Genomic DNA, 144,179 nt, shown 5'->3' with positions numbered 1-144,179 from the left:
CCCTGAGATGTTCTTGGCAATGGGTCTCTGTGCTGGGTCCCCTCCCATCTTTTTTAGTCATGTTCACTCAGGAAGAGGAAACCTGGCCAACTCCTTTTCAAATCCAAAGGGAGAGCAGAGCCCACCTCAGAGATTTCCCTTGAAATAAAAGTTTATCCTGAGAAGAGAAGGATGTAGACTCTGGAACAGAGCACATCACAATAATGAGGTTAAGAGGGCCTGAAGAAGCCAGTAAAATCCAGCCGCATACTCCTCTGTGGCCACCTCCTTGACTTTACCAACTCTCTCTATTATCTTATCTCCTAATGTCCCCAAGCCCTGCCTTTTCCTTTGAGAGACAGACAGCAAAGTAGAAGATTTCTGAATCCAATAAATTTAGGTACAGGTATGAGTGCTACCAGATATTAAATGTGACAGTGGGCAAATTATTTAACCTCCCTAAGCCTTTTTTTTTTTAAGCCTTAGTTTGCTTATTTGCAAAAAACAAGTTAATAATACCAACTTGTAAGTGTGGTAGAGAGCATTCAAAAAGATAATACTTGTAGACTATCTGGAACATAGTGGGTAGTTAACAAATGTTGGTTTTATCGCATGTCATTTCTGCTAATTAATTATTCATATACTCTCTTTTCTATATTCAAGTCATTTCAGCCACTTTTCTATTAACCAGGTTCAGCTATGTCTCTGCGCGCATGCGTGTGTGTGTGTGTGTGTGTGTGTGTGTGTGTGTGTCTGGCTGTCCTGTTGTACGTTTCCTGGAGGACAGATGGATGAGAATATGTTTATTAGGAAGCCACAAGACACTTGCCCTGGATCTTCTGCCTGTGTACTGACTGGGGAATATTTTATTCTCAACCCTGCCCTGAGATTTGTGTCCAGAGTAATTATGTGCCTCTAACCCCAAGGCCTGAAACCCTGAGGGTCTGTGGAAGATACCCACAGTCCACCAATTTACAACATCAGTGAGTATGTGCCTGTGTGTATGTATTTTTGGGTCTGTTAACTTTCACGTACAGGTAGTCCCCAGGTTATGAACGAGATCCTTTCCTGTGTCTTTAAGTCGTATTTGTAGGTGAGCTGGTACAGGTGCATACAGTTCTTATTTAGCCTTTAGTGCACGAAAAAGCTTGAAGCCTTTTCAATGATTTAGAAGCTGCATATGCAGCACGTGAAGGTGACTGAGATAAAGAATTTGTTCCACGTAGGTTGGTTCGATAGTTTCAAAGTGAGGGCGAATTTACATAACATAAAAGGGAAAGTACGAGTTGTCTGTAACTCAGACATTCTTAACCTGGGGACTGCTGGTACCTATCTGTATTAAATGTATGTGAGAATATAGATATGCATCTTGAATTATATCTTTATTTAACTTACTTTTTATTTAAATCAACTCACCTTTTGACTAATAATTTTTAAAGTATTATTAATTAAATATATATAAATATATTGTTGTTAGGTGCTGTCAAGTCAGTTCAAACTCACAGTGACTCTGTGTATAACAGAACGAAATACTGCCTTGTCCTGTGCCATTCTCACAATCATTGCTATGTCTGAGCCCACTATTTAGCCACTGTGTCAATCCATCTCATTGAAGGTCTTTCTCTTTTTCACTCACCCTCCACTTTACCAAGCATGACATCCTTCTCCAGGACTTGTCCTTTCTGATAACACATCCAAAGTACGTGAGGCAAAGTCTCATCATCCTCACTTCTAAAGAACATTCTGGCTGTATTTCTTCCAAGACAGATTTGTTCATTCTTCTGGAAGTCCATGTTATATTAAATATTCTTCGCCAATGCTGTAATTCAAAGGCATCGATTCTTCTTTGGTCTTCCCTTATTTTTTGCTGAGCTTTTGAATGCACACAAGGTGATTGAAACTATCAAGACTTGGGTCAGGCTCACCTTAGTCCTCGAAGTGATACCTTTGCTTTTCAACACTTTAAAGAAGTCTTTTGCAGCAGATTTGCCCGATGCAATACATCATTTGATTTCTTGATTGCTGCTTCCATGGGCATTGATTGTGAATGCAAGTAAAATGAAATCCTTGACAACTTCAATATTTTCTCCAGTTATCACAATATTGCTTAATGGTCCAGTTGTGAAAATCTTTGTTTTCTTTACGGTAAGGTGTAATCCACACTGAAGGCCATAGTCTTCGATCTTCATCAATAAGTGCTTCAAGTCCTCTTCAGTTTCAGCAAGTAAGGTGGTGTAGTCTGCATATCACACATTGTTAATAAGTTTTCCTCCAAACCTGATGGCGAGTTCTTCTTCATATAGTCCCACTTTTCAGAATATTTGCTCTCCATACAGATTGAATAAGTATGTCGAAAGGATAGAACCCCGATGCACACCTTTCCTGACTTTAAACAGTGCAGCATCCCCTTCTCCTTTTCGAACAACTACGTCTTGGTCTGTGTACAGGCGCCCCATGATCACGATCAAGTGTTCTGGAATTCTTATTCATTGCAATGTTATCCATAATTTGTTCTGTTCCACACAGTCAAATGCCTTTGCATCGTCAACAAAACAAAGGTAAACATCTCTCTCAGATTCTCTGCTTTCAGTCAAGATCAATCTGACATCAGTAATGATATTCCTTGTTCCACAACCTCTTCTGAATTCAGCTTGAATTTCTTGGAGTTCCCTGTCGATGTACTGCTGCACCTGTTTTTGAATTATCTCCAGCAAAGTTTTACTTGTGTGTGATATTAATGAAATTGTTCAATAATTTTCACATTTTGTTGGATCACCTTTGTTTGGAATGGTTACAAATATGGATCTCTTCCAGTTGGTTGGCCAGGTAGCTGTCTTCCAGTTGTCTTGGCATAAAAGAATGAGCACCTCCAGTGTTCCATCTGTTTGTTGAAACATCTCAATTGTATTCTGTCAGTTCCTGGAGGCTTGTTTTTTGCCAGTACCTTCAGTGCATCTTGGATTTCTTTCAGCGCCATCAGTTCTTGATCATATGCTACCTCCCTAAATGACTGAGCATCAATCAATCCTTTTTGGTACCAAAAAAAACCAAACCTATTACTGTTGAATCGATTCCACCTCAGAGCGACCCCATAGGACAGAGTAGAACTGCCCTATATGATTTCCAAGGAGCACCTGGTGGATTTGAACTGCCGACCTTTTGGTCGGCAGCCATAACTCTTAATCACTATGCTAGGGTTTCCTATCGAATTCTTCAAAATTGCAACTGGAGGGTTAAACTTTTTCTTCGGTTCTTTCAGCTTGAGAAATGCTGAGCGTGTTCTTCCCTTCTGGTTTTCTAACTCCAGGTCTTTGCACATTTCATAATACTTTATTTTGTCTTTTCGAGCCACCCTTCAAAATCTTCTATTCAGCTCTTTTACTTAATCATTTCTTCCTTTTGTTTTAGCTACTCTACCTTTAAGAGCAAGTTTCAGAGTCTCTTTTGACATCTATCTTGGTTTTTTTCTTTCTTTTCCTGTGTTTTTAACATCCATTTGCTTTCTTCATGTCTGATGGCCTTGATGTCATCCCACAACTCATCTGGTCTTAGGTCACTAGTGTTCAATGGATCAAATTTATTCTGGAGGTAGTCTGTAAATTCAGGTTGGATACACTCCAGGTTATACTTCATCTCTCATGAATGTGTTTTAATTTTCTTCAGCTTCAACTTGAACTTGCATAGGAGCAATTGATGATCTGTTCCACAGTTGGCTATGATCCTTTTTCTTTGTTTCCAACTTTCACATTCCAATCACCAGTAATTATCAGAGCACCTTGATTGCACGTTCGATCAATTTCAGACTGCAGAAGTTGGTAAAATCTTCAATTTCTTCATTTTTGATATTAATGTTTGGTGCGTAATTTTGAATAACAGTCATTTTAGCTGATCTTCTTGTAGGCCTGCAGATATTATCCTCACTGACATCGTAGAGTCAACCTTAATGATGTGAATGGAGTAAAGCTTCCAGGACCTGTATTTGCTGAAATGGTTTGACTCAAAATGTGAAGAAACAGCTGCAAACACCCATAATAATCAGAACATGGAATTATAAAGTATGAATCAAGGAAAATTGGAAGTTATCAACAGAATACTACTCTGCCTTAAAAAAAAATGATGTCCTGGTATATGCTGCAATTGAATGAACCTCAAAGATATTATGCTGTGTGAAGTAAGTAAATCACAAAATGACAAATATTGTATGGTCTCATTTACATAAAATGACAAGAATAGGTAATTTTATATAGAGAAATGATTACAAATGTTTACCAGGGGCAAAAGAGGGTAGGGAGAGGGAAAATTATTCTCTGGGAAGGAGTTAATGTTTGTCTATATTGGCGGGAAAATTGGCATCAACTAAGGGTAATAGTTATACAATTTGACTAAAGTAGCTGTTATCACTGAACTGTACATCAAAAAAAAAAAAGGGGGGGTGAAATGGCAAATAAAATGTTTTATATAATTTTACTATTACAACAGCAGCCAAAAAAAAAAAACGAATTGGTTGACACTACTTAAAACCAAAAAACCAAACCCGGTGCCGTCGAGTCGATTCCGACTCATGATGATGACGCTACTTAGGTACAACTAAATGCTTCCTGAGATTAGTTTTCTTGATTTGAAGGTTTAGGATCATGGCTTAATGGATTTTTCCAGTCAATTGGCCTAAAGTTGTTTTTAGACTTTCTGTGGAGCCCTGGTGATGCAGTGGTTAAGAGCTATAGCTGCAAATCAAAAGGTTGGCAGTTTGAATCCACCAATGGCTCCTTGGAAACCCTATGAGGCAATTCTACTCTGTCCTGTAGGGTTGCTATAAGTTGGAATTGACTCAGTGGCAGTGGAGATAGTGGAGTTATACCTCCTAGTTCAGTGAGTAGCATTCAGGGTCTTAAAAGCTTGCTAGAGGCCACCCAAGATATAACAATTGGTTTCTATTCACCTGGAACACCAGAGGAAGAAGGAGACACAGGAATCAGAGAAGGAAATGGACTGCAGGATTAATTGCCTCAATAAGCTACCATTTCCTCTGCCATGAGACCAGAAGAATTGGATGGTGCCCAGTTACTATTACTGAACGTTTTGATCAAGGACCCAGTAGATGGACCCTGATCAAAAGGAGGAAAATCAGGGTACAAAACTTCAAATTCATATGGAAACCAGTCTAGCTGAATCCATTGAGACTGGGCTACCCCTGAATCCATTGTCTGAAAACAATCCTTAAACTGAAACTATCTCATGAAACCATTGTTAAACTAAACAACTTTTAGCTCAATTAATAAAGAGTGTTTTCCTTGAGCATTTCAGTGTTATAAAGAACTATCTATATGAGTTCAAACTGACAACAATTAATCTAAAGCATAAATGAGAACTTGGAGAGGCAGAGAGTCTAAATAAATGGTGATATAATAACATGGGTAGAGATAGTGAGAATGATGACACATTGTGAAGTATGTAACCAATGCCATTGAAGTACACATGTAGAAACTGTGAATGGATGTATGTCTGGTTATGTATATTGCCACCAAAAATAAATTTTAAAAAATACAATGCCATTTATTATGGCTAAAATATTGAAATAATTAGATGTAAATCTAAAAAAACATGTACAGGACTTGTATGCTCAAAAATAAAAAATGCCGATGAAAGAAATCAAAGAAAATCTAAATAGGAGGCAGAACCAACATGGAACCCTAGACAGATGCATCATGCCATTTGTCTGTAGCAAAGACCCTAAAAACTAAGTAAAACAGATACAAACATCAATCCTAAACATCAAATGAAGGGATAAAGGATTAGGTCAAACACCAAATGGAAGAAGAAACTGAAAGAAAACAGAATAAGAAGATACATGAAGTGGCAGTCTCCTGTCAACTAACACAGCACAGTGTCGCCAACTTGGAAAGCAGCAGGCAATGACCCCAGACAGGGAGTACTGGAAGGCAACTTCATGGAGCTCCCAACAGGAGACAGAGTACCCTGTAAACAGAGAAACATGCTTTCCCCCCTCTCATCCTTCTGCCCCATATACCATCTCCACCCCTTCCCAGCAGGCCATGCCACACAGCTCAGCTAGAGCACCACTGGCCTGCCACCACCCTGGATCTGCCTGCCCCCACCTGCTAGCTCCCACTGTGCCTTTTATTTTTTTATTGGCTATGACATATCTGACAAGGGTCTAACCTCTATAATCTATAAAATTCTTCAACACCTCAATAACAAAAGGACAGAAAATAACAAATGTTGAAGGGGCTATGGGGAGATTGGAGCTCTTATGCACTGCTGGTGGGAATGTAAAATGCTGTTATGGAAAATTATATGGTGCCTCCTTAAAAAAGCTAGAAATGGAAATACCATGTGCTTCAGCAACCCCATTACTGGGAATATGTCCTAGAGAAATAAGAGACATCACACAAATAGACATATGCACACCCATGTTCATTGCAGCATTATTCACAATAGCAAAAGATGGAAACAACCTGAGTGCCCATCAACAGATGAATGGATACACAAATTATGGTATATACATACCGTGGAATACTACACAACGATAAAGAACAATGATAAATCCCCCAAACATCTCACAACATGGATAAATCTGGAGGGCATTATGCTAAGTGAAATAAATCAATCACAAACGGACAAATATTGTATGAGATCACTATTATAAAAGTCCAAGAAAAGGTTTACGAACAGAAAAAAAAATCTCTGATGGTTACAAGGGAGGGAAGAGGGGGAGGTGAAATCACTAACTAGACAGCACACAAGTGGTAACTTTGGTGAAAGGAAAGACAACACACAATATAGGGGAAGTCAGCACAGCTTGACCAAGGCAAAGTCATAAAAGCTCTCTAGACACATCCAAACATCTTGAAGGACCGAGTTACTGGGGCTAGGGCTGGGAACCATTGTCTCAGGGGCCATCTAGGTCAATTGACATAACATAGTTCATAAAGACAATATTCTACATCCTACTTTGGTGAAGAGTGTCTGGGGTCTTAAAAGCTTGAGAGTGGCCATCTAAGATACATCTATTGGTCCCATCCCATTGGGGCAAAGGAGAATGAAGAAAACCAAAGACATGAGGAAAATATTAGTCTAAAGGACTAATGGACCACTTGAACACCAGCCTCCACCAGCCTGAGCCTAGAAGAGCTAGGTGGTGCCCAACTCCCACCACTGACCGCTTTGACGGGGATCACAATAGAGGGTCCTGGACAGAGCAGGAGAAAAACGTAGAACAAAATTCAAATTCACAAGATAAAAGACCAGACTTAATAGTCTGACAGAGACTGGAGGAACCCCTAAGGCTATGGCTCCCTGACACCCTAACTCAGAACTGAAGCCACTCCCCAAGTCCACCTTCCAGCCAAAGATTAGATAGGCCTGTCAAACAAACAATAACACATGTGAGGAACTTGCCGCTTAGTTCACTCAAGCAGATGAGCCCAAATGGGCAACACCTGCCCCAGAACAAAGAGGAGAAGGCAAGAAGGGAAAGGAAAACTGGTAGAATGGACACAGGGAACCTGGGGTGGAAAGAAAAAGGAGGAGAGTGCTAACCCAATGCGGGGATTGCAACCATGTCACACAAAACAAATTATGTATAAATTTTTGACTGAGAAACTAATTTGCACTGTAATTTTCACCTAAAGCACAATAAAATTAGAAAAAAAAATGTAAAAAGAATCCCACTTTAAGTCCCTGCTATATTTTATTCATATGGTTACCTTCTATTTAAGAAAAGCGATATCCAGTTTTCATTTGTAGTAGAGAGAGTTTATTTAAAAAATAAATAATGAATGCATTTAATTATAGAGTGAGTTGATTTAAAGAGAAATATAAAATACAGGTGATATATAGATATGGCTAAAAACGCAGGGATGGTATATGAGTAATAGTCATCATAGCTTGTAAATCAAAGGTGTTTTACGGAGATTAATTTGGCAGAAGTGAGAAGAATACATCAGAGGGAGTAGAAACTGTAGCTTTACCACGAATCCTAAAAATACATACAAATACACAATCAAGAAGATTAGTAGATGGTACAGGTGACACTTGGAAATAGAATGTCTTCTGAGAGTTGAAGTACAACACAGACTGACGTGAACAACTATTTTACTTATTTGCCACATTCTCCAACTTTTATGGAAGATGACTCATCCCTCCTAAATGTATATAAAATAAAAGCAGCACTTTCAAAGACACCTTATTCCCTAGCCAGAGTTCGTTCCAAAGACAGGAAATTGATTCAGATTTGGCCAATTCGATTCCTTCCTTGGGAATTTGAAACTAGGACCGAGAGATTAGTACTCAGTTTGACTGCCCACTTTGGGGATGAACTCGCTGTTGGTGTACTAGCACGTTAGTTTCTGAGCTTGTAAAATAGATAGCCCTCATCTGAGAGCCTGATGTGTGTTACCCAAACTCGTGCAAACCAATGAACAGAAAAGCCAGAATTCTGATTTTTAAATTTACAATGAGAAATATAATGATCCAACCAACTAGATACTTGGTGTGCAGATCAACACTGTGTCAGTGTAGGTTAACCTGCATGAGCAACCAAATTAACAGAACGTTCATCGAAATCGGAACCAAAGATGTTAGCTGAGCGATCCTAATGACTGCTGTCTGAACCATGATAACACAACGTATCCATCTCCTCCAGGGGTCTATCCCAAACTTGAGGATCAGATATTTGTGTTCTTTGCGTCTGGTGCCTCTTATTCAACCCAGCGCTAAAAACATTCACTTGCTCTACTTTACGCTTTCATGCCCAGCTAGCCGTCTTTTTAACTGGCAATTTTGTTTTTAATATTCCAACCGTGGTAGGCTGAATAATGTCCCCCAGAAGATACCCACATCTTAATCTCTGAAACCAATGACTCTTGTCTTCTGTGGCATAAAAAGTGGTCTTTGCAGATGTGATTATGTTAAGTATTTCGATGGGCAATTATCCTGGATTATCTGGTGAGCCCTAAATGTAACCACAAGTGTCCTTACAGAGAGAGGGAGACTTGATACACAGACGGAAGAGACGGAGATGCAAAGACAGAGGCAGAGATGGGAGTGAAGTGGTCACAAACCAAGGAATACCTGCAGCCACCAGAAGCCGGAAGAGGAAAGAAGATTCTCCCCTAGAAGCTCCGGAAGGAGCATGGCCCTGGAGTGAGTGTGGCCCTGCCAACACCTTGATTTCAGGCCAGTGATACTGATTTTGGACTTCTGGCCTCCGGAACTGTGAGGGAATAAATTTCTGTTGTTTTAAGCCATCAAGTTTGTGACGATTTGTTACAGCAGACACAAGAAATTTACAATTACACAAGAAACCAGGACTTACAATTTCAGCCTGAGAGCTGCCCTTTCTCTTACAGGGGACTTTACATTCCTGAATTCTGATTCGTTACATCTGCAAAGTAACAGACATACAAGTAACGGAAACTGACTTTAGCACCATAAGCAAAAAAGGGAATTTGTAATTAAGATTTAGGAGAGTCTCATAGAGCCTGAGGCAAGGATGCAGCCAGACCTCAAGAACAGATGGAACCAGGCAACTGGGACTCCTCTTTCACCATCTCTCATCTCTGCTCCTTTCTGAGCTTCTATTTGCTTCATGGCCTCTTGCTGAAGTCAGGCTTTCTCTGTTACACAGCCAGCATAGCAGATAATGGCTTCCCCTCACAGCTCTCAGCTGTGAATTGTGTTTCCTCAGCTGTTTAACAAAGAAGTTGGATAATATGTTCTGCAAACTCTCTCTCTGGCTCTGAAATTTGAAAAGAATTCTATTATGGGTGCTGTTTAGTGGGTGGTGGGAGGGATCCCAAGGAGTAGAGAGCAGACCGTGGTACGTGTGAGGGAGCAGACACCCTACAGGGAAGATGGCTGCGGTCTGAGCCCCAAACTGATCTGGAACTCTCTTATGGGGGCCTGTGTGATCACGGGCTTGCCCAAACTGAAGAAAGATGTCGACGTGTGGCATGGAGGAGGGTCCACCTTGACCCTATACCTTTTAGATGGCTCTATCCATGAGTCGGAATCAACTTGACAGCCATGGGTTTTTTGGGGGGGGGGGATTTATTCATGTCTGGCAGCTGAGGAAACTCCAGCTTGGTCATTGCCTATCTCTAATTAAAAAAAAAAAATTAGCGTTGATTATTTATGCATTCCTTTCCCTGTTTTGGTAATAAGAGACTTTTTTTTTTTTTTTTAACAGAAATGAGCCATACTGCCCTGCTCCATATATGCGTCTCTCAGAGCACCTCCTGCCAGTCCTCGAGGACACTGGCCCTCAAACCGCAGTGTGACTAAGCACATCTACACCCACGCAGAATTCAGGAATTCCAGCTCCACACCTGCCAAGACACTAAGCCCCACCCTGGGTTTCCTAGCTTCTTACTGGACCTGATCTCTGGGTTTACAGTCAGCAGGAGACCCCAGTGGTGTTCTTGCTAAGACCAACCTAGGTGCCAGTGGCAAGGCTATGTCTTTAGACCTGGTCTCCAGCTGACTCCTGATGAAACAGCCAAATTCCTTATGTGGGTTCCTCCATGCATCTCTCCAGTCCTCTCTCTTAGCACTCCCCACTCGGCATTTTCTACCCCGACCAGACTAAATTGCTTCCAGTCTATGGCCTCTCTCCCTCTGGGCCTCTTAATTGCCCTGTGCCTGGGATTCCCACTCCCCACCCAGCCCACCAACCAAACTGTTCACCTGGATAACTCCCATCTGCTTAAACTGGTCGGCCTGGTTGACAGTCAACTACCTACTTCTTTGTCCCCCTCCAACAACCTGTGGTCCCAAACTGTATCTTCTCCTCCTACATCTCGAGTGTCTACTGCAGAGCCTGGAAGACGGTAGAAGCTCCATATGGATCGAATGGTGAGAGGGTCAAGTGCCCCATTTATGATCGTCATTATGCTGCTCTCCTGACAGAGACCACTGGCTCCTTCCATGTTTCACACTTTCAAACTCTGATCCCTGTCATGTTTAATGAGTATTTCACCATGAGGCATAGTGAAAATCAAGATGTATAGGATCCTAAACACAGAGGGGCAATCTTTTCTTAGGTCAGCCTACTTTTCATCTACAAAAACCTAAAGGAGGTTGTTCCAACACGGCAGATGTTCTGGGAGATAGAAGAAGGTATATAGGGAGGGAAGTCGCCCTTTCTGCACCCGAACTTGGGTCCCGAAGACAGGACTTCATAGCATCCTCCCAGCATTACTAAGGGATGACGTACATTCACCCCCTCCTCATGCCTCTTGAGGCTTTATTTCTCATGTTCCAACAGTTTGGAAAACAGAGTGAGTTTATTTTGAGATGTCGTCATTGAGTGTGCATCGGCCTGATGATTAAATCCAACTTGAGAAACATCACTTGGCCTGCCGAAGGCTATTGTTGTTAGTTCAGCACATATTTTCCTGGTGTGAAAAGACAAGGTTGATGTATGGAGCCTCAGGAGAAATATATCATTTGGCACCTGCTCCCACTGCTTCCTTCGAACCACCCCATCCCCCTACAGGTCTACCCTCTCTGAGACTCCTCAGCTCCTGTCCAGGGGCCCAAGAGTTGAAAGGAGCTGTGAAACGTCTCAGGGAGGGGCTTCCACCCAGGAAGGAGACATTCTTCTGGTAGGGAAGAAGCCAGGGAAAGAGCCCCCAGTTTTACCAAACTGAGGATATGACCCCCACCCCCTTTTTAAAGAAGTGGTATAAATGTAATCGTGGCTTCTGTTGGTCTCACATTGCTAAGTCTAACATCAAAGTGAGTGTCTGGATTGGAGAAAGAGGATGGAGAGGTAGGTGAGGACATGAGGCATTGACCAAGAACTGCCATTTGGCTCTATGGAGCCAAACGTATGCTGACATGCACACACGTGTGTGTTCCCCTTTCATAGATTATTGTCACTCTCCACCAGTGGTTCTAAACAGGGAACCATTTGGCCTCCCAGGGGACATTTGGCAAAATATGGAGACATCTTAGGTTGTCATAACTTGGGAGGTGCTACTGACATCTAGTGGGTAAAGGCCAGAGATACAGCTAATCATTACAATACACAGGACAAAAAAAAAAACAACCAAACCCAGTGCCATCGAGTGGGTTCCGACTCATAGCGACCCTATAGGACAGAGTAGAGCGGCCCCGTAGAGTTTCTAAGGAGCGCCTGGCAGATTTGAACTGCTGACCCTTTGGTGAGCAGCACTTAACCCCTACGGCACCAGGGTTTCCATACGCAGGACAGCCTCCCACAACTAAGAACTAGACCATTCCTACTCCAAGTGTGGTCAACCGCCCAGAGGCCTGGGCGTGACCTAGAACTTTTTAGAAATGCAGAAACTCGAGCCCTAGTCCAGACCTACTGAATCAAGATACGCATTGTAACAAGATCACCAGGCGATCTGGGTACATGTTAAAGTTCCAAACAACACTGAACAGTGACTCACAGCCCTAGCTGAAATTAGAATCACCTGGAATTCTTTTTAAAAAAAAAAAAAAGACACCAATGCCTGAGCCCTACCAAAGACCAGTTAAATCAGAATGTCTGGGGCTTGGGACCAAGCATCGATAATTGTTAAAAGTTCTCTAGGCGATTCTAATGTGCAGCCAGGATTGAGAACTTATGCTCTATAATCTGTAAGGTTTTGCTATTCAAAGTGTCATAGGTGGACAGATAGTACTGGCATCACCTGAGACCTTTTCAGAAATGCAGATTCTCAGGCCTTGCCCCCAAAACCCAGTGCCGTCAAGTCGATTCTGACTCAGCGACCCTAGAGGACAGAGTAGAACTGCCCCATAGAGTTTCCAAGGAGAGCCTGGCGGATTCGAACTGCAGACCCTTTGGTTAGCAGCCATAGCACTTAACCACTACGCCACTAGGGTTTCCTGGCCTCACCCCACGCCTCCTGAATCAGAATCTGCATTTTAACAGGATCGCTCGGTGATTCATATTCACATTAAAGTTTGAGGAACACCACAATTTCCTTTAAACAAAAAATTATGTATTGTAGCTTTGCTGAGGCCACTCACTGTACCCCAACTTGGGGGAAACTATTAAAAATCTGTTTAAACAATGCACTTCTGTTCCAAAATACTGCCTATTGTGCAACTATTTTTAGTTGTTGTTCATAGGCACCTCACAGCTTGTCTGCTTCTAGGAACAAGGTTTTTGAAACAAAGGAGTATATGGAAAAGCACTCTCCCTGGGAGGCAGGGATGCAGTTACCAGCAAGAAATTTGGCCAAGGCTAGTTTGGGAAAGTGGGATCTCAAACAGAGGCACACCCGGATCATACCAAGGGAGGGAGAGAAATGAAGTACTGACTGAAGGAAGGCTAGAAGGAAGCCCCATTGAGACCACTTGAGTTAGAATGAAAGGTTGCAAAGAGCTATGAGCTAGTGGTGTACTTCCCCATTCTCACCTCTTCTCTACCCTTATCTATTATGGCCCTAACTTTCCCCCTTCTCGCCTGTTCCCAGGGAAGACTTCCGGTTCTCCTATCCCAGGCTAACCTCCTCACTTGTGTGTGCTTAAACCCATCCGTCTTGGTTCTTCCCAGGCCTTTCTCTCTCATCTGTATGCTTAATCTTACCTTCCCCAGAAGCTACTTCTTCTCCATCTATAAATATATCCATGTCTCCCTCATTCAAAACACTGGAGCCTCCCCTCTCACGCTCTCATCCACACACATTTTCCATTCCTCACTTTTTATTCAGCCCTCCACCTGCGCAGTCTGGCTTCTATCACCATCTCACACTTCACGGCCTTCCCTTGAGGTTAGCAATGGTCAAATTCACAAGCATTTCTCCTTTCTGACCTCTTGATACATTTTATGATGAGTTTTTCTTGGTTTAAAAGTAATATACATTCATTATAGACATTTGAGGCACTACAGAAAAGAATAAAATGTAGTAAAAATAAATAAATAACAGTGGGGGCTGCTGAGAAGTCATGGATCATGTATAAGAGAACTGGGAAACTTGGAGTAGAAACCTAAAAAAAGAACAGAAAGTGAAAATGGTTCAAAGGACACAATTATGCTTACACCGAAATCTCAACTATTGAGAGTCTTTGGAGAATGAATAGTTCTAGATAATCCCAGCATTCTGAACAAACCAGAAACCAGTAACTGTAGGTTGACTCTGATTCATGGCAACCCCATGAGCGTCGGAGTGGAACTATGCTCCATAGAATTTTCAACGGCTAATTTTTTTTTTTTTTTTTTTAATTTTTGGGAAGTAGATCACTAAGCCTTTCCTCCTAGGTACCTCTGGGTGGGATGGACCCACCAACCTTTCACTTAGCTGCCAAATGTGTTAACCATTTGCACTACGCAAGAACTCTCAAATTTTGAAAACCTGATACTTATCCTTTTAACCACCCAGACATCCAAATCTCATCACTATGTTTATTATCTGCCTGCTGTATGCCAGGCCTGTGCTAGGTATTTTACATATGTAACCTGAATTTAATCTCAGATAATCCATACAGCTCATCTGTATTTTATAAATGAGCAAACTGAGGCTCAGAGAAGTTTAGACCTTTACAAACTGCAATCCGTCTTCTAACAGGTGGGGTCTAGATTCCAGCCTAAAGCTTTACGTTCTTTCTGCTACGCCAAGCTGCATGCCCAGTGGGAAGAGCCCTGGGTTCAAGTCTTTGTCTTCCTTAAAGACCTTGGAAAAATCACATGACTTTTCTGTCACTAAATTATAAAGCTTCGGTAGGCTTTTTACAGCAGAAAGCAAGCCAATGAAGGAACCAGTTCTTAGCTTTGGGGTTTCAAAATAGTCTTTGCAAGAAAAAAGAATTTTGAGATCAAAAGCTTGGCTTTTAGGTATCAAAAGCTAATACTCAAAGAGATTCAGCATAAAATCACGTCATGTTATATATTATTAAATTATGAATTCCATGTTTCATAATTAGGTTAGATTCCTCTAAATTCCCACTGAGCTCTAAGATTCTATGATCGATTTCAGTACTGGATACAGGAACAAAGGAATTTAAGATGCATTATATTTACACTAGAGTTCCTAGGCTGCACTGAATTTTTAAACATTTGTTCTTGGTCTCTGTTGTATTTCCAATTCCTCCCCTGCTGTCATGCATTCAGTGTTTTTTCTCACTGTTTGCAATAAACAACTAGGTCCCTCTGTTACTTACCACACCCTATACCAGTTCAGAAATTGATGACTGAATGTGTTTGAACAATATATAAGTGAAAATAAATAGGCTTATTGGAGGGTTTAAGGGCTCTCCCAGGAATGAACTCATCGGTGTACAGCCTCTGTGAAACCTGTGTTAGTGACTTGAAGACTTTGTTTAGTACCTCCTATCCCCAGCTGTGTTTGGATTAGTGAGGTTGCCTCATCCAACCCAAGTTTCAGGTAGATGAGAAGCTCCCACAAGGGAAAAAATCCTGTATGCTTCCATAGAGGAAAACATGAACATTGGCAAGGGAAAATCTAGGATCTATTTAAATCCCCAAATTCATAAATATCACATTGACATATAGAAGACCCAGTTGCCATTAAGTTGATTCTGACTCATGGCGACCGCATGTGTGTCAGAGTAGGACTATGCTCCGTAGGATTTTCAATGGCTGATCTTTTGGAAGTAGATCACCAGACCTTTTTTCCGAGGTGCCTCTTAACTTCCAAGTCTTTGGTAAGCACGTAAGTGCATTAACTCTTTCCACCAGTCACAGACCTTGGCGTATATACTAGGGTATATAACCTATTATCTTCTCCCCCTGCAAGCCCTCCCACCCCACCCCCACACTGCTCTTAACCACTGTGCCACCAGGGCTGCTTTTATGCCTTGGCCCCCAATTATCTGCCCTTTTGCTTTCCGCAGTTTCAGTTGCCTGCAGTCAACCTTGGTTTGCAAATGTTAAATGAGTATATAGTTTGATGAACTCTCATACCATCCCGCCCTGTCATTCACATATCTTTTATTACAGCATATTGTTATAACTGTTCTATTTTATTATTAGTTATTATTGTTAATCCCTTACTCTGCCTAATTTATACATTAAACTTTATCATAGTGTAGGGTAATGCTGGAAACCCTGGTGGCATAGTGATTAAGTGCTACAGCTGCTAACCAAAAGGTCAGCTGTTCAAATCTACCAGGTGCTTCTTGGAAACTCTATGGGGCGGTTCTACTCTATCCTGTAGGTCGCTATGAGTCGTAATTGTCTGGACAGCAATGGCTTTTTTTTTTTTTTTTTGGTTGAGGATAATGTTATTCGGCTATATGCATCCGCTTCTAATGGAGTCAGTTCCGCTCTTCTTCATGCTGAGGATGAATTCGGGACGGACTCGGGCTAAGGTACAAGCCCGGGAGTGGCATGACTGGGCCAGTGACCAAGGCCAAGGAACGCCTTAGCAACAAGAAGGAAAACATCTGGGCCTGGACTTGAAGTCCTGGGGAACACTGACTGCCCATGGAAGTGGGAGAGGAACAATGAGCCTTGGTCCCAGCTGGAACAGTATATAAGCTTGTGTCCCTTGCTAGGTGGTTGCGGAGCTCTAAACCAGTCCAGCCACCTCTGTGGATGACTGCCCCGTAAGTAAGCTTCCCAGTAAGCCATATGTCATGATCCCTGGTTCCAGAGTCCTTCTTTGGTCTCTTGGAGATGTGACCAACCTTGGGTTCAGGTGCTGGTGGGTTGTTACACAACATGTAGGTATGTATGTATAGGAAAAATCATAGTATATAAAGGGTTTAGTACTATCCGTGGTTTCAGACACCCATGAGAGGCCTTGAAATGTATTCCCTGTGGATAAGGGGGGACTTCTGTACCCCTTGACCATACTCCTCAGGTAGGCTTGTTGCGACAAGATGCAGATGACGAAGATGTCAGCTCTTAGCTTTTGGGTTTCAAAATAGGCTTTGCAAGAAAAATGGATTTTTGGGAGCCAAAAGCTAATGCCCAAAAAAAACCAAGGTATAGAATCGTGCCATAATACATATTATTAAATTATGAATCCCATGTTTCTAAAAGGGCAATACAGAAAGTCTTTCTTTGTACTCGGGGGACATCTACGTCAACTGGCACAACACGGTTCACAAAGGCAAAGTTCTGCATCCTACTTTGGTGAGTAGTATCTGCGGTCTTAAAAGTTTGTGAGCGGCTAAGATACATCTATTGGTCTCTTACTGTCTGGAGCGAAGGAGAGTAAAGAAAACCCAAGACTCAAGGGAGAAATTAGTCCAAAGGTCTATAGACCATATAAATCACAGGCTCCACAACCCTGAGGCCAGAAGAACCAGATGGTGCCTGGCTACCACTGCTGACCACTCTGATTGGGATCATAGCAGAGGGTCCCAGACAAAGTGGGAGAAAAGTTATAAAACAAAATATCAAATGCACAGAAAAAACCTGACATGACGGTCTGACATAGACTGGAGGGACTACCGAGACTATGGCCCTAAGACACCCTTCAGAACTGGAACTGAGGCCATTCCCAGGGACCACCTTTCAGCCAAACCATAAACGGACCTATAAAATAAACAGTAACACCTGAGAGGAACGTGCTCCTTAGAATAATCAATTACACAAGATCAAAAGGGCAACATTTGCCCAAAAGCAAAAATGAGAAGGCAGGAAGGGATAAAAAATCAGGACAAAAGGAAACAGGGAACCTAGGAAGGAAATGGAAATAGTGCTGACACGTTGTAGGGAATGCAACCAATGTCAGAGAATACTTTATGTACAAACTATCAAGTGGGGAACTAATTTGCTCTGTAGACTTTCTCCTAAAACACAACAAAAAAACTTTTTAAAAAGTCTTTTTTTGTTAGCTCTAATTATTTTGAAATTAAAGAAAACAGTGAAATATTCTGTTTCTGCATGTGTTGTGCGCTCTCAAGTCCATTCCAACTGATAGCGACCCTATAGAACAGAGTTTAACTGCCCCATAGGGTTTCCAAGGAGCAGCTGGTGGATTCGAACTGCCTATCTTTTGGTTAGCAGCCTGAGCTCTTAACCACAGTGCCACCACGGCTCCATTTTTGTGTAGGTATTTAATAAGAAGTGAGCCCTGGCAGTGCAAAGGTTAAAGCACTTGGCTGCTAACCAAAAGGCCGACAGTTCAAATCTACCAGCCACTCCATGGGAAAAAGATGTAGCAGTCTGCTTTCACAAAGATTTCCAGCCTTAGAAACCCTATAGAGCAGTTCTACTCTGTCCTACAGGGTCGCTATGAGTCGGAATCAACTTGATGGCAGTGGGTTTGGTTCTTCTGGTATTCTAATAAGAATAAAAAATGAAGTTTTAAAAGAATATGTGCCATAAGCAGTAAACTGGGAAGAATTCCAGGTGATATATGATCCAATGCCTACCCCAGGGCTGCACAAGGGGGAAGGGAAAGAATGTCACAATGGTGACTTGAGAAAAGACCCTGTGCCATCGCCTCACAAGCTGAGCCCTAGGAGCAGGGTGGAGAGAACTCCCAGAATCCGTTAGGGAAATCGGAGCCCAGGGGGCAGTCTGCTAAGCACATTACCTAGCTGAGTGACTTATTCCACACTTCACCAACTCAGAGGAAGAGTCGCATAAGGATCTCAGTGCACCCATTACCACGGGTGGCCAGGTGTCTTAATTAGAGCCCGTTTGTTCAGAAGGAACAGAACCACTCAAGCTATCTTAAGCAAAAATTGTTTTAAAAGAATATATTTAAAAAAATATGTATTTTCTAAAAAAGTTATCATGGTATCCTATGGAACTCAGAAGCAGAAAAAAGAGCTAGGCCTCGCCCCAAAACCAGGCCTCTGGGCTCAAACCAGAACAAGAATCAAGCCTGCGCTCCCCACTTCCCAGGGATGGAGACTCTCTGCCCTCTGCCTGATGCTGGGTCTCTGCTCTGCTCCTCTCTCTCTGAAGTCCACCTCCTCTTCTCTGTGCCCCAGGCCCCTCCACCCAGAACTAACAAGTGATGTATCAGTTCAAGGTCCAGGAAAGATGACTAGAGATTCTGGACTTAATTTCTAACTGAAGGGGATTTTCTGAAAAACCTTTTTGAAAGGATGTTTTACAAACGTTTTCCAACTATAAACTTTCAAACCAAAGAAAAGTTGAAAGAATAATACAGTGAATACTTGTTGTGATTGTTAAGATTGTGTGTCAACTTGGCTGGGCCGTGAGTCACACTGGTTTGGCAGTTATGATGTAGTTTGGCAGTCATATAATGATGTAGTCACCTCCATGGTGAGATCTGATAAAATGTGATCTCCTCCATGATGAGATCTGATAAAATGTGATCTTCTTTTTTTTTTTTTCCATGGTGGGATCTGCTGTGAGTAGCCAATCAGTTGAAAGGATGTTTCCTTGGAGGTGTGACCTGCGTCCGATATAGGTGGACTTTCTGGCAAGATTCTCAGCTTTTGCTCACTCTGGAACCTGCCACTGACTCCTGTTCATCTGATCTCTGGTTCTTGGGACTTGAGCTAGCAGCTTGCCTCCCAATCTTGGGATTCATCAACCTCTGTAGTCTGGACCTTGAGTTCGCCAGCCCCTGCAGCTAGGTGAGTCGGGAGAAGCCTCCAGCCTGACCCATGAACTTGGGACTTTCCAGCCTCTCCAACTACATAAGCCATCTCCTTGATATAAATCTCTCTTCATATACAGTTATGTGCTTTACTGGTTTTGCGTCTCTAGAGAACCCAGCCTTAGATATAACCTCTTTGGTCCTTTGTTTCTTCCTCTGTGAAATGTTAATAATAATAATATTACACAGGGTTTTTGTGAGTATAGAACTGGATAACGTATATGAAACACTTAGCATAGTGCCCAGCACATAGCAATGGCTCAATTACTATTAGCTATTTTTGGTGGTTTGAAGCCACCCAGTGGGTTACCATCACAGTTAGGTAACTGATCCAAGTAGCCAGTAAGCTGCCAGTCTCTAATACTCCAGAACCTATAGTCTCAACCACTCCCCTGTATTCCAAAGCATACCCACATCCTGAGTGCTTAAGGAAGTTATTCATTTTTCCTTGGCTGTATGTTGTTTGTTGTTAGGTGCCATCAAGTTGGTTCTGGCTCATAGCAACCCTTTGCACAACAGAATGAAAACACTGCCCAGTCCTGCACCATCCTCACAATCATTGTTATGCTTGAGCCCATTGTTGCAGCCGCTGTATCAGTCCACCTCATTGAGGGTCTTCCTCTTTTTCGCTGACCCTCTACTTTACCAAGTGTGATGTCCTTCTCCAGGGGCTGGTCCCTCCTGATAACCTGTCCAAAGTAGGTAAGATGAAGTCCCACCATCCTTGCGTCTAAGGAACATTCTGGCTATACTTCTAAGTGTATAGAGAAAGAAAACTTAGGCCCGTTTTTAATCACAAAGGATGGAAATGGCCTGAACACTAAAACGGGATGGTCTCAAACAATGGTTCTCACTTTTCCTGCAGGAAGCTCACTGGGAAACAATCATCATAGAGTCAATATTCACGTACATTTAGCACTATTGTTACCGCAATTTTGCGAGTCAGAGCCGCCTGCCGCAAATAGCCAGTTCTTGAGACAGGGTCAGGTGGGTAGCAAGAGCTTTATTAGATATACCGGCATATGGAGACAGAGGGGAATGATCTAAAGTCGCCTGTCTCACCAGACTAGCGATGGGTTTGGGTTTTTAAGGGAAAAAGGGCCATAAGTTTTAGGGACTTGAGGACTGTGTGCTATCTTTCTTCTGTTTGGTTTTGGTGGTCCTTTTTTTTTTTTTTTTTAATCTCAAACATGTTGATCTTTTCCTGCCATTATCCCATCAGCTCAGGGGGTAGCTGGCGCCATCCTTCGTCTTATTTGACATCAATATCACTTGTTTTCCAGTCTTAGAGGAAACATTGGTTAACACTTAACCGTTTGGGGAGCTAACATCAGGATCTTACTTGGAGGCAGGGTTGGGCTACAGGAGGGAAAGGAGAGAAAGAAGAAAGAAGGAAAAAAACAAATTGGCTCAAGTACTGTTCAAGGTATGGCTGAGCAGCAGCCTGTTTCACTATCTCTGAACAGCCCTGAAACACTCCAAGTTCAACTAAAAGGTCACATGCCAGATAAAGGAAGGTTATCTTTTCCTTAAGAAGGTGCTGGAATGAAGTCATCCTTTCTAATCACATTCCTGCCTCAGCCAACAGCCGGTCAACGGGGGTCTCTGTAAGTCAGTTGGCAGGCCGTGCTTTCCCACACACCAACTGCGGTTCTGAGGGTCCTTTCATAAGAAAATCCTGGACTCAGCGGTGCCTCTAGGATGCACTTTTAATTGCCCTCATCCTTGCGGAGTCCTGAAATGTATACTCTTGGGGTGTATGTAATGAATCCACAGACAAGTTGATATGTACACTACGCTCCTGCCTTAGGGCCCAATTTGGAAGTTCAAACCTCCTAAAAGAACTCAGAGGACTGATTTTGGGCTCCCATTGAGCCCATCAGGTTGCTTCGGCTCATTGTTTGTATACAGTTTGGGGTCCTCAGGGGATATGCTCAACTTCATAACCCCTGCTGGCAGCCTCATCATGAAGCCAGAGATTAAAGGATCGGGGGAATCCGTGCTCCAGGCCATTCTGGGTTTATCCTGCCTGGGGTAGTATGTGACTAGGACCCTAAAGCTGTGTTGTAGGAAGGCGTCATTCTGTCCTGACATCCACCTCGGAGGTGAGGCAACAGTCCAACAAATTGAGCTTTTTTTCTTTCTTTTTTAAATTTATTTATTTTGTTGTCATTGTTGAGAATACACACAGCAAACCATGCCAATTCAATAGTTTTTACATGTACAATTCAGTGACATTCATTACATTCTTCAAATTGTGTGACCATTCTCACCTCCTTTTCTGAGTTGTTCATCCCCCATCAATATAAATTTACTGGCCCCTAAGGATCCCATGGAAACCCTGGTGATGTAGTGGTTAAGTGCTGCTGCTGCTAACCAAAGGGTCGGCAGTTCGAATCCACCAGGCACTCCTTGGAGACTCTATGGGGCAGTTCTACTCTGTCCTATAGGGTCGCTATAGGGTCACTATGAGTCAGAATCGACTCGACGGCACTGGGTTTGGTTTTGGTTTTAAGGTCCCTATCTAATCTTTTGAGTGGCTGTTGTCAATTTGATCCCATATAGATAGTTCTTAAAAGAGCACAATGCTTAAGGCAGACTTTTTTTTCCAGTTAAGCTAAACTATTATTTGGTTTTAGGAAGACTTCAGGGGATATTTTTGGTTTAAGGTTTAAAGACTACCTCAGGGCAACAGTTTCAGAATTTTCCCAATAACTCCAAATGATTTGACCATACAGACAATTTTTATGTTTTCTATTTTTTGAGGGGGTAGAATGAGTTCTGGAAATTCCCTTTTTACCATGTAAACATACCGCTTCCTGTTACTGACCCAAACTAAATTCATTCTCACGTCCCTGGATGCCTGAATGCCTTCTAAAAAAACCGTTCTCATTTTAGTTGCCAAATTTCTTTGCAATGAGAATATTTCCCCCTGTGCAGGAATCCCCGGGTGGAACAAATGGTTAATACAGTCAGCTGCTAACCAAAAGGTTGGAAGTTAGAGTCCACCTAGAGGTGCCTTGGAAGAAAGGCCTGGTAATTGACGTCCCAAAAATCAGCTACTGAAAACTCTATGGAGCACAGTTCTACAAATGTAGTTGCCATGAATCAGAATTGGAATTGAATTGATAGCAACTGGTGGGGTTATGCAGGCTGGTTCAGGCTGCTTCGAAGAGATACATTTCTATTACTGAAGGAAATGGTTTCATCGTCAGGAGATGTGGGAATTGAGCAAGGAGCTGTCATCGCCATCTTAACCATAGACTTCCTAGACTGGGGAGAGTAGCTTCACAGAGACCTGGAACAATAGTTCAGCTTTATTCTCACTCAGTCTGAGCTCTAGCCACCCACCTTCCCTTTCTCCACCTAGCCCTTATACTGCCATAGAGTGGACTGAACCAGTTGGTCACCATAAAATACTGAGGCTCCCCTTATTGGTCAGATTTTGTGACTCAGTCTCATTCATGTCCAGCCTATACCTTACCTTTTAGTTTCTAAATCAAGCAAAGATCCCCGGTTTAATCATTTGTGGCCCAGACAGTAGATAAGCACACGGCACGTGAGTACCATTCAGAAGACAGCTGGAGGCATGTCAAACATCTGAGGCTTCATAGTGTACCTCCTAACTTACATCTGGTAAGTTCTGTTTTTCTAAGGTCAGAGCTTCCTTGATACAGGAGATACTGTGGGCATTGGTAAACTGCGGAGATTAAATAATTGGAAAGTTTCCACCGACATTGCAGAAAAGAGTTAACATAGCGGTCCCGAGGCTGCGATCTTTAGAAAGGCCTGCGTTCAAGGCTGGTCCTTGGCTGACACCTGGGAACTTGCATCTCAGGAGGGTTCCTCTTGTCAGTTCCCTAAACTGACAAGAGTGGCTCACTGTGCCTAAGCTGTTCATGTAAAAAATACGTTATGCTGAACACCTGCTTTCCTTCTAGGAGTCTGGAGTTTGGGCACGTGCTAGGCAGACGGTGTATAAGTGACTGACCCCTGATAAAACCCTGGACTCCGAGGCTCAGGAGAGATTCAGTGGCAGACATTTCACATGTCTTGTCACAGCTTGTTGCTGGAGGAATTAAGTATGTCCTGTGTGACTCTGCTACTAACTGAAGGATTGGCAGTTTGAATCCACCCAGAGGTACCTTAGAAAAAAGTCCTGGTGATTTACTTCCTAAAAATCACAGCTATTGAAAACCCTGCGGAGTGCGACTCTACCCTGAAACACACGACTCAGAACCAATCCAACGGCAACTAGTTTGGATTTATGATTTCAGGCAATTCCGCTGGGAAAGGACTCTTGGAAGCTTGCACCTAGCTTCTTCCAGACTTCACACCACATGCCTATTCCCTTTGTTGATTTTGCTTTGTATCCTTTTGCTGTAATAAATCATAGCCACGAACGTGACTATACACAGATTCCTGTGCCTGGGGGTAGCCTGGGGATCCCCAACACACGCTGGGGATCCAGAGATTAATTGGCTCTATAGATTTTCATTTATATTAGAATAATGTTATTTCCTCACATTGAAAAAAACAAAGCCATAAGCCTCTCCTTTGCAGAGATATTACAAGCCCTACCCCCATACATCCATTACTGCTATTTAAGTCAGTAACTTGAAAGAGTCAGCGTTCTTTGGAAGTAGCCATAAAAGCACCTAAAATTTTAATGAGTGCAAAGGGGAGATATGGAGGGGACAGGCCCAGCTGGTGGAGGCTGCTGGCAGCATCTCGGGGAGGCTCACTCGGAGCGGTTGTTCAGCACGTTAATGGCAGCGATTCTATTTACCATGAAAGGTCAGTAAAAATGAACATTTTCTGCCACGTTCACACGTTCCTAATGAGCCACACTCTCCCACTGCATGACCTCTCCGTGCAACTTCGTTCCTTTGAGCAGCTGCATTTATTCTCTTCCATTTTTAGGTTTTGCTGGTCCATTAAAAAAAATACCTAAGGGTCTGAAAGCAGCCCTACCATTGCTCAAAAGTGTCTGATTTACCCCTGGGGAGTAACCCAGGCCCGGGGAGAATCTCAGTCAGTGATGTTTTATGATAAATGTCAGTGATTACGTTGACAATAGAGGGTTCCACCAAAGTCAGGCATTTTCTTTTCAGTGGGAAAAAGAAAAAAAACTGCTTCCTACAAAGCCCATGGCTGGTGTATTAGCATCCTGCTTCTACTCCTACCTAAGGGTGGGAGCTGGGAGAGGAGAAGAGAGAAGGAAAGATGGAGGGAGGCTACTGGAGTCCGTTCTGACTCATGGCGACCCCATGTACCAGAGTAGAACTGTTCCACAGAGTTTTCTTGGCTGTAATCTTTGTGGAAGTAGATCATCAGGTCTTTTTCTATAGCACCGCTGGGTGGGTTCAAAGCGCCAACCCTTACGTTGGTAGTTGAGTACAAAAAATGTGGGCCACCCAGGGACCTAGAGAAGGAAGGCTAAAAGGTGGAAAGGGAGAGAAATGAAGAGCCCAGGGAATGAGGCAGAGGCTCTTTTCAGCCTTGGGCCCTTACCATGAAAGTGCCTGTCCCACGAGTCTTATCAAGAAAGCCCAACCCTACCTATAACCTCTTGCTGCCGGCTATACTTCATGGTGCTGCTGGGGCTACTCTCTCATCCGGCCTAGACCAGTTCCACTCTGACTGGAAGCTTCATGATTGTCGGCCCAACTGTTTGATCAAACAAGCAGCTTTTCCAGTCTACACATAAATTTAAGGCAGTTGTTTGTTTCTCTGTCTGGATTAGAGGAATGAATATCCAATGTCCCGTGTTCCCGGTACAAGCCTATTGCTCTTCTGTCCCCAATCCTACCTGTCCTCATAGTGTCTCAAGCTGAAGACTAGCCCAGGAATCAGGCCCATTGCCTTGCAGTGGATATTTGTGGCCTTAGTCTGCCAGGTGTCCCTTCCTTTGTAGGAAGCCTCTTTCCTGTACTGTATAGATTGTGAAGCTGTCAATTAGAGTGCTCAGCCTGCTATAGGATAATATCACAGCCCAAACATGGCCAAACCCAGGACCTCTCCCCTCAGCAATATTCTTCGTGCAAGGGGTGAGCACAGGGAGATCCTGGTCTACCCACAGGTGCCTTGGAAGAAAGAGCTACTTCCAATTTACTTCTGAAAAATTAGCTATTGAAAACCCTATGGAGTACAGCATGGGGCCATCATTGGTCTGGCTTGGTTTCTGGTAGCTTCGGCTAGTACGAGTTGGAGTCAGTCACTTGCAGTAAAGTAGTCCTAAATAATGCACGTCCCCATGTCTGCAGCAGTGCGGGGCAGCAGAGGAGGCAGCCTGGCGTAGAGGACAGAACACTCGCCCTGCTAGCAATTGGGAAAATCACTTCTCTCTGCCAGCTCTGCTGTTTCATAACCCTTCCAAATATTAGGCTTAAGGACCGTTGCATTTTTTCATGCTAATTATTTTATTGTTTTAAACACTCTGTACTTATACTTTTTACTTATACTTACGGCCTGATAGTCAGTTGGGATATTTTTCAACTGTGACAAAAAAACCCACACTAAGAGGCTTGAGCAAAACCAAGCAAACGACAAACCTAAAAAGTCTAGGGCTAGATCATGTACAACTCCGTTTGGGGTTCTGATGATGCTATTGGGCTCCATCTCTGCTCTGTGTGCTCAGAGTTGGCTCCATCTCAGACCCCAGGACATGGCCCCTTGGAGCTTCAGACTCATGTCATATGGTACCCAAGCCAGTACCTAATGGTACTTCCATCGGCTTCCCTGATGGTAGAACAAAATCTTAGAATTGGATCTCATTGGCTCTATTGGTCTGACTTCTGTCAAATGCCTTCTCTTGAACTAATTATTGTGGCACGGGGTGGGGCGGGGGGATGTTAAATTGACTGATTGGCTTATCCTAGGTCATTGCTTTATCTTCCAAGTGGGGCAGAACACATGAATCGGGAGTGGCAGAGGAATGGTATACTAGAGGGAAACCGGGTATGGGTATCCGAAGTACAGTGAAAGTATAAACCCCCCAAAAAACTCATTGCCTTCAAATTGATTCTAACTCATGGCAACCCCATGTAATACAGAGTGGAATTGCTCCATAGGGTTTTCTTGGCTATACTCTTTACAGAAGCAGATTGGTAGGCCTTTCTTTTGTGGTGCTGGTGTGTGGATTTGAACCGCCAACTTTTAGGTTAGCGCTGTTGTCGTTGTTAGGGGCTGTCAAGTTGGTTCTGACTCATAGCAACCCTGTGTACCACAGAATGAAACACTGCCCGGTCCTGTGCCATCCTACTAGGTTAGTAGGCAAGTGCAAACTCTTTGTGCCAACCAGAGAAAGTATGATGGGTGTAACAGGAATAGATGTGTACTGACTATTATAACACTTAAAAATTTTATAAAGTCCCTTTATTTATCCAACTTAATAGACCTTCCAAGTTTGTAATGAATAGATTGATTACTATAAATCATACTTTTGTGAATTTAATATAAAAATTTATACCACTGATTTACTAAACAGAATTTTGAGAAATTGGCGGAAGTTGTATGTATCTGGTACCTTTAGACACGGTGGAATAGACAGGCTTACACACTGCTTTGAGCAGGGCAATGGCATATAAACACTTAATAAACGCTTTATTTCCCCAACTTGCTTGCTGATGAAGGCATCTTGTCACAAGTCCTCTCAGTAATTAAACAAAATGTCACAGTGAGTATGATTAATTAACCGTAGTAAATATTATGACTCAACAGTAGAAGTGTCCTTTTGGCCTAACTCTGAGATTTGATTTTCTGTAGAAGTGGTCTTCAAACTTTACGGTCACTTACTTCTGTCAATAAAAATGTGCAGATATACAGGACTCCCTCAGTGGTACAAAGCTGGGCTACTAATCTAAAGGTTGGCAGTTTGAACCCACCCCATGGCACTTTGAAAGAAATGCCTGGTGATTTACTTCTGAAAAGTCATAGCCATGAAAACTCTATGGAATGCAGTTCTACCCTGCAACATGAGTTGCCACGAGTTGGAATCGACTTGACAGCGACTGGTATGTACAGTATTGTAAAAACGTCATGGGCAAGGCGTCTGTCTGACCTACTTTAACTTAACAAGGAGGAAAGAGAATCAACAGCCCAAGGCAGATTCCTATGAGTTGGAGGTAAGATATGCCTCCCCTCTGCACCGTCTTTACCAGTTCCGACACCAATCATCCCTCCCATGGCACTCCCTACTTCTCTGCTAAGTTCAATAATTTGTTGCAATGGCCACGCAGAACCCATTGATCATACTCATGATTATGGGATTTATTAGGGAAGTTTACAGGTTACAGCTCAGGTTCAGGATCACTCAGGATACAGTTCTTCCATCAGGATAGACTTTTCTCAGCCATGCTCACAGGAAGGCCTCTCTCTGTTCCAGGCAAGTGTTACAATGCTCTTTTATCTCTGCCAATAAGTGCCCAGAGGCACCCCACTCTGCCAGTAAGCCTCAGCCCAGAGGGGTTCAGCTCTAGCTCTGTGGGTCGGCAAACCTAGCTCCACCAAGTCCAGAGGCACCCCATGCCGCTAGCAAGCCTCCTGCTTGAAGGCACTCAGCTTTCTTACTCTGTGGGCTAGGTAGCCCACCGTGTCATCTCCTGCTATTCTCCTGCCAGTCTTCTGGTTCTGCTGCCTCTGCTGCTGACATTTCTCTGACACTGCTTCTGGCCGTCCCTGGTGTTGCAGGTCTCTTTCAGTCTCTCTGTTTCTCCTTCTTGGTCTCCTGGTTCCAGGAGCTTCTCAGTGCAGGGATCCCGGGTCCAAAGGATACACATCTGTCTTGACTCGTCTTCCTTGGTGGTGATGAGATCCTCTTCCTGCTCTGAAATTGGCTCTCTTTTAAGCCTAGTGGGATGGCAACACTGACCAATCCCTCTTGATGGGCCACAATTAAAGTATTTTCTCAGTCCCACCCAATCACTTGGGTGGGATTTACAAGACTATGGTGAGAAAGGCCATACAAAATCCATCTGTTGTACCACGGGTACGCAGTACATTATATATATTACTGTTGGGGGTCCCCAAGACCACCCTCAGGCTCAACAATTCACTAGAGGGACTCACAGGACTCATAAAAAGCTGTTATACTCACGGTTACAGTTCATTACAGTGAAAGAACACATGTTAAAATTAGCAAAGGGAAAAGACACATGGGGTGAAACCAGACACATGAGTCCTCTCCTAGTGGAGTCACACAGTTGCACGCAATCCTTGTGTGACAACTATGTGACGTGTTGCCAACCAGGGAAGATCACCTGAGTTTTGGTGTCCAGGAATTTTATTGTGGCTCAGTCATGTAGCCATGTAGCACCTTCCTGCCTGACCGCAGGTACTGAAGCTCCCGCCCCCCAAAGCAAAAACAGGTGCTTACCGTACATTACGTTGTTAGTATAGTGTCATGGATTGAATTATGTTTCCCCAAAAAATGTGTGTATCAGTTTGATTAGGCCATGATTTCCAGTATTCTGTGGTTGTCCTCCATTCTGTCATTGCAATTTTATGTTAGAGAGGATTAGGGTAGGATTGTAACACACTTACCGGGTCACATTCCTGATCCAATGCAAAGGGAGTTTCCCTGGGGTGTGGCCTAAACCACCTTTTATCTCTCAAGAGATAAAAGGAAAGGGAAGCTAGCAGAGAGGGGAGACCTCATACCACCAAGACGGCAGCACTGGAAGCAGAGCCAGTCCTTTGGATCCGGGGTCCCTGTGCCCGAGAAGCTCCTCAACAAGGAATCTTTCTCCAGAGCTGATAGAAAGAAAAAGCCGTCCCCTGGAGCTGATGCCCTGAGTTAGGACTTTTAGCCTACTTTACTCTGAAGAAATAAAATTTTTTTGTTAAAGTCATCTACTTGTGGTGTTTCTGTTACAGCAGCACTAGACGACTAAGACATATAGTATAAACTATGTTATGTTATCAAACTCATATGCACAGTCCAAGGCCAAAGGCATACAAAAACTTACCAGACAGAATATTCCAACGGTTCACAGCTCATCTCTCAGGAGTTAGCCAAGGACTAGTCCTAAAGACAATTCTTGGCAGCCTGTAGGGTTTGAGCAACGCTACACGTCTGCTGAGTTAACCCTTTCCTGCAAAAGGGCAGTTGTTTTTCTCTTCTAAATTTATTTTAAAATATAGAATAAAATGGTGAGTTAAAGATAATGTTTTAAAAATACTCTTTGTTTTATTTACAAGCGATCTAAAAAGTTTTGGTCTCATTAAAAAATAGCAATAAATTTAGTAAGAGCGATATTTTTACTTCATTTAAAAATATTTGCTTAACATTTTGAGAGAGATTTGAAGGCCCGACTCTAAGTCCAATTTATCTTGATATTGGGTTTTATGGCTGTGAGAGCTGGAAAAAGTAACTCACAAATACACGTGGATCCAGATAGAAGATGCGCACCTTTGGCTCGAGCACTCAGGTTTCAATCCTATAAACCAGTCATGAAAAGTTTTTTTTATTGAAATTTGGCTAGTAAATTTCCAACTTTTCTGGAAATGATTTGCTCTTCAAACTAAGTGAAAGTCACTGCATTTTTATATTTTTAACAAATGAATAAATAAACCAGCACCCTCGTGAAAAATCTTTGTTAGAAAAATTTTAAACCAATTAGAAAAGCTTGACTCATAAGTTTTTAAGTTGCAGGTATGAGAGTTTTTATGGGTGCCACACTTTTATTGTTTCTGGCAACAGAATCATCTCGTGATGAAACATCTCCAAATATCCAATTTCCAAATATCCTCTTCATAGCACAAGATTGTTTTAAGAAGCAGTTACTTTCTTATTCATCATTACCACCACATCTTACCTTGAAGTGATAGGTTGCGTGTGGATTTATTTTTAACAATGATTTTAATCAGTAGCATTCCCTTTATCACAGAGGAAGACAACAAATTTGGAGCAGTTCTTTTCATGTCAAAGACAGATGTGTGTTTTCAAGTTCAAGAACATTTAAATTCTGTTTCAAAATAATATTTGAGCTTATATGTGGTATAAAATATATCCCAGTCACTTCTCATATCATTGCTAAGTATTACGAATATTCTGCTGTATTTTAAAGGTCTTATTTTTATGACGTTAACCACATCAGTGATTTTCTGTACTATGCTTGCAGCTCCGGCCTCAGTGTCTTTGCTGCAGTACCTCCCCAAGAGTTGTGCAGTGAAGGAATTTCACATGTGGTAACCGTGAACCCTTACCGTGGAATCTTTCTTCCCCTATATTCCAGGCAGCCACTCTTCTGTGGCTACGCATACAGTTTTTCCAGAAAATACTGCTTTCATTAAAAAAGTCATTCATTATTTAGAATGTGTTTTTTTCTGGTATAGTTTTCCTTAGTTGCTCACAAAAACAGCAGTTCATTGTGCATTTCATCATTGAAATAGCATCTAGCCAGTATAATTGCTTGGGAAATATTTAAAACAGCTATGTTTTCACTCATTACATAGCAAATATGCTACACGTATAATTTGCTCTAGGACTTATTTTTTCTGCTAATATTCAGCAAGTTAAATTTTTTGCCAATCCCAATGACATATGCTGACAAAAGAATGCGTTTTAGCTTTTTTTCCATGTGCTGTTTCTACCCATCTTGACTAGAGCAGGAAGACAGTTGTTTCCCCGAAGCTGTGTCTTTTGTCATTAAGAAATATAAATGCAATCTGTGAACATTTGCTATTAAGTTGAGTGAAATTTTCTCAAGTACAGAATTGAGTATTGCATGTCTTTAAACATCACCTCCCCATTTGTTTTGGTGTTCCAAATACCAGGTGTCTCAGTCATCTAGTGCTGTCATAATAGAAATATCATAAGTGGATAGCTTTAACAAACAGACATTTATTTTCTCACAGTCTAGTAGGTTGCAAGTCCAAATTCAGGGCATCAGCTCCAAGGGAAGGCTTTCACTCTCTGTCGGCTCTGAAAGAAGGCCCTTGTCCTCAATCTTCCCCTGGTTGAGGAACTTCTCAGGCGCAGGGACCCCATGTCCAAAGGACACATTCTGCTCCCATTGCTGTTTCTTGGCTGTATGAGGTCCCCAACTCTCTGCTAGCTTCCCTTTCCTTTTATCTCTTGAGAGATAAAAAGTGGTAAAGGCCACACCCCAGGGAAACTCCCTTTACATTGGATCTGAGTAAGGATGGTATTACAATTCCACCCTAATCCTCTCAACATAAAATTAAAATCACGAGATGGAAGACAACCACACAATACTGGGAATCAAGGCCTAACCAAGTTAATACACACATTTTTGGGGGGGCATAATTCAATCCATGACACCAGGTTTCTAAAAGCCTTGCTAATTCCAAGTGTCTTTAACCAGCATCTCAAGGCACAATATACACGTAGAATGATGACATCACTAATAATAACGAATGGGAATCCATATTCGAAACTGTCTTGTTACTTTTGATTTTTTTTCTAAATTGCGCTTTAAGTGAAAGTTTACAAACCAAGTCAGTCTCTCATACAAAAACTAACTTGTATACACCTTGCTATATACTCCTAGTTGCTCTCCTTCTAATGAGACAGCACACTCCTTCCCTCCACTCTCTGTTTTCGTGTCCATTTTGCCAGCTTCCGACTCCCTCCGCCCTCTCATCTCTCCTCTAAACAGGAGCTGCCCACATAGTCTCATGTGTCTACTTGATCCAAGATGCTCACTCCTCACCAGGATAATTTTCTATCCCATAGTCCAGTCCAATCCCTATCTGAAGAGTTGGCTTTGGGAATGGTTCCTGTCTTGGGCTAACAGAAGGTCTGGGCATCATGACCTCTGGGGTCCTTCTAGTCTCAGTCTGACCATTAAGTCTGGTCTTTTTACGAGAATTTGGGGTCTGCATTCTACTGTTCTCCTGCTCTCTCAGAGGTTCTCTGTTGTGTTCCCTGTCAGGGCAGTCATCACTTGTAGCCGGGCACCATCTAGTTCTTCTGGTCTCAGGCTGATGTAGTCTCTGCTTCATGTGGCTCTTTCTGTCTCTTGGGCTCATAATTATCTTGTGTCTTTGCTGTTCTTCATTCTCCTTTGCTCCAGGTGGCTTGAGACCAATAGATGCATCTTAGATGGCTGCTTGCTAGGTTTTAAGACCCCAGATGTCACTCTCCAAAGTGGGGTGCAGAATGTTTTCGTAATAGATTTTACTATGCCAATGACTTAGATGACCCCTGAAACCATGGTCCCCAAACCCCTGCCCCTGCTACGCTGGCCTTCGAAGCATTCAGTTTATTCAGGATACTTCTTTGGTTTTGGTTTAGTCCAATTGTGCTGACCTCGCCTGTATTGTGTGTTGTCTTTCCCTTCACCTAAAGTAGCTCTTATCTACTATCTAATTAGTGAAAAACCCTCTCCCTCCTCCCTCCCCACTCTTGTAACCATCGAAGAGTATTTTCTTCTCTGTTTAAACTATTTCTCAAGTTCTTATAATAGTGGTCTCATACAATATTTGTCCTTTTGCATGTGATTAATTTCACTCAGCATAATGCCTTCCAGATTCCTCCATGTTATGAGATGTTTCACAGGTTCATCATTGTTCTTTATCGATGCGTAGTATTCCGTTGTGTGAATATACCATAATTTATTTATCCATTCATCCTTTGATGGGCACCTTGGTTGCTTCCATCTTTTTGCTGTTGTAAACAGTGCTGCAATGAACATGGGTGTGCATATATCTGTTCGTGTGAAGGCTCTTATCTCTCTGGGATATATTCCAAGGAGTGGGATTGCTGGGTTGTATGGTAGATCTATTTCTAGCTTTTTAAGAAAGTGCCAAATCGATTTCCAAAGTGATTGAACCATTTTACATTCCCACCAGCAGTGTATAAGTGCTCCAGTCTCTCCACAACCTCTCCGACATTTATTATTTTGTGTTTTGTAGATTAATGCCAGCCTTTTTGGCAAGAGATAGAAACTCATCGTAGTTTTGGTTTGCATTTCTCTAATGGCTAATGATTGTGAGCATTTCCTCACGGTATCTGTTAGCTACCTGAATGTCTTCTTTACTGAAGTGCCTGTTCAGATCACTTTTGAATTTTTTGATCAACTTATTGTCAGATCTAATTAAATTGTTGTTTTTCCCTTGTTAGTGTGGCAGACAGCAAGCATCTTTCAGGAGTAGAGAACATGTCGACTCTGCCCTTCTCTTATTTATTAACAATAGGAAAGAGCTTCATCTTCAATCTGTGATTTCTTAGCTTAAATATTTCTCATCTTTCGTTATTAGGTGCCATAGAGCTGACTTCGACTCATAGTGACCCCAAGTGACAGAGTAGAACTGCCCCATAGGGTTTTCTTTACTGTAATCTTGACAGAAGCAGCTCCCCAGGTCTTTCTCCCATAAAGCTGCTACGTGGGTTCGAACCACCAACCTTTCGCTTAGCAGTGAGCACTTAACCACTGTGCCACCAGGGTTCCTTATTTTTAATCCAGTTCAGTCAAAACGAGGCAGTGTAACATGTAAATTCATGTAACTGGCTACACGGCAGTATGTCATCACACAGTAAAGGGAACGGCGGCTGTCAGCACCTTTGTGTGGGAGAACGCCTACTCTCTCCTTACGGTACTTGTCAATGGTGTATAACTCATGACTGCCTAATGTACAGATTGTAAAAATGGTTCTAATATTTTTCCATGCCATCTGGGGAGCAAGCACCCTATTTTGTTGTTGTTGTTATGTTAGGTGCCCTTGGGCCGGTTCTGACTCATAGCAACCCTAGGTACAACACAACGAAATGCTGCCTGGTCCTGTGCCATCCTCACAGTCATTGTTATGCTTGAGCCCTTTGTTGCAGCCACTGTGTCAGTTCATCTCCTTGAGGGTCTTTCTTTCTCTCATTGACCCTCTACTTTACCAAGCATGATGCCCTTCTCCAGGGACTGATCGCTCCTGACAACATGTTCAAAGTATGTGAGGTGCAGTCTCACCATTCCTGCTTTTAAGGAGCATTCTGGTTGTACTTCCTCCAAGACAGATTTGTACTTTCTTTTGGCAGTCCATGGAATATTCGATATTTTTTGCCAAACCCACAATTGTAAGGCATCAATTCTTCTTTGGTCTTCCTTAGTCATCATCCAGCTTTCACATGCATATGAGGCAACTGAAAACACCATGGTTTGGGGCAAGGTGCTCCTTAGTCTTCAAGGTGATATCTTTGCTTTCTAACACTTTAAAGAGTCTTTTTGCAGCAGATTTGCCCAATGCAATTCATCTTTTCATATCTTGACTGCTGCTTCCATGGGCATTGATTGCAAATCCAAGTAAAATGAAATCCTTAACAACTTCAATCTTTTCTCTGTTTATCACGCTGTTGCTTATTGGTCCAGTTGTGAGAATTTTGTTTTCTTTATGTTGAGGTGTAATCCATACTGAAGGCTGTGGTCTTTGATCTTCATCAGTAAGTGCTTCAAGTCCTCTTCACTTTCAGCAAGCAAGGTTGTGTCATCTGCATAATGCAGGTTGTTAATGAGTCTTCCTCCAATCCTGATGCCCTGTTCTTCATATAGTCCAGCTTCTCAGATTATTTGCTCAGCATACAGACTGAAGAAGTATGGTGAAAAGATCCAACCCTGCTGTACATCCTTCCTGGTTTTAAACCACACAGTATCCCCTTGTTCTATTCAAACAACTGCTTCTTGAACCATGTGCAGCTTCCTCATAAGCACAGTTAAGTGTTCTGGAATTCCCATTCTTCGCAATGTTGTCCATAATTTGTCGTGATCCCCACAGTTGAATTCCTTTGCACAGTCAATAAAACACAGGTAAACATCTTTCCGGTATTCTCTGCTTCCAACCAGGATTCATCTGACATCAGCAATAATATCCCCGGTTTCACATCCTCTTCTAAATCCGGCTTGAATTTCTGGCAGTTTCCTGTCAATATACTGCTGCAGCCACTTTTGAATGATCTTCAGCAAAATTTCCCTTGCATGTGATATTAATGATATTGTTCTATAATTTCTGCATTTGGTTGAATACCTGTTCTTGGGGATAGACATCTAGTGCTGCCATAACAGAAATACCACACATGGATGGCCTTACCAAAGAGAAATTAATTTTCGCACAGTATATATATAAAAAAAAAAGGTAACAAATCCAAATTCAGGGTGCCGGCTCCAGGGGAAGGCTTTCTCTCTCTGTCGGCTCTGGAGGAAGATCCTTGTCCTCAATCTTTCCCTGGTCGAGGAGCTTCTCAGGCACAGGGACCGCATGTCCAAAGGACGGACTCTGCTCCTGGTGCTGGTTTCTTGGTGGTATGAAGTCCCCGATTCTCTGGGTGTAGAACACATCCCAGGGAAACTCCCTTTACCTTGGATCAGGGGGGTGACCAGAGTAAGGGTGGTGTTACAGTCCCACCCTAATCCTCTCAATATAAAATTACAATCACAGAATGGAGGACAACCACATAATACTGGGAATCATGGCCTAACCACGTTGACACATATTTTTGGGGGGACACCATTCAATCCATGACATGGATATTTTCCAGTAGGTTGGACAGGGAGCAGTCTTTCAAATTTCCTGGCATAGACAAATGAGCACTTCCAGTACTGCATCCATTTGTTGAAACATCTCAATTGGTATTCCAGCAATTCCTGGATCCTTGTTTTTTGCCAGTGTCTTCAGGGCAGCTTGGAATTCTTCCTTCAGTACCATTGGTTCCTGGTCATATGCGACCCCCTGAAGTGGTTGATCATCGACCAATTCTTTTTGGTATAGTGACTCTGTGTATTCCTTCCATCTTCTTTTGATGCTTCCTGCATCGTTCAATATTTTCCCCATAGAATCCTTCAATATTGCAACCCAAGGCCTGAACTTTTTCTTGAATTCTTTCAGCTTGAGAAATGCCAAGCATGTTCTTCCCTTTTGGTTTTCTATCTCCAGGTCTTTGTACATTTCATTATAATACTTTCCGTTGTCTTCTCGAGCCACCCTTTGAAATTTTCTGTTCAGCTCTTTTACATCATCATTTCTTCCTCTTGCTTTAACTACTTGATGTTCAAGAGCAAGTTTCAGAGTCTCTTCAGACATCCATTTTGGTCTTTTCCTTCTTTCCTGTCTTTTTAATGACCTTTTGCTTTCTTCACATATGATGTCCTTGATGTCATTCCACAACTCATCTGGTCTTCAGTCATTAGTGTTCAAGGCCTCAAATCTACTCTTGAGATGGTCTCTAAATTCAGGTGGGATATACTCAACATCGTAATTTCGCTTTGGCGGACTTGTTCTAATTTCCTTCAGTTTCAGCTTAAACTCACATATGAGCAATTGATGGTCTGTTCCACAGTCGGCCCCTGGCCTTGTTCTGATGATATTGAGCTTTTCCATAGTTTCTTTCCATAGATGTAGTTGATTTGATTCCTGTGTATTCCATCTGGCCAGGTCCACATTTATAGTCACTGTTTATGTTATTGAAAAAAGGTATTTGCAATGAAGAAGTTGGTCTTGCAAAATTCTATCGTGCAGTCTCCAGCATCATTTCTATCACCAAGGCCATATTTTCCAACTACCAAACCTTCTTCTTTGTTTCCACCTTTCACATTCCAATCACCAGTAATTATCAATGCATCCTGATTGCATGTTCAATCAATTTCAGACTGAAGAAGCTGATAAAAATCTTCAGTTTCTTCATCTTTGGCCTTGGTGGTTGGTGCATAAATCTGAACAATAGTCGTATTAACTGGTCTTCCTTGTAGGTGTATGGATATCACTGACGGCGTTGTACTTCAGGATAGGTCTTAAAATGTTCTTTTGGATGATGAACGCAATTTGTTTTCAACTTGTCGTTCCCAGCATAGTAGACTATATGTCCATTTCAGCTCACTAATGCCTAGGAAATCGATGTTCCTGCGTTCCATCTCATTTCTGACGATTTCCAGTTTTTCTAGATTCATACTTCGTACATTCCAGGCTCTGATTATTCATGGATGTTTTCGGGAGTTTCTTCTCATTTTGAGTCACACCACAGCAGCAAACGAAGGTCCTGAAAGCTTGACTCCACCCACGTCATTAAGGTCGACTCTACTTTGAGGAGGCAGGTCTTCCCCAGTCATCTTTTGAGAGCCTACCAATCCGAGGGGCTCATCTTCCGGCACTGTATCAGACAATGTTCCGCTGCTATTCATAAGGTTTTCACTGGCTAATTCTTTTCAGAAGTAAACCCCTGGGTTAGCCCTAGTCTGTCTTCGTCTGGAAGCTCAGCTGAAACCTGCCTGCCATGGGTGACCCTGCTGGTATTTAAATACCGGTGGCAAAGCTTCCAGCATCAGAGCAACACGCAAGCCCTCATAGTACGACAAACTGACAAGACACATGGAGAGCATCAATTTCATGGTGTGAGTTGTTGGGTTAATTGCTGTAGTAGATATTGGTTAGTTGCCTCCAGCACTTATTTCCTGCTTCTCCTGCCAATATTAGCCTGATTTTCTTTTGGGTAGTTCCAGGAGCGGGTCCCTGAATTTCTCAGTTATATGGGCTAATAAATTTCATTTAGTTGCTTATGCCATTTGAGTTGGCTTTTCTGTCACTTGCAACCAAAAAATTTCTTACTGATTTAACTGCCAACTCCCTTGCACAGTTTGCCTTGTTGTTTTATTTTTTAGATCTTATTGTAGAGAGTTGAGTCGACCTTACTCTGTAGCACCTCCTCGTAGTACTTGATACATGGTACTTCACAAATGCTGTGTAATTCATGACTGTCTGAAATATAGGCCCATATGAGTGCTGTGTTATCATTGGTACCTACAATGTCACTCTTCTTGGATTATTTTCTTAGTAGCTCATATTAGTTATATGCCTATTATGTACCAGGTGGAGCCGTGGTGGTGCAGTGGTTAATAGCTCGGCTACTAATCAAAAGGTCAGCAGTTTCATTCCACCAGCTGTTCCTTAGAGACCCTGTGGGGCAGTTCTACTCTGTCCTATAGGGTCAGTATGAGTCAGAATTAACTTGACAGCAACAGTTGTTTTTTTTCTTTTTTAATGTACCAGGCATTGTTATAAGCACATTTGATCTGCATAATAACCCTATGAAATTAGTACTATTATTATCCCCATTTTACAGATGAGAAACGTGAGACGTAGAGAAGATTAAGTAGCCTGCCCAAGGTTACACGGTAAAGTAAAGCCAAGATTTACTGCAAAGACAACTTGAACCAAGGCAGTCCGGTTCCTAAACTCAAGCTCTTAAGCTCTACATTATACCAGTCAGACTGCGGTACTCACATACTAACATCTGGCCTTGGCCAACAATTTAATTTTTGCTGCTATGACAAGCGTCGGGTGATATTTGCCACTTATTGTGTAACCGTGGACAAATTAGCCCCTCTGTGTCTCAGGTTTTTCATCTGTAAAAATGAAGGCAATAACAATACTGATTTCACAGGGCTGTTGTGCGGTTTAAATAATACTTTGAGCATCTTTTCTACATTCGCTAGCCATTTGGGGCTCTCCTTTTATGAACTGCCTGTTCCCGCTGCCCATTTTTCTATCGGGTTTCCTCTCTTTTTCTTACTGATGTTCAGTGATCTCATTATATTGTAGTGATGAGTTCCATGTCAGTTTTAGATATTGTAGTATCTCCTTCTAATCTATCATTTTGTCTATGGCTTTCTAGATTGAACAAGAATCATTAATTTTGATGTAATCAAATCCATCAATTGTGCCTTAAATGCTCTGGAGAATAAAGATATGAAAAGCATTGCCTATGTCCTATGCAACTTAAAGTCTAGCTGAAGAGTCAAGAAGAACCATGTGATCAAGTGTTAAACATTCTATATCAGTAAGCAACAAAATGCCAAGTTATAAGATACCAACTGCAATTTAGATGTGAAGTAGATCAATTAAATGATAATGGTTATCTTTTTATAGAGGGTCTAGTACTTAAGAAGCCCTGGTGGCACAGTGGTTAAAGCGCTTTGCTGCTAACCAAAAGGTTGCTGGTTTGAACCCAGCAGTTTCTGGTGGGAGAAAGATGCTGCAGTCTGCTTCCTTGAAGATTTACAGCCTTGGAAACCCTATGGGGCAGTTCTATTCTGCCCTATAGGGTCGCTATGAGTTGGTTTTTGTTACTACCTTCTAGGCACTTTATACAACTTATTGTATTCAAATTTCACAACCCCCTGCAAGGCATGGTGACTGCCATTTCTCAGATGCAGAAACTTTACATTTAGAGAGCTTAAGAAACTTAACCAAGGTCACAAAGTCGGGTTGGTTTGATCTCAAGCCTCATGTGCTTTGTACTACGCCAGGCTGCTGGAGAAGCCATGAAACTTGAAAGGGGCCCTTAACAAATAAGAATTTGAAAAGACAGAAGGAGCGAGGGAGGAAAGGAGATAACACAGATTTTGGTTTTGAGGGAGGTGCAGCATTAGAAGACAGGCATGGCATCTCGTACATCACAGTTCTCTCCATGCTAGCTCAGTGCCTGTAATAGAGGAGCTGGTGGGGACACCTCTTCCCTCCTCCTGTTACCATCACACAGGAGCAGGAATGAACTGTCTGACCGGGGAATCAGAACTATGCAAGTGTGGCTCTATGCCCCTCAATTTTAGGGAGCAGGCCTGTCTCAGACAGCACCACGTGTTTTCTGCTTTTCCATGCAGTCAGTTTTACACAAGCAATTTTTCAACTCTGCTTGTGACTGAGTAAAGAAAAAAAAAAATTTTTTTTTTTTTTTGTGACTGAGTAGGTATGCTCAATTCTGAGTAAAGTCCTAGCAAGCCCACTCTCCCTGCAGAGCTAAAGCCATGGCCACTGCCCCAGCTTTTACCAGGGACAAGGAAGACATGGTGCTCTCTGTCAGTCTGACTCCTGAGACGACCTCAGTCAATTCTGAAATTGCATGGGGAACACGGATGTTATTTTGTGGGCCCCTAAAACCTCAACAGAAGGCACTCAACAAACCGTGGTAGATGAGTGAATATGACAAGTTCAGAGGACAGTGAGAAGATGGACCTGATTGCAGCAGAGGGTGTTATGTTGTTGTTGAAGTCAGGTTAGCTGGATAGGGTAGATCCGGCAATGAAATGCTTACGAGGAAGGTGGAGAGTTTGGATTTCATGTGGGAAGAAGAGCACTGGAGGTTTCCGAGCAGGAGAAGACCATGAGAAAGTGTTTAAATGGGGGAAGTAAGCAAATATGGCAAAGTGTTGTAGTGGAGCCTAGGGGAGGAAGAGCCTGGAGGTGGTTTCCATAATTCCCTAGTGAGGGAAGGTGAGGGTCTGGCCTACAGAAATGGACCAGTGAATGGGGGTGAAGGGATGGGTTATGAGATCTCAAAGGGAAAACTGACAGGATATGGTGACCACGTGGGTCTGGGTGATGGAGATAGTTTTCAAGCCCATTACTGGTAAAATGGGGGCACTACTCTGAGAGAGACAGGTGAACATTCCAGGGGAGCTGGTGGAAAGTGGGACACAACATTGGGCATGTTAAATCTGAAGTGCCAAGTGGATTTTTTCTCTGGGAACCAGGGACACAGACCCAAGGTAGGAAAAAGCCACAGCTAGGAGCAGTTTGGGAGTCAACACCATCAAAGAGGCAGCGGACATTTGAAAGCAGCTGGGAAGAAGTTGGTGGAGATGGACAGCATGAAGATGGAACACAGCTCAGATGACAGGGCTGGGAGCCAGGACACAGGTGAGGGGTAGGCGGCCCGGGGGGGGGGAGGGGAGAAGGGGGTACACGCTCCTGGACCCAAGGGAAGGACCCAAGGGAAGGACCCAAAGGAAGGACGGGATGAGGCTGCCAGCAAACCCTGGAGTAAGGATTTTCTCAGCAGAGCAGGGCGGCAGCCACCTTTCTCCAGGAAACCCACAGTTGAACCCAAAGCAGCCTTCCCCATGTCTGCCGGTCTTGAGCTCCTTGCGCCCCGCTTCAGTGACAGCTTCAATCACTGGCTGCGGGGTCCTCTCCGCGCCCCCGGCCCCCTCTCTTTCAGCTGTGGGGGGCGGCTCCGACTCCTCAGGCCTCGGTGGGCCTTTTCCTCCGGGTTCCCGCCCCAGCGCGGGCACTGGGCCCCGGCGGCACCGCCCACCTGGCCAGCGCCGCAGCCAGCGCCGGCGACCCGCCCCGGCTGCCGCAAGCGAGCGGCCACTCCCCGGGGTGGGGTTTCGGCTCTCTCCCCCTCTCCCTCTTTGCCTTTGTTGCGGTGCCCTCCGGGACGCCCCCCTCTCTGCTCCCCCTCCATGCCCTGGGGGCCCGAGGGGTGCTCAGCGAGGGGCCGGCGCGGAGAGGGGTTCCCGAGGCGCCAGGACGCACGCGGACGCCCCGGAGCGGGGCGCGGGAGAAGGAGGGGGCCGGGAGCCGCGGGGGCCGCTGCTGCAGCAGGGGGAGGAGAATGGGGAGGAGCTGGGGGGCAGGCATCGGGGAAAGAGTGGTCTTAAGGGGCGGCGAGCCCAGGTCGGATTTCCTCCGAGGCAGGCGAGAAGCGCCGCTCCCACGTTGGTCAGAGCTCGCTGCCGCCGCCGCGCCCCGCGCCCTCCGGAGACCGGGACGGGACCACGGTGAGCGCGGGCGGCGGACCCCGCCGGGCGCTGGGGGTGGTCGGCCGAGGGGTGAGCTCGCGGGACCCCAGGAAGTTTCCCGGCTCGGCGCGGGCCCGGCGCCTTCAGTCTCGCTCTGTTGTCTCTTCCGCAGATGTGGAAACGCTGGCTCGCGCTCGCGCTCGCGCTGGTGGCGGTCGCCTGGGTCCACGCCGAGGTAGGCGAGCGGCGGGGAGGTCCGAGCTCGGGCCCTGGGGCCGCTCGGGTCTGCGGGTCGGGCGGGCCGTGAGTGGGTGCCGGGCTGGAAATAGGGAGTTTCCATACTTGGGGTAGAGCAGGGATCAGGCGCGCGCGGAGCAGAAATGCTACTTGGGAAACTTGAATCTCAAGACCAGGAAAAGTAGTTTGGGGCGATTAGCGGGAGCCCCACCAAGACCAGGAAAAGTAGTTTGGGGCGGTCAGCGGGAGCCCCACCTCGCTAATATGGACGGAGAGTGGGGAGGGGGAGAGAGGACGAGCGGCCGATTGGGACGGAGGCGGCGACAAGAACAGCAGCCGAGTTCAAAAAGGCGCCTTGAGTTCTTTCCTTCCCATAAGAGGAAATTGAGAAGAGTTGGAGACTTTTCTCTTCCAAGTCTGTCTCCTTCGGGGGGCCGGGCGGGAGGAGTGGGGTGTGGAGTGGAGAGAGGCGAAATCTCAAGAGACTTCTTTGGGGGCGAAATAAATTTTTTTATAAAGTGAGATTGTAAGATTCTCTGGTATCTGTTCTCTTCCTTATAAAGAGCCTTCGGTTTTGTGTTATTATCCGAGCCGTATAACGGCCTTTTAAATCTAAAATTTCCCTTAAACTAGCGTTGTGCAAGTTTGAGAGGTCCAGTACTCTGCTCTTTGGGGGCTCAGCGTTTCCAGTTAAAAGATTTCAGCGCTTTTTTTTTTTTTTCCATAATGTTTTCTTTTCAACTCCAGTGACCTTCCTGAGACATTACAAACAAACCAACAAACCCTGCGCTCACAAGCCCTTCCATTAACTCAAAGGTTTACGGACAGAAAATAAACAATACTGAATTCCCTGGGCTCTAGTCTCCAGAAAAGTGAGGTCAGAAACCAAACATTTGATAATTATGGCAGGAAATGTGGAAGGAATTAAAAAGCATGAGGGAGAAGAAATGGAATGTACATTACAAAAGAAATAGCTCCCTGGTGGGTGATTTTTTTCTCCCTCTTTGAATTTTTTTCCTTCATATAACATCTTAGCCCCACCCTTAGCATCAAGGCTTGATTCTGCCCAGAAAAATCATAAAAGCATACAAGCTCTTCACAATTAAAAAAAAAGTATATATATATATATACACTACACTGAACTCATGTAATCAGGAGCCCTGGTGGCATGGCGGTTAAAGCGCTTGGCTGCTAAAGGAGTGGTAGGCCGTTGGAACCCACCAGATTTATAGCCTTGGAAACTCTGTGGGAGCAGTTCTAGTCTGCCCTACAGGGTCTCTATGAGTCAGAATGAACTCTGCAGCAGTGGGGTTTTTTTTTGGTTTCTACATTGTTGGTTGAGGTGGAAACCAAGCATTTTTGTTGTTGTTGGTCGCCTTTGAGTCAGTTTTGACTCATAAGTGACCCCATGTGACAGTAGTACTGCCCTCTAGGCTGTAATTTTTATGGGAGCAGATTGCCAGATCTTTCTTCTGGGGAGTGGCTGGGTGGGCTTGAACCACCGGCCTTTTGGTTAGCAGGCGAGGACTTAACCGTTGTGCCGTGAAGACTCCTTAGGCTGTTTTTACTATTAGTGAAATAAAAATAGCTAATATTTATTGAATATCTAATATGTGTGTAATAAAGTCATGAAGACATTATATAACTTATCCATGTCCCCAGCTAATAAATGGTAGGGGTGGGATTTGAACGCGGGCAGCTTGGCCCCAGACCCAGGCTTTTAACTACTAACCCTACCACTTCCATGCACAAAGGCTTAACATAAACCCGTTGTCGTTGAGTCGATTCTGACTCATAGTGACCCTATAGGACGGAGTAGAACTGCCCCATGTGGTTTCCAAGGAGCAGCTGGTGGATTTAAACTGCCAACCTTTTGGTTAGCAGCCCAGCTCTTAACCACCGAAGCCACCAGGGCTTTATCTTTTACCCAAATACTTATACCAGACATTGCGTTACCTGCATTAAATGCAACATTTCTTTTTAAAGATCCCCAAACCCTATAAGGTAAGTATTGTTACCCCATTTTACAGAGTAGGAACCAGCTTTCCAGAGATCGAGTAACTTGCCCAGGGTCACACAGCTAGTGGGTATTGAAGAAGAATCTGAACCCGCTCCCTCTGCCTTTGGAACGCGTCTTGAACTCCAGCCCTGCATCTCATTCACTTTGTTTTCCAGGGTTTGAATTTGAGGGAGGGACTCCCATCACTGGCTGAATTTAGCCCCGGTGAAGGGAACACTCCTTCATTCCCTGCTGTGGCTCTCAAGGCAGCTGCAGCCCGGTGATAGGTGATGGATGAGGTGAATCCCTTTGGTTTTACACCAGTCTGAATTGCTAGCTAGTGTGGGAAATCACTCTGTGAACTGGAATGCAAACATGAGGTGTGAGGAGGCTGTTGGTTCACCCACCGCAAAGCTGTGTAGCCCAAGGTCTATTTTAGACAGCCTGCACTACACTCCCAGTACTTTGCAGGGAAAAGCTTAGCTCTCGTAGGAAGGTCCTCCAGCATCAATTTCCTGCTTGAAGTAGGAGCATCAGCTCCTCTCTCAGAATTCCCAGGGACAATCCATGGGGAAAGAGGCAGAAATGGAGAAGTGCTGAGGCATGAAAACTGAGGAAGTTGGTACAGAAAGGAGGCTGTGAATTCAGGCTGTGTGGAAACAGCTACAATCAACTGAGTACTAGACGTGATCTAGGGTACATTCCATGATTCTTTACCCAATGATTATTATCTTTTAATTAATCCAGGGTCTTGGTTTCTGAACCCAGTAACATTAGGTGGGTTTTTAATCCAGGTTTTAATAATAATAACCCTTTAATAGTTAAGGAAAAGGTAAAGTAACCCTCTCCATATGAGACTTGTAATTCAGATGTTACCTTAAGCATTTTATCTAGTAGTTAATGGTGCTTGGCTAGAATTCTGTTTTTCCTTGAAAGCTACAAGAACATAGAGAAAACACAGTCAATAATGATATTTATGGTATTTATTGACATGAATACGTTTTAGCAAACTTTAGATCAGCTAAACAATTACAGAGATACTGATGAATTTTTCAGAAGTGAAATTTGGAAAATCAGTCTGTTGATGCTTTTTATTTAATATAAGCACAGGGATTTAATTCAGCAATTTTTTTAATTGACATAAAATTCATATTATGTAAAATTCACCATGTTAAAGCATACAGTTTAGTAGCTTTTAGTACATTCACAGTGGTGTGCAACCATCATCCCTTGTCTAATTCCAGAACGTTTTCATCACCCCCAGAAAGAAATGCCATACCCATTAAGCCGTGACTCCCTACCCCCAGCCCCTGGCAATCAGTAACCTGGTTTCTGTCTCTAGATCTACCTGTTGTGGGCATTTCACATCAGTGGAGTCACACAATATGTGGCCTTTGGTGTCTGGCTTCTTTCACTTAGCATGTTTTCAAAGTTCATACATGTAGCAGGTATCAGTATTTTATTGCTTTTCATAGCAGAATAATATTCCATTGTATAGATAGACCACATTTTGTTTACCCGTTCATCAGTTAGCGGACACTTGGATTGTTTTGACTTTTTGGCCATCATGAAGAATGCTGTTGCGAACATTCATGTACAAGTTTTTGTTGGAACATGGATTTTCCATTAATTGAGCATTTTTAAAAAATGTGGTTACCTAACAAATCATGTTGCTTTTGAAGAAACCAAAGGCTTTGAATAGTAGACCTCTAGAATCAGAGGATGTATCCTAAGATTGGGAAAAGGTGGTCTTCATGGTTATCAACGCTGCCAGTCTATGCAAATCCTGTTTGGCTAGATTCAAGACACTATTAACACATCTCATTAAGAAAAGCCTTACATTGTTTTGAATGTTTTCAATGGTCTCCCACTTATTTGGCCTCTCAGTGTTGCTTTTCTTATTGCTTACCCTCTCTCTTACCTCCTTACCTACCGACATAGTCCTTCAACCAGCCTCCATCTTAATTCTGCCCCATCCATCTGAGCTCCTACTCATGAACTCCTTACGGCAGCAAATCTCATCTTGAAAGGAGTGCTGGGGGTGGGTACATGTCTCTAGAGGGGCACATATTAACACCTGGGTGAGAGGAGTGATGGGGCGAAGGGTAGGGACAGCAGCAGGAGTGCTTCAGCTGCCACCTACATGACCAGTACGCATTGCTGTTGAGTCGATCCTGACTCTCGGTGACCCCATGTTTGTCAGAACTGTGCTCCATAGGATTTTCAGTGGCTGATTTTTTTCGCAGGTGGATCCAGGCCTTTTTCTGAGACTCTGGGTGGACTTGAGCTTCCAACCTTTCAGTTAGTAGTTGAGCCGGGGACTCCACCAATTACGTAGCTAGCCCATTTCTAGATTCTGTTGGGAGGTGCTGTGTAACCCTGCTTACTCTCCCCTTCCATCCCTGTGCCTTTGAGAATGGCTGCGGTTTCACCGAGAGGTGTTGATGCTGGGAGGCATTGTGTGGAGTCTGGGTGAAGGTTGAGAACCCAGGCATTAGTGCGTGTGCCCCTTGAGTCTCAGTGGGTGGATCTCTGGGGCCACTCTAAGATGTCTGACTGGAGGAGACCCTGTGGACCAACTGCCCGCCTTGGAAAGACTGCCTTGGCAAGTGCCCAGGCATTCCCCACCCACTAGGTGGTGGTTTCTGCTGGCACTCTGATTCTCAGCATTCCAGGTCTGTCAGTTCATCATGAGAAGTCACATGTTCAGGGGCCTGATTTACAAATCTGAACACTTGTTCTAGTGAGGGCTCACACTTCAACCACAGACTATGAGTGTATCACCTAAGATAATAACAAGGACAATTATACAAACAGACATACCCCACTTAGCTCTGGGGATGCCGTACTAGAAATGAAATTATTAGGGCAAAGTCCCTCCAAAGCCACATTTCTTAAGCTCTTTTATACCTTATTATCAACATCACAGTGACTCAGCCACTAGGGGTTTTACTCGTTTATGTGGGCTGTCTGCATTCTTTAGAATTGTTCTAGTGGTAGATGCAAGTAGGCCTGGATCCTGACCCACATCCTCTGACTCTCCTCGAAGCTGCACCAGAATGAGGATTTTAATACCCAGCTTGTACGTCAGCTACCCTAAAACAATCTCTTGTTTGTTTATCCTTGGGAAAATAAACTCTTTGCTGTAACTCCAGAGATCACTGTTGGAAATTAGGATGTTCAAACATAGCAGGAACTCTGCTCTATAGCCAAAACCAGTGGGCACGCACCCAGCAAATTGAGTCTCTGGCCATTGGAACTGTCTTTAGGAGGTAAGCATGTTACAGTTCCGTGGAAGTCTCTGGACTGGGTGATGGAAAGCAGCAGTCAGTTCCCAGGCTCGCAGGAACAAGTTGGGCATGAACTGAGGGTCAGAGTAGGGGTTGTGGGCTACAGTGGAGGTAATGACCCTGGAGAAAATGTCCCAAGGAAGAGGAAGATAAAGTCTTCAAAGTCAGTGAGGCAGAATGAACACGTTTCCAGGAGAACAGAGAAAGCGAAGGCTGAGCTGCTGTGAATACCAGTGGTCACGCAAGAGAATTGAAAATGTCAGGGTTTCTTTTTTCTGCCCTCTTCAAATTACTGGATTTCCCAGCAGAATGTTTTTGGTAGTTTTTGGTAGATACAAATAGCTTAGTAGTGTTTAGTAAAAACAAATATTACTAGCTTAATGACACCAGGGATTATAGGGTACAAACAAAACCTTACACTGGATGGGTTTATTTTGTGAGCCAGGTGATTAATGTCCCAGAGGGCAAATGCATGCTTCCCTCTCCGGTGCCCTTTCCTGGCTCCTGTGGCTTTGGCAAGGAGTGCTTTCCCCACAGTGAGGCTTTCCTGCACACACCTTCCCTTCACCGGGCCCTGAGCATCCCTGAGGGCTCTGCAGGCCCAGCATGCCCTGCACACAAGGCAGAGGGATGTGGAGTGCAAGACATGGTCTCTCCCCTTGGCTGTCTTGCATTGTACTCGTGAGGTAAGCTGCAACATACAGCCACATGGCGAACAAGTGTCTTGCAGTTATTGTTGCATTAACATAAGGCCTCCCTTGATTTTTAATTTTTTTTTTTTACACTAGTAAAATGCATGATTCTTTAGTGTCCGGCTTGATGAATTCTTACATTTGGACTCACCGTAATCAAGATATACAGTGTTTCTTCCTTGTTTCTTTATTTATATTGTGATGAAAACATACACAAGAAAACACTCCCCAATTCAACAGTTTCTACATGTTTGATTCAGTGACACTGATAACATTTTCATGCTGTGCAACCATTTTTGCTTTTCCAGATTCTACCACCATTAACATAAACTCAGTGGCCCCTAAGCCAAAACTCTCCTTTTTCCCTTCTTTCCCATCCCTGGTAACCACTTTGGTATCTATGTATTTGCTTATTTCATATAAGTGAGATCATATAGTATTTGTGCTGTTGTGACTTAGTTCACTCAGCATGATATTTTCAAGGTTCATCCATGTTGTGGCATGCTTCAGGACTTCATTTCTCTTTGTGGCTGGGTCATAGTCCGTTGTATGTCTTCCCTGGGTTTTTAAGAATACAACTTTGTCTTGTTTTTATACTTTAAAAGCCCATCCAGTAGGTTTGAATGGAAAGCCTGGTAGCATAGTGGTTAAGAGCTACGGCTGCTAACCAAAAAGGTCGGCAGTTTGAATCCACTAGGCGCTCCTTGGAAACCATATGGGGCAGTTCTACCCTGTCCTATAGGGTCGCTATGAGTTGGAATCGACTCGACGGCAGTGGGTTTGGTTTTTGGTTTTAGTAGGTTTGAAAGAGCTAACTTGACTATTTTGTGGATAGATAATCCCAGGCTCATTATAATCTCCAATGAGAAGCTAAAGCAAGGAAAGAAACTTAGATCATTTTATTTGGCCATTTTGCCCTTATTATTTTTACGTGTGTCAGTCACATTATTTATGACAGCTAAACTTAAAAGCAGGCTAAATAGCCAACAGGAAGAGCAGCGTTAAGTAAATCATGACACACTCATGTGCCACTGAAAACTATGTTTGCAAAATTTTTTAAAGCTCTGGGAAGGAATTATGATTTAATCTTAAGAAGTAGAATCCCCCCCCACCCCATACCTTGTCCTGACAACTGGATAAAAATGTGTACACAAGTGTGACAAAATGTGTCACAAATGATCTTCAGGTGGTAGAATTATGGGTAACTTTATTCTTTGCTGTAGGTTTTTCAATATTCTCTAAGTTTTTGCATACTTAATTTTCATATTTTTATCAGACAATAATATTCATTTTTTACTTTATTTAAGATAGCGTATGTTACCGAAAACCAAACCCAGTGCCGTTGAGTCGATTCTGACTCATAGCAACCCTACAGGACAGAGTAGAACTGCCCCATAGAGTTTCCAAGGAGCGCCTGGCGGATTTGAACTGCTGACCCTTTGGTTAGCAGCTGTAGCACTTAACCACTACGCCACCAGGGTTTCCATAGCATATATTAGAAGGGTAAATTTCTTTTGAAAAAGAAGGGAAGTCAGAAGAATCCTTATGATTTCCCTCATGTCAAGACACTGGATAGAATGTCCAGGGAGCCGAACTTCCAGCGATTGGTGGCCCTTTGCATTGTGTAAGGAGAGGATGACGGGGACATGAAGTTGTACAGCTAGCCACCATTGCTTCCCTTTCAAAGAATTATCAGACCTGATCAACAGATGTGTGAGGTGTGCCCACTAGACTGCAGGCAATACAAGTAAGTACCTTCCAACACCATGAGGTAAATGACCTGCTGAGATAGCACAAACCAGGCATACGTGTCACCACTATCCTCTCCCTTACCCATAACAGACATCGCTAATCAATCGTGGAATTCTTTCTAGCTGAGTCTGGAGGAGGTTTGAAAATCCTTCTCAGCAACGTTGTAGGCAGCCACTAGCAATCAATTAAGTCTGTATGTGAGATGAAAGCTATTTGCCATTCCTGCTGGAAAAATCAGTCCATTTGGCAAGCACTGACATATCTTTAGCCAAAATTAAAGTGATTAGAAGGCAGAGTTTGGGACTGTATGAAAGACACAAAGACAACATGGGATAAGAGGTAGTAGAACTAGGGTAGCAAATGGATGAAAATGTCAGGAAACCAGCACTTAACAGTTTCTGGCTCAGGCTTCTAAATTCTTAATTTGAATCCAAACACCTTAAAGAAAGCCAGATCCTCTCATGCTGGCCCTCAACAAAAATATGATAATGAGCATTTTCTTGGCTGTTCCGGTGGAGTCAACAGTTGTTCTTGCTGAGGTCCTGAGAGCTGCTGCTGCTGTCGTAGATAACGGCCTTGGCTTTTGCGTTAGCAGTCATCTGGCAATAACTTCCTGATAGAAAGCTCTTTGGGTAGTTGGAGTACAAAATATACCCTAAAAGGCCGCATTTTCTGTGGTGGCTGCAGGATTTCTGTGTAATCTCTTTAGAGACTTTTTATATGCTCATTTGGAAGCCGTCACCAATACGCTATTCCCAGAATAAAGTCTGAACTTAGGGTCCTAATATGTCCCCTGAATAATCCTAGATATTATTGTTAACCAAGCTGTTGCCATAGCAAATCCTGGGATACATGGAAAAAGCCGTGACATATTGCAGGCCCAGATGTGTGTGTGTGTGTGTGTGCACGTGTTGATGTATAGAAGTGCCAGGCATTGTGCTAGCCACTTGGCACATATGTTATTGTTAAGGACAGGATGGGAATAAACAGCAGTACCTTATAGGTCCCTGTCCTTAAGGAGCTCCTACCACCATAGCTACTGAGCAGCTCAAATGGTGTTAAATGGGCATTAGGGACCAAATAAATGGCTTTACCGGAAGTTACTGGTAATTGTTTAGAAAACCTTGTCACTGGTTCAGAAAACCCTCAAATGGAGCAGTGGGATGGATGGCTTCTGCCTGCTTGGAATTAGGCATCTCCGCTTGGGCAGCTGGAGCCATTTTTGTTCTGTCCACCATGTCCACCTGATCAGTGTGTCTATCAGGTGGCCGCTTTTTGTCAGGAATGTCACTTAAAATTGTGTCAGTTCCAGCAGTGCTGGTGTTTTTCTCTTTTCTCCCATTTTCATGTCACATGAGCCTTCCACAGAGTTTCTTTATTCTCTTATTCTTATATTTGGGTACCTCCAAGTCTGTTTTTTGACATGGACCCTGTTACATACAGAATCTTCTCATTATTAAAAAGGACTTTATAGAATAATTAGAGTCCTTGACCCGTACTTAGAAGTCCTGGGCTGCCCCTTTTTAGCTCGTAAAACCTTTTTAAAGTCTTGTGATACCTCTGACTTGCTGCTTCAGTTAAGAGTGAGGGCTTTGGGTAGTAGACTGGGCTGAATTCTGGCCTTGTTTACCTGTGAGACCTTGGATAAGTTACTTATCCTAAGTTTACTTTCCTCATCTGTAAAACAGAATTGGCGCCTGTCTATCTGAACTCTGCTATCAGATAATGGAAAAGGTTTGATGATGGCATAGAGTCAACACCAAAAAGAAACACCCAAAAGAGCTTGAGGGACCCCAAGAGATGAAGTACCTCTTGCCCTAGTAGTAGTCCCCTAGTGGGGACTGACATGGAATGTTTTTGAGTGGAATGATTTCCACAAGGGAATTCTTAGTTTACACATAAACATCTGCTGGGGAGTGTCTGTATTTGTACAACCCGTGCACTGGCTCAAGTTGTTTTTCCACTTCAGTGATCTACCTTTGAGAGGAAGTGTCTTGTAGTGGTTAAGAGCCCAGGCCCTGAAGCTAGGTTACCCGAGTTGAAATCCTAGCACTGCCTTTACTAGCCATGTGATCTTGGAGAAGTTACTTAACCTCTTTGGGCATGTTTCCCCATCTATAAAATGGCCCTAAAACAGAGGACCCTGTAGATGGGTTGTCAGAATCAGATAAGGTAATACATATAAAGCAGTTGTAAGAGTGTTTTGGCACCTAGTGCTCAGTAAGTGTTAATATTGTTATTCTTGTGGCATTGGCTGTTTATGGGAAGACCCCCAAAAGCCATTAGGAGGGAGAGATGTGTGTGTATGTGTGTATACACACGTGTGTGCCCACCTATGGCATGTGCACCCCCCCTTGCCTCTCTCTTTCCCCATTCCAGAGGTTTAAGTATCATGTTCTGTTTTAAAAAGAAAACTCTGGGTATTTATATGGTGGTTACAAACGGTCAGTGGGCCCTTCGGCACCCAGAATTTATATCAGAACACTTGGTTCTAAGCAAATCTCACCTTCACGTTTCTTCGAGATAGTGTTTCCTCTGAAGCCACAACTCTTTCGCTCCTCCAGGAAAAGAATTAAGTCCTTATTGAGCACCTCTGTGCACAGGCAGTGGGATTTGCAAGCCAGCATGGGTTCTTCCAAAAGATAGAGTGGATGAAGGGAAGAAGTGGAAAGAGAAGAACAGTGATAAAAGGCGAAAGAAGTAATAAAACTCCTGGAATTTTTCCACAGCTAGTTTTCCCCCTCCCATGTTTGTCCTTACATATTGGAGTTGGTCACCAGGTAGCTTAGGTTTTATGGGGGTGGTCATTTTCATATATTCACACCGTACTCACAACCCTCATAGCCCAGCCTGAATTCTAAATTTTGGGTTTGGAAAATGTGATCACACAAAGGAATATGTCCCTTTGCTTTCATTTTTTAAAAAATACATACCATTTATTGTGAAAGGGTAGAAAATTTTCCTGGAGCAGACTGGGATTTGCCCCCTTGGGAACCAGGGCACCAGCTTCTTGTGTTTTGCACACAAACCCTAAATCTGAGCTGCCGGCTCAGGGCTGGCAGCCAGTTCTGACTCCAGGCTCGCATGACCACCATCTCCCAGGCCCTGGAGCGAGGTCTGTTTGTTACTGCCTTTGTTGCTTTTTGCGTTCCCCTACCTTGTCATCTATTCTTTCTCTTCTTCCTCCTCCTGCCATTACAAAGAGGCCATCTTAAAGTTTGGGGGCTGCATTAGGAATTGGCAAAACATCCATGAACCACCATGTTCACATTTCATGCCAAGATAAAGTTGGACAGTCCTTTTCTTCCTTGACAGATATTTTACTGTCAAATTTGTACTTCGCAGAGATACACAGCTTTGCAAATATTCATGAGGTACATTCAAGTCTGTTATGATGATTGTTATGCTCATATTCATCTGTTTAGTAATTATTGAGCACTTACTGTGTGCCAGGCACTGGGCTGAGTACTTCTTCAGACAGTTCTTCATATAGACATATCTTTATGGTGATGTCCATGTTCAATAGCATTGATTCATCGGATCCAAAGCCTGTAAAAATTGGTTACCCACTTTTTAGATGAAGGGAAAGACAGCATACAATACAGGGGAGGTCAGCACAACTGGACTAAACCAAAAGCAAAGAAGTTTCCTGAATAAACTGAATGCTTCGAAGGCCATCGTGGCAGGGGCAGGGGTCTGGGGACCATGGTTTCAGGGGACATCTAAGTCAATTGGCAAAATAAAATCTATTAAGAAAACATTCTGCAACCCACTTTGAAGAGTGGCGTCTGGGGTCTTAAACGCTAGCAAGCAGCCATCTGAGATGCATCAATTGGTCTCAACCCACCTGGATCAAAGGAGAATGGAGAACACCAAGGACACAAGGTAATTACGAACCCAAGAGACAGAAAGGGCCACATGAAACAGTGACTGCATCATCCTGAGACCAGAAGAACTAGATGGTGCCCGGCTACAACCAATGACTGCCCTGACAGGGAACACAACAAAGAACCCCTGAGGGAGCAGGAGAGCAGTGGGATGCAGACCCCAAATTCTCTTAAGACCAGACTTAATGGTCTGACTGAGACTAGAAGGACCCCAGTGGTCATGGCCCCCAGACCATCTGTTGGCCCAGGACAGGAACCATTCCCGAAGCCAACTCTTCAGACATGGATCGGACTGGACAATGGGTTGGAGAGGGATGCTGGTGAGGAGTGAGCTTCTTGGATCAGGTGAGCCTTCGAGACCATGTTGGCATCTCCTGCCTGGAGAAAAGATGAGAGGGTGGAGGGGGTTAGAAGCTGGCGAAATGGACACGAAAAGAGAGAGTAGAGGGAGAGAGCGGGCTGTCTCATTAGGGGGAGAGTAATTGGGAGTGTGTAGCAACGTGTATATGGGTTTTTGTGTGAGAGACTGACTTGATTTGTGAACTTTCACTTAAAGCACAATAAAAATTATTAAAAAAAAAAATTGGTTACACACTTACTATAACCAGAAAGGATACAAGTGAAGAGACACGTCAGGCAAGGTCTGGAAGCAGTCGCAACATGAGGCTTCTGTTGTCGCTGGGGATGTGCCACCCCTACCCCTGCATGATGTCCTCACCAATCCCAGAAGCCCCGCAAAAGAGGTTGCACAAAGCCTTGATGCGTTATTTTCTTTCATCCATCTGGGACAAAGTAGATGTTCTCAAAGTAAACTCAGTAAAGGAAAGTAAAAGGAATCACAGCCTGCTGTCTGTCAGCACTGAGTTAGTGTTGGTGTCCTCGAGGGGCTTGTATTGCTGTCCAGGGGAGGAGGCAGACGAGGACACAGGCGCAGAGCGGTGCAGTGTGATCAGCGTGAGGTTATGGCTGAGAACCTAACCCAGCACTAGGGGATTCAGGAAGGTTTCCAAGAGGAGGTGACCCACAAGGTAAGCGGAGAAAAACAAGACGAGGAGAGGGAAAGAGCCTTATCTTATTTAATTCTTGCAACCTTATGATACAGTTATTATAATTTTCATTTTGTCTGTGAAGAGACTGTGACTCAGAGAATTCAGCTAGTTAACCCAAAATCAGCCAATCACCTAGTTAAGCAGAAAAGACAGGATGCAAACTCAGGATTTAAAACCCCAAGGCAAACACTCGATGTTCTAGGCCCACCGTGTCTTTATTTCAGAAAGCAAGTTTCAAAACAAACCAAAGACATTTTTGCTTGATAACATGGACTCAACGGGCCTGGCCGTTTACCTCTTAAAGTTACAAGTTATATCAGTTGTTAAGTGGCCTAAGTGCCTTGGTTGGCACTTCAGGCCTGGTCTTTCTGGCCCCATGACATGGGTGTGGGTGGTGTCAGCTGGATTTGGGTCCAACATTATGACCAGCATTGGAGTGTAGTTGTTACATTAGAGCGTTTGCAGCATGATGTTCGGTGACTCGGGGTGTTAACAGGCGGTTTCTTTGCCCTTGAGATGTATTCATTCACAACTGTTCCACATTAAATAAAACCAAATTTTGCATGACAGCTCTGAGTTGCTGGGCATGTTCGTCTCCAGCTAAGGGGGCGTGTGGGGCTGACTTCCATCCTGCACTCTGCTCTCCAAGCCACGTACCCTGCATGGGGCTTGTCTGCCCATGCAGAGGAAGGGGCGCCATTTTCCTGAACTCTATCAAGCTCCCCCAAACCCAACATTATCTCTGACTCCTGTGGTACTTGTTAGGCTACAGTGGCACTTTCTACATCTGTGCCTTTTATACATAGATTTTATTCAGTCTTAACAAAATTTTCATAATTTTATGCCCTTCATTAAATGCAAGTTCTGTTTTTGTGGATTTTCCTCATGGATAAGCTAAGAAGATACAAATGGAAAGTTTTAAAATCTGTTCTTATTGCATTCACAGTGTGTTACTTTTGGCTCTTGCCCAACCCATTCTAGTTTGGGAACTGTGATTCCCTAGGAATTAAGAAAAGTATTCATAGCTTCCCTTGGCTGGATTGGCCCCCCAGCTGAATTCTAGTGCCTGGGAAGAAATGTCTTAGACAGAGCAAACCCCCAGCCTGGAGCCTGGCAGAGAGGTTGTATCGTATGTTTGCATTTGCTGAACAAAAAGTAAGAAGACTTTCCAGCTTGCTCCCCCTCTTTCCTTGCAAATCCCCCCTCCCACTCTGCTGGGAGAGGCCGATTAAAGTCTAGACAGTGTCTGCTTGGCGCCACGCCTTTTCAGCACAATCCTCATAGTTCTGCAGCTCTGACTTTGGTCGCCTCTCCTCACTCATTTCCCCCGTTTTCTTAGTCAGCCTTGAACTGTCTCAGGGGACTGGCATAAGCCACACACATAAGAAGCAGCTGAGTGAATTTATGAGACTGTCAGGATTCAGCTGCCTCGAGGGGTTCAGAGTTGAGAAAATAGCAGTGCTGGCTGAGCTGTGGCTGAGTTTACGCAGACCCCTGAAGTGAGCTGGCTTCAAGCAAGCCTGCATTTATCCAGCAGAGATGGGCGGGGGGTGAATAACCCGGGGCAGACAGGCACTCCAGGTAGTGAGCCCCCTGCCTCCCACTGGTAATATGAACTTGGGCAAGTCCCTGGCCCCTCATCTGCAAAACTGGGGGTTAGAGGAGATGAGTTCAAAGACCCAGCTCTGAAACTCTGTAGGCAGTCATTAGGTTGGATTATCAAAATAGTCTACTTAATGGAGTTAGGACATTTGATTAGCTCTAGTCTTAATTCGTGACCCAAGGAAGGGCAGTTTGAAAGAGAGGCTGGCCCAGGAATGGGAAAAGAGAAATGAATAAAAGTAGGAGTCATTTTGTGTCCCTGACCTCCTGCTGCGAGCATTGAGTGCAATATAAACAGTACGGCATGTGGTACCTTGACAGTCTTTATGCAGGAGGATCCCCAGTGCTGTTTACAGAAAGGAATTACTTTATTTTCCACTTCAGAAACCAACTGCTTACAACACAGGTTGAAAAATTATGGATACTAGTCCGTTGGGATTGAGCAAGGAATCTTTAAAAAAAAAGACAACGAAAAATTTCAAAGTGTGCAACTTGAGTTTGTATTGAACTTATTAAAAGCAAAAGAAAAAATCTTCTGATCTTTGTAAATACATTTTCTTTTAAAAATAATGATGTGGTATTGCAAAAGACTTATAGAAAAGTTGTCTGAAAACAATGTAGGGACCCTAATTCCATTTTTTCTGGAACCCTGCTTTGCCTTCTCACTGTGGTTGTTGCCAGCCTGTGGCCTGGATTCCCTGAGCAGGTACTGATGAAGTTCTCACCTTGGCCCCCATGCCCTGCTCTCTGGATCAGTTCAAGGCTCTCACTACAGCCTGTGGGCACAGGTCTTCAGTCACGACCTCAGCAGTTAAATCAAATGACTTACCAGGGTGAACTCAGTAAGGAAGCAGAGGCCAACATGGGTGTTTCAGTCGTGTTTACATCCTGGTACCTTGCCTGCACACCAGTTCCCAAATCCTACCCGATAATCCCAGTGTGATAAACTGGGTTGACTGCTGGTCCTGAATGGGAGAGCAGCCCCATGTTACATGCACGAAACGTTCTTTCCTCATAAGGGTGCTTTGCACAGTGTCAGGATTAAATTAAAATTGGCTCTGTGTCCCAGGATAGTCTGATTCTATACCCTTCCCTTTCATCTCTCCACACACACATTGCAACAAACCAAACCCACTGCCATCAAGTCGATTCTGAATCATCGCGACCCCATAGGGCTTCCCAGGCTGTAAATCTCTATGGAAGCAGACTGCCAATTCTTTCTCCCTTGCAGCCACTGGTGATTTTGAACCACTGACCTTTCGGTTAGCAGTGGATTGCTTTAACCACTGTGCCACCAGGGCACACATTGCACAGAGTTAAATTTTACCACTTGGAGAACATGACCGCCAACCCATAGCTCAAATAGTGAGATTACCCTCATAAAGACAAATTCCTGTGGGAACCAGTGAAGAGAAGCAAAAATGTTACTACATTTTCCTTAATTTGACTGTTTTAATTTAGTTCATTACTTGACTTCTGTTTTGCTGCCCTGGTTTCTTTCTGAGCACATAGACCAGTGCTTGTTCTTATACTTGTATGGTTAGCCTGTTAACAAGCATTAACTTAATAAATATGTTACTCATTCATTTATTCATTTTTTACCTCCTTTCAAAAATAAGTTGTATGTTTTCCCTCTCAAAACCCATGGTCAGCACGCCCTGTTAGCTTCTGGAAGGGTTAGACTGTATTTTCGGTTATGAAGAGAGACCCAAGTTTGTGGCAGTCGCAAAATGGTTGGGGAACTGAAAATTCTTGGTGACTCTCACCAAGATATCTGGCACATCTCAATATTAATATGGAATTTATATAAACAGACTGTCTATCTGAGCAGCCGAAAACTATAGGAGCAGAAATGCAGATGTCAGCGCTAAGCATAGACTCGGACATGCCTGAGTCCTCTTCACGGTCAGGATCCTGTTCAGGAGGGCCTGGGTGTGCCTTCTGGATGGCCCAGCCCCGCTCTCAAAAGCTGCTTTAGAATGGAGGCAGATAATATGCTTATCATTCACAAAAGCTCAGAATGTTCAGCTTCATATCTCCAAGGGCATCTCCTCCTTGGGTCTTCAGCGGGCAGCTGGTGCTGTAATTAATTGGGGCAGGCTGAGGCTGACATCAGAAGCAGGAAATTCACCTGGCTTCTCCTTAGCATCTTAAGAATTTTTCAGGGGTTGTGGTGCAGTGAACTACCTAATAGGGCCCTTCTAGCCATAGTCTTTGTAACTCAACAAATGACTGAGTGGGACTATGCAAATAAGGTGCTTGTGGCCCACCAAGGGGAGTGAACAGCTTGCTAATAATGTGAATAAGATGCATGGCACTCTTTTGCGGGTGGGACCATGCAAGTAGGGTATATGGAACCCTAACAATGGGAATGCACAGTTTTGCCATCCCGCTAGGTTTAAAGGTGGGGGGGGGGAATATAACAGGAAAGACAGAGGGAGAGCTGTAACCCTGAAGACCTCGAGAAGCAGCAACAGCAGTGGCAGAACCAAGAGACAGTGCATTGGGCTTCCTGGCCATGGAGAGAGCTGAATGCCTTTGGGCCAAGGCTTGCTGGTGGAGTGAGGTGCCTCCAGGCAGATATTAATGGAGCTAAAAGAGCTTTGTAACACTTGTCTGAGCAGGGCAGAGGCTGAGGGGCTGAGAGGCGAAGGGCCAGGGAGAAGCGAGCCTGCTGGCACGGCTGGGAAGAGGCTGTCCTAATGGAAGAACTGTATCCTCTGTGTTCCTGAACCTGAATTGTAACCTGTTATTGTGAGTATGGTCTGTGAGTGCCGTGTGGCCATTGCAATGAATTGTCGAACCCAGCAGGGAAGTAGAGAGTACCATGGGAGGACAGGTGGTGTCAGAATTGGTAAAGATGGCAGAGAGAGGAGGCATGGCTGACCTCAGACTCATAGGAATTAGCTGTGGGCTGTTGATGTTGATGATGAATCTCTCCCTCTTGTGAAGTTAGAGGTGATCAGACGCCACAGACATGCCATTTTTACAGGCATGTGTCCATTTGTTTTTGTTTCCTCTTTCGTCCCTGTCATTTTCTGTCAGCCGTCCTTTCTTATCCTGTGTGGCTTTGGTCTCGCCTACAGCCACACACAGAGAAGCAGACTTTGTGGTTTAGCAGTTGGTTTTAGGGGGAAAGCCTTTCCCCTTGTTGTAATTGGTGCCCACATCATGTTCAACAAAAGAATAATTTTCTGCGTGGCACCAAGGGCTGGCGAATGATCACAGAAAACTGCAGCTCGAGAAACACTTCAGGTGTGAGTTCATGTTCTGTTTCTCCTTTTCACTTTCTGGGCTGATGAGATTATAAGGGAGGATGGGACTGGGAAGTGTTTGGAGCAGAGGCCAGGCATTCAACTCTTTGTTAGACGTCAGATACAATAAATTCAATAGTCACCGCAGAAATTTTATTTCTTAATGAAATTTCCTAAGCTCTTTGTGGGCCATACTTAAAGAAGAGTTTAAGCCTTAATAACTTTATATCTAAGAAGTATAATTGGAAAAGATTCTTGCGTTTTTCTTTATTTTCTACAAAGAACAAGTATAGTATAACTTGGATGTTAACTTATAAAAGTTGGCATTCTTATGTTCATTACGTGCCCTAGGTTAGGTACTCTTTTTTAAAAAAAAAAAAAACACTATGGTGATGATGTGAAGTCCTATAAGGACAAGCAATTGTTGGGAATTACTAATTCCACTGTGTCACTCATTTTATAATTTAGGAAATTGCATTTTTCCTCTAAATTTCTCTTGCACTTTTGATCAAATAGAAAGCTCTCATTTCCTGCTTCAGTTGCTTCCCTGAATTGCTATGTGGATTATAGAGTAAGTTGGGTTCCTTCCCAGTGGCTGTATTTCAGTTGGCAGATTGGCCTATTCCTCCGGGTAATGCTATCATTCTTTTGCACAGTGTAAATGGCATTGTTATTTAATGACTGTAATTATTCATATTAATAGTGGCCTGGAACATAAAGACCTCGCTGATCCCCAGTGATTTATTGTTTAAGTCCAGGTAAAACCTTCTCTCCATCTAGGTTGGTGAAATGTGTGTGTATGTGTGTGTTTGCTTCGAGGTAGCTGATGGCTATTGCAGGCTCTAACCTGGCTAGTTTGTGGGCTCAGCTGTGACAAAAGCCATATTCAGAAAGTCATGACGTTCTCTTTGAGGGAGAGACAGAAGTTAGGGATTCTAAGCCCAAGGAGGTTCAAACCATGTGATGAACTGTCCCAGAATGGTTCTTGCCCTAGAAATGGCCAGAGCAAATAGGAAGATGGAAAATAGTGATGAGGAGGACCAGAGGAAGGGAAGGGAGGCAGTGATGGGAGTAGCAAACTCACCGTTAATGGTAGTGGGACAAGCAACAAAGATGGGGTGATAAATGGAAGAATTTCTGGTCTTTATCCATGAGCAAACACTGCTGATGATATTTGATCAGAAAAGATAGATAATTCTTTTTGTGAAGTGAATATATGATCTCTAACCAAAACTCAAAAGAGCAAGCAATAACATAAAAGCTGTAAATTAAAACAGCACCTGTATCTAATGTGTATAAGGGAAGGTACATAAAGTACCTTCCACAAGGAAAGTGTTCAGTAAACAGTAGCTGCTATTATTATTGTCATTGTCCTTGTTATTGGTTGAAATACCCAAAACTCAAACCTATTGCCAACGAGTCGAATTTCAACTCACAGTGACCCTATAGGACAGAGTAGAACTGCCCCTGTGGAAGCAGACTCCCACATTGGTTGAATACCAGGGGATAATTGAACTACAGGCAGAGATGAACTGAGCCTAGATCTGTGTTTCTCAAACTGTATTGAGTGATGTAAATATGTACACTAGGCTAAATGGTTTCTTATCTGTGGGATTTTCAAAGCTTCACGATGTATGCATGTGCATTATTTATGACTTTCCAGGAAGAAAGTATAATAAACAGTGTTTCCCAAACATTCCACCAACAGAACACCTTTTCAAAAAATACCATAAATATTTAAAAACTAGTGTTCCACGGAGCACTTTGAAAACCTGGACCAGTGTCCATCAGCAGTCTGTTTATGTTTGACCCCAATGCTTAGTGGGCTTGCTGAACTCACTTCCTAAACCACTTCAGTTTTATCAGGAAGGCCTGGGACAGACTGAGGGGAGATTGGCCTTCTAGCAATGACTCCTGACTAGACCATAGGCATGGCTGTGTCTAGTCTACCTAGAACTGGCTGGGGTTTTGGGGGTGCCAACTTCAAGTACCCAGGTCTCTTCTTTTTGATTCTTCATGTTCCATCCTCCCCATACCCAGATGACCAGCAAGTCCTGTTGGCTCCGCTGTCAGGCTCCTCCCACCTCTCCAGGGACTACTCTCTGCCTCCATCACCACCACCCTAGTCCAAGCTACCGTTCTGTGCCTGGATTATTGCAGGAACATGCTAATTCTCCCCCTTTTCACCCCTGCCTCTTTGCTGTCTATCTCCCCACACAGCAGCCTGAGTAATATTGTAAAACACAGATATGATCATGTCACTCCACTGTATAAAGTCCTCCAGAGGCCCCCAACACATTAAGAATAATATACAAACTTATCAGTGCCAACAAGGTCTTACACGGTCTAGCCTCTGCCTGCTTTTCCCGGCTTACCTCACGCCCCCCTCCCTGTTGGACCCTATGCTGCCATGGCCACACTGGCCTCCTTTCTGTTTTGAAACATAACAAATTCCATCCTGCTTCAGGGCCTTTGTGCTTCTCTCCTCTCAACCTTCAGGTCTCAGCCCATGAGAGCTTTCCAGAACCACTTGATGCAAGTGGTGCCCTCTCCCTGAGATGTCTCTGCCATAAAAACTCTATATTTTTCCAGGCGTTCATCATAATCTTGTTACTTTTTTGTTCCTTTGCTGTGTGTACTCCTTCAGGGCAAAGACCCTTCTGTTTCGTTTACCATTGAAACCCCAGCACCTAGAACTGTGCCTAGCATATAGTTGTTAGTGGCCATTGAGTTGGCCCCGACTCGTGGTGACCCCATGTACAACTGAACAGAGCACTGTCTGGCCCTGCGCCGTCCCCATGGTCGGTTGTGGATGGGACCGCTGTGACCCATAGGGTTTTCGTTAGTTGATTTTCAGAAGTAGATTGCCGGGCCTTGCTTTCTAGTCCATCTCAGTCTGGAAGCTCTGCTGAAACCTGTTCGGCGTCATAGCAACACGCAAGCCTCCGTTGACTGATGGTGGTAGCTGCTCTTGAGGTGCGTTGATCGGGAATCAAACCCGGCTCTCTTACGTGGAAGGTGAGAATTCTACCACGGCGCCACCACTGCCTCACGTAGCATATACTAGGTGCTCAATAAATTCTTGTTAAATTAATCCACTGACCAAATGGCTCATATGACAAGGTGTTTAGTGTCCTGCCTGTAATCTTATATCCTGATCATCACTGGGCCATATTCTGCAATTATCTTGTGCCCCCGGGAAGAGGGCCCACAGCGCTTGCCCATCAACACTTCGCTTGACCTTGGACGTGTAGTAATCAGATGCCTGGATTCTGATTCTCTCCAGGTGAAGTTGGAATTTATCCAGGGACTAGCTGAATAATAAACATTTTCATTCTTCCACGATCATCAATTCTGATATAACTGGGCACTGTTCCCAGAGGAAGCTAACGTCCCAGGGAACATAAGATAAAGCATTAAATTCTCTTGTGGGTGATTCCTTGCCCCCAAGTCACAGGTAACTTGATCTTCTGACCTCTGCTGAGTTCTTTGCTTTTTGGGATCCTTTTTACTCACTCTCTCTCCTGGTTCATCTGAATAGCAACTGTGATGTCTGTCCTCAGTATGACTGAAAGAAGTAAAAAGAAAGGTGGCCAGTGCCGCTGGGTTTATACATTAAAACCTCAGAGGAAAAGACGTCTTTCTGGGGAAGTCCACCAGTAGCACAGTGATCAGCATGGGGCGGGGTCCCTGGGAGGAGACCCCCCCCACCATGCTGCAGCCTTCTTTCTAAGTACTAGCCCTTACATCTGGTCCAAAGACTAGTTAGTTCCCTCACCACAGCATATTGCCCTACTTCTCAGTGGAGGTGGGGTCCTTCAGGGTAACCAAGAGCAGCTTGATATGTGGCATTTCTCTGGTGGTGGTTAGTCAGTTAAAAATAAAGAATGGAAGAGCTTTGAGGACTATACTGCTACACTGTACTTGGGAGTGCTTTTACCGCAAATGACAATCTGTTTTTGTGTGGGGCTTCTAATGCCATCCTTGGGGAGAAACAAAACGAGCAGAAAAGGGAGTCTTTGTGCATTGTTGGCTCTGCTGGAGGGTCTCCTGGGATTTGAGTCTGTCAAAGTAGGGGGTTTTGCTACAATTGAACAGAATACCTGGCGGTTTCTCATTGGCGGGTATCTGCTCAGTTCAGGCCTGATTGGCCAGCACAAGTAGGTTTTAAGGCTCCTTCCCCCCCCTCCCCCCCAGCTGTGACTTCCCAACTGCTCCAAGGAAAGAATGCAAGGCAGGAATGTCTCAAGAAGACAGAATGTGTATGTTTTCACTGACTTTACTCTTATGGCACTAAAATTTGTGTGTGAGTAAAATATTGAAAGCTGGAGGTAAAACACTTTAGCGGTTGAGACAAGAAAGTGAAAAAAAAAGTTTGAAAAAGATATATCCATAGATTTCTATGTAAAAAAGGTAAAATTAAAGTAGTTAAAAGTCAAAAGTTTAACTAGCAGTTTAAATTACAGCTCAATTAGCCATTTATCGTTGTTTCGTGGGCTAAGCCATACGAAGTCCTAAAGGCAGGAGGTGGCAAACATTTGATCTTTCTGATAGAGGAGACTCGAAGGGGGATGTGACTTGTCCCAGGGCACCAAAACCAGAGCCGGAATGAAGCTGAGGTGAGTTTGCAGTGGCCACAACCCCTGCCCATCTCCAAAGAATGGCTCTTCGTTGCTTCAGATTCCCGCTCTGAGATTCAGCCCAGCCTTGGCCTTATGTTCAGAGAGTATCTATTAGATTGAATCATATATACCACTTCTAAAACATTCCAAGTTAAAGACAGCCTTCCTCCTACTTAAACTCCTCTCCTCAGTTCAGTTCTCAGTAATATGTCTAAACTCAGAACTCATTGTTTAACGCTGTGTTGTCCACCACGAATAGCCACTAGCCACACGGGGCCCTTGAGCACTTGAGATGTGACTAGTCCGATTTAAGGTGTGCCATATAAGTATAAAATGCACACCAGATTTCAAAGACAGCATGAAAAAAAGGATGTGAAATATCTCATTAGTAATTTTGATTCCATCAATATTTTGGATATACTGGCTTCAGTAGAATAAAATTAGAAAAACCCATTGCCGTCAAGTGGATTCCGACTCATAGTGACCCTATAGGACAGTGTAGAACTACCCCAAAGGGCTTCCAAGGAGCGCCTGGTAGATTCGAACTGCCAGCGTTTTGGTTAGCAGCCGAACCCTTAACCACTACGCCGCCAGGGTTTCCTTAAATAAAATAGGTTATTAAAATTTGTTTTACTTGTTTCTTTTTTATTTTTTAATGAGGCTGCTGGAAAATTTTAAATCATATGAGACTCACATTATACTTCTGTAGGGCGGCTCTGCTGTAGACACCTGTCACTTAACCGTACATCGCCTTGAGTCATGTCTTACTGGGTTGTGTTGCTGTTATGTAAAATTCCATGTTTTTATGCCCTATCTCCTCACCTTAACTGTAAGCGCCTTAGGGACATGGACTGTGCTTTATTCTTCCTTGAGTCCCCAGCCTCCAGCATAATATTTGGTATTTTGTTGCTTGATTGCTCCATATGGTGCTTACCTGTTTGGAAATGGGTTTAGTGTAATTACACCTTGGAAAATGATAAAAAAATGCAGAGAAGTTGGTGTTTGCAGGGTTGCTTTTTCAAAAGGACTGATTTTTGATGTAGTTTTTAATTTGCTCCAGAAAGATGAATGTTCCTCTAAACTAGATGAACAAAATCCAGGGAATCTGCAGGTGTGCCAGAACTTCCTGACACACAGGTCAGGCAAAGAGCAGCGGTGTTAACTGATGTCTACAGGTTGTAAGGAGCCTCAAGGTGTCACCCCAAACATCTTGGAGAAATTCCACATTTAACTTGGAGATTTGCACCCATCTGGGTATGTTGTTGTTGTATGCTGTCGAGTAAATTCCAACTCATAACAAGCCTATATGACAGAGTAGAACTGCCCCATAGAGTTTCCAAGGAGCACCTGGCGGATTCAAACTGCCGACCCTTTGGTTAGCAGCTGTAAATAAGGCACGTTGTTTCCAGTGGCTCCCAACCTTAGCTGAGGTTAGGAGAAGAGGGCCACCACCAGCCATGTTGCCAAGTAACTGCCAAGAACTCTTACCAGATAGCTCTTGGTTCCCAAAGTCTCTGAAAAAGTACTGAGGGTTACACCTGGGGGCAGGGGAGCCCTGACCCTTTAAACATCCTACAGGTTTCTAACTCAGCTTGTGGTCGGACCACTTGTTCATAATTTCTAGACTGGTTATCTTATGCTAAAAATACAGTCCTTTCTGCTGGTTCCCTAAGAGGCTGGCTTACCCTGGGTTTCATGACCACAGAGTCCCTGAGCCACCATTTTCGGTTCACTTTCTACAGCCTCGGGAACACTGTGGAGTCACTATGAGTCGGAATCGACTTGGTGGCCGTGGGTTTGGTTTGGTTTGGTTAAGGAATGTGTAAGAATGCACCCCTGAAAGCCTCCCCTATCCAGAGGGAGATCTATTAGTATCCCTGCCATAGAATGGTCCTACTCAACTGCCCACATTATTGCTGTAAACAATTCATAGACGACCATATCCTTTGGCGACAATGCTTGAAATGAATGATTCTCTCTTTCGAGGAGTAGTTGGAAGGGCTTCATAATGACCAAGATTTAGAAGCAAAGGTGGTCCCACCTGCTCAGATTCCCCACCTTCCCAACAACAAAACCCCATGGACAAAATCTTCATATAGCTGTTCAATCAAGGGAAATTAAGGTGACTAGAGACAGTCCACGCCCAGAGCAGTAATTTCTTTGGGTTTCTCATCTTTCCTAGGTTGGTTTGGGTTTGTGGGTATCTGAACATATATACTCCCTCGAAAATCTAGTCCCAAAATCTATATCTGGGCTTCTGGGGGTCTGTGGATACCAGGTTAGAATCACCACTCTATACGACAAAGTAATTATTCTCTTAGGAAGCCTAATAATTAAGGTTGACCATGAGACCTAGTTTATGCCTGCTTTCCAGATGTATCTATTTAAAAGGTTCTCTTTTACTCTCAAAAAGGTCCCGCTTTGGATGATAAAATACACGGTTGCTTAAGCTCACATATCCCCGCTTGTACTGTAACGTCCACCCAGCCCCACCCCCTTTTCATAGAGGAGGTAGGTTCCATAAAAACCCCAAAACCAAACCTGTTGCCTCCCAGTTGATTCCGATTCATAGTGACCCTATAGGACAGGGTAGAACTGCCCCATTGGGTTTCCAACAAGTGGCTGGTGGATTCGAACTGCTGACCTTTCAGTTAGCAGCTGAGCTCTTTCTTAACCACTGTACCACCAGGGCTCCATGTTGTTGTTGTCGTTAGGTGCTGTCAAGTCGGTTCCGACTCATAGCGACCCTGTGCACAACAGAACGAAACACCGCCCGGTCCTGAGCCACTCCTACAATCGTTATGCTTGAGCTCATTGTTGCAGCCACTGTGTCAATCCACCTTGTTGAGGGTCTTCCTCTTTTCCGCTGACCCTGTACTCTGCCAAGCACGATGTCCTTCTCCAGGGACTGATCCCTCCTGACAACATGTCCAAAGTACGTAAGACCCAGTCTTGCCATCCTTGCCTCTAAGGAGCATTCTGGTTGTACCTCTTCTAAGACAGATTTGTTCGTTCTTTTGGCAGTCCATGGTATATTCAATATTCTTCGCCAATACCACAATTCAGAGGCGTCAGTTCTTCTTCAGTCTGGACAATGAATAAGGAAGACCGAAGAAGGGCTCCATAGTGATAGGTAAAGTAAGCTTGCAGCCTCAGTGTTCCTCAGACTTCGATTCAGAAGGCCTCTGGGACCCTAGACTGCCCAGAAAACAATATCACCTGCACACGCCCCTCCTCCAAGAATCTACCAGTTGGGTTTGTTGTAGAGTCGACTCCTGGTGAGTCCGTGTATATTAGAGTAGAACTGTGTTCCATAGGGTTTTTTTTTTTAATTTTTATTGTGCTTTTAGTGAAAGTTTACAAATAAGTCAGTCTCTCATACAAAAATTTATGTACACCTTGCTATATACTCCTAGTTGTTGTCCCCCTAATGAGATAGCACATTCCTTCTCTCCACCCTCTATTTTCATGTCCATCCAGCCAGCTTCTGTCCCCCTCTGCCTTCTCATCCCCCCTCCAGACAGGAGCTGCCCACATAGTCTCATGTGTCTACTTGATCCAAGAGCTCACTCCTCACCAGTATCATTTTCTATCCTATTGTCCGTTCCAATCCTTGTCTGAAGAGTTGGCTTCGGGAATGGTTCCTGTCCTGAGCTAACAGAAGGTCTGGGGACCATGACCACTGGGGTCCTTCTAGCCTCAGTCAGACCATCAAGTCTGGTCTTTTTATGAGAATTTGGGGTCTGCATCCCACTGCTCTCCTGCTCCCTCAGGGGTTCTCTGTTGTGTTCCCTGTCAGGGCAGGAATCGGATTGTAGCCGGGCACCATCCAGTTCTTCTGGCCTCACCATAGGGCTTTCAATTGCTGGTTTTTCAGAAATAGATCACCGGGCCTTTCTTCCTAGTCCATCTTAGTTTGGAAGCTTGCTTGAAACCTGCTCAGCATCATGTAAACCTACACCAGCAGGTGGGTGGTGGTAGTGCAGGAAGTGGATTGACTGAGAATCAAACCTAGGTCTCTCTCATGGAAGGGAAGAACTCTACCATTGAATCACCACTGTCCGCCTCTAAGAATCTGCTCCTTCCTAATTATTTCCTTTGGATGCCATCCTGGAGGAAGCCTTTCATTTGCATTTGGAATTGCTCTGGGTGTATATTTGGAGATCTGGAGAGTAGGGATAAATAGGAATTGGACAGGGAAGATTCTCAAGAGCTGGAGGAGCAACTGCGAAGTCTGATAGTGATGAACACCACCTGCCTCTGGCATTTCCTTGGGAGATTGTATTCCTCGGACTCCAGGTTTCCCCCCAGTTTTCTCTGGGCCAGCAGTTGCCATGGCAACACAGTGTCCGAGAACTTCTAATTACAACTGCCTGCTTCTCCTAGAACCCTACTGAGCCACACATATGGAGATTTCATTTAGCCCAGAGTTACTTGCTGCGTTTTAACCCTTTCTGCATTCCTGGCCTGGAGAAGAATTGCAGAGGGTGGGGGTGGGTGTGGGGGTGCTGGAAACCTCACAGCTGCTTTGCAGCCACACTGCTCCAAAAGATTCCCAGGGCTTTGTCCCTGTTTTTAAAGTTGGAGACACATGCTGTTCTGCTGTGCTGGCTCTCTCAGCTCCATTTTGTTCTAGTCAACCCTGACCTCCATCCTCCCCATCTCCCCCTTCTGGCCATTCTGTCAGATGGTCTCAACTCTTGGCTAGGCATCACAGCTCCTTTTTAGGCATCCAGCCCCAGGGGGGGTATACACCACTGGACACAGCTAAGGCTTTGTCCTTCCCTTACAGTGCATTCCGGCCTACTGCAAGGATAGCCTATTGGAAGAGCCAGAGGAAAGTGTCTGGAGACACCTGGAACCTTCTGGAGGTGGAAAGGCAGAGCAAGGCAAGAAGCTTCTTTCTCTGGTCTAGGGAGACAGCCCATCCTGCCTTCCTTCTACCTTATGGGGCAATGGAGGGGCCAGGGGTTCCGGAGAAGAATGAACACAAAACAGCTGCCTTGGATAGTAAGCCCTTTTTGCAATTCCTCTTGGCCCCTTCTCACTTGCTGCTCTTTGATTGTCCCACCCAGTACTTCGAAGTGTTACACAATTTTGCCTTCCTTGAGGTACCTCACGTTCCACATTACCTCATTTTCCATCCCATCAGCATGTCTCAGCTAACACTGAGGACAAAGGAAATTGTCTGGAAGCCATTCCAGCTTCCCCATTGTTCTCCGCTCTGTAACCAGCACATAAATACATACCTTTCTGTAGGTCTAATCTCTAATTAGTGAAGCTCTGGTGGAGTGGCTTGGTGGAGGAGGGTGGGTTCTTCCGGTTATTTTAAGAAAAAGACAAGTCCTGGGAGAAAACAGCCCCAGGAAAGGACTTGGTACATGGGCCGTGTCTTTCTGTGTCTACCCAAGTCCCCAAGGCAGTGTGGTTCAGTCTGCCCTTTTAATGCTTTCAACAAAGGTTGATTGAGTGACACAGGGTATGCTGGGACCTCTGAAAGAATTCTAAGACAGTCCTTGTCCTGGGAAGACAAAATTCACACAAACAAAAAATAAGTGATCCTGGGAAAAGTTAAACCTAGAATTACCGTATGATGCAGCAGTTCTGCTCCTAGGCGTGTACCCAAAAGAATTTACAAGCAGGAGTGCAAACAGGTACTTGTATACCGACGTTCCTTGCAGCGCTATTCACAGTACTCAAAAGGCGGAAACAGCTTCAATGTCCATCAACAGATGAATGGATAAACAAAATGTGGTACTTACATACAAGAGGTATTACACAGCCCTAAAGAGAAAAGAAGCCCTGATGCAAAACACTATGGTGAGTGAAGTCAGTCAGTCAAAAGAGGACAAATACTGTATGATACCACTTATATGAAATATCTAGAATTGGCCAGTGATATAAGTCGGAATCGACTCGATGGCACTGGGTTTGGTTTTTATTTATTTTTTTTATAGAGACCAAAGTTTATTAGTGGTTACTTGGAGTGGACAGGAGGGAGGGTGGAAAGCAAAGGAAGGCACCGTGCTTAGGGGCACTGAGTGTCTGTTAAGGGGGATGGTTGATCAACATGGTGAACATGTTTCATGTGAAGATTGTTGAAATAGCAAGTGATTTCTTATCTATATACTTACCACAAATAAAATAAGTGATCAAAATGAGCTCACATAAAAAGGAGCCAGAATTCAGAGAGGGAAGGAAAGGGTTCATCCAAATCGAAAGGAAAAGGTCACGGAAAATGGAGTAGTGTAACTTGAGCAAACCTTGAAGGACGGAAAGAATTTGGGCAAGCCAGTCAGTAAATCAGACTTCCCAGATGGTGGCATTATTTTTTTAGCTGAGTTTGTGAGACGTTCTCTGCCCATCTGGAGGTTAAAGAAGCGTCTAACAATACCTCATGGTGCTGACATTTTCAAAGGGTAATGAATTCTTTTTTTAAAATGTAGAACCCCGGAAGCCCTATACCCCTTGTTTTAGTCTGCTCTTGATTGAAATCTACTGTGGTTACCTGTTCTACCCACAGATACCTTCTGAGAAGTGGAGGGAAGATGGAGGTTACTAGAAGTGAGGAAGCCAAAGGATCTTGAGGCCACATGAACAATGAAGTCACCCCGGAGAGAGGAAGAAGACTCTGAGCCACGTGCCAGAGACTGTTAATTGTGGCCAAGTATAGTCAGTAGATGACAATACTGGGCATCCAACTCAGTGCTAGGTCATGTGACCACCCACCTTTGGAGCACGGTGGCTTAACTTTCAGTTTCGGAGAAAGCCATGTACAAATTGAGGTGATGGAAAAAAGCCACAGATTTGGTAGGGGGACTTAGTCCCCAGCTCCAGGAAATTACCCAGGTTCTCCCTCTGCATAGTGTATTCCTTTGCCAGTGTCTGGTGCTAGAGACTACCCAGGAGCCACCTAAATTGAATGGAGCCCCGGGCAGAGGGGTGGAGAGAAGAACTGCATAACTCAGGCTGTATCCACTTCTCAAGTGCCTTCCACCAAATCAGGGGAATAAATCCCACATTCCACTCAGAATTCCAAAGAATGTGAATGTTAATTGGTTCGGGGCTTGTGAAGCTTGGGGAGGTAGAGGGTTGGTTGCTCCGGCTAGAGTGACAGGAATGTGCAGGGATGTTGGTCCAGATGTGGCAGGCACTGCAGGGGAAGAGTGTACAACTGGCTCGCCCCAAACTCTCCCACTGCTGCCCTGGAGCTTTCTCCCCTCTAGTGTTGGGGGTATTGGGATTTAGGTATGCCTTTTTTTTTAAAAAAAAAAAAAGGCTTTTAATCAACTTTTTTCCTTGAACTACATGTGGAAATAATTAGAGCATGAATGCTGAGTAAATGTGAACCCTGGCAGCCCCAGACATACTTCAGTGACAGGTTTTTGGCAGGAATGAAGAATTGTGAATCTCATGTGAATTTCCTTTAGCCCTTCTCTCCCTTCTTTTCTTCCCTTTTTTTCTTGCAAGGCAAACACAAGCAGAGTAAAAACTTTATTAATAGCATTCCAGGGCAGGAGAGGGTTTCTACCAGTTAACCAGGAGAGAAGCTAGGCCACAGAGTTGGGGTCCCATTACTGCGCCCCTGATTGCCCCTGCCATGATCCAGGAGGGAATAAAAAGGCATTGCTCATGAAAATCCTTTAACTACAAGAGTCAACTTTTAATTTCCCCCACCAAAGCCCAGCAAAAACCCTTAAGAACGCTCAAGAGGCCCTATATACAACCAGTTGCTCTAGTTTGGGTAGGGAGGTTCGCCCACTTGGGAGATTCTTTAGATACATCTGAAAAAGTAAATTCCAGAACTTTCTAGTTAATAGAATTCCAACAATTCAAGAGACTTAGGGATCATTTATGACCCCTCTGTTTTATGGATAGGAAAACTGTGGCCCAGAGAGAGCAAATGTATGGCCTTAAGTCACACAATGAGTTAGAAGTAGAGACGTGTCCAAAGTTCAGTCTCCTTCAGGTTCCTGCATCACAGCTCCTCTTACCCAGCACCTCACCGCCTCATCTGCCCTCCGGGCTGTTACTGCTTCTGGTTTCAGCAGAAGTTTCAAAGCCTTGTGTGTGTGCGCGCATGTGTGTGTGGCTGTTTTATTCCAGTGTTTGCCAAATCTTTTCTTGTACAATGACACGCATCATCCATTTCTTGGAACTCTCTAGACTTCCTGGTTTTCCTCCCAGCTTTCTGCTTTCTTGGCTGCTCTGCTTTCAGAGCCCTCAAGTGGTCGTGCAGGCTGTTCACTGCACAAGGAGATGAGGGGGCTGAAATGCAGCCTGCACCTTGGTTGCCAAGCCTACGTCACAGTCTGGGGCTGCATCTGCCCGGAGGGGGAGGCGCCTTTTCAGACTTGCACAGACACCCCTTGTGTTGTCCTTCCTGCCCCTCCCCTGTGCATCCTCTCACTTTCTCTCCTCAGCCCTCTACTGCCATCTTTTCGTCTCAGCTCACTTGCTCCCCTGGCCCCATTTCTCACTCTTGAATGGAGGACGTCCAAATGTGCATCTCTAGTTCTTTATTTCCAGCTGTCAGTGGGATGTTCCACTGTCGCCTTCGACTCATGTCAATCACTGAGTCATCATCGTCCACCACACCTCCACTGGGCCCCCTTACCAGGCTCCATCTCAGACAGAGACAGCACCAGCCTTCCAGGCCCTCAAAGCCAAGATCTTGGAAGCTTACCGATTTTCTCGTTTTTCTCTTCTATCCAGTTTGTTGCCCAATCTTGTTCTTTAGGAATTTCTCTTGAGTTTCTTTCTTTCTCTGTATCCATACAACCACCACCTTACATGAGTCTCATCACCCCAAGCCCTTTATAACTGGTTTCCTTGTGCCCCCAATTCCTCCTCACCCTTTCCTTCCCGTGTACCATATACCATTAGACTGTTCTTAAAACCCTCCTATTCAATAACCTACAGGTTTTCTATCTAGATCGTAGCTTTCTTTAGGGCTCAGCTGAGGTTCCACCTCTTCCATGAAGCCCCATCCCCTGGAGACAGCCCTGTTTACTTCAGGACAGCATTGTGCGGTATCTGTGTGTGTTAGTTTTATGTCCCCAAATAGGTTAGCAATGCCTGCGAAGAGAGCTTGCACCATGCTGACCACAAACAGTTATTACTGCTTTGTGGTTATAGGCATTCATCAAATATGCTCTCTGATGGGTTTAAATGATTTCCCTTGTTTTTACTGAAAAACTGTGAAGACTCTACACGCACACACACACTCGTTTAAAGTAGACAAGTCTTAGGCAGATGACTAAGGAGTGGAAAATGAATACCATGCTCACACTTAACAGAAATTCAGGGTGGATAAGTGTCTGGATTAGAGGATTTCCACCCAAGCAATCTGAAAAAAATGAAGGGTAAAATTGTGAAGGTTTCTTTTTTTTTTTTTTAACAAAAAAGCGCTCTGCAGGACTGACGAGATCTTGGGATTTCCAGGTTTCACACTGAAGACTGTAAACAGATAAATCCTGCTTTCATGTCGAGTAGCCCAGTTGACGCCATCAGTAAAGATGGACTCACTGGATGGCCTGTGTTGGGGAGAGTGGGGGACAAAGGACTCAGTTTGGCTTTTGTCTCTGGTTTCTGAAAAATGTTGCTGTGTGCTGTCGAGTTGATTCCAACTCATAGCGACCCTACAGGACAGAGTAGGACTGCCTCACAAGGTTTCCTAGGCTGTAATCTTTACTGGAGCAGATTGCCAGATCTTTCTCCCAAGGAGCAGCTGGAGTGTTTGAACTGCTGGCCAGCCTTTTGGTTAGCAGTTGAGTGCTTAACCATTGAGCCACCAGGGCTCCTTTTTCTCGTAAGTAAGCCTTGAAATTTCTGTAGCAATCAAGGTGTCTTTGTTTTTCTGAAACAACCAGGCAACACTTACCAAACCTGGTGCCATCGAGTTGATTCTGACTCATAGCCACCCTATAGGACAGAATAGAACTGCCCCATGGAGTTTCCAAGGAGCGCCTGGCGGATTCGAACTGCCGACCTTTTGGCTAGCAGCCGTAATACTTAACCACTATACCACCAAGGTTTCCAGGCAACTGAGGGAGGAGGGCATGATACCTTCAGTCATGCGTATTCGTTGGTTAATGTGTGTGCTCTAAGGCCTGTCATCCATATGCATTGAGGCCCCAGTGACTACTATGAGCAACCCTGGAGCTTGGAGCTCTCTCTTTGGGGGGCTTCCTGGATTAGTGAGAACATGCACGCACAGGAGAGGGTGACATGTCCCTGGAGACAACAGAAGCCTCTTGCCAGGAATGCGCACACCTTGCTTGATACGTCTTTTTGCTTGTATCCTTTCTGGTTAAAATAAATGGGTAACTGTTAGTACTAGTCTCCACGAATTCTGTGAGCTGTTCAAGGGAATTAGTGAACCCACAAAGGAGCATTGAGACTCTGACTTAGCTCGGGGTGGCTAATTCAGAAAAGGTGGCCAGGGCTCTGTGTTCTGACCCAACTCTAGATAGTTAGGGTCAGAGAGAGAGTGCCAGGGGAAGTGGCTGGAGATGAGGATGATAGAGATGTGGGAAGGTGAAGCTTGCGTCCCCTTCTAGGTGGGAACTGGATTATGGTGATCTTTACTTCGTAGTTAGCGATAAAGGTGGGATTCACCCACTTTGCCCCTTTAACAGTGCAGTTGGCAGTGCAGGGAGGCGGTGTGGAACTTCACGGAGAGACACCCCGACTCGTTATTGTGGATCATGACCCGAAGGCAGCCTACAGCCCTGCTCAGGTTCTGGAGTCAGACCCACCTGAGTTTGAATCGTACTCAGCTCCTCTTGGAGTCACAGTCTCCTCATTGTGAACAGGCATGACACCTCTGCCCTCATCGATCCTGGTGAGATTATTTGTGGTCCTGTGTATACTTCTGATGCAACTAGAAAAGACCATTACAGAAACCTGAACTTACTGTTATGTGGAAACCAAGCTTCTAGTTTGCTGTGTCTGGGCCGCCTCAAGGGAGAACTGAGTATATGGGATGGAGGCATTCCAGAGAGCAGCTGGGAAGGTGAGAGACTTCATGTGAAAATTGTCTCAGCCAATTTCGATCCTTCAGTCTGAAAAGTAAACACTTAGAGAGTGTGACAGGATCGGCAAAATAATAAAGAATCTGGTTAAGGTGGACAATAGCATCCCATTTGAAATTTGAGAGTAGTAATTTCCAAGTAGGAGACCCTGGGCAGTGCAAACGGTTAACACGCTCGGCTACTAAATGAAAGGTTGGAGGTCTGAGAGCACCCAAGTTGCCTTGGAAGAAAGGCCTGGTGACCTACTTCTAAAAAATTAGCCGTTGAAAACCCGATGGAGTACAGTTCTACTCTGACACACACGGGGGGTCACATTGGGTCAGAATCGACTCAGTCAGCAGCTGGTTTACCGGTTTCATTTCCAGGCACATACCTGCATTATCATATAATGAGTAGAAAATGTCGGAAAACTGTTATCCCATAAACTATGCTAGAGGCTGAACATAGAAATTAATACAAAGGAGGATTAAATAATTCTTGAATGACAGGTCCATAATTTTTTTTTTTTTTTTTTTGATCTTTTTAAAGTTAATCGTCTTGGGAGATGTATCCCTTATTTTGATGTCATGGAACACAGTCATGCCTTCCCCAAAACATCCAGAGTCCCATTGTCACTGGCCATGGTCACTGCCACCTGAATGGATCCCACATGACATTTAATGTAAAAAAAAAAAAAAAAATTTTAAGCATTCTCTGATGCAGGAGACTGCAGTCTATGGGAAACCAAAATGTACAAGGTGCTTCACGTTTATTTGAGATAAGCCGTATATGCATAAAATATTAAATGGGGTCTGACTAACAGACCAAAGGCCTAAAAACCATTATTGAAAAGCTCTTGTCTGTGAAGAAAATAATGGTGTGGATGGAGAATTGGATTTACAGTGAAGCTAATTAAGCTTAAGTTTCAGACCCTTCACTAACAAGGCCCCTTCCAAAGCCCTGTACCCAGTTTCACGTTCATAATTGTGTATTCTTTTTCTTAAGCAGTCCCCCCACCTTGCCAAATTGTTTAAGCTTCAGGCCCCACAAAACCTGCACCTGGCCCTGCTGCATTCACCTGGCATGGTTGTAAGCACACATAGGGGAGGGATATCGTCCCTGCAAATGCTGGAAGTTACTCCTCTTTCCTCCCCTTTCCCTAGACTATGCAGGAGTCACCAGCACTATTCTTTTCAGAGGAAAAAGAATCAGACTTGAACAAGGTGAAAGGAATGAATAGAGTATAAATTGCAGGATCCTGAAATGGTTTTGCTCTTCCTCCTTGGCTTTCCCAGGCCTTGCTCCTGCTTTCCCTTCCAGATTAGCTGCCTGGGAGCAGCCAGCATTCCACCCTGTACGCACCCCCCTTCGCTTTTCAGTTCTGTGGATTCCTTTGTCTCAAGCTCCATGGTGATCTGTGTAGCAGGAGGGGCCTTGGTGTTCCTGTGAAGTTTCCATGACTAATTCTGGCAAAGCAAGGAGAGAGCGTTTCTCACGTCAACAAAGCTGCTCTGTCACAGAATAGTGGAAAATGGGGCCAAAACTCCACTTTAGCATAAGTAGGGTTTTTTTTTTTTTTCTTTTTCTTTTTTTTAAAGAAAGTTGGGGAGAAGGAAAAGAACGGAGATGACAGAGCCTACCCAGTTCAAATGATAGTATATTAAACTGACAGGTTTATGGCTTTACTCATAAGCTTCCTCTCCTGCCAGAGCACACTGTTCTTCCAGAAATCGTTTTACTTCAGAAGACTTTTTTTAAAAACATTCAGAGTGATTTTATATTCAGACTTAATGCTGATGGGCCCAGAGTCTCAGGTGCCATATCGCCTCTACTGGTGGTTTGGCCAATAACTTTTCCTCGTGTTTGCGAAGGATCTTTTTCGATTCCAAAACTAATAATCTATTTTCTCAGCACCTTGGATTCAAGGCAACACTTTTCCTGGCTTTGGTTTGTAAAGCTGCAGAGTGGCTTAGTGGAGAGAGGCCTGGAATTAAAGTCTGGAGAGCTAGGCCAGGAGTCAGCTCTGTAGCTGTGAGCTCTTGGACTGGTCAGAGATGGCTCTGAGCCTCGGTGTCCTCTTAACATCATATGAGGTTAAACCCGGAAGGGCCTGCCTGTCTCAAAACGGTTTTGAGAATCAAAAGTGACAGTAGAAGTTAAAGAGTAGTAAAATAGCTGTACGGGTACGTAGCACCATTATTATCACACAACAACTGGCCGTTGCTCAGAAAGTTTTTACCTGGTAAAAGTCAGGAAGTTCTTCATCAAGTCTTTTACCAAGTGGAATTTGCATTGTGAAAACGAACCGTGAGACCAAACCCCCAGAGCTTGGTTTGCAACACTAAATGAAGACAAGGTGGAGGAAATGATGTAGGCAAAGCTCCATTTGGGGACAGGTATTTTACTGATTTTTAGCAATACATCAGGGTGTCCACACTTCCAGAATGACTCCTTCCCCTGACTCATCCAGTCACTTTCAGAGGTACCTTCAGACTTACAGAATGGGTTTATAGTTTTATGATAATAGACCTGCCTCTGACCTCGTACTCCTAGAGGACATTCATGTGCAATGTGGTATCTCAGCGTGGAAAAAATTCTTGTATACAGCCATGGAACCTAATTCCAAAAAATTTTTGTGGTGGTCAGGTAAACAGTGCAAGTTAATTTGCAAGAACTACGTTGTACCCCGTGACCCTTCAGTGCCAGCCTTGTAGCTGTACCCTCTCCCGGTAGCTCTCTTCCTTGGCTGTACCCGGTAGGAGAACATCAAGGCTCGGGAGTCAGGCTGACCTGTATTCCAATCCTGACTCAGCTCTAACTAGTTATGTAGCCTTTGTATGTCACAGAACTTTTCTGAATCTCAAATTCTCCCTCATCTGTTAAACCATCTGCCATTGAGTTCTTTCTGACTCGTGACCACCCCATGTGTGTCAGAGTAGAACTGTGCTCCATAGGATTTTCAATAGCTGATTTTTGGAGGTAGGCTCCCAGGCCTTTCTTCCAAGGCACCTCTGGGGGCCTCAAGCTTTTAATTAGCAGCCTAGCATGTTAACCATTTGCACCACCCAGGGAGTCCCCTCATCTGTTCAGAGACGTGCACGGAGGTTGTGAGGACAGAAACAGCCCTGAGGAGCCTCACTGAGTTGTGGGTGCTCTAGATAGTATCATTAGCATTGGGCCCTAGCCCCTAGTCACCCCCAGCCAGATTGCCGCCTGAGCCCTGACAGCCTTCCCTGCTTCCAGCCTCTCTCCATCCAGGCTGCTATGCACTTTGGATTGGAATCTCAGAGTTGGAAGGGCCCAGACGCACGTTAACATTCCGAAGCACGCCATTCATCATGTCATCTGCCTGATTCCAAACCTACCAGGGCCCCCACTGCCCACCAGATCCTTGAAGTGCCCCTCAGATCAGCTGGCGAGGCCCCCCACCAGCTAGAGCCCCAGCCTCAACCCTCTGTCTTCCTGGCCACCAGCCTCCCCCCAGGCAGCCAGTAGTCACCCCCGGCCCATGAGCACATTCGTCCCCTCCTGAGATGTTCTTCTCCCTCACGCACGATCAGCCAGTCTCTCAGCAAATCCCTAGGACCACCTACCACCCCAAGGAACTTCGCTGGGAGCTGGGGGGATGCAGACTCACACTTCAGCTCCCAGACAAGATGGGGTTTGGAGAAGGGCTTTCAGTGGTACAAAGAGGCCTCCCCTCTGGAGAAAAATTTCTTGTTGATTTCTGTTTTAAAGCATGGGAAGAACTGGGGAGGGCTGTCAGGGCCGCATATCCCCATTCTTAGCCCCTTTCTCTGCCTGTGGGGCCCCTATTCTCTTGCCTCTGGCCCCCTCACTGAAGGACAGAGCTGCGGGAGCCGGGGCTGTACTTCTGCATTGCGGCTCTTTGCACTTTTGAGACAAAGGGAGAGATTGCCACCTATTGACAGATGTGTCACCTGCAAAGAAGAATGCTTGGGTAACTTGTGAGTGGCTTTCCCCCGCTTCTATCCGGGATCTTCAGCGGGGGTTGTTGGGGTAGGTAGACCCTTAGTTTCTCCTGTTCAGTCGGTCCTTCTGCCCTCAGGATTATCATTCCAGTGTAAGAGGGGAAAGAGAAAACAGGGACATGACAGCCCAAGGTGTAATGGCAACATCTCAGTGTGAAAACTGAAAAGAAATAGCCCAATGTAGCGATAGCCACCTCTGGGTGTGTGGAAGGAGCCCTGGAGGTGTAATGGTTAAGCGCTCGGCCGCTAACTGAAAGGCTGAAAGGCTAGCAGGAGAAAGAAGTGATGGTGTGTTCCCATAAAGATTACAGTGTCGGAGACCCTATAGCACGGTCCAGATCTGTCGTACAGGTCTTCCATGAGCCGAGATCGACTCGATGGCATAAGAGGTGCTTTGATTGTCAGGTGTGTGGCAGCCACTCTGCTGCATGTGACAAATCTCCGACCTCTCCACATTCCTGCAAGAGTCCCTGGGCGGTGTGCATGGTTAACACGCTCAGCTGCTAACTGAAAGGTTGGAAGTTCGAGTCCACCCAGAGGTGCCTTAGAAGACAGGCTTGGGAATCTACTTCTGAAGAATCAGCCATCAAAAACCTTATGGAGCACAGTTCTCTTCTGATACACGTGGGCTCGCCTTGGGTTGGAATAGACATGAGGGCACCTGGTTAACCGGTTATACCCTGTTTAGGGTCAGGATTCCTGTTTTACACAGGAGGAGACTGGGGCTTAGAGAGAGTGCCTTGCCTCTGACCATGGCAGGTAAGTAGCAGAGGTGGGAAATGGGGAATTCAGATCTAAACCTCTGACCCACTCTTAACTGCTTTCTTCTGACATTTCCTGATTCCGCAGGTCACATCTCCATCAGAATGCTGAGGTTCTTAAAACCTTCCCTTAACCTTAAATCATCTGGATATGAAAATAAAATATGAAAAACTGTTTTCCCTTAGGATGAATAGAATCCTAGTTCTGCCATTTTCTAATTTTTTAACGTCCACGGCTCAGTTCCTTCATGTATAAAATAGGGGTGGTCGTTATGTGCTGTTGAGTGGATTCTGATTCACAGAGACCCAATAAGACAGAGTAGACCTGCCATGTTGGGTTTCCAAGGCTGTAATCTTTACAGGTCTTTTCTCCTGTGGAGTGGCCAACCTTTGGGTTAGTTAGCAGCCAAGCTCTTAGTCACCGCGCCACCAGCACGCCTTAAAATTAATGTCTAATTTATGGAGTTGTTGTGGAGCTTAAATAAGATAATGTATAATAAAGATTACATAGCAGGGTGTCAGACGTTTATAAATGAAAGCTCAGTTATCTAATGTCTGAAAACCTGGATTGGAATCATAGCGCCTCTCGTTTTTTCATTTTGGGGCCTCGAGCAAATCACTGAACCTTCCTAATAATCTTCAGTGTCCTCATCCGATGGTAAAATTCATCTTCTTGCATGGCTGTCCACACAGGAAGATGAAACCACACGCAGTACGTGAAAATAACTGTACTACTCAAACATCATAGCCCTGGTGGTGCAGTGGTTAAGAGCTCGGCTGCTAACCAAAAGGTCGGCAGTTCGAATTCACCACCAGCCACTCCTTGGAAATCCGATGGGGACAGTTCTACTCGGTCCTATAGGGTCACTATGAGTCAGAATTGACTTGATGGCAGTGGGTTTGGTTTTCGGTTTTTACTGAAATATTAGTGGCTGTATTTTAAGTATAAGGTCTGTTTCTCCAGATGGGTTTTTGAGAAGCCTTTTGGGAAAAATAACTTGGGTTGAATTCACCGGAAGTAAGAAGCTTTTATTTTTAATGCAAAAAACAACAACATTAGAAAAAAGGGAGGCTCTAAAAATGCCACAGGCTATTCTGCAAAAAGCTGTATAAGGCAGTAACATAAACAACACTTCTCACCGACAGCTTGCTTTACGATTTATGGTGTACTTCCAAATATATTATCTCTATCCCGTTTTATCTTCACAGGACGGGGCAGGTATTTGATTTTACAGATGAGGAAGCCAAGGCTGAAAGAATTAAAATGGCTAGTTTTGGCCGCATAGCTAGCACCAGTGGTAAAGGGCTGTGGAGCAGTGTGCTGGTGGCATCTTAGAGCATAGACGTATGTCCAAGCTGGCTTCGTTATGCATTTGTGTATCTGTGGCTCAAGGGACACGCCCCAATGGCGCAGAGACTCTCTCTGGAGAATTTTTTCTCCCGTGTTGCATTTTAGATTTGTCTGTATCCCTCGATTAGAGCGTTAGTTCGCGGAGGGGAGGGGGGATGGTAGTCTTATTCGGGTCTCTGCCTTTTTAGAGTTGCTTTCCATTCCCAGGCACCATTTCCACAAGAGCCTGAAGAATATGCTTGATTTTATCTCCACTCCCTGTTTAGGAAACAACAAATCTTCAGTTTCCCAGCCTTCTGGGAATTACTTCCTCTTTTCTTCCCTGCCTGCCAGCTTTATTGAATTCGTCTTAGCAACACCCCAGAAAGAACTGGTATAGCAACAGCGTGCAAACCAATGAAATGGGAAAGCTTTCTAGGCCAATAGGAGCCCTGCATGACAGGCAAGATGTCTTATAAGAGAAAATAATAACCTAGAGTTGGCCCAGCAGCCTCCAGATGGCAGCAGACCCCAGCTGTAGTGGGCACAGCCCATCAAGGCTCAAGCGCCTACTTTGTTTTTGCTTTTTTGAGCTATTCCTGGATAGAAAGCATTTACTGATTTGTAAGAATTTTACAGTTACAAGCTTTGTGGGTGTGAGTTGTCTGTATAATATGGTAGACGTGGCCTAGAATGTAGAATCTTAGGTTCTATCCCTGCCTTTATCACAGCCAGGCCTATGACATCATCTTGGCTCCTGCCATCTTTGTTGCTTTTGTCACAGCCAGTGCCAGTCCAGTGACTCTGCCTGCTCAGCCAGTGAGGGCAGGGGGCTGGAGAAAACAGGTTCTCCTTTGTTTAACCGTGATTTGCTGAGCCACTGGGCAAAGGGGGTGAGGCTGGCTTTCTGCCACCAATTAATATAAGGGAAAGGATTAGTGCCTACCCAACACCCACATTTGCAGGTTGTGTGGACTGAAGCCATTGCCTGCCTTGTCGGTCCTGCTGCGTACATCTGAGCAGGCATGCCTGTCCATTGCATGTTGGAGGATAGTTCATTCTTTGTCATGTGACTTGTTTCTCTTAAGGCCAGAGGCGAATGTGGATGGATGGCTGAATGGGGCCATAGTGAGTGATAGCAGGTCCATGTCTGCAATGGTTTAGCTGTCTTCCTGTTGCCCTTTGAGATGATACAGCCTTGAAACCACTCAGTGAGGTTTTGGTCCTTCAGATACCCATCTTTCTCTCAAATGTTTCCATTTCTACCTGGCTTACTCTTGCTTAACCATTAAAAATCAGTTCAGGCATTGTCATGGATTGAATTGTGTCCCCCCAAAGTTTCTGTCAACTTGGCTGGGTCATGATTCCCAGTATTGTATGATCGTGTACTGTTTTGTCATCTGATGTGATTTCCTATGTGTTATAAATCCTATCACTATGATGTAATGAGATGGATTAATGGTAGTTATATTGATGAGATCTCTAAGATTAGATTGTGTCTTAAACCAATCTCTTTTGAGATATAGAAGTGAGAAGGGAGATATGGGGGCCTCATACCACCAAGAAAGCAACACCGGGAGCAGAGCAGGTCCTTTGGACTTGGGGTTCCAGCGCAGAGAAGCTCTTACTCCAGGGGGAGATTGATGAGAAGGACCTTCCTCCAGAGCCCACAGAGAAAGCATTCCCCTGGAGTGGATGCCCTGAATTTAGACTTGTAGCCTACTAGACTGTGAGAGAATAAATTTCTCTCTGTTAAAACCATGCACTTGGGGTATTTCTCTTACAGCAGCACTAGGCAGCTAAGACCTACATCGTATCTTCAGAAAGTCTCATTTGGTTTTTGCCCTCCTCCCTGCCTTCAGCTCCTGGTGCACCTGTTGTTACACTTCCATATTTTTTTCTAAATATCTCCTTACTTTTCAGTTTCCTCTGAGTCATGTTGCTTCATGAAGCCTATATATCCCCAGCCCTTAGCATAGTGTTGGCATAGACAAGGTGCTCCATGAGCATTTTCAGAAGAAAGGAGGCAAGAAAGGAACTCTTAGTCTACAAGAAACAATTTTGGTGATACAGAACTACCTGGGCCTGGGCTGTAACAGCGCTGGGGAGTGTGGTGCTGACCGTTTAAGACGTTTCAACACCATGAGCTCTGACTCCAGGCCAAAGCCCAAGCGTAAAAGATGATTACCACCATTGGCTCATCCTGTGATAGGTTCATCTCAGTGATATGGTTTCCTTTATGGTTTTACATCTCAGGAGGAGCTAAGGAGCAAATCGAAGATCTGTGCCAATGTGTTTTGTGGAGCTGGCCGGGAGTGTGCCGTCACCGAGAAGGGAGAACCCACCTGCCTCTGCATTGAGGTAAGCTGTGAGATCCAGAGCCAGAGGACAACGGCAGAGACTGTACGTGGCTACCTTGCTGGAGCCATCCGTCAGCAGGGCAATGCAGCTACTTCATCGTCTTTATAAATGCACACCTTTGTCTATCTGAAAGACGTGGAATTTTTATCCCAGGGGTTAAAAAATCAGACGTGAATGCAGAAATGCTTTTTTCTCTTTTAAAAAAATGTTTTGTCCTATAAATTTTTTTGGTTGCAAAATTAATAAATGCTTTATATAAGTCAAGTAGTACAGACATTTGTAAGGATAAAATCAATAATCTTTCCTAATAATCCTCCAATCCTATTAGTATTAATAGTTTGGTATTTGTGTATATATTGCTCTACATATTTTTTTTCTATGCCAATATAAACATATATGATTTCTTCCTATTTCATACAAAAATAAGGTCGTGATAAATACACATAATTTGCATTTTGTACTCATTAATACATCTTGGACAAGCCTCCAGGTCAGTATGTATAGTTCTAGCTCATTTTTTAAAACAGCTGCATATTTAGTTATATGAAAGAACCAGATTTACTCAACCATTTTTCTATAGAAGGACACTTCCGTTGTTTCATGGTTTTTTTAAGCACTATAAACAGTAACAAACTTGGGCAAATATCCATGCACGCTGCTGCTGCCTTTATGTTTGTAGGATGGATTACCCCAAGTGGGTTTGCTAAGTCAAAGGAATTGCACATTTTAATGGAATGCAGGTTTTATAGGGTTTTTTTTTTTTTTTTTTCATGAAACTTAAAAAATGAGCTTTTGAGAAATAACCTTATTTGCCTCTTTTGTAGGCAGGATTCTAGTACGTTCTCCCTCTTCAGGAGAACATAAGTACCTGGGAGAGACGTGGGCTTTTATTTTTTTTTTTTCCACTTTCTGTAAAACCAACCGATAGCCTAGAAACTCGTTTGTGTTCCTGCAAATAAATACATTCACCTTAGTCCCCAGATTGAGGATCCTGATTACTAAAGGAACCCTCCCAACTCAGAAACTTGAGCCCCAGGTCCTGCTGGGTATCCATTTGCCCTGGTGTGCCTGGCCATGGTGTGGTAGCGTGAGCCTGGGCTTCGAGCTAGACCTATCCCTGCTGACCTGAAGGCTTGTCCATAATACATTAATGAGTGAAAAATGCAAGTTCTCTGTCTGGAGTCCTGACTGTAGTCTCAGCTAAGTCACATCCTAGTTGTGTGATTTTGAACAAATCGGTTCCCACTGGATGCTGTAAAGACAGAGACCAAGTTTGGTTTTGCCCAGCACCCCAGCGCATAGTAGACGCTCAATAATGAATATTGGTTAAATGAATCTTGTCTTTCTGGGCTTTGGTATTCTCGTCTGTAAATTGGAGAGATTGCGTTAGGAAGCCCTTCCAGGTCAGTCTTCTATGTTCTGGTCACTCAGCACATGTGTTCGTCATTGCTTTGGCCCCTTTATTATGAGGTCAGACCTACTTACTGCTCCTTTCTCTTTTTAGAAACCGCAGAACTTTAAATAAACTAAGCTTGCTTGGGACTGTGGCCCTTTAAATTGTTGAGGCAGAACCAAGATGCCAAGTGAACTTTATTCCATTTCCCTGATCGTAGTTATTTTGCGGACTGTTTCATAAAGACTCATGCACCCCTTCACCTGCACCCCCAGCGTCACAACAGGAGTTGTTAGATGAGGAGGAAAGCAAAATGGCCCCCAAATGCTAAACAAAGCAGGAGAACCAAGATCCTTATAGTTAGGCCCCAGAAGAATTGGGGTGTGTGTGTGTTTACGTGCCTTTAGGTCTCGCCTCATTCCTAGCCTTCAGACCTGGCTGTTTTATGTCACAGAATGTTGGAATTGTAAGGAATCTTAGGTCACTCAGCGACATTGAGTGACTTTTTCCAAAAGTATCAGAGCATTCAGATCCCTGACTTCCAATTAAATACCCTTTCTGCTGATGTTACAGGGTAAGGAAGGTGTGTTTCTTCATAGAGTAGAAGAAATGACCCAGTACTGGATGGGCACAGAGGGCCATGGGGAACTCCAGCAATGAAGGGGTAGGGTCAGTGATGGCCAGAGCTGAGTCCCCCTGTGCCCTGCTGGGAACAGAGGCTCCGTCTCTGCTAGTAGGAAGTTCCCTCACAAGTGGTTCTGTATGTGTACGTGTGTGTCGGCATCCATGACCGCAAGGCATGAACACCCTCCGGCGGGTCTATTTCAGCAATGCAAACCTCACAAGAGGCCTGTGTGTGGCAGTAACGGCAAGACCTACCTCAACCACTGCGAGCTGCATAGAGACGCCTGCCTCACTGGATCCAAAATCCAGGTTAATTACGACGGACACTGCAAAGGTGAGGTGTGCTCCCGCCACCACATCCCAGCCCTGCCATGGGGAGCCAAGGAGCAGAACAGCGTGGCCTGACTTCCTAGAGTCCTTTCCTCCCTGACCACAGCTACCCATAGCCACGGAGACAACCCAGTTGCTTGAAGATATTTTCTCTTGGCACTCATGAACCTGTTGAATTAGCCCTAGATGATTTGCCCAGGGCTTCTAGCCATCAGACCCCTAAGGGAGTTTCCAGAACCATCTGCAGCTGGATAATAGATAAGGCAACTATGTCAACAATCAGCATAATAAGGAAGTTCTGAAGTGAATTCTGCACCATTTTAGAAAGCATGTAGTTTTCATCTTTCCCATCCTTTTTTTAAATTTGAGTACCTCTTGGCACTGGTAGTATTACTTGTCCTCTTTTTTACACTAATATCACTGAGAGGGAGGGAATCCCACACTTATTCTACCCCCTGAGCTAATGTTCCGTATTAGACACAGCCCCTTGCTAAGCCCCAGCCCTGCCCAGCCCCTCTCAGCCTTGAACTTTCCTGGAGAAATAAGACACTGTCTCCCAGGCGTTGGTCTCCCTCCATTCCTTTCTTCATAATGATTCTACACGTGAATTCACAAAATCCCAGTGGCCACCCCTCAGCCCAACAGGAAGTGGTGTGGGACCCGAAGGGAAACTCAAAAAAGCCCGAAAACCTGTTGCTGTCAAGTCGATTCCGACTTACAGCAACCATATAGGAAACACAGTACAACTGCCTCATAGGGCTTCCAAGGAACAGCTGGTGGATTTGAACTGCTGGCCTTGCGATTAGCAGCTGAGCACTTAACCACAGTGCCACCAGGCAAAGTAGGAAATAAAAAATCCTCATACTTAAGCTCTGGATGAAGCAGAGGAGACCACTTCAAGACAAAACCGTGAAAAGATTACAAACACCCAACTTATGTGGGGCAGTTTTAATCCTGGTAACAGTTGTTTTTTTCTTCACTTTCCGTTACATATCTTCTCCTTTTGTCTTGCAGAGAAGAAACATATAAGTCCATCTGCCAGCCCAGGTGAGTGCCTTTCTTTTCTAATAACACGCATCCTCAGGAGGAATTTCATTTCATGATGGAAGTGTTGTGTTCCACAAGCCCAGCCAGAGCCCACAAGGTCTTCTCTGTGTCAGAACTTGTGACCCCTAACTGGTCACTCCTCTGCACAGCTCAGAAAAGCTGCAAGGCAGCATTTTTTTGTGCTTCCATTTGAAGCAGCTGGTTGGGTCAGAATGTTGGGTGTGGTTTCCAGCTTTGCTGAGTAGCCATTGAACTCTGAGGACAGGAAAGCTATTGAGCCCTTCCCTCTGTGAAGCATGCTAATGTCATGGACTAGCAGAATAAGAAGGCGCAGCTCTTTTGGAAATGGGGTACTTGGAAATGCCAGTAAGACTGATTCCGTGTCTATTAATAAAAGTTAAGATTTCATCATGGTTTATAGCTACGGACCTCTTTATCATATACTTTTTCTTGAGGTCCCCACAGCAACCTTAGGGTTATTGTAATTACCTTATCAATAAAGACATTGAGGTTCAGAGAGGTTAGGTGAATTTCTCCAAGTCACACAGCTGGGAAGTGGCAGAGTGGGGAAGAGTACCCTGATTTTCATTCTCCTGGCCCAGTGCCCTTCTCACATCCCAACGTGTGTTGTCTTCTAGGAATTCCCTCCTGCCAAGGCTCTCCTTTCCTTGCTTTTCCAGTGACCTGACTCTTAGCCCCATCTCTTATTCCAGTGTGGCTCACACTGTCCAGTGTGGGGTTTAAACATGGCTCTTTTCTGGCCTAGTTTCCTGTTGTTTATAATAAAGGATGGTGCAGGTGGTGTAAAATTTTAAGTAGGAGAGGGAAAAGCCTTAGCAAGAGAATCAAGACATCCAGTAGCATAAAGAATTGCAATGATCTCATTTATTCACGGATTATTTCAGCTCATCTTTGAGCCAAGACAGCTGTTTTATTGACTGATTCCCCCGCCCCCAGCTTTCTAAAGTTAATGAAAATGTCCCTTATGTTTCTGCTCTACTCTTTTCCCACCTGAGCAGTGTAATCTCCCAGTTGCAGTCTTTTCAATCTTTATAAATTTTGCAGAGATGTGAGCTTGCATCCTGTGTGACACGCTTTGCAGTTGTGTCCCCTGGTCACGCCTCTGTCAAATGTGGGTGAGAATCCTGTCCCCCTGGAGTGCAGTGAGGTGACGAATGCAGAGCCCCGGCCGGCCGGCACCGAGCCTCCCCCGTGGTAGGTGCTCGGCGGCCCTGGGTCTTTGCCTCACCACTCAGCGCTCCTTCTCTCTGTCCTGCAGTTGTTTGCTATCAGTCTAACCGCGATGAGCTCCGGCGTCGCATCATCCAGTGGCTGGAAGCCGAGATCATCCCAGACGGCTGGTTCTCCAAAGGCAGCAACTACAGTGAAATCCTGGATAAGTACTTTAAGGTAATCCAGAGTTGGGGTCAAGACTTTTCAGCCCCAGAGAAAGGGAGGCTTTCTCCTGCCGTGGCCTGACCACCGTCTCCGGAGCAGGAGGAAATGCACGTGAGGCCCCTGTTCGGAACACAGAGATACAGCACCACACAGAGACGCATCCCGCATACAGACACACTCAGACACGTTCCCACGTAAACACGAAAGCCTCCTTCACTGCAGGCATAAATCTGTAGGTCGATGCCCTCAGATCCTCATCCCCAGATCTACCCTTGCCCATAGTCTTCCGGTGCCGGATGCCCCAGAGCCTACCCAGCCAGGACTCAGGAGCAGCTCCCAACAGGTGAGAGGCATCTGGGTAGCTCTGAGGCCACCAAATATGGTCAACACAAGTCTGTTCAATGGACTCCTCTTTCTAACTGACATTGGTTGTGGACACCACGAAAGGAGAAATACTGGGTGGAGTTGAAATAGGATATTTGCTCAGTTAAGATTTCGGTTGTGCTGCTTTGAAATGGAGATTTCTCTCTGTGGTCAAAATTATGTCTCAGGAGTCCAGGTTTTTGGAAGCACCTGGGTGGAGGGGTAAGCTCTCAGCCCTTTTCTCCATTGCCTGTCTCCACCACTGCCACATCCCAGAGCCCTTTGGAGGCAGTCCCCCTTCTACAACAAAACACATCATATTGTTGAGCCAGGAGAGGCAGGAGCAAAGGGTAACTTAACGTGGTTTTTGAAAAGCCGAGTGAGCAGCTCTGCAGGGTCTGTGGTGAGCAGTGACTTTGCCACAGTTATTACAGTGCAGGACCACTCCTCCCGAGGGGCCCTGGGGACCTGGTAACCATTCGTGTGGCCCTTTGGTGGCACCCTGCCACAGGTATCACTGACACCTGCTATTAGATTTGATTCCCTACATTCCCTTTCCCACATCTCCACCTCCCCCAGCAGTATCTTGCTCCAGCAGGCTCCTACCTGAAAACCTTAAGGCCCTTTGAGAGAGTAGCTTTTCTCCAGGGCATTTCACACCCAACTCTCCCAGCAGTATCTCGCTCCAGCAGGCTCCTACCTGAAAACCTTAAGGCCCTTTGAGAGAGTAGCTTTTCTCCAGGGCATTTCACGCCCAACTCCCCCAGCAGTATCTCGCTCCAGCAGGCTCCTACCTGAAAACCTTAAGGCCCTTTGAGAGAGTAGCTTTTCTCCAGGGCATTTCACGCCCAACTAAGAAAGCTTGGTCATGACTGACAAACAGGACATGTGTTCTTCCAGACTTGCCAGCAGTGCCTTTCAGGAGAAAATAGGGGGTTTTGCCTTCTACTCTGATGCTTATCAGGGTCCTGTATGATGCTGTCTTCAAGGGAAGGCTCCCTCCCACCATATTCAGCAGCTGCCCGCTGGTAATGGATTGTATACTCAGACACTGTTTCTGAGCCAGTGAATTGCTGCCCAGCCCAGCTGTCCCATTTCTTGTATCAAAATTTGTTGAAAAGCAAATTTAATCAGAATTTGGAGATGGCCAAAGTCTAACTTTGGTGGTTCAGTCACTGTTTCTTAGATGAACGCATGACAAGATGAAGAAGACCGCAGCCTTTCAGGTACACACATACACACACACACACACACACACACAGAGCCTCTCTGTCTCTCTCTCTCTCTCTCTCTGTGACTCCTGGTGGCAGAATCCTGGTGTCCAGAGCTATAACTGGAGGCAGGCTTCTTTTCTCCCTTAGCCAATATCGCGTCCCCCATTGTGCCAGCTGCTGTGTGTGAGTGAAGCTCAGCCTGACTCAGCCTATCCTTTCTGAACAGTCTTTAAAGACATAACGGTTAGCCCCAAGCATGAGTCTCGTAACGCATCTTTCTGCCTTTCCACAACCTTATAATGACGTAGAAGAAAGTGTTACCTCAAATATGGAAAATATGGGAAATACAGGTATATGCTAGGCCTTTGTCACTGGTTCGCTGCGCAGAGGCCAAGTGAATTAGGTTGCTTTATGGTCCGAGATCATGACCCCATAGGCAGGTAGGTCCACCAGGCATTTCAGGCTGTTCTGGGGGCAAGCACCAGACCTCTGTGCCCACATACAGATTTGGTCGGGGGAGGCCCATTTGGGCCCTTAATGCCGGCAGCTGGAAACTCCTGGCAGCCCCAGGCCTTTCTGGACTCTGGCCACATTGAATGTGGAGTATGTACACTCAGTACTGCCTTTGAGAGCTGCCTGGGCCGCAGTCATCAGGTACAGGGTGCCCACTGGTGCCCTCTGACCCTGGGCCTCCAGCCACCGATGGACTGTCCTCTCACTGCACTCAGCCTGTCATCAGACCCTGATGGTGTCTGGGTCTATAAGGGTCACTCCAGTCTGTCCAACTGATGCAACATTTGGACTTTAGAAAGTTTTGTGCTCCTAACAATGGCACCTGACCAAACTTAACTTCCTCCCCATCAGCCGATTAAGACTTCACAAGGTGGATACTTAAGGAGATTTCTGTGGGGTGGATGTAAGGTGACTAGAGAACATCTGAGACTTGTTCCTAGGAATTAGGGCAAGAATGATAAATAGGACCAAACAAAGGCCTATATGATTATGTTCTAAGCACCTGGCATTGTACAGAGCCCTGGTGGTGCAGTGGTTAAGAGCTTGGCAGCTAACCAAAAGGTCGGCAGTTCGAATTCACCCAGCGCTCCTTGGAAACCATATGGGACAGTTCTAATCTGTCCTATAGGGTCACTAAGAGTTGGAATTGACTCGACGACAATGGGTTTTGGTTTTTTATCATTGTACTATGGAGAAATTTACAACCTTGGGATGGAATGCCGGTAAGGCATGACAGTAACGAGAGGCTCATTGGTAGCTGCGTCTTTTCCTGCTACTTAGAAACCTGGGCAGCTTTTCTTCCAGAAACCCTTGTACTGTCTGGGGAGCCATCGTGACAGTGGCATGGGGATGCTGACCATCTCCCAGGGCAGCAGGATGAGGCAGCACGGAGAAAGAATTTTGGGGAAAAAGCCATTGGAATTATTTAGGAGAGTAGCAGTATCCAGCTTGAAATTTGATCAGAGCCTTGAAATTAATACCCTCCTCCTGCAGATGGAGCCTGGGCATCCAGCATCGTCCTAGATGGCTGAAGTCTCAGTTTAGCATCTTGCTAAAGAGAGAACAACACCTGAGCTCACTCCGCCCTCACCCCGTACTCATGGGATGCCACCTTGGTCATTAAGGACAGCCTGTGCTGAGTAATCGAGGAGCTAGGCACACATCTGCAGTGGGCCCACAGCATGGGGCAGAGCAGTGGGGCACGGCAGCACCTCCACCTGCTGTTGTTGATTCGGGGCCTTTGCCTATGTATGACTTCTCGATGATGTGGCCACAGTGTGAAAGTGGAGCGGTGACAGCAAGGCAGGGAGGCTGGAAGCCATACAGCAAGAAATGGTCCAGTAACTCCCAAAGGGACTTCTGAGGGTCACCTGCGTCCTTGCTTCTCAGGAACTTGTTAGAAATGCACACCCTGGGCTCCAGCACAGAGATTCTGATTCATAGCTTTAGACTCTGCTATTGCTTGATTGGAGCCCTGGTGGTGCAGCGGTTAAAAGCTTGGCTGGTAACCAAAAGGTCAGCAGTTCAAATCCACCAGCCAGTCCTTGGAAACCCTTTGTTGCACTTCTACTCTGTCTTATAGGATTGCTATGAGTTGGAATTAACTCAATGGCAACAGGTTTGGGGTTTTTTTTTTAATTGTTTGATCATCAGCGTTGGAAAACATGGTGTGGTGGGTGGTTTAAACCCAAAGACAAAGTTGAGGATGTCTATAGTATAGTGTTGGGCACACCAGGCTGCTTGGGCAGCTCAGGCCTCTGTACAGCCTGCCCTCCTGAGTAGGGTCTAGACTTGAAAGGACCTCAGTGGTCTCTGCTAGGCTGAAGGGACCTCAGTGGTCTCTGCTAGGCTGAAGGGACCTCAGTGGTCTCTGCTAGGCTGAAGGGACCTCAGTGGTCTCTGCTAGGCTGAAGGGACCTCAGTGGTCTCTGCTAGGCTGAAGGGACCTCAGTGGTCTCTGCTAGGCTGAAGGGACCTCAGTGGTCTCTGCTAGGCTGAAGGGACCTCAGTGGTCTCTGCTAGGCTGAAGGGACCTCAGTGGTCTCTGCTAGGCTGAAGGGACCTCAGTGGTCTCTGCTAGGCTGAAGGGACCTCAGTGGTCTCTGCTAGGCTGAAGGGACCTCAGTGGTCTCTGCTAGGCTGAAGGGACCTCAGTGGTCTCTGCTAGGCTGAAGGGACCTCAGTGGTCTCTGCTAGGCTGAAGGGACCTCAGTGGTCTCTGCTAGGCTGAAGGGACCTCAGTGGTCTCTGCTAGGCTGAAGGGACCTCAGTGGTCTCTGCTAGGCTGAAGGGACCTCAGTGGTCTCTGCTAGGCTGAAGGGACCTCAGTGGTCTCTGCTAGGCTGAAGGGACCTCAGTGGTCTCTGCTAGGCTGAAGGGACCTCAGTGGTCTCTGCTAGGCTGAAGGGACCTCAGTGGCCTCTGCTAGGCTGAAGGGACCTCAGTGGTCTCTGCTAGGCACTTTCACTCTCACCTTGGGGCACATGTACTTTCTCTGGATGCCCCAGGGACTCACACCTTCGTTGCTGTAGTTCTCTCAGGCGAGGCAAGGGCAGGTGTGGAACCTGACAAGAAAATGGTGAACCAGAGGTGGCTGAGGGGTCAGTGATGGAACTGGGGTCCTACAAATCTTTGAACCTGAAAGATCTCTTCATCTGTTTTCTAGAACTTTGATAATGGTGATTCTCACTTGGACTCCAGTGAATTCCTGAAATTTGTGGAGCAGAATGAAACCGCCATCAACATTAGCACCTATGTAGACCAGGAGAACAATAAGCTGCTTAGGTGAGTAGGGCTAGGGGATCAGGGAGTGGCCGACGAGGGGAAGGCTGGGTAGGAGAGGAGATCTGAACCCCTTTCTATCTACAGAAGAGCCACCAGTGCCAATCTTTGGTTCACATTTGAACTAACGTATTAAACATCAGTATCTGATGAAACAATTATTGTTTTTGGCCAAGTCTTGCAAAGAGTAGAAAGAATGTAATTTTAAAACAAATTAACAAGATCACAACAGAGTAAAGTTACGTAAGCTCCTGAGCCATCTTCTATAATTTTTTCTGAAGAAATTACATTAATGTATTATTTAACTGTAGGTCTAATATAATATTAATTCTGATTTTTAAGGTAGTCAGTGCTATTTCATAGAAGGATTACTAATTGTTATGAATGTGAATATGTCTCTCACTTGTCCTGGTTTTATTTTATTCCTGGTGAACAGTAATAAAAATTAACCCCTAAGAAACTTCTGGTTTGGTTGCAGCTCATGAGCAAGCATTAAAAAGAGGAAAAGCACCACTTTTGTTCAAAAGAAGTACAAAGGACAAAGTCCACCTTCTACGAGGCTTATTTCTTTTTTTATTAGAGTGAAATACAGATAGGAACACACAAAACATTTAATCAGTTTCCACGTGTATGCTTCAGTGACGTTGGGTTGCATTTTTCAAGTTGTGCAGCCATTTTTTTTTCTTTATCCAAATGATACCACCAAAGCATTCTTTTGTAATCATAGTCCACAACCTTAAAGTATCTGATCTGCAAATCCTTGATGTTTTTAGAACCTAAAGTACTGCAATTTAATCATTTTTTAGCAATGTTTGATTTACACAGTAGCCCAGTGAAGGTGGGCTTCTTGTTCTCATTTTACAAATGAGGGAACAGGCTCAGTGACATTGAATAACTAGCTCAGGGCCATTTGGGTAGTGAGTGGTGAAGCCAGGGCTCAAACCCAGGCTGAAGGGAACGATGGAGCTGGTGTTCTGGAAAACTGTTCTGAAAGACCTCTTCATCCCACTTCTACAACAGTGATGATGGTGACTCATGCTTGGGCCACGTATTCCTTCAAATCGCATGTTGCTGTCATGTCATCCATTCATATCTCCTCTGTTTTGATTTTCCTACTTGACCCTTATACCATAGACAAAGGCAATTGCTAGTGAAAAGTGTACAGGTAATGAAAATATTTGTCAGTCAAGGTGTTAAAAACCACTGAGACACATTGGTTGTCCTGGGAGGAACATTTGAACAGTTTGAGTGATCCAACATGCAGCCTAACAAATGGAAGGTTTGTTGCTCATAGTAGTCAGGATGGGAATGGTTGTGGGAGGTCAGTGTGGAAGGAAGCATTTTGATTAATAGTCACCTTTTGACTTTCTGCAGAGACCTCAGATGTACATGATAGCAAGGACATCCTGATGTTTAATTCCTTTGCCTCATGAGTGGAGCCGAGGTCTTACTGACACTTTTTTCCTATTTTATTTCAGAGGACTCTGTGTTGATGCTCTCATCGAACTGTCTGATGAAAATGCTGACTGGAAACTCAGCTTCCAAGAGTTCCTTAAGTGCCTCAACCCGTCTTTCAACCCTCCAGAGAAGAGTATGCTTCCCTCACCTTAACCTAAGAAATATAGGGAATTATAAGGGGTGGGGGCATTTTGGGGCCACAATAGAGAGGATTGATAGAGTTTTCCAGAACTTCCTGGGTCAATCCCCTTCGCACAGTTCTAAACTGTACCCCAGCCCCTTATCTCCACAGTGAAGTTAGGGTCCATAATCGTTGGGTTGATGATGATGTTTGCTCAGATATAGCACCTCTGAGGGATAAGCGGGTCTTGTCTGGGAAAAGGGTAAGGTGTCCCACCTTCACAATTAAAACTGTTGCCCCTTTTTTCTGATGCACCAGAGTGTGCCCTGGAGGATGAGACCTATGCAGATGGAGCTGAGACCGAGGTGGACTGTAACCGCTGTGTCTGTGCCTGTGGAAACTGGGTCTGCACGGCCATGACCTGTGACGGTGAGCTGTGCCTTGAGCAGAAAGAAAGAATAGCAGGGAGAGAGCGCCCTTCATGAAATCACCATTAGAGAAGTCAGTGTGGGGGTGATGCAGAAAACTGCAGTGTTTGGGAGCAAAGAACACGAGAGAAATGACAGACTCAGACTTGTAATTTCGAAGATCCCAGTGGGCAGCCCTAAGGGCGAAGCACTTACCCTGGATGCCTTAAGTTAAAAAATTATTCCAGAGGCTTGGCATGAAAGAAGACATAGTTCCAGGGCAAGAGTAAATATTGATAAGAGATTGGAATGATGATGATGATGATGATGAAAACGAACAATTATTTAGTGTTAACTATGGCAGTCACTCTTCTAAGCACTTTCCGTAGTAACCCACATAATCCTTATGACACCTGAGGAAACACTTTATGTAGAAGACTTAGGTGGTTGGAAGACAAAATGACAACCCTTTGCCATGCCGAGTGGAAAAAGGAAAAATGTTCTTCAGTGCTCTTTGAAGTAACAGAATTGGATAATTCTAAACATAGGGAAAGTCAAGACATGGGCAGTGGTGGAATGGGAAGATAGAGGTGTCAGAGGGAAACTGGGGCCAATGCAGAGCTGAAGGGTATGTTGAAGCCTCTGGGCTTCCATCAAGCTCTTGGGGCTATGATGAGGGACTACTGAACCAAAGCCAAGTCTCATCAAAGAACCAGGAACTTTTCAGATTGGAAGCAAGAAAGAGAAAGGTGTTAAAGTCAAGCCCAGAATGGAGGGTCACATTGGGTTTTGGAAGATGGGTCAGTTAGAAGGAACCAGGCCCAAAGTTTACACCAGTGGGGTGAATGTAAAGTTACATCTTAAGAAGTCAACTGAGGCAAGAAAGAGGAGACTAGTACCTAAGATTATGTCTAAGAAAGTCAGGTAAGATGATAACCGGAAGACAGCGGTCCAGAGCCCAGGAAAAGTTCTTCTAGGCAAGGAGCCAGGAAACACCAGCTGTGTAAATGGAATCCAGTACTAACCAGGGGCTTGCCAGTGCCCCGCTGCCTAGGACCATAACTGTTCTCAGTGTGGGGAGAAAGGAGGCCAACCGATCTTTAGGGACAAGTGAAGGAGCAGAAAAGCTGTTTAGACTCTAGAAATTCCTAGAAGTTGCTGGGAGTCAAGACCAAACCACAGTACTCAGACCAAGCACACAGCAGCTACTGAAGCTATCAGAGAACATCTCAAAACAGTGGCCCAGCCTGCCTTACCAGGAGGCATCCTGTGTTCTTCCTGTTGTGTTCCTGGTGCCTGACTTCACAAGACAGACTGGAGGGCGTGGCTCACCACACCTAACTGCTCCTTTTCTGACTTTGTAAAAGTACTCTTTCATTTCCAAGACACAGGTAGTTGGTATATAGCGGGTTTACAGAGCCCTAATCATGGTCATGTGGATAATAAGCCCTACCACATGCTTCAGACAAAAACCAAATAATCACCTCCATGGGCCAGTGACCTTTTCCACAGTCACACAGGCCTGGACTACCCATCTAGATGGCCCAAGTTCAAAGTTACACATGGGTATAAAGAACAATCCAGATGGTGGTGCTTCAGGGACCTGAGCAGGTCTTGGTGTACAGGCCATGGATCTAAAAGGAAGTTAAGAGGTGCTATTCCAGGAGCCCTGGGTGGTGAAGTGGTTAAAAGCTTGGTTGGTAACCGAAGGGTTGGCAGTTCGAATCCACCAGCTGTTCCATGAAAACTCTGTGGTGCCTCTGTCCTATAGGATCGCTATGAGTCAGAATCGACTTGACAAGAATGTTTTTTGCATTATTTCAAGGGATTTTCAGGTCAGTACTGGAAAGTGAGCAGTCTGGTCTTAAATCACAAACTCAAACGAAGCAAACAGGAAAGGGTATCAGGATGAGAAGCCAAATGGTGCCAGAGCCACTGGAAACTGCTTGTGCGGAGCAGATTGACGTCGATGTCAGGAAGACATGTCCTATCAGAGTTTGCTAACAATAGCCATTATGCTTGATCAACATACAGGTTCCTGAGCTCCATCCCAAACCTGCTGAATCAGGATTTGCAAAAAAGCAGCTTGGGAACCCTGTATTTTTAAGACATCTACTATGTGGGTGTTTTTGTTTTTTTAAATCATTGTCTACATTTGGGCAATGCAGTGGTTGTCAACCCTGATTACAAAAAAGCAGCTTGGGAACCTGTGTTTTTAAGATGTCTACTATGTGGTGTTTTTGTTTTTTTTAAATCACTGTCTACATTTGGGCAATGCAGTGGTTGTCAACCCTGATTGCATGTTAGCATCACCTAGAGAGCCTTTAAAAAATCCTGGTGCCCAGACCCTGCCTCACATCAGTGAAATCAGAGTCTCTGTGGCCTGAACCTAGGCAATTGTACCTGTAAACGTTCTCCAGGAAGTTAGGAGGCCCTGTGAACGGTTGAGTATCAATATCTCAGAGGACTCTCCTGAATCAGGATCCAGGTTTTCCCATAGCTTTTTCTGCATGACCAATCCCTGGCGTGGGTGTGCTGGGAGCACTTAAAGGAGGCACTCAGGACAGAGGCCAGAGAAGAGTAGGGTGGTGGTGGTGGGAGGGAGCAAGATTGTTTCGTTTACGGTGCGTTGCCTTGGAAGTATCAGCAGCACTGGACACTTCAGGTTTTCATATGCAGAGAAATGAGGGTACTCCACCTCTCCGATAGCTTAACTGGGCAATCTAATTGAGAATTTAGAAGACAGGTCTTGGTGGGATTGCTAACTGGATTCCCACAGTCACTACTGCTCTGAGCCCTGCTTTTTTTTTTTGCAGGAAAGAATCAGAAGGGGTCCCAGACCCACACAGAGGAGGGGATGACCAGATACGTCCAGGAGCTCCAAAAGCACCAGGTGAGTGGCAGCCTCCGTGCTGGTCTCGCACCACTCAGTAGCCGCCTGGTGCCCAGGGATACCAAGAAGACACGCTTTGCCCAACACAGTAGGTCTTAAATGATACTATCCCATTATCTGTATCAAACCATGATACAGATAGTTCCGTGATGGAGTCCTCGAAGGGCGCACAGACCAGCAGTTGTAGGTTACAACTTTGTGAGTTGCTGCTTAAGTAAGAATCAACCGCGTGGTTTGTAAATGCTGTGGAAGTGGTTTGCACATGAGCCTGGTGCAAAGGAGTATTACTATTCCCTGTCCTGACCAGTGCCCAGGCCTGAAAACTAAGAGCTCCTTGAGGGCAGGCCCTGTGACTTGGTCACCAGTGTGCCCTGCATCTGGCACAGGGCCTGGGACATAGCCAGCACTCAGTGAGCCTGGAATTAGTGGATTTGGACTGCAGCAGAAAGGATTGAAGTTAACGGTCATGCTGGCTAGAAAACAGCCTGGGAATGATAAGCACAGGGAACTTAGAAGTTCTCCTTCCTAGAGATTTTTGAGAGAATAATTAAGAATTCTGTTCAGTTCTATGTCGTTCAGTTGAGAGGCCTCTTTGGGGGCAAGGTCCTTAGTGATCCACTGAGATACTATGCTAAGCACCTAGAGAACACATGGACATGCTGGGTTCCTGGATCCATTTTCCCAGACTTACTGTGTAGTTTTAAGAATGGATATTATCCTTTAGATGGCCTGTCTGTAGACTAGGTCTAGAAATACAAGCCTTCCCTCTGACACATAAGTGTGTAAGGAATATAATGGTCACAAGAACTGCTGAACTGTTGAGATAAAATATTTGGCATGAATATAAAGAACTGTTAATAACAGTTTCTCATATTTATTGATTATTCTTCATATACATTTTGTCACTATTGTCACCGATACTGTAGACACTGTATGTCAGTTTTTTAAGCAGAAGAGGAAATGTAATCTTTTGTTTTCTCATATTTCAACAGTCTTGAGTCTCCTGATGCGTACAGCCCTATAAAAGAATAAAAAAGCTTATTAGGTGTTTCTTTCATTTAGGGTGGAGAATGTGTGAGAGTACACAGTGGAGATCGAGTTGTAATAGTTAACACCGTTAAGTGCCTCTGTTTTATGTGAGTTCCTTCAGAAGAGGACCCTGACATTAGGATTCAGGCCCTGTTGTTAGGTGCCATCGAGTTGGTTCCGACTCATAGCGACCCTACGTACAGCAGAACGAAACACTGCCCAGCCCTGTGCCAACCTTGCAGTCGTTGCTATGCTTGAGCCAATTGTTGTAGCCACTGTTTGTCAGTCCATTCAAGTACAAATAGTTTATTTGGGAAGCAATCCCAGGAAACACTCGAAGGGGAACTGAGGAATGAGCCCAGGAAGGGAAGAAAGCAATAAAGAGGGTGGACTCCAGCAGGTTACCACTGTGGGGCAGTGGAAATTGACCCCCTTGGGGAGCTCTGGGAACAGAGTGACTGACTACCTGAGGAGGAAAGGACCCAGGGTATTTAAACAACAACTTGCGTCAGCCGTGAGGGTTGCTACCGGGAAACCTTACTTCCCTGGCATTCCTGGCCTGCTAGGATGTGTGGGCAGAGCAGCGCTGGCAGCCAGAGAAAGCCCTCAGGCAAAGAGGTGCAGGCAGTGGCAGTAAGAAGCCATGCCAGTGCACATGGAAATGTTAAGGGCAAGGAGGTCATGGGTGGGGCCCCAGCAGTGCCTGCTAGATCCAGGCACTGTTGGGTTTTTTTTTTTTTCTCTTGAATTTTTTTTAATTGGTGTGTAATTCACATACCATAAAATTCACCCATCTGAACAGTCAATTCAGTGGCTTTTAGTATATTCACCCAGTTATGCACTCAATACCACAATCTAATTCCAAAACATTTTTATTACCCCAAAAGGAAACCCGATATCCATTAGCAGTCACTCCCTATTCTCTCCTTCCCCAGCCCTGGGCAAACACTAATCTATTTTCCGACTCTATAGATTTGTCTATTCTGGACGTTTCATAGAAATGGAACCATGTGATATGTGGCCTTTTGTCTAGCTTCTTTCCCTTAACATAATGTTTCCAAAATTCATCCATTTTGTAGCATTAGTTGGCACTGCGTTCCTTTTTATGGCTGAATAATATTCCATTGTACGGATATACCACATTCTATTTATCCATTCACTATTTGGTAGATGTTTGGATTAGCAATTATGAACGGTGTTGCTATGAACATTTCCTATACAAGTTTTCGTAGAGGCATATATTTTCAATTCTCTTGGGCATATATACCTAGGAATGGAATTTCTGGGTCATATGGTACCTGCGTATTTTGTGTTTTGAGGAACTGCCAGACTATTTCCCAAAGTAGCTGCACTGTTTTGCATTCCACCAGCAGTGTATTAGGATTTTAACTTTTCCACATCCTTGCCAACACTTGTTATTCATCTTTTTTATTTTAGCCATCCTGGTGGATGCAAAGTGGTATTTCATTGTGGTTTCATTGTGGTTTTGATTTCCACTTCCCTAGTGATTTGGAAACTCTGGTGGTATAGTGGTTAAGTGCTATAGCTGCTAACCAAAAGGTCGGCAGTTCGAATCCACCAGGCGCTCCTTGGAAACTTTATGGGGCAGCTCTATTCTGTCCTGTAGGGTCGCTATGAGTTGGAATCGACTTGACGGCAATGGATATGGGTAGCGACTTATGATGTTGAGCAACCTTTCATGTGCTTATTGGCCATTTATGTATCTTCTTTGGAGAAATATGCCTAACACTATTATAAGAAGTGGTGCTACTATTACTATCATTTTATAGTTGAAGACACCGAGGCACAGAAAATCTTCGTAATATGCCCAAGGTCATGACTCAAGTTCAGACAGCCTGCCCCCAGAGTTCATTGCTGTTAAAACTTCTCTAGACTTGGATTCAGAGCATCTCATAGCCCTTCCACTTAGTATCTTTTTCTTCATCCTTAAAATGGGGATTAAAATGTTTCATCTACTTGTTTTATACAAGTTCAAATGGAGTCAGGTCTTAATTGAGAAAGCAGCTCTTGTATTCCAGGCACTGTGCTGGGTACAGGAGAGTCATGGATAAGGCATAGTCTTTGCCCTCAAGTTGCTCATTGTCCGTGGAGAGACAGCAGTAAAATCCAGCACGATAAGCAAATACCTGTCAACGACTAGATACGTGCAAAAGATGTTTTTTTTATTTTCATAATGATTATTTTCTATTACTTCTTATAGGAAACAGCTGAAAAGACCAAGAGAGTGAGCACCAAAGAGATCTAATGAGGGGGAATCTGGGAATGGTGTCTGGAGCCGGCACCTTCCCTTCTACTTCAGCGCTGAGTCCAGTATACGCAAGTGTCTGCTACAATCGCCAAATCACCAGTGTTTGCTTGTATAACAATGAGTTTTATTTTGTTTATTTGTTTTGCAATAAAGGAAATGGGGGTGTCTGGCCAAGAGGGGAAGGGCCATAGACTTCATCTCTCAGAGTGCTTTGAGAGAAACTGTAAATGGTGCTCGGGGGCTGGAGGTGGTAAGGAAACTGCCTCGTGGTTGGGAGAGGAGCAGACCCAGGTCGGAACCCCTTCTGGTCCTCTGCAGCTCTAAACATGCTGCAGGGAGGGCAGGCAGTGCCCAAGAGATCTTCTCAGGCTGTCCCTAGGAGACAGGTTTGAGAAGCTCAATGGAGAGGAACACATTCTGTGTCCAGCTACTCCCCACTGCCGTCAGCATGACAGAACGCCAACCTCTGCCTCTAGCTCCGCACCCATCTGGCTGGTTTCCCAGCATCCCTCAGATCTGGATGGAGCTTCTGAGAAGGCACACCCAAATGATGCAGATACTTGCCTACTTTGAGCCCCTTAGAGAGCTAACCAAATTTCCAAAAACACATTTTACCAAAGGTGCTATTTTTCTGTCAAACACTCTTTTTTTTTTTTTTTTTTTGCAAGTTGACTTCATTTTTCAGTTATTATCATTATATTATTGTTGTTGTGTTAATATTTTCTTGACTAGAAATTAAGCTTTTATAACTTTCTGTCAGTAGTCCTACCATGTCAGAGGTGGGAGACTCTTGGGGTCCTTCATGTGTTGTGCTCCTTGGGCAGGGGTCCCTATCACCCAGACTCCCCACCTTGTCACGGACAAGCTGCAGCCCAGAGTTTGCTCCACTGGCTTCCAGTGGGTCAGCGGTCTGTCCGAGGATCAGGGGATGCCTCGGAGAGATGCCAGGGGAAGAAGCAACATCTTCATACTAAGCTTTCAAGGTCCAAAAAGCTAATTTGTTTTTGTTTATTCTGAGAAGTTCAGTGCAAATCAGTATTCCCAAGGGTGGAGATGAGAAATACATGCAGCTAAGCAGGGCTTAGGATACCCCAGCCTACTAATACGCTAATTGACCCACCACCACTAACTAGGAGAGTGACTTCAGCCCTGTCTCTTCCCTGACTCTTCTTTGGGCCTCAGTTTCCTCAGTGAGCAGGTAGAAATGGATTTGATAAACGTTTAGATTTGATAAATGAATAAATTCTCTGGTTCTGGTCACTGGTCCAGAGGGAGACAGGTTCCTGTGATTTTCCTCCTCCTCCTTGAGACAAATGAAACCTTTTTTATATGACAACCAAAAACAAGATGACCGAGTTTCACCTGGGTCCGGAAGATCTGCAGGTTGTACTGTGATGTAGAGGCCTCATGCATAAGGCCTGGCTGGGAGGAGCTTGGGAAGGAGAGCAACCTCCATTTTGTCTTCACGTTTTCATTTCCTGTTTAACCTCATCTTGTAAACAGCAATAGTTTTCCCTTTAGAGATGAGGACAAAAAGTGGTTTCCAATTTCAAGAGGGAAAAAAAGGAAATTAAATCTTAAAACTAATGTGACAAGAAGTCAATGAACTCTGTGTCTCCTGGCTTCTGTGATGGTTAATCCAACTCCAATACTGTATGTAAGATGCATTTGGAATAACAAGGACTGAAAACTCAGTACAGAAAGCAGATTACAAACCATCAGAGGAAATTTATGTAGGCTGTAACGCACAGACAACGGTGAGAAACTGTCGTGCCTAAATTGGAATTCTTTCTTGTTCTCCTTCGAAAGGACAACTTTCTCTAGAATCCTGAGCTTTTTTATGTGTCATCCCATTTAAAAGCTCACTTCAAACCCTGCTTGTACAATCAGAAATGTACCTTCCTGTCCAAGCATCTTGGAGAGCTCACAACAGCACACATTAATCAAAAGGTTTACAAGTCCTTGGACACTGTCAGGGAGAGAGTTGGGAAACGGGTTTGTTTAAAGCAGAAGTCTGGCTGTCTCTTCACCGATCACATTTAGGACTGTGGTTGCCATCCAAGACTATCCCACCCAGCAACACTGAGTTCTCACGAGCAAATCTACATTCCTCCTGAGTTCTGCTGTTTCTGTGTAGACAGGGCAGCTGTTGTCTGTGCTGGAGAATCACATAATCTTAGGGCCATTCATGGAAAGCTGCTGAATAGCCTAGTTTGGAGAGTCCTGCATAGAGCTTTGCATGGAGCAAACAAACTGGATCAAACTGGGCTCAGTTCCTCCAGCCTTCTAAAAAGCACAGGGCTTAGACTGCAAGCTTCCTTGGGCTTTCTCTGTGTGCGCATGTGGTTTTATAAACATATCTGTTGAGACCAGTGTCCATGGAAACCTTCCTACATACCATGACTCTGGACTCCATCACTGGTTTTGGAAAGCAGGGCTCTTCCACCTGCTAATAAAGCCATGTGGACCAAGCTCCGAACATCTTTCCTTTCCACCTACTTTTAAAATAGTCAAACATCAAGAAAGAATTTGAACAGGTTTCTGTTGCCTGTGTGTTTGTAAAATGTATTTAGTAGGCTTCTATATTGCATTTAACTTGTTTTTATAATTCCCGATTTTTTTTGGATACTATTGATAAATAAAGAAATTAAAACAATAGTTTTATTGTTTTCCTTCCCCCCATTAAGGCCAAATAAAGTTGTGTTATGAAAGCATTAACCCTTTACCCATAAGAGTGGATTTGGGTTTCAAGAACCTTAAAAGGGGCTTGAGGCTGCCTGGGTAGCACAAACAATTAAGCACCAGACTACTAACTGAAAGGTTTGTGATTCAAGTCCACCCAGAGGCATCTTGGAAGAAAGGCCTGGCCATCTGTCCAAAAGGTGACAGCCATTGAATACTGTGTGGAGCCCAGTTCTACTCTGAAACACATGGAGTCTCCATGAGTCAGCATCAACTGGACAGCAGTTGATTTTGTTTTTCTCAAGGGGGTCCTGAAGAATTTCCAAAAAAATCTTGGGACTGTAGCTGGAAGGGAAATTTTACTTAGGGAAAAAAAATCTTGGGACTGTAGCTGGAAGGAAATTTTACTGGTAGAATAATTTTTTTTAAAGGGTCATGGATGGTAGATTTGGGGTACGAGGTGATAAAAAGCCATGGATAAGATTAAATGACTCCGAAGCCCCCATGAGCCTTATGAGACTGGAATTGCACCCAGCAATGCTGGCTGCTGGTAAACCTGGGTGAGAAGGCAAGTAAACCTGAGAAGGTGGCCCCCAAATCGTGGATCATTGCCAGGGATGGGTTGGGTAACCTTAATGGCTTTTTACTGGATATACACATATCCCCCTGGGATAAACAGGTGGGATGAATGTTGACTGGTCAAGATTCTCAGTTCTACTCCATCTTGGAAACATAGGACCAATGCTTGCTTTTCAACTGTCCATTTTTATAGGTACCATGTACTCCCTGCCCCTAATCTATCTTCCAAAAGAGCACATTACAGTGGATAAGGTTTAAGCTATCTTAATTTCAGTCATCTGTGTGGAAATCTTGCTTCTTTTAAGATGAGAGCCAGGTTACCTTAATTGGAGTAGGGTGTTATCCAAATGCTAATCAAATGTCAAAAGGCATTTTTTTTTATTCTGTTATTGTTACAGATTACTGTTCTTATCTATCACAGTTTGATTCTTCACATTTTTGTTCCCAGAAAGGAATTTCGAGACCCAGTTTGAAGTATACCTTGTCCACACCTAATTTTAAATACTGGCTGGCTTCTTCCAACCTTCCACCATGCTCTGGGAATACACTTCTTGTTATTACAGTGTGTGTTCAGGGAGCAAAGACTAATTAAAACAGTCCGAATAGAGCATAATTCAGAAGGTAAGTTTCCTATAATAAAAATTTTATGAATTCTGAAAATTAGTATAAATCGTTTAGATTAGCTTTAGTTTTAGAGCATCTGTGTCAAGTTCCCATCAACCCTCTTGAACTATTTCTGAAATAAAGTGAAGGAGGGAGGAAGAAAAAATGAATATGAATGAGTAGGTAGTTCTAAGCAGATATCCTTGGAGCCCTGGAGTAGATCTAGTATGGATGTGGGGCATGAAGAGAGTAAACTCTGAGCTACTGCTGCTGGAGTCTGTTTAATGATGCTGCTACCTGAATGGGAAGGTTGTCCTGCCAACAGGAATTAATTTTTCTAACTATTTAAAATGTATTTTTTATTGAAAAGGTAATGTGTACCCATTGTCAAAGCAGAAAGACAGAAAACAACCAGGGCAGAACTCTGAGGCCCTCAAAAATAATTCAGAAAATGTCCACTGAACAATGAGGACAGAGCATGGCATGGTGTAGTCATTGACAGTTATCGAGTGTATAAGCTAAATATAAGATTATAATAAGAGGAATATTCCAGAACAGAGTATTCCAATTGGCATAAGAACAATATAGAAAGGGATACAAACTGGACCACAACTATGGATCCTAATCCATTCAATTCCATTATCAGTTAAGGGTTATTTCCAGTTGCATCGTGAGGGAAATGTGGAAACAAATCAGTGCCATTTAGGTTCACTCAGCAAATAGTTTTTGTGTGTCTATTTTTTTTTTACTGTGGCAATTCTACTCTGTCCTATAGGATTTCTATGAGTCATAATCAACTGGGTGGCTACGGTTTTTTGTTTTGGTTTTTGGTTTACTGTGTTCCAGGCCTTGTTCTAGACCACTGGACTCAACACTGAACAAAGGAGGTAATTGTCTCTGCCTCATTGAGTTTACTTCTAGATGAGAGAAATATACAATGAACAATAGACATGATAAGTAAGATTTATGGTATGTTAGAAGGTGATACCCCCACCTATCTGTCAGCTTGTCGTATCGTGGGGGCTTGCGTGTTGCTGTGGTGCTGGAAGCTATGCCACCAGTATTCAGATACCAGCAGGGTCAGCCATGGAGGACAGGTTGCAGCTGAGCTTCCAGACTAAGACAGACTGGGAAGAAGGACCTGGCAGTCTACTTCTGAAAAGAATTAGGTTTAGGCAGTGAAAATCTTATGAGTAGCGGAACATTGATATAGTACCAGAAGATGAGCCCCCCTGTTTGGAAGGCACTCAAAAGACAGCTGGAGAAGATCTGCTTCCTCAAAGTAGAGTCGACCTTAACGACATGGATGGAGTCAAGTTTTCGAGACTTCATTTGCTGACGTGGCATGACTCAAAATGAGAAGAAACAGCTGCAAACATCCATTAATAATCAGAACCTGGAATGTACCAAATGTGAATCTAGGAAAATTGGGAATTTTCAAAAAGGAAATGGAATGCAGAAACATCAATATCTTAGGCATTAGTGAGCTGAAATGGACTGGTGTTGGTCATTTTGAATCGGACAATCATGGTCTACTATGCCAGGAATGGCAACTTGAAGAGGAATGGCGTTGCATTCATTGTCAGAAAGAACATTTCAAGAGCTAACCTGAAGTGCAACACTGTCAGGATAATATCCATACACCTGCAAGGAAGACCAGTTAATACCACTATTATTCAAATGTATGCACCAACCAGTAAGGCCAAAGATGAAGAAAGTGAAGATTTTTACCAGCTTCTGCAATCTGAAATTGATTAAACATGCAATTAGGATGAATTGATAATTACTAGTGATTGGAATGTGAAAGTTGGAAACAAAGAAGAATTGGTAGTTGGAAAATATGGTCTTGGTGATAGAAACGATGCCAGAGATTGCATGATAGAATTTTGCAAGACCAGCGACTTCTTCATTGGAAATACCTTTTTTCACCAACATAAATGGCGACTATACACATGGACCTCCCCAGACGGAATACACAGGAATCAAATCGACTACATCTGTGGAAAGAGTCAATGGAAAAGCTCAATATCATCAATCAGAACAAGACCAGGGGCTGACTGTGGAACAGACCATCAATTGCTCATATGCAAGTTCAAGCTGAAACTGAAGAAAATTAGAACAAGTCGATGAGAGCCCAAGTATGACCTTGAGTATAGCCCACCTGAATTTAGAGAACATCTCAAGAATAGATTTGAGGCATTGAACACTTAAAGACTGAATACCAGACAAGTTGTGGAATGACATCAAGGACATCATATGTGAAGAAAGCAAGAGGTCATTAAAAAGACTGGGGAGAAAGAAAAGACCAAAATGGATATCAGAAGAAACTCTGAAACTTACTCTTGAACATCAAGCAGCTAAAGCAAAAGGAAGAAGTGATGGAGTAAAAGAACTGAACAGAAGATTTCAAAGGGCAGCTTGAGAAGACAAAGTAAAGTATTATAATGACATGTGCAAAGAGCTTGAGATAGAAAATCAAAAGGGAAGAACACAGTTGGCATTTCTCAAGCTGAAAGAACTGAAGAAAAAAATCAAGCCTCAAGTAGAAATAGTGAAGGATTCTATGCGGAAAATATTAAACGATGCAGGAAGCATCAAAAGAAGATGGAAGAAATACACAGGGTCATTATACCAAAAAGAATTGGTTGACGTTCAAGATGTAGCATATGATCAGGAACCGATGGTGCTGAAGGAAGAAGTCCAAGCTGCTCTGAAGGCATTGGTGAAAAACAAGCCTCCAGGAATTGACGGAGTACCCAGTTGAAATGTTTCAACAAACAGATGTAGCACTGGAAGTGCTCACTCATCTATGCCAAGAAATGTGGAAGACTGCTACCTGGCCAAATGACTGGAAGAGATCCGTATTTATGCCTCTTCCAAAGAAAGGTGATCCAACTGAATGCAGAAATTATAGAACAGTATCATTAATATCACACACAAGCAAAATTTTGCTGAAGATCATTCAAAAGCAGCTGCAGCAGTATATCGACAGGGAACTGCCAGAAATTCAGGCCAGATTCAGAAGAGGATGTGGAACCAGGGATATCATTGCTGATGTCAGATGGATCCTGGCTGAAAGCAGAGAATACCAGAAGGATGTTTACCTGTGTATTATTAACTGTGCAAAGGCATTCGACTGTGTGGATCATAACAAATTATGTATAACACTGTGAAGAGTGGGAACTCCAGTACACTTAATTGTGCCCATGAGGAACTTGTACATAGATCAAGAGGCAGTTGTTCAAACAGAACAAGGGGTTACTGCGTGGCTTAAAGTCAGGAAGGGTGTGTGTCAGGGTTGTATCCTTTCACCGTACCTATTCAGTCTGTACGCTGAGCAAATAATCTGAGAAGGTGGACTATAGGAAGAATGGGGCATCAGGATTGGAGGAAGACTCATTAACAACCTGCATTATGCAGATGACACAACCTTGCTTGCTGAAAGTGAAGAGGACTAAGCCCTTACTGATGAAGATCAAAGACCACAGCCTTCAGTATGGATTACACTTCAAAATAAAACAAAAATCCTTACAACTGGACCAATAAGCACAACATCATGATAAATGGAGAAAAGATTAAAGTTGTCAAGGATTTTGTTTTACTTGGATCCACAGTCAACACCCATGGAAGCAGCAGTCAAGAAATCAAAAGACGCATTGCACTGGGCAAATCCACTGCAAAGGACTCTTTAAAGTGTTGAAGAGCAAAGATGTCACCTTGAAGACTAAGATGTGCCTGACCAAAGCCGGCATATTTTCAGTCACCTCATATGCATGCGAAAGCTGGACAATGAATAAGGAAGACCAAAGAAGTAATCTGTCTTGGAAGAAGTACAACCAGAATGCTCCTTAGAAGCAAGGATGGTGAGACTGCATATTACATACCTTGGACATGTCAGGAGGGATCAGGCCCTGGAGAAGGACATCGTGCTTGATAAAGTACAGGGACAGTGGAAAGGAGGAAGACCCTGAACGAGATAGATTGACACAGTAGCTGCATCAATGGGCTCAAGCATAACGATTGTGAGCGTGGCACAGGACCGGGCAGTGTTTCATTCTGTGGTACATAGGATCGCTATGAGTCGAAACTGACTCAACAGCACCTCACAACAACAACAGAAGGTGATACGCACTATGTCTAGCAAGGTAAGGGGAATTGGGAGAGTGTGGGGCAAAGGGGGTATCTCAGTTTGCAGTTTTCAATAGAATGGTCAAGTTAGACTTCACTGAGAAAGAGACATTTGAGCAAAGCCTTGAAGAAGGTAAGGGGATTAGATGTGATATCTGAAGAAGAACATTCTAGACAAGAAAAAGCCAGTGCAGTAGCATCAGTATGGCTGGACTGAAGTGAAAAAAGGAAACAGTAGTAGACGAGAACAAAGAAGTGATAGGGCATGGCAGGGGGTTGATGGGTGAGGAAGGTATATCTTGAGGTCCTTAAAGCGTCCTTCATGTGTGCCCGATCATTCTCAAAAACTCCTTTGGTATCTTTTTAACAACCTGGCATTACATGCTGTCTTCATCATCTAGTGTTGCTGTAACAGAAATACCACAAGTGGATGGCTTTAACAAAGAGAAATTTATTCTCTCATAGTCTAGTAGGCTAGAAGTTCAAATTCAGGGCGTCAGCTCCAGAGGAAGGCTTTCTCTCTGTGTCAGCTCTGGAGGAAGGTCCTTCTCGTCAATCTTCCCCTGGACTAGGAGCTTCTCTGCGCAGGAACCCTGGGTCCTAAGGACATGCTCTGCACCGGGTGCATCTTTCTTGGTGGTGTGAAGTCCCCAACACTCTGCTTGCTTCCCTTTCCTTTTTATCTCGTGAGAGATAAAAGGTGGTGCAGGCCATACCCCAGGGAAATTCCCTTTACATTGGATCAGGGATGTGACCTAGTAAGGGTGTTAAAATCACACCCTAATCCTCTTTAGCGTAAAATTACAATCACAAAATGGAAGACAACCACACAATACCGGGAATCATGGCCTGAGTTGACATATTTTGGGGGGACATAGTTCAATCCATGACACATGCCTTATGCATTTGGTATATTTATCTACCCATCAGGTAAGCCTTACAAGATTCTCATACACAGTGAGCAAAACTGGGTTTTTTTGTTTGTTTTACTATAATTCGTTTTGCGGAAAAGCTTTAAGGACATTACTGCTATTTGAATCTATGAAAGAGAAATATCGATACATTTTCTGTTGACAAGTGAGACCTGGCAAGTCCAAAGAGATGACGTGAACATCTAGAATTGAACAGGGAGACAGACAGGTCAGCAGTCTGTATGAGATCTTGTGATCACACAATAACAAAGACCAGAGACAAGCACACATTGTTTGGGGGCGAGAATCAAGGAAGATTTTTCTAAACTGAAGTCTGCGCATGTAGAATCAGCCTCCTGGTGACCCCACGTGTGCGAAGTAGAACTGCTCCATAGGGTTTTCAAGGCTGTGACCTTTCGGAAACAAACCACCAGGCCTGTCTTTCGAGGCGCCTCTGGGTGGATTGAATCTACCAACCTTTTGGCTAGTAGTTGACGCCTAACCATTTGCGCCACCCAAGAGGGCTGCCATGAGCCTGAATGGATTGGAGGGCAGCTAACGACGACAAGAATTAGCTTGGGCAGAGTCCGTACAGCGGGACTAGAACATGCAGAGATTCTGGCACGTGAGAGTAAGAGCTTTAGATTCAGACCTGGCCTGAACCCCACTGTCACTTACTGTTGTGCCCCCTAGGGCAAGTGACTCAGCACCTGTGTTTCTTCATCTGCAAAATGGAGGTAATAATAATTTGTATTTCATAGGGTTGTTAGGAGAATTAAGTGAATTAAAATAGAGTTTAGAAAGCACCTGGGATGTGCTAAGCTCTTTGTGTTAGCCATCATTATTGTTGTAGTTGTTGCTATCCTTTTTCTACAAATGACAGTAATAATAATAATAGTTCATAACACGACTGAGTAGATTAAGTGGAATAAACGTGTAAAGGCCCTGCCGTGTAGTAACTACTGAATAAAGAGTAGTTGTTGTTAGTGACATATATTGATGGTATTTACTTGTGGTTTTGTATGGGCTATATGCTGAGGACATTGGAGAGCTGGTGAAGGTTTAAAGGCAGTTTAAGAAAGAATTCTTATGCAGCATAGAAAGGGCAAGTTTAGCAGCAGATCAGAGGCTATTTCAGGAACGAGGAGAGAGAAATGATTTAAGATAGTGGTAGTGGGGATGAACAGAACGTTAAGGAGGTGGCATGGACAGGAGCTGAAAATGACTGGCTTTGGTAGTTAAGGCAGAGGTGTCAGTCAAGAACAACTCTAGGTTTCGAACTTGGACAACTTGGTAGACAGTGGTGCCATCTCCAGAGATTGGGAAGAGAATAGCAGAAGCCACTTAGCTTGGGGAAGTCAGGAAAGAATGGAAGATGATGAACTCAGTTTTGCACAGGGTGAATCTGAGCTGCCATGAGACATCCAAATAGACATGTCTTGTGAGGAGATAGAAAAGTCCTGGAAAACATGTGGGCTGGAGACACAGATCTGGGAATAAACAGTGTTGAGATGGTGTTCCTATGTGGGGACAAGATGACCTCTGCAGAATGTTATGAGAAAAAAAAAAAAAAAATGTTGTCGAGCTGGGGGATCCATCATAAAAAGAGAAAAAAACCTTTTGAGAAACTCTGGGTGTTTCTCCTGAGTGCTCTGTGACATCATTAACAAAAAATGTAGAGATAGGAGGTAGTACAATGAGCTGGATTCATATATGAGAGCATGTGGTGTAGAGAACTCAGACAGGAAATGATACTGGGAATTCCACTGAAAGGTCAAAACTGAGAAGGAGCCATCACCCACGTATGGAATGAAGTAACAGAAACTGTCAACTCCATGGCGATTCTGACTCATAGGAACCCTAGAGGACAGGATAGAACTGCCCCATAAGGTTTCCAAGGCTGTAATCTTTACGGAAGCAGACTGTCACATCTTTCTCCCGTGGGGAGACTGGAGGGTTTGAACCACTGACGTCTTGGTTTAGCTGTAAAAAGATTGAATTGTAAGGAAAAATAAGAAAGATGGGATTGTTTATGAGATAAGAATAAGATATTTAATCAGGAAAGTTGTATAAAGCTGTTAAGAAGATGAAACATGTTTGGAAGGAAATTTTTGTCAATGGGAAGCTGAGAAAAGGGACCTTATCCTTCTAGTTCCTTATTTTTAAATTACACAAGTGAGCAGAATTTGTCTCTTTCCAGGGAGCTGGGACAACTGGAATCAAAATCTGTTGGCTCCAAAATTATTCTTCCACCAGCCTTTACATTCAAGAGTGGTAGCCAGTCATTTTCATATCCTCACATATCTCTTGCCTTTCATAAATGCCAGTTATTCTTAATTTCATTTTCTACATCTTTGTAATTGACCTATATTATCGCATCATTCTTATGGTGATTGATACTAGCTTGAGAGAAAATATTATTGTTTAACAATTAGGTTTCCTGGGTTTTAACCTCTCTGTGCCTCAGTTTCCTTATCTACAAAGTGGTACAATAATTGTACCTACCTCTTCCTTTTTTTTTTTTCAGGGTTCAATGAGCTAATGTATATAGTGTTTAAAATAATCCCTGGCACATATAAAGTACTATGTAAGTGCCAAGTGTTATTATTACTACCAGTTATTTTCATCTAATATACATATAGCCAGACTGCTCCTTGGAAGTGAGGATGGCTAGACTTCATCTTACATACCTTGGACATGTTATCAGGACCAGTCCCTGGAGAAGGACATTATGCTTGGTAAAGGAGACGGTCAGCAAAAAAGAAGAAGACCCTCGATGAGATGGACTGACTCAGTGGCTGCCATAATGGGCTCAAGCATAGCAACAGTTCTGAGGATGGTGCAGGACCGAGCAGTGTTTTGTTCTGTTGTGCATAGGGTCAATATGACTAAGAACCAACTCGACAGTACCTAACAACAACAAGACGTAATTTGGAGTCCCTAGGTGGTACAAACAGTTAACATGCTTGGTGTTATCCAAAATATTGGAAGTTGGAATCCACTCAGAGGCACCTTGGAAAAAAGGCCTGGTCGTCTACTTCCAGAAGGTCAGCCGTTGAAAACCCTGTGGAGCACAGTTCTACTCGATACACGTGGGGTTGCCACGAGTTAGAGTTTACTCAACAGCAGCTGGTATAACGTAATTGCTGCACATGTATAAATAATTCAGATGTCCCCTCATTTTTTTCTGTTAATTGTCTGCTCATCCTTTCACTTTGGTTTCTTGTAAGTAGATAGGTAAGTACAGTTCAGGCCAGGTCTCTGAAGTTCCTTGAAAAGTGATTCCTGGTCCAACTTGTTCTCCTCAGAGATGCCATGTACAGGAATCACACCAGATGGTGAGTTTTCCCCAGCAACTTCAGCACACACCTCAAAGGCTTTGCCAGGTGAAAAGTTACCTTGGGAATGTAGTCGTCAAATCAAGTTGATTACACAGATCTCCCTGGTGTGCCTCTTTATTCCTGTGACATCTTATGGGGGGTGGAGGTTTAGAAACGGACATATGTCTTATCCCCATTGAAATGATTTCTTCTCCTGAATCCAGTGATTCAAAAAATTTGGTTTTTAAGCCAATTAAAATCGCTGGTTCCTGGGCAGTTTTCTATCTTTTCTTTCCCCCTGAATGTTCCATATGTTTTTCTCTTCTCTCCCATATCCTAAACTTGATTCCTATAAGGCCCAACCACCCAAAAACCAAACCCATTGCCAGTGAGTATGCCAACTCATAGCAACCCTATAATGACAGAGTAGAAATGCCCCATAGGGTTTCCAAGGCTGTAATCTTCACAGAAGCCAACATCTTTCTCCTGCAGAGCAGCTGGTGCGTTCGAGCCAAGGACCCATCGGTTAGCAGCCCAGTACTTAACGTCTGCGCCACCAGAGCTCCATCTACAAAGTCCATCCACTAGGAAACATATCTACCCCCTACCCGCCCCCCGCCCCCCACGATCACCACCGAAAGAAAAGGAATGGAAGGAGGAGAATCTGTAGGAAAAGCAAAAAGAGGGAGAGATTTCAAAGGTAGGGTATAGACATGATAAAGACTCTGAAATCAATTGTGCAGATTAGGAAAGTTCAAGGGTTAGTCTCATCCTCTTTGAGTTTCCAAGATTTCCATTGACTGAGTCCAGTAATGCCCAGAGAAGTCTTTTACAAATATAATAATTCTCATCCATAATCTTTTTTTTTTTTTTTTTTGGAAGCTGCCTCCTTTCTCAGGTAACATCATTATTATCATTATTAAACATGTAACATCATTATTAAAAAAAAAAATCTGGCTTAGGAATAACCCACTCTGCCCTGAACTTCCCAACAATTTGCTTGTCACAGAAGCAGCACACCAATGAAACGCAAAGTAGATTGTTCATCAGGCTTTTAATGGTCTTTCTCTTTTGGAGTTAACATTTTGGAATTTTATTTAGAGAATTTAACATGTGAGAGGTATAAAGCCAAATGAAACTAAATCTTATAAATAAAACAGTATTAGAGAGAAAGACACTAGGCTTCAGCATACAGACCTAAGAGGCAAAATATAGGGGTTCCTATTGTTTTACTCAACATCCAACACACTAGACCTATTAACCTCCTTTTTTTCTGTTTCTGACAGGTAGGTGCCTAAGACAAAAAGAATATCGCTTGCAAGAAAAAGCCAGGAGTTTCAGTGGCTCCACTGGGGAGACAGTTTGGTCTGTGGAGGGATGTCATTCAGATCTCTTAATAGTAGTTAGAAGGATACTTTCTCCCTGTTAAAGAAAAAAAAAAAAGACAAAAGAATGAGAGAAAAAACGACAGGCACGAGTTTTGTGTTAACAGAGGAAGTCAACATTCAGCTATAATGCATTTTTTTAAAGTCACAAAGGAAAGGACAATTGTGAAAAATGAATTCTCTTTGTCACCCCAAAAAGCAGTATACCTCAGATAACTTGTAATTCATCTCTTTCACCACTCCACAGCTCTCCTTTATGTGTAAAGTGAAATTCTGATTTACTCATTAATTCATGAACTCAACAAATACTTGCTGGGAACAATTAGAAAAAAGAGGGAAGTGGATGGGATATTTCCTGCCAACTTTCAAAGAAAGAAAGGAAATGGAAGCAAAATGCTTGCCGTCAGTCATCAGTTAACCTCTTCTATTCTCAACCTCTTTTTTTTTTTTTTTTTTTTGAGTATTTCCTCTCAGCTTCCTGCTCTCATTGAAACCTGGCTCTCCTCTGAAAACACTTCTTCATCTATAGTCTTTTCAGGTGGTGGCGGTTTTCTTCCCAACATCCTTTATATACTGGGCATAGGTGAATTTTTTGCTTCTCAGATCATTCTTCCTCTTTCCTCCCTACAGATCTTCAGTTTAAAATCCCATGGCGTCAGACTTTAACATTGTGGTGCAATGTAGTGCTTGGCTGCTAACCAAAAGGTTGGCAGTTCAAACCCACCCAGCAGCTCTGTGGGAGAAAGACCTGGCAACCTACTTCCTGAAAGATTACAGCCAAGAAAACCCTATGGGGCAATTCTACCCTGTCACATGGGGTGGCCAGGAGTCAGAGCCGACTTGACAGCACCCAACAACTCTTTCATGGTACTGTCTTCTATTAAACCGCTCACCTCTTATTCCTTGATTTTCGTTGCTGGTTTACCTAAGGTAAACACTTCTACTTGTGCACTAGGCCCTACGTATGCCCTCTGCCTCCCGAAAGACATTACTCAGCAATTCTTCCCCCTCTTCTGCATCAATTTTACATTGTTCTCATCAACATACCAACCTGCTGTTATGTCTCCCATTTGAAGAAAAAAAAAGGTAAAACAAGACCCCTTAGAGTCCCTGGGTAGTGCAAAAAGTTAACACACTTGGCTGCTAACCAAAAGGAAGTTTGAGTTCACTCAGGCACCTTGAAGAAAGGCCTGGCAATCTACTTCTGAAAAATCAGCCATTGAAAACCCTACGGAGCAGAGTTCTACTCTGACACATATAGGATCGCCTCGAGTTGAAATCGACTTGATGGCAACTATCTTTTTTTTTTTTTACTTTGTCAGCTGATACACATTTCTCTGTTCCTCTTTAAAGCAAACTGTCCCATAAGTTCACTGTCTCCAACGATCTATCCTCAGTCTCCCAAAGTTGTCCATATTCCCGCTCTCAAATAATCCATTCTCATTCCTCATTTTACTGGCCTGTCAGCAGCTTTCAACACAGTTGATCGCTCCTTCCTCCTCAAAATATTTTCTACTTTTGCTTCTAGGTCATGCCACTCTCCTAGTTCATTCTACTTGACTGTCCACTCTTTCTCCATTTCCTTTGCTGGTTCCTCTTCATCTCCATGATGTGTAGATGTTGTAGGGTCCCAGGGCTCCGTTCTTGGACTGCTTCTTTTCTCTATCTATGGCCACTCTCTTAGTGATCCCATCTAGTCTCATAATTTGAAATACCATCTACAGGTTGACAACTCCCAGGTTTATATTTCAAGCCTGGACCTCTCCCCTGAATCCCAATTTCAAATCCAATCGCCCTTTGCATTTAAACATTGCCCCTCAAATGTCTCAAACGTGCATAGCATCTCCAATTTAACATGTCCCAACCCAAACTCTGTATCTTCCTGATCAGACTAAATTGCCACTCCACTCTTCCAGCTGCTCAGAGCAAAAATCTTGGTCATCAGTGACTCTTCTCTTTATCTCACATCTGATCTGTTACCACATCCTATTTGCTCCATTTTCGAAAATATATCCACATTTCACTCTATTCTCACCACATCATTACTACTTTCCTAGATCAACCTACCATCTTCTCTTACTGGATTATTAACCCTAATCTTTCAATTGCCCATCCAGTTCCCACCCTTGCCCAGCTTGGGTCTGTTCTCAAGGGTAGCCAGGGAGATTCTTTTAAAATGTCAGATCATTTCACACTCCTGTTCAAAACCCTCCCATGGCTTCCCACCCCTTACCATTGTAAGAGGAAAAGCCAATGCCCTTACAGAGGCCTATAGGGTTCTGATATGGTTCTGATCTCCTCTCCTACTGCTCTCTCATGCACTCTCTGCATTCCAGCCACAGGCCTCCTTATCCAAAACCTTTCAGCCAAACCCATTGCCATCAAGTCAATTCCAGCTCATAGCAACCCTATAGGACAGAGTAGAACCACTCCATAGGGTTTCCAAGGAGCAGCTGATGCATTCGAACTGCTGACCTTTTGGTTAGCAGTCGTAGCTCACCATAGTTCTTAACCACTGCGTGACCAGGCCCCCTTAGTGCTCCTCAAATTCACCAACCATTGTCCACCTCAAGGTCTGGCTCCCTCGCTTCCTTCAAATCTTTATTAGAATTTAACCTTTTCAGGGAAGCTGTCCTTGGCCAGCTTATTTTAAACTTGCAGCCTCCCTTTCCCCATCCCCCTCTTTTCAATCTGCCTTTCATGCTTTATTTTTCTGCATACCACGAATCACCATCTGATATACTATATATTTTTTATTTTTATTGAAATATACATATAGAAAAGTGTGTACACATGCCCAGATCAATTAATTTTCACAAACCAAATACAACCATGGAACCAGCACCTGAACCAAGAAACAAAATTAGCAACACTCAAGGGTTCTTCTCATGGTCTCTTCCAGTCACTGTCCCCTCGCTACTCCCCAAGGGTAACTACTATCCTGACTTCTCACAGCGTAACAATTTTGCAATAACAAAGTTTTTGTAATTCACGTATGTGGACTCATACAGTGATACGCTATATATATATCTTAATTATCTGGTTGTTTATTGCCTGTTTCTCCCACTGTAGTACCTAAGGTCCATAAGGGCAGGATTTGTTTTGTTCATCGCCACATTCTCAGTGACTAAACGAGTGCTGGCACACAGCAGAAGCCCAACAAATGCTTCGTGAACGACTTAAAGAATGAAATATTGAGGGAAAGGAAATGGGAGCAGGAGAGTTAAGGAGGGTTTAAAGTCTAAGCCAAATCCTGAAGGGTGAGCAGGGGTCCAGGAAGCAGACCAAGAGGAGAAAGGTATTCCAAGCACAGGCAGAGTCTGTACAAAGGATCGGCAGTACGAAAAAAACCAGGAGTCGGTAAGCTCAGAGCAGTGAACAACAGCTTTGTGCTAAGAAACAGTGAGCTATGAAGCTGGAAAAATAGATGCCAAATCTCAAAGGACCTTATACCAATAAGTCCACAAAAGGAGGTGAAGAAAAGTAAAATATAGAGGCCTCTTAGAGGTTTCCAGGACCTTTATGTGTTGAAATTTGAGTGGACATAAAACAGGGATTTCCTTGAAGTCAGCTCGTTAATAACTTATTCTAGTGTTCCCGGAAGAGAGGCTAAGGTCCATGTAACGTTCAAATACCTCTGACTAACTACTGAATATGTGGGAAAGGCTCAGTAGTCCGGGGAATAAGTGACCCCTGCTTTTCTTTCCTCTGCGGGGAAGGACAACTCAAAACGGGAAATTTAAATCCATGAGTCATACTGGTTAGTCTTGTTTCACTGAACTGGGGCAAAGAGCCTGGGGCTGTGCTTTCATCACGCCCCTGGGCAGGGCTTTGAGGAGATGGCACCCCATCCCCACAGGGAGGGAGAGGGCAGAGATGTTCTGGGTGTCTTCACCACCCCTGAGGTTCTCAAATGTGCGTGTAGGTCAGGATCACCTGGAAGCCTTGTTAAAACACAAATTGTTGGCCTAATCCAGGAGTTTCTGAGTAGGGCCTGAGAATTTGTGTTTCTAATAATCTCCTGGAAACCCTGGTGGCGTAGTGGTTAAGTGCTACGGCTGCTAACCAAAGGGTTGGCAGTTCAAATCCACCAGGTGCTCCTTGGAAACTCTATGGGGCAGTTCTACTCTGTCCTATAGGGTTGCTATAAGTCGGAATCGACTCAACGGCAGTTGGGTTTTTAATAATCTCCCACACTGGGGATCACACCTGTAGAACCACTGCCCTACACAATGCTGGCCTCCCAACCCAGGTGAGGGTGCCCTATGCAGGCTCCTGCTGCACCCAGTTTCTCGCCATCCTGACTGCCCACACTCTGCAGTCCTCACTCATTTACTATGTGTTTTCCCCACAAAGCCGTACGCTCCATGAGGGCGGAAAATCTGTCTTAAAGCTTAATCTTCGTAATGCAGTGCCAAGGCCTGGCATGGAGAAGGTGTTCCACCAATATTTATTGAATTAATAAATGAATGACTTCAACTGGCTTCGCAAAAGGCATACAGCAATAGGAGAAGAAGGGGCCTTCATAGACCATGAGTCCAAGGCCCCCTCTTCTACAGATGAACATGGAAACCATGAAAGAAGGGGTAGTTCTCTATTCTTTCTGATTTTCCAAAGAGGTTACATGCTTACCCCCAACCATCTCTGAGCCTCAGCTTTCTCATCTCTTATATGTAGGGTTGCCAGATAAAATAGAGGACATCCAGTTAAATTTGATTTCAGATGAAGAATAATGATTTCTTAGTATAAACGTATGCCAATATGCATTGTTTATCTGGAATTCAAATTTAATTGGACAGTCTGTATTTTTAATTGCTAAATCTGGTAACCTTGTTTACATGAGAATATTATTTACTTCATAGGGTTCCCATGAGGATTAAATAAGTAAATATATTTAAAGCCTTATAAGAGTGACTGAAACCTAGTAAGAATTCTGTTTATTGCCATATAATACAATGTAATAATGTTGTTGTTAGGTGCTATTATGGATTGAATTGTGTCCCCCAAAAATATGTGTCAACTTGGATAGGCCATGATTCCCAGTACTGTGTGATTGTCCACCATTTTGTCATCTGTTGTGATTTTCCTATGTGTTGTAAATCCTACCTCTATGATGTTAATGAGGCAGGATGAGAGGCAGTTATGTTAACAAGGCAGGACTCAATCTATAAGACTAGGTTGTGTTTTAAGTCAATCTCTTTTGAGATAAAAAAGAGAGAAGTGAGCAGGGAGACAGGGGGGCCTCATTACCACCAAACAAGAAGAGCCGGGAGCAGGTGTCCTTTGAATCTGAGATCCCTGTGCTGTAAAGCTCCTAGATCAAGAGAAGATTGATGACAAGGACCTCCCTCCAGAGCTGACGGACAAGGGCTTCCCTTGGAGCTGGCACCCTGAATTCGGACTTCTAGCTTCTAGCCTCCTACACTGTGAGAAAACTAATTTCTCTTTGTTAAAGCCATCCACTTGTAGTATTTCTGTTATATAGCAGCACTAAATAACTAAGACGGAAACCCTGGTGGTGTAGTGGTTAAGAGGTACGGCTGCTTATCAAAATGTCCGTGGTTGGAATCCACCAGGCGCTCCTTGGAAACCCTATGGGGCAGTTTTACTCTGTCCTACAGGGTCACTATGAGTCGGGATCAACTTGATGGCAGGGTTTTTTTTGTTTGTTTGTTTTTGTTTTTTTAAGATAGCTAAGACAGCTGCCAGTTGGTCCCAGCTCATAGCAACCCTATGTACAACAGGATGAAACACTGCCCGGTCTTCAGCCATCCTCACAATTGTTGTTATGCTTGAGCCCATCATTGCAGCCATTGTGTCAATCCATCTCATGGAGGGTCTTTCTCGTTTTTGCTGACCCTCTGCTTTACCAAGCATGATGTCCTTCTCTGAGGACTGGTCCCTCCTGATAACATAGCCAAAGTACGTGGGATAAAGTCTGGCCAGCCTCGCTTCCAAGGAGCATTCTGGCTGTATTTCTTCCAAGACAGACTTATTCCTTCTTCTGATGGTCTATATGGTATATTCATATATTCAATATTCTTCGCCAACACCATAATTCAAAGGTGTCAATTCTTCTTCAGTCTTCCTTATTCATTATCCAGCTTTCACATGCATATGAGGTGATTGAAAATATCTTGGCTTGGGTCAGACACACCTTAGTCATCAAAGTGACAATCTTTGCTTTTCAGCACTTTAAAGAGGTCCTTTGCAGCAGATTTGCCCAATGCAATACATTATTTGATTTCCTGACTGCTGCTTCCATGGCTGTTAATTGTGGATCCAACTAAAATGAAATCCTTGACAACTTCAATCTTTTCTCTGTTTATCATGATGTTGCTTCTTGTCCAGTCGTGAGGATTTTTGTTTTCTTTATGTTGACGCGTAATCTATACTGAAAGCTGTAGTTTCTGATGTTCATCAGTAAGTGCTTCAAGTTCTCTTCGCTCTCAGCAAAGTGTGTCATCTACATATCCCAGGTTGTTAATGAGCCACCAATCCTGATGCCGAGTTCTTCTGCATATAGCCTAGCTTCCCGGATTATTTGCTCAGCATACAGATTGAATAAGTATGGTGAAAGGATACAACCCTGACGCACACTTTTCCTAACTTTAAACCATGCAGTATCCCCTTGTTCTGTTTGAACAACTGTCTATGTACAGGTTCCTCATGAGCACAATTAAGTGTTCTGGAATTCCCATTCTTAGCACTGTTATGCATTATTTATTATGATCCACACAGTCGAATGCCTTTTACATTCAATGAAACACAGGTAAACATCTTTCTGATGTTCTCCGCTTTCAGCCAAGATCCTTCTGACATCAGCAATGATATTCCTCATGCCACATCCACTTCTGAATCTGGCGTGAATTTGACAGTTCCCTGTCAATGTACCGCTGCAACTGCTTTTGAATGATCTTCAGCAAAATTTTATTTGCATATGATATTAACGATATTGTTCGATAATTTCCACATTCTGTTGGAACACTTTCTTTGGAATGGGCACAGATATGTTTCTCTTCTAGTCCATTGGCCAGGTAGCTGTCTTCCAGGTTTCTTGGCATAGATGAGTGCGTACCTCCAGCATTGCAACCATTTGTTGAAACATCTCAATTAGTATTCCGTCAATTCCTGGAGCCTTGTTTTTCGCCAATGGCCCCAGAGCATCTTGGACTTCTTCCTTCAATACCATCAGTTCTTGATCATATGCTACCTCTTGAAACGATTGAACGTCAACCAATTCTTTTTGGTACAGCGACTCTGTGTATTCCTTACATCTGTTTTTGATGTTTCCTGAGTCATTCAATATTTTGCCCATAGAATCCTTCAAAATTGCAACTTGAGGCTTGAATTTTTTTCTTCAGCTCTTTCAGCTTGAGAAATGCCAAGCAAGTTCTTCCCTTTTGGTTTTCTAACTCCAAGTCTTTGCACATTTCGTTATAATACTTTACTTTGTCTTCTCAAGCTGCCCTTTGAAATCTGCTGTCCAGCTCTTTTACATCATTATTTCTTCCATTCCCTTTAGCTGCTCTACATTCAAAAGCAAGCTTCATAGTCTCTCCTGACATCCATCTTGGTCTTTTCTTTCTTTCCTGTCTTTTAAAAGACCTTTTGATTTCTTCATGTATGATGTCCTTGATAAAACTAAAAAACCAAACCCAGTGCCATCGAGTCAGTTCTGACTCATAACGAACCTACAGGACAGAGTAGAACTGCCCCATAGAGTTTCCAAGGAGTGCCTGGCAGATTTGAACTGCCAGCCCTTTGGTTGGCAGCCCTAGCACTTAACCACTACACCACCAGGGTTTCTGGTGTCTGTGATGTCTTCCCACAATTCATCTGATCTTTGGCCATTAGTGTTCAATGCATCAAATCTATTCTTGAGATAGTCTCTAAATTCAGGTGGGATATACTCAAGGCTGTATTTCAGCTCTCATGGACTTGTTTTAATTTTTTCATCTTCAACTTGAACTTGCATACAAGCAATTGATGGTCTGTTCTGCAGTCAGCCCCTGGCTGTTCTGACTGATGATATTGAGCTTTTCCATTTTCTCTTTCCACAAATATAGTCGATTTGATTCCTGTGTTTTCCATCTGGTGAGGTGCACATGTATAGTTGCTGTTTATGTTGTTGAAAAAAAGGTGTTTGCAATGAATAAATCATTTGTCTTGCAAAATTCTGTCATGCGATCTCCAGCATCATTTTGATCACCAAGGCCATATTTTCCTACTACCCATCCTTCTTCTTTGTTTCCAACTTTCACATTCCAATCACCAGTAATTATCAACGCATCTTGATTGCATGTTTGATCAATTTCAGGCTGCAGAAGTTGGTAAAAGTCTTCAATTTCCTCATCTTCGGCATTAGTGGTTGGTGCGTAAATTTGAATAATATCGGTATTAACTGGTCTTCCTTGTAGGTATATGGATTCTATCCTATCACTGACAGCATTGTACTTTAGGATAGACTGTGAAATGTTATTTTTGACGATGAATGTGACACCATTCCTCTTCAATTTGTCATTCTCAGCATAGTAGATCATATGATTGTCTGGTTCAAAATGGCCAATACCAGTCCATTTCAGGTCACTAATGCCTAGGAAATCAATCTTTATGAGTTCCATTTCATTTTTGATGACTTCCAATTTTCCCAGATTCATAGTTTGTACCTTCCACGTTCAGCTTACTAATGGATGTTTGCAGCTGTTTCTTCTCATTTTGAGTCATGCCATATCAGCAAATGAAGGTCCCAAAAGCTTGACTCCATCCATGTCATTAAGGTCAATCCTACTTTGAGGAGGCAGCTCTTGCTCCATCACATTCTGAATGTCTTCCAACCTGAAGGGCTCATTTTCTGGCACTACATCAGTGTTCTGCTGCTATTCATAAGGTTTTCACTGGCCAATTTTTCAGAAGTAGATTGCTAAGTCCTTTTTCCTCGTCTATCTTAGTATGGAAGCTCTGCTGAAACCTGTTCAACAAGGGTGACCCTGCCGGTATTTGAAATACCAATGACAAAGCTTCCAGTGTCACAGCAACACACAAGCCACCACAATATGACAAACCGACAGATGCGAATATAATAATACACACATATGAACCTGGCTAGATATTCAACAACATTCTTCAGTCACCTACTCCAGTATTGAAAAACTTTTTAGTTATCTCTTACAGTTGTGTTTGTAGTTTTCCTTGTATAAGTTTTTTATGTTCTCTAGTTAGATTTATTCCTAAGTATTTTATCTTTTTCAGGGCTATTGTAAGTAGTATTATTTTCTTGATTTCATTTTCAGAGTTCTCTTTGATGGTGTAGAGGAATTCAGCTGATTTTTGTATGTTGATCTTGTACCTTGCCTCTTTGCTGAATTCTTCTTTTGGTTCTAGTAGCTTTCTTGTGGCATGTCTGTGATTTTCTATGTACAGGATCAAGTTATCCGTGAGTAAGAATAGTTTTACTTCTTCCATACCAATTTGTATGCCCTTTATTTCCCTTTCTTGCTTTATTGCTCTAGCTAGAACTTCCAGTACAATATTGAATAAGAGTGGTGATAAAAGACATCCTTGTCTAGTTCTCATTCTCAAGGGGAATGCTTTCAATCTGTCTCTGTTGAGAATAGTGTTGGCTGTTGGTTTTCTATATATGCCCTTAATTATGTTGAGGAATTGCCTGTCTATTCCTATTTTTGCTGGGATTTTTGTTTATCAAGAATAGATGTTGGACTTTATCAAATGCCTTTTCCACATTGATTGAGACGATCATTGTTTTATTTATGTAGTGGATTATATTGATTGATTTTCTAATGTTGAACCATCTTTGCACACCTGGTATGAATCCCACTTGGTCAGGATGTATTATTTATTTGATATGCTATTGAATTCTATTGGCTAAAATTTTGTTAAGAATGTTTGTGTCTATATTCATGAGGGATATTGGTATGTAATTTTATTTTTTACTGGTGTCTTTGTCAGATTTTGGTATCAGGGTTATGCTGGCTTCACAGAATGAATGTGGGAATATTCCCTCCTTTTCTGTGTTCTGGAATAGTTTGAATAGTACTGGTGACAACACTTCTCTAAATGTTCAGTAGAATTCTCCAGTGAAGCCTTCTGGACCAGGGCTTTTTTTTTTTTGTTGGGAAGTTTGTTTTTAATAATTTTTATTGTGCTTTAAGTGAAAGTTTACAAATCAAGTCAGTCTCTCACACAAAAACCCATATACACCTTGCTACACACTCCCAATTAGCCACCCCCCCCATGAGACAGCCCGCTCTTTCCCTCCACTCTCTCTTTTCGTGTCCATTTCACCAGCTTCTAACCCCCTCCACGCTCTCATCTCCCCCCCAGGCAGGAGATGCCAACATAGTCTCAAGTGTCTACCTGATCCAAGAAGCTCACTCCTCACCAGCATCCCTCTCCAACCCATTGTCCAGTCCAATCCATGCCTGAAGAGTTGGCTTCAGGAATGGTTCCTGTCCTGGGGCAACAGAAGGTCTGGAGCCATGACCACCAGGGTCCTTCTAGTCTCAGTCAGACCATTAAGTCTGGTCTTATGAGAATTTAGGGTCTGCATCCCACTGCTCTCCTGCTCCCTCAGGGGTTCTCTGTTGTGTTCTCTGTCAGGGCAGTCATCGGTTGTAGCCAGGCACCATCTAACTCTTCTGGTCTTAGGATGATGTAGTCTCTGGTTTATGTGGCCCTTTCTGTCTCTTGGGCTCATAATCACCTTGTGTCCTTGGTGTTCTTCATTCTCCTTTGATCCAGGTGGGTTGAGACCAATTGATGCATCTTAGATGGCTGCTTGCTAGCGTATAAGACCCCAGATGCCACTCTTCAAAGTGGGATGCAGAATGTTTTCTTAATAGATTTTATTATGCCAATTGACTTAGATGTCCCCTGAAACTATGGTCCCCAGACCCCTGCTCCTGCTATGCTGGCCTTCAAAGCATTCAGTTTATTCAGGAAACTTCTTTGCTTTTGGCTTAGTCCAATCGTGCTGACCTCCCCTGTATTGTGTGCTATCTTTCCCTTCACCTAAAGTAATTCATATCTGTTTTTTTTTTTTTTAATGATGTCTTCAATGTCTTTTTTTTGTTATGGGTATGTTCAGATTGATCTGCAGAAAATCAGAGCAAGTCCACAGGAGCCAAAATATGACCTTGAGTATATCCCACCTGAATTTAGAGACCATCTGAAGAATAGATTTGACACATTGAATACTAGTGACTGAAGACCAGACAATCTGTGGAAGGACATCATCCATGAAGAAAGTAAGAGGTCATTGAAAAGACAGGAAAGAAAGAAAAGACCAAGATAGATGTCAGAGGAGACTCTAAAACTTGTTCTTGAATGTTGAGCAGCTAAAGCAAAAGGAAGAATTGATGAAGTAAAAGAACTGAACAGAAGATTTCAAAGGGCCTCTCAAGAAGACAAAGTTAAGTACTATAATGACATGTGCAAAGAGCTGGAGATGGAAAGCCAAAAGGGAAGAACACACTTGGCATTTCTCAAGCTGAAAGAACTGAAGAAAAAACTCAAGGCTCGAGTTGCAACAGTGAAGGATTCCGTGGGGAAAATATTAAACGACACAGGAAGCATCAAAAGAACATGGAAGGAATACATAGTCATTATACCAAAAAGAATTAGTTGATGTTCAGCCATTTCAAGAGATGGCATATGATCAGGAACCGATGGTACTGAAGGAAGAAGTCCAAGCTACTCTGAAGGCATTGGTGAAAAACAAGGGTCCAGGAATTGATGGAATATCAATTGAGATGTTTCAACAAACAGATGCCGTGCTGGAGGTGCTCACTCATCTATGCCAAAAAATATGGAAGACAGTGTCCTGGCCAACTGACTGGAAGAGATCCATATTTATGCCTATTCCCAAGAAAGGTGAGCCAACCCAATGTGGAAATTATAGAACAATATCATTAATATCACACGCAAGCAAAATTTTGCTGAAGATCATTCGAAAGCGGCTGCAGCAGTATATCGACAGGGAACTGCCAGAAATTCAGGCCGGTTTCAGAAGAGGACGTGGAACCAGGGATATCATTGCTGATGTCAGATGGATCCTGGCTGAAAGCAGAGAATACCAGAAGGATGTTTACCTGTGTTTTATTGACTATGCAAAGGCATTTGACGGTGTGGATCATAACAAACTATGGATAGATAACATTGCAAAGAATGGGAATTCCAGAACACTTAATTGTGCTCATGAGGAACCTTTACATAGCTCAAGAGGCAGTTGTTCGGACAGAACAAGGAGATACTGATTGGTTTAAAGTCAGGAAGGGTGTGTGTCAGGGTTGTATTCTTTCACCATACCTATTCAATCTGTATGCTGAGCAAATAATATAAGAAGCTGGACTATATGAAGAAGAACAGGGCATCAGGATTGGAGGAAGATTCATTAACAACCTGCGTTAACGCAGATAACACAACATTGCTTGCTGAAAGTGAAGAGGACTTGAAGCACTTACTAATGAAGATCAAAGACCACAGCCTTCAGTATGGATTGCACCTCAACATAAAGAAAACAAAAATCCTCACAACTGGACCAATGAGCAACATCATGATAAACGGAGAAAAGATTGAAGTTATCAAGGATTTCATTTTACTTGGATCCACAATCAACAGCCATGGAAGGAGCAGTCAAGAAATCAAAAGACACATTGCATTGGGTAAATCTGCTGCAAAGGACTTCTTCAAAGTGTTGAAGAGCAAAGATGTCACCTTGAAGACTAAGGTGTGCCTGACACAAGCCATGGTATTTTCAGTCACATCATATGCATGTGAAAGCTGGACAATGAATAAGAAAGACCAAAGAAGAGTTGATCCCTTTGAATTGTGGTGTTGGTGAAGAATATTGAATATACCATGGACTGCCAGAAGAACAAACAAATCTGTCTTGGAAGAAGTGTGGCCAGAATGCTCCTTAGAGACAAGGATGGCGAAACTGCATATTACATACTTTGGACATGTTGTCAGGAGGGATCAGTCCCTGGAGAAGGACATCATGCTTGGCAGAGTACTGGGTCAGTGGAAAAGAGGAAGACCCTCAACAAGGTGGATTGACACAGTGGCTGCGACAATAAGCTCAACATAACAACGATTGTAAGGAGGGCTCCGGACCGGGCAGTGTTTCATTCTGTTGTGCACACAGTCGCTATGAATCGGGACCGACTCCATGGCACCTAACAACAACAACAACAACAGAGCAAAAATAAATTAAATAAAGAATAGAGAAAATGAATAAAAAACCAAGATTTGGTTCCTTGAAAATATCAATAAAATTGGCAAACCTTTAGCTGGATTGATCAAGAAAAAAGAGAGACAACTGAACGTAGTAAAATCAGGAATGAAACAGACAGAATTACTACTGATAGTACAGAAATAAAAAGGATTATAAAGGAATCTAATTTGCATGCCAAACATTTCAACAACTTAGGTGAAATGGACAAAGTCTTTGAAAGACACAATATTCTTGAGTCACAAAACTGACTCAAGAATAAATAACCAAAGAAAACCAAACCCATAGCCGTCAAGTCGATTCCAACTCATACTGACCTTCTAGGTCAGAGTAGAACTGCCCCATAGAGCTTCCAAGGAGCGCCTGGTGGATTTGAACTGCTGACCTTTTGGTTAACAGCTGTAGCACTTAACCACTGCACCACCAGGGTTTCCACAAGAATAAATAGAAAAACTAAATAGACCTGTATATAAAAAGATTGAATTAGCAATTTAAAACTTCCCAAAAAGAAAAGTCCAAACCCGGATGATGTCACTGGTGAATTATAACAAATGTTTAAAGAAGAATTAATACTAATTTTTCACAAACTCTTTCAAAAATCTGAAGAGAAGGGAACATATTTCAACACATTCTATAAGGCCAGTATTATTCTAATATCAAAGTCAGATGGAGATATCACAAGAAAACTGTAGAGTAATATCTCTTATGAACATAGATAAAAAAAATCGTCAACAAAATACTAGCAAATTGGATCCAGCAACATATAAAAAAGATTCTATACCATGACCAAGTGGGATTTTTTCCAGTATGTAATGTTTTTGGCTCAACATACAAAAATCAGTCAGTGTTACACCATATTAATAGAATATAAGGTAAGAATCACACGATCATCTCAATAGATTCAGGAAAAGCATTTGGCAAAATCCAACACCCTTTTAAAGACACTCAACAAACTAGCAATAAATGAGAACTTCCTCAATATAATAAAGACCATTTATGAGAAACCCACAGCTAACATCATCCTTACTCATGAGAAGCTGAATGCTTTCCCTCTAAGATCAGGAGTAAGACAAGGATGTCCATTCTTGCCTTTCCTAATGAACGTGTATGAGAGGGTCTAGCCAGGAAAATCAGGCAAGGAAATGAAATATAAGTCATTCAGATTGAAAAGGTATAAGTAAAACTATCCCTATTCACATATGATATGATCTTGTATGTGGAAAATCGTAAAGAATCCACAAAAACACTATTAAAACTAATAAATTCAGCAAGGCTTCAGGGTACAAAATCAACATGCCAATTCAATTATATTTCTTTACATTAGCAATGAACATTCCAAATGTCCAATTTGGAATTAAGGGACCACTTCTGAAATTGATTGAAAACAATTCTGTTTACAAAGCACCAAAAAGAATAAAATAGTTAGGAATAAATTAAAGAAGTACAAGTCTTGTACACTAAAAACTACAAAACATCATTGAAAGCAATTAGAGAAGACCTGAATAAGTGGAAAGACATCCTGTGTTCATAGACTGGAAGTCTTAATATTGTTAAGATGGCAACAATCCCAAAATTGGTCTACAGATTCAATATGTTCCCTATGAAAATCTCGGCTGCCTTTTTTTGCAAAAACTGACAAGCTGATGCTAAAATTTATATGGAGATGCCAATACAAGACTAGCCAAAACAATCTTGCAAAGGAAGAACAAATTTGGAGGACTCAAACTTCCCAATTTCAAAACTTAGTAGAAAGCTGCATTAATCAAGACAGTGTGGCCCTGGCATACGGACAGATATACAGAACAATGGAATGGAATAGAATAGAATGGAAACCCTGGGGGGTAGTGCTTAAGTGCCATGGCTGCTAACCAAAAGTTCATCAGTTCAAATCCACCAGGGTCTCTTTAGAAACTCTGTGGGGCAGTTGTACTCTGTCCCATAGGGTTGCTATGAGTCAGAATCGACTTGATGGCAATGGGTTTGGTTTTTTGGAATTTGGAATAGAATTGAGAATCCAGAAATAAACCTACATTTATGGTCAAATTGATTTTCAACAAGGATGGCAAGGCAATTCAATGGGGGGAAAACAGTGTTTTCGACAACTGGTACTGGAACAACTGAATATCCACATACAAAAGAACAATGTTGAACCTCTGCCTTAAACCATAAACAGAAATTAACTCAAAATGGATCATAGACCTAACTGTAGGAGCCAAAACTATAAAACTCTTAAAGGGAAACATAGGTGAAAATCTTTGTGATGTGGAATTCAGCAATAATTTCTTAGATATGACACCAAAAACACAGACAACCAAAGAAAAACATTGATAAACTAGAATTTATCAAAATTAGAAACTTAACTGCTTCAAAGAACATCATAAAGAAAGTAAAAAACAACCTACAGAATGGAAGAAAATATTTGCAAATCATATATCTGATAAGATACCAGTATCCAGAATACCGAACTCTTACAACTCAATAATAAGTTAACCCAATTTAAAAATGGACAAAGGATTTAAATAAACAGTTCTCCAAAGAAAATATACATATGACCGATGAGCACATGAAAAGATGCTTAACATTAGCCATCAGGGAAATGTGAAACAAAACCAAAATGTGATACCACTTCACCACCACCCACCCATTGCCGTTCAGTTGATTCCATTCATAGTGAACTTATAGGATAGAATAGAACTGCCCTACGGGGTTTCCAAGGCTGTAATCTTTATGGAAGAAGACTGCCACATCTTTCTTCTTTAGAGTATCAGTGGGTTCAAACCACTGACCTTTCCCTTAGCAGCAGAGAACTTGACTAGTGCCACCAGGGCTCCTTACTTCACCATTAGATGGCTTTAATCAAAATGGCAGATAATAACAAGTGCTCACAAGGATGTTGAGAAATTGGAACTCTCATACATTGCTGGTGGGAATGTAAAATAACGTGGCCTCTTTGAAGAAGAGTCTGGCAGCTCCTGAGCAGGTTAAAAAAAAGTTACCAGCAATTTCACACCTAGGAATGTACCTAAAAGAAATGAAAACATATGTCCACACAAAAACTTATACACAAATGTTCATAGCAACATTTTTTATAATAGCCTAAAAGTGGAAACTCAAATCTCTAACTACTGATAAATGGATAAATAAAATGTGATATAATCATATAAACCAAAAAACCCGTTGTCAACTCTGGTTCTTAGCCCTATAGGACACAGTAGAACTGCTCCATAGGGTTTCCAAAGCTGTAAATCTTTATGGAAGTAGACCACCACATCTTTCCCTCTCAGAGCAGCTGGTGGGTTCAAACTGCCAACCTTTTAGTTAGCAATGCACCACCAGGGCTCCTTTGGTATAATCAGATAATGGAATATTATTTGGCAATAAAAAGGTAAGAAGTACTGATACGTGTTACAACATGGATGAACCTAGAAAACAATATGCTAAGTAAAGGAAACCAGTCACAAAAGACCACATATTGTATTATCCCACTTACAGAAAGGTCCAAAATAGGCCAATCTATAGAGGCAGAAAGTAGATTAGTTGTTGCCTAGGACTTGGTGTGCGGTGGGGAGGATGGGGAATGACTGCTAATGGATGTGGGGCTTCTGTTTGGACTGATGAAAATATTCTAAAATTAGATTATGGTGATGGTTGCTCATCTCTGTGATATACTAAAACAACTGAATTGTACATTTCAGATGGGTGAATTTTATGGTCTGTTAATTATATTTCAATAAAGATATTTAAAAAGATTTTTTAAAGTGTAACTTCTCTTGGACTATAAAAATAACACGTTTATTATAGAATCTTGTAAAAAAAAAAAACAGAAACAGAAAAGTACAAAGAAAATAAAAATGGCCTATAATCTTGCCATGAGGTGACCAGTAATTATTGTCAATAATTATGATAATAATAATAATATTTCCTATATTTTTTGTCTGTATACATTTAAACAACTTGGACTCCTGCTATGCAAAGAAGCTTGCTTCTTGCTTTTTTAGTTTAACATTATATTGTGAGCCTTTCCTCATGGTATTAAAAACTCAGATAAATAATTTTAACAGTTGTGTAATATTCTACTAAGTGGCTATAGCAAAACTTACTCATGTTTAAGGTTTTTTTTCCCAAAAATTTCTGTATTGTAGTACCCCAATGAGTACCCCTCTATGTGAATCTTTGACAGTCTTTGATTATTTCCATAGATTAGAATCCTTAAAATGGAATTACTGGTTAAAGAGTATAAACCTATCTAAGGCTGTTGATATATGTTGCCAGATTTCTCTCCAGAAAGGTTGTGGAGAGTTCCTGCTTCACCTCACCATTCTGAACCTTCTTGTGAAAATACATTTGCCAACACAGAACACAACTGTAGTTGCTTGCCACCACACGTCAAGCACATTCTAGGTGCTTCACATATATAATTCTCACAACTTTCTCAGACACATAATATTATCACTGCCAGTTTATAAAGGAGGGCACTGAGACATGGAGAAGTTAAGTAACTTGCTCAAGGTAACCTATCTAGCTCTTGGGAGATCCAGGATGCAATAATGTCTTGAATGTCTTGATTAATGGCCAGGTCCACATAGACTCGACCTGAAAGGTGACCAGCCAGCCCTTGTATGATGTCAGACCCCCTTAACACTTTTTACATAGAGGCTGTAAGATTTTAGACAATTATCTCTCCTCCCTGTGATGGCTAAAGTCTTTGCTTCAACCTTCCAAGAGGGTCTTGGTAAGGATCTAAGTCAGGGAGGCAGAGAAAGAGAAGGAATTAGTTTATGGTACAAGTTTGCTCATCACCATCACCTCGATGGAGGGGCAGGTGGGGTTGCACGTGGCAGCACAGATCAGTCGCCTCTGCTGGAGGCTAATGATGCTATCACCCAAGAAACTTAAGACCCCCGAGCCAACCCTGGTACAGTGGTAAGTACACAGGCCTTTCTTAGTAGTTAGACCTGGTTTTAAAACCTGGGCTCTAACACTTACCCGCTGTGTAAACAAACAAACAAACCACTTGCCACTGAGTCAACTCTGACTCACGGTGGCCCCATGTATGTCAGAGTGGAATTGTGCTCCATAAGGGTTTCGATGGCTGATTTCTTTGGAAGTAGATCGTTAGGGCTTTCTTGTAAGGCACCCCTGGATGGACTTGAACCTCTGAACTTTTAGTTAGCAGCCAAGCACGTTAACTGTTTGCACTACCCAGGGACTCCTATCGGCTGTGTCATTGTTGTTGTTGGGTGCTGTCAAATCAATTCCAACTCACAGCGACCCCCTGTGACAGAGCAGACCTACCTCACAGCGTTTCCTAAGCTGTAAACTTTATGGGAGCAGGTCACCAGGTCTTTCTTCCAAGGAGCCACTGGGTTGGTTCAAACAGCCAACCTTTTGGTCAGCAGCCAAGTGCTTAACCGTTGTGCCACCAGGACTCCTCATCAGCTGTGTAGCCTTGGGTAAGTAATTCAACTTCTCTTAGCCTGTTTCCTCTATCGCTAAATAGAATAATATTAGTATCCCCCTCACAGGTCACTGTGGGGTTAAATAAGGTGTTATGGATTGAATTGTGTCCCCCCAAAAAATGTGTGTCCACTTGGCTAGTCCATGATTCCTAGTATTGTGTGATTGTCCACCATTTTGTCATCCGATGTGATTTTCCTCTGCATTGTAAATCCTACCTCTATGATGTTAATGAGGCAGGATTAGAGGCAGTTATATTAATGAGCCAGGGCTCTGTCTACAAGATTAAGTCGTGTCTTAAGTCAATCTCTTTTGAGATATAAAAGAGAGAAGCAAGCAGAGAGACATGGAGGACCTCATACCACCAAGAAAGTAGTGCCAGGAGCAGAGTACGTCATTCGGGCCCAATGTCTCTGCGCAGAGAAGCTCCTAGGACAAGGGAAGATTGGTGACAAGGACCTTCCTCCAGAGCAGACAGAGAAAGAAACCCTTCCCCTGGAGCTGGTGCCCTGAATTTGGACTTACGGCCTAATAGACTGTGAGATAACAAACTTCCTTTTGTTAAAGCCCTCCACCTGTGGTATTTTTGTTATAGCAGCACTAGATAACTAAGTCATGAAGCATGCGAAAATACATGTTGAATAAATACATGTTTCTTTTCTTATACTCTTTTTCAAGTCTCTGAATCCTTCCTTGAGGGATCCTGGAACAGAGTTTAGAAGTAAAAGTGTAGACATCCAACAATTTATCCACCAAACATTCTCTTAGGGACTCTGTCAAGGAACTGTAGGGTTCCACAGAGCGCATCTAGACCACCTTTGATATGGCGACCTTAAGACTGTCCAAGGTTCATGAAAGGGAGTGGTAGCTTCATTTCTCGTCTCAATACTTATCACATAGGTGCTCCCCTCCTCAAACTTACATGACTTAGATTTATTCACGACACAAATGCAGTGTGGTATAAGGAAAATAAAGTATGTGAACTTTGGATTTAGAAGGACGTGGATTTGAATCCTGACTCTTGTGCTTACATGCTGTGTCCTTAGTCAAATTATTTAACTTCTTGGGTTCCTCAAATAAAAGGGGGATAGTAATGACAATTACCTTGTAGGGCTGAGACAAGGATTTAAAATGATGTATGTTAAGTGCCAGGCACATGGTAAGGGACCATTTATCTCCTCTTGCCCCAGGCTACACGCTTATGTTCCTGATGTTTCTTTAAATCCCGAACGTGCCCAGGAGTGCCTGATGCATTTGGCATTCAGTAAATATTAATGAATGATGACTCCTGTGTGGCTAAATGTGCCCTACTTTCACTCTTGCTTCGGATTTCCACTTACTTGGGTACTTGCGGATGATTCTGAAGGGCTGATTGTTCACGTCTGTCTCTGTTATTCAGCAGACATACTTCCCATTTAACTTGACACGGTATTTCAGGACGGAGAACACCCTATAGGAGCCGTTCATCTGTTCCTCCAGGACCTCCACGGTACTGTGGTTGCTCAGGTCCCTCTCTGTCCGGTCCAGCCAGGTCACATTGGGTGTGAAGTACCAACCCTTGGAGATGCACGTAGCCACATCCTCATCATCAAGCCTATCAAAGTGCACCTGTGGCATTTCAGAGTCTGGTTGGAAAAAAAATAACAAAACAATTAGTCTCTTTTTTTATTTCAGCCCCAGGAGGCTCAAGCTAGCAGAAATCTTGCCCAGAGTTTTTACATTAACCCCTATGTAGGCAACACATGAAGCCCCGCTGGCTACCAAAAGGTCTACAGGTCAAATCCACCAGCAGCTCCTTGGAAACCTTATGGGAACAGTTCTACTCTGCCAGATAGGGTTGCTGTGAGTTGGAATTAACTCAGTGGTGACGGGTTTGGGTTTTTTTTTGGGGGGGGGGGTGGGTTCAGGCAACACATCTTGAGGTTCACTGCAGCTAAAATTCTGATTTAAACATAATGAGAGAAGGACAAAATACATGTGTGCCTCTACCCTCCTGGGCTCACCTATCACTGCTGTCTTTATTTTCAGAATCTTCCCCTTTTTGGAAGTTTCATTCCATAGCTCTGCTGACCTCAGATACTTTGCTAAGAATCAGAGAAGACAGTGAATCAGCCTCACCACCTTGCCATGTCTTCCCACTCTTTAATTGGAGAAATTGTGCCACAACTCCCTGCTCCCATCTGGTCTCTCGTAGGGAGAGGACAGCTTCTGTGGAATTTCATGAAGGGTGAAGACCCCTGGAACACTGTGGAGAATCATTACTCCTGTCCCATTTTCATTTAATAGTAAGAAAAGTGAAGCCAAGAAAAGCTAAATGAGTTGCCCAGAGTCATCTAGAATTAGAACCTGGGCCTCCTGATTCTCATCCAGGGCTCTTCTCACTAAAGCACACCCTGTATCTCAGAGTTTTAATGTAGGATTACTATGCTATGTCACATTCTGGTTTCTCAGTTTTACAATTTGTTTGGAGATTTAGGAACGAGACCAATTTTTGTTTGTTTGAATGATGTCAGCATGTGCGGACACAGCACCTTTTGTTCAGAGCAATATTTTTATAAGATGAACTGACATTTCAAACACCTGACTGTCATGGTGGAAATAAAAAGAGCCTGTAACAATTTGAGCAGAAGCAAAAACTTATTCTTAATGAACAGAGACACAGCTTGAAACCAAGTTTATCAATAAATTCTCTTACCTTCTACTATTAACTTAATCTTACTTTCACCTCTTCCATTTGGCGTGACGGCTGAGCACGTGTAGATAGCTTCATCCATGAAACAGACATTTCGTAGTAAAAGAGATAGTGACCCCTCAGAAATTTCAGCCCGATCCACAGAGACTCTTCCCTCATACAAGGAGTTTTGGCCCTCTAGTTGCTCTGTGTTATTGCGAAACTGGTAAACCAACTTTGAGAAAACATCAAAAAATCATAGTACCTGAAAAAGCGGTAGTATTCCTTATCATTCTCTACCTCATATTCCTCTTTGATGTCTTCTCTTATCCATGAAAACTCAAGATTTTCTGTGTCTTTCACAAAGGAGAAATGGCAGGAGAGGGTAACATCAGTGAAAGGGTAGGCCAGTAACTCTTCTGTAGACACTGAGAATGTCAAAGAAGAAATGAAGTTAGTGAAGTACCTATAAAGACCAGTGAACACGGCATCAGAAGGGATTTAATAACGGATAAAAGAAATGGTTCTAAATCTTAAATTCCTACCAAAAAAAAGGGTCAGACTTACTGGACCAGTAGAGACTAGATGAACCCCCAAGACTATTGCCCTGAGATACTCTTTAAACTTGGGACTCAAACCACTCCCAGATGTCACCTTTCAGCCAAACGACAGATGGACCTATAAAATGAATAATATCACCCTCGGGGAAAAAAAAAAAAAAATTTTTTTTTTCTGGGGTGAAGGGATGGGGGAGAAATTGTTCTAGCTGTTTTAACCAGAGAGGGATTTAGCACAGGGAAATAGGTGTTGGCAAAATCCCTGGAAGACTGGAGGAATGAACCCAAAGGAGAGCATGGAAGGTGAGTCTTGGACTGTGTGTACTCTGTTCTGTGAATTATGCTAGGCTCAGAACCACATGGCACACCTGGTCTGCCAGTGGAGCTGCCGCCTTTGTCACATTAAAAAAAAAAACCCATTGCTGTCGAGTCGATTCTGACTCCTAATGACCCTACAGGACAAAGAACTGCCCCATAGGGTTTCCAAGGAGCACCTGGTGGATTCCAACTGCTGACTTTTTGGTTAGCAACTGTAGCTCTCAACCACTACATTTCCAGTGTTTCCTATCACATCAGGAAGCTGGTAAATCAGGAAATCATCACTGTAGCAGTTGGCTCCAGGGCCAAGTTGCATCTACCGGATTCATGCAGGCAAAAGAAAGGATGCCATATGCACTGTCACCTCTCTCCCCATCTAAGTCAGTCCCCACTTTAATCCTTGAGTAAGTGCACCTGATTGGCAGAGCTAAAAGTCACACCCAGAACTCCAGGTGCCATGGAATCTTGGAAACGCAGGGGTTTTGCTTGTTCTGTTCTGTTTTGCTGTCCAACTTCAGCAGTTCGGGAAGGCACACGGAAAGGACTGTGGGGAACGCAGTTGTGCACTATGTACTAGTCACAGAATCACGGTACTAAAAAGAATTCTCATACAGCGTAGTCGGAGGAAAGTTTTGAGATCGTCTGCTTCAATGTTTTCAAGCTATCTTCTTCCAAGCCCACCCCGGAAGCTGCCACTGATGACCAGGTGAAGACCAAATCAGTGGCACTCTATCTACTTCCCACTTCAACCGGAGCATTCGCTCTGTTATTTAGCTATCTACCCGGCTCCTAAATAATAATGCTTTTGTAAAATGTCTCTGCTACTGATGCCCAGGAAGCAAAGTTGCTCAAAGTTACACAGTAAGCTTGTGGCAGAGCTATAGAGAGAAACAAGACCTCCCAGTTTAAAAAGGACGTTTAGGGTCATAGTTATCAAATTTTGAGCCTAAAAGACAAAGTGAATTCCCAGTGAAAGTATGACAGAATAATGAGATAAGCATTATGAAAGCAGGGATTTCAATGAGAAGGCATTTTTGTTCCCTCCGAGAGACACTGCACAGGTAACAAGCAACGGAACAGAGGAAAAGTTGGTCAGCGTGAGCCTACATGAGGATAAATAATGAGGTGAGAGGAAATAGAAGAAAAAAAATAGGTGGAGCACAAAGGTCACATCCTAATGAGGAAAGTTAGTAGGCAAGGGATTTCCAAGCCACCAGTTCAGGCAGTGGGTTTTTTGGTGGGTAGCTCAGCAAGCAGCGGCCAGGGAGACATTCCAGCTGAATAACAAATGCAATCTGCTCCTTGGTGAAATGGCAGCCACGTGACTGGGGGCAGAGTTAGGACTGTCCACGGAGGGCAAAGACCATGCCTAGACCATCCTTGCTTCACCAGTGCCTGGCATAAGACTGGACACAGAATAAAAATAACAGGTAACATTTATCAAGTGTTTACAATGTGCTAGACAGATTCTAAGAACTTTCTCTGTGTCCTTTTCATTTAATCTGCATACAAATGCTGAGGTAGGTGCTATTATCACTCTCAATTTACTACTGAGATAAACCAAGACACACTGGGGTTAAGTTGCTGAGGGATACACAGCTAGTGAGTGAGTAATAAAGCTATGATTTAAATCCAGGCAATCTGGCTCCAGAACCCTTCATCTGAAAAGCATTCTTTCATTTCCTAACAGCAGGCACTCACTAAAGTTTGATGAATGGATCAATGGCTATTTGAATGAATGATTGAATGAGTATAAAGGAAGACAGATGAGAATGGAAGGAAGGAGGCAGGGAGAAATAACTTGCATAAACTACAGAAGGATGGATTTACATATAAAAAATTAAGTGCTTTCTTGCCTAAATTTGTATTATTTGTCTGATGTGGTTATAATCAAGAAGCAGTATATTCTAATTTTTTAAAAATTCCTAGTCTGGATTGTAAATCCAAGTTCTAGTTCTAGTTCCATCCCCTCACCCTACCAGTCATTTGGCATCAGGCCAGTTACTTAATTTCTCTAAGTTTCCTCCTGTATAATTAGGGATAATAACACCTGACCCATGGTTGTTATGAAATACCTCGGGATCTTACGGATTGTTTTTAATGATATGACTCAGTCATTTTCCAGAAAGACAGAAGGAGTAGGCCAGATGGTTGGATACTTTAGTAAGCTGCTTCCAGCCCCATCGTACTTACGAGAATATGCAGCTTATCCATGAGGGAGTCCTTGATTCTAACTTCTTGGGTTACACCCAGGAAGTCTTGCTACAGCTGTACCCTTTCCAGCCCCAAGAGAAAAGGTCTCAGACTCAGGAATCCAAAGACGCTTTCCAGCCAACGAATCATGAAACACGATCTACCGATGATGTAACTGGTAACATAAAAGCCAACTTCTGCCTGATGTGTCTACAGATGGTCCTACTTGAACCTGAATACTCCTTTGTTTCAATCTGTGTTATTTCTAGACCATTGTGCCCTTAGCTTCCCAGGCTCTAATCAAGAGGAGATTGAGGCAAAAAGCTAATCATGTAGAAAAATACTTTGAAAACTGTAGAAAGAAACTATGTCTAAAGCACCTGCTATAGTAACAGCACATAGGGTTAGGTTCTCAATTTTCATACAAAATATAAGATATTATTATAACCATCAGACACATTGTCTGTCTCTCAACCATGTACACATCTGTCCCTTTAATGTATTTGGTTGGCTTGTTTCAGACTCTGTGTGGGACAGATATACTTTACTGCTCCCTTCTATACACACACACACACACACACACACACACACACACAGAGAGAGAGAGAGAGAGAGAGAAAGAGAAAGACAGGAAATCAAGTATCAAGAGCCAGTAAATGTAAGCTGGGTGACCAGGCCTTGAGCTAACTCCTGAGGTGACCTTGGAGCCCGAGGATGCCTTCAGGCTGCTGTCACCTTCCAGAGACTGGCAGGACTGCTGAAGGTCACTGAGAGATGGCATATGCCTGAAGACCATAAATGCATTCGATCATTTTGTGGAGTAGTTATCATATTACAGGTTTTGGATACATGTTTGTTTGTTTCCCTGAAATTTTTTAATTACATACTTTCGGTTAGCTGAATCACATAATTATTTTCAACATTTACATGATGTTTATCCCCAAAATTTTTGAAGAATTTAGTACAAAGAGTTATATAAGCCCTGTGTTGACTGCCCATCCAGATTTTTCAAGACAAACCTGATTTCAAATATGTTGTGATACTAAACTATAAATTGGACACTTGTCAGAGGCACTTGAAGGGAGAGGTCTAGATTTTTTTTTTTGCTTGGAGTGGTTTACACTATAAGCAAATAAGTGTAGTCATCCAGATATGGTCTCAAATGGACAAACTAAATCATTAAATCATTAAAAGAAAAAAAGAAAGTAAAATAAACAATGATGCTTTATGTTTTGTGTCTGTCATATTTCCCCCGCTGCTCTTTGTCATTTCTTGTGAAAAATTACAGCAGGTGTTTGTTATCTCCATTCAACAGAGGTTCAGAGAGATTAAGTCATTTGCTTGTTTGTTTTAATTTATTCTCCAAACAACTGTTTTCCTCCTCACCCCCAAGGCTGCTTCAATTTTGAAATGCCACAAAGTTGTTTTGAAAGGCGACTCACCTGCAGAGTGAACAAGCAGGAACAAGCTGATGGTCACCAAAAACGCAGGCATTCTGGAAGAAACAAAAAGAAAGGCAGCAAATGTGCTTCACCCACGAGAATATGTGTCAGCACGACCCCGACAGCCCCCTGCTGGGTCCAGGAAAGGACCCACAGGCACCATCTCCAGACACCCCCACCCCAGCCCACCACAGTTAGCAGATGGGGCGTCAAGCAGCACCTCGGCATTCTCTGTGGAATGCCCACGGAGTCGAGCTTACTCCGCTGATACTGTGCAAAGATGTGTTTGATTTGCTAACGAGCCTGGAACTTTATTTCTATAAAATACAAACTGTCTTTCTGAGTGAGTACTTCTGGAATTCATTTGGATCCAGAGTCAGCCCTGAGATGATATATGAGGGGTCAGTGACAGCCTCCCAAGCAATGCTTGCTGGCCTCTCTAGATGTTGAGGGAATGTCTGCAGCGGAAAGGCGTAACTGGTAGATCTACAGGTGTATGCAGTAGTTACGGAGCAATGCTTCCTAAATAAAGAAAATTGCCAAGAGACCGTAGTACTAATAGGTCTTCCCATTCAGGGCTGCACTTCAATGGTGGTGGTGTTAGCAAGTCTAATACATCCAGGAAGGGATGGAAGAGCCCCTGAGAAGCTCTGAAGCAGATACCCATATGAATGCAGAGAAAGGCGATACTTGCCAGCTGAGCCCAGCCTCCCTCCCTGGCCCCATTTCTCACTGCTCCCTCACACTTAAAGTTTCTCCAGTACCATCCAAACCTCATGGTGCCATCCAAACCCTCCTTGTCTGGAATGTCCCCCATCACTAGCATCCTCAACTACCTCTCACTTTTCACTTACGGTTCAAAACGCTTCCCAAGTAGCACTTCTTCTCAAAGCCCTCCCTGACCCCATATCCAGCTAACCACTTTGTCATCTGTGTCCTCCTACTACTTCTAAGAAAGAAAGGTGAAATTATCATATTCTCTCAGCATATTTTCTTATCTCCTCTTCTTCCTGTTACCTATTAAAGATGTAAAAAAAAAAACCAAACACAAAAAAAACCCCACCATCCTCCAGGTCTATAGCACAACAGGATAATAGCAACTATACAGCAAATGCGCACGAGTGCCAAACTTAGTTTTCCAAATAAGCCTATAAAGTAGGTACTGTTATTATTTTCATTTTTTAGGTGAAGAAACTGAGGCATAGGGACGGTAAGTAATTCCTCCGGGGTTACACAGAGCCAAGACTCTCACACAGGTTAGCTGAAGCCTGTGCGATTATTTCAGCCAAAGTCTATGCCCACAAACCTCTGCAGCTTCACCCGTCCGTGTGACCCAGGATGTCCACCAAGAGAACAGGAGCTGATAAAGCGGATGGCTTTGGGAATAAAATAGCCTCTTTCCTAGAGGTCTACTAGACCTTGAAGAATTTATGCTGTGTGGGTTGAATATTAGCAGATTCAGACGTCTTCAGAAGAACAGGAAGATAAAGGTCACTCATGTGGCCCTCACCAGCCAATGACAAAATGAAGCATTTCTGGGGTCAGTGGGACAAGCAGAGAAATTGTTTGCCATGTCTAACTAGGAATATGACTAGTTATTGACATTACCCCAAAACCAAACCCTTTGCCGTTGAGTCTATTCCAACTCACAGCGACCCTATAGGACAGAGTAGAACTACCCCATAAGGTTTCCAAGGAGTGGATGGTGGGTTCTAACTGCCAGCCTTTTGGTTAGTAGCTGAGCTCTTAACCACTGTGCCACCAGGGCTCCACTACTGATATAAAAAAAATATCTCTTTATGATAGATGTAGTAAAGAAATTTAAAGATGTATCTGTGACCAAACCAAACTTGTTGCCGTGGAGTTGATTCCAACTCATAGTGACCCTATAGGACAGAGTAGAACTGCCCCACAGTGTTTCCAAAGAGCTACTGGTGGATTCGAACAGCAGACCTCTGATTAGCAGCCAATTGCTTAACCACTCCACAATGAAAAAGGTAGTATGCCAAATAGCACTTAGTAGAGCTAAAACAAGGAGCCCTGGTAGCACAGTTGTTAAGTGCTCGGCTGCTAACCGATACGTCGGCACTTAGAAGCCACCAGATGCTATAAAGATGTGGCAATCTGCTTCTGAAAAGATTTATAGCCTCGGAAATCTTATGGGGGAAGTTAGAGCTACAACCAAAACCAAACCAAACCCATTGCCGTTAGTCGATTCTGCCTCATAGCGACCCTATAGGAAAGAATAGAACTTCCCCAAGACTGTAAATCTTTGCTATGGAAGCAGACTGCCACATCTTTCTCCCACAGAGTGGCTGGTGGGTTGGAACCACCGACCTTTTGGTTAGCAGCCAAGCACTTCAACTACTGAGCCACCAGGGCTCAACTAGAGCTATACATAGTTAATATATACAGAGATTATAGTCAAATGTCATGGGTGAAGAAGTTGCCTTTCAACTCAGTAAAATTTCATTGTTTATTTCCAAGATATGAAAGTTTTTCATCATTATGGGAGACATAAATCCTAAAGCCTTCCCGATTTTTTCACTTCAGTCAGATACAATCTTTGCTACTCTGCAAGTCCACTGCATTTTGCTCTTTTATACTGTGCTCTTACTCAGTTAATAAAGCATATTTTTACTGACCCTAATAGTTACAGATTCATTATAAAAACTTTTTTTTGAAGAAATAGAAAAGAGTAAAGAAAAACATGACAGACATTTTTAAGTCCATCATCTAGACGATCACTGTTACCATTTTGGAGTATTCTCTTTCCATCTTTTGTGTGTGTACTTTTTAAAGAACTCACTTTATATATAGTTTTCTGTTCAGCTTAATTTTCCTCAAGACACTATCATGAAATATTCCCCATCATTAAATATTCTTATAACCTGGTCTACTTTGTCTTAAAATTACTTGTATGCATATCTTATCACTCCTACTAGACTGTAAGTTCTCTAAGGGCAGGGCTAGGTCCTCTTTGCCTTTCATATACCCAACATGGTG

The 144,179-nt window shown here is 43.5% G+C and overlaps 1 protein-coding gene and 1 long non-coding RNA gene across 2 annotated transcripts; one reads left to right on the top strand and one right to left on the bottom strand.

Annotated features, from left to right (window-relative positions):
- Positions 1-41,931: 41,931 nt before the first annotated feature.
- On the top strand, positions 41,932-104,333 carry FSTL1 (follistatin like 1). Its single transcript, XM_010592931.3, has 11 exons — positions 41,932-42,031; positions 42,165-42,227; positions 83,731-83,835; positions 86,057-86,186; positions 87,197-87,229; positions 88,509-88,639; positions 93,383-93,501; positions 94,977-95,089; positions 95,396-95,506; positions 98,301-98,377; positions 101,628-104,333. Exons 2-11 carry the CDS (start codon positions 42,165-42,167, stop codon positions 101,670-101,672), a joined length of 927 nt encoding a protein of 308 aa, XP_010591233.1. The 5' UTR covers positions 41,932-42,031; the 3' UTR covers positions 101,673-104,333.
- A 10,588-nt stretch (positions 104,334-114,921) lies between these two features.
- Positions 114,922-141,324, bottom strand: LOC135231460 (uncharacterized). The gene is made up of 3 exons (XR_010322148.1): positions 141,174-141,324; positions 135,333-137,091; positions 114,922-115,320 (listed from the first exon to the last, which is right to left on the bottom strand). It is a non-coding gene; the product is annotated as an uncharacterized LOC135231460 (long non-coding RNA).
- Positions 141,325-144,179: the final 2,855 nt, after the last annotated feature.

The sequence above is a fragment of the Loxodonta africana genome, chromosome 1 (genome assembly GCF_030014295.1).
Source record: "Loxodonta africana isolate mLoxAfr1 chromosome 1, mLoxAfr1.hap2, whole genome shotgun sequence".
Taxonomy (NCBI): Eukaryota; Metazoa; Chordata; class Mammalia; order Proboscidea; family Elephantidae; genus Loxodonta; species Loxodonta africana.
Note: the sequence above shows the minus strand (reverse complement) of the source record. Positions and strands in the feature narration are given on the sequence as shown.

What these genes read in the sequence shown, in the direction of transcription:
- FSTL1 (XM_010592931.3), top strand. Translation starts at nt 42,165, where the DNA reads ATGTGGAAACGCTGGCTCGCGCTCGCGCTCGCGCTGGTGGCGGTCGCC. An exon ending in TCGCCTGGGTCCACGCCGAG is followed by an intron (nt 42,228 to 83,730) that starts GTAGGCGAGCGG and finishes TTTACATCTCAG; the next exon opens with GAGGAGCTAAGGAGCAAATC. An exon ending in AGGAGCTCCAAAAGCACCAG is followed by an intron (nt 98,378 to 101,627) that starts GTGAGTGGCAGC and finishes TACTTCTTATAG; the next exon opens with GAAACAGCTGAAAAGACCAA.